Raw genomic sequence first — 144179 nt, forward strand, 5'->3', positions numbered from 1 at the left:
GAGGGTAAATGCAATACATGATTATATTGAGTATGTTACAACGTGGGATGCTTATGAACAAGACGTGAACACTGTTTTGAATATTAGTAGTGGCATGAAGGAGACTAAATCTCCTTCATGTGATATTGTGGTAGATGGCGTGGGTGTGCAGGTCTTAGTGAACTCATGTTCTTGTTACACCATCTTAACTCATGAGTTGGTTAGAATGATATGGCCTAACAAAAATGTGTTTCCACCAGACAGGGGTGGCTTCTCCGCTATGGCGGAGCAGCGTCGCCCCACTGCTTTCAAGCAGTGCAGAAGCAAAAACATAAAAAGATAATAACTTTCAGTTGTTATCATTTAATGTTTGGCTGCTTTGCGGGCAGGCAGGTGTGCGGGGATACTCTGCTCTGTGAGCAGGGCAGTGGAGGAGTGGTTTGCCCACTCCTAAAAGTGCGCAATGACTGTTTGGTCGGACCTCTCAGGCCGCCCAAAACAGTCATGCGCAGTTTCTCACTTCTCCATGCAGGCTGAATCACAGCCTGCATGGAAAACATTCCCACCCCTCCAGCCCCTGGCTGAGCACCATGTCACGGAGCTAGGACCAATCACAACACTGAAATTACAGTGTTGTCATTGGCTTAGTGAAGGGAGCCTGGCTGCCTGCTTCCTGTTCCTGAAATCAGAAGCAGGAGAGCAGGAGCAGTGACGTGGGACAAGGCGGCGGCAAGGTAAGTGTTTTTTCCCCTCCCTCCCACAATCATGACCCCCTGTGCGACCCCCCACGTAAGCTACCCCCTTCCCCCCCACCCGCGAGTCATGCCGGCCGCTGCTGCCACCAGATATTACTCATGGTGGGTATAAAGGACACAAGATTCAGTGGGTAGGGATTAGTTGGGCCAACGTAAATCTTCAGGAACAGAGTATGTTTGGGAAAATATATGTGGTGAAGGCTGGTCAATCATTTTTGAGTTGGGCACATCAAGAGAAACTTGGTATCAAATTGGCCCCAAAGGTTGATCCTCCAGTTTATTCCATTCAGGTACCTAACAGGATCACCAGTTGTGTGAATGTTGGCAATGAGTCTGATTTTATCAAGAGTTTAAAGCGTAAGTTTCCAGAACTGTTCACCAATAAACTAGGAGAATACCAGGGTTTTAAACATTGATTTAAACTGCATGAAAATGTTGTTCCTTCACGCCACAGGGCGAGAAACATACCACTGCCATATAGGAACAAATTGAAAGATGTTACAGGATATGTGTGAGAAGAACATTATTGAGCCAGTGGAATCGTCGCCTTGGGTTTCTCTGGTGGTGATTTTGGTAAAAAAACAATGAGGAATTGCACCTCCACGCAGTCTTAACAAGGCTATTTGGGTGGATAGTCACCCACTCTCTAATTTGCATGAGGTGGAATCTACCTTGGCAGGGGCACAAGAGTGTTCTTGTGTCTTGATTTGGCTGGTGCATACCATCAAGTGGTGTTACATGAGGAGTCTAAGAACTTAACAGCCTTTATTACCCCAGGGGGATTGTATAGATTTCGAAGCATGGCCTATTTTGCTCACCACGCCACCCCAGTTCAGACATGGCCATATGCAAATCAGTCTTGACTCTGTGCCTCATGGGAACAGTCCAGCCGAGAGTCAAGCTATCCTGGCTGAAGAGGGGTGAAACCCCGAAACCGGTCCTACGATACTTGATTCCGGTCCAGGGAAGACATGGCTTGGCAGTTCGGGCTGGACTGTTCCCATGAGGTACAGGGTCAAGACTGATTTTCATATGGCCATGTCTGAACAGGAGTGGCGTGGTGAGAAAAATAACGATGGATTAAACCCAGATCTGTGACTGGGGGTGAATGTTTTGCCAATGTGCAACATTCCGTCCATCATCTTGTGTGTTTTGCTGTTCGCCCTATGTGGGAAGGGTATGCCCAGACGTGGGTCCCGTGCTCACTACGCCACTGGAGTCAAGCTATCCTGGCTGAAGAGGGGTGAAACCCTGAAACCGGTCCTAGGATGCTTGATTCCGGTCCAGGGAAGACATGGCTTGGCAGTTTGGGCTGGACTGTTCCCATGAGGTACAGGGTCAAGACTGATTTGCATATGGCCATGTCTGAACTGGGGTGGAGTGGTGAGCAAAATAACGATGGATTAAACCCAGATCTGTGACTGGGGGTGAATGTTTTGCCAATGTGCAACATTCCGTCCATCATCTTGTGTGTTTTGCTGTTCGCCCTATGTGGGAAGGGTATGCCCAGACGTGGGTCCCGTGCTCACTATGCCACTGGCGTCAAGCTATCCTGGCTGAATAGGGGTGAAACCCCGAAACCGGTCCTAGGATGCCTGATTCCGGTACAGGGAAGACATGGCTTGGCAGTTCGGGCTGGACTGTTCCCATGAGGCACAGGGGCAAGACTGATTTGCATATGGCCATGTCTGAACTGGGGTGGCGTGGTGAGCAAAATAACGATGGATTAAACCCAGATCTGTGACTGGGGGTGAATGTTTTGCCAATGTGCAACATTCCGTCCATCATCTTGTGTGTTTTGCAGTTAAATACCTTTTGCCAGGCTGATGAATCATGGAGGTTGCAGAGTCATGGAGGCTTGTTGGGTCACAGAGGCTGCTGAGCCATGGAGGTTGCTGAGTCAGGGAGGCTGCTGAGTCATGGAGGCTGGTTGAGTCACGAAGGCTTGTTCAATCACGGAGGTTGCTGAGTCATGGAGGCTAATGAGTCATGGGGGTTGCTGAGTCACGGAGGCTTGTTGAGTCACGGAGGCTGCTGAGTCATGGAGGTTGCGGAGTCGAGCTCTGGCGTGGCCTGGAAACAAAGATAAGGAAAACACCACCACATACCGGAGCAGAGAATTAAAGAAATATAAGTCAGCTTTTCTTCCTCAGGGAACACGGGGAGTAAAAGTGGGGACGAGCCGAGGGCGAGATGCATGTGTTGAGAACCTGCTAGGAGCCCCCACCCGACAGGCAGTCTTCCTAGGTAGGATGTAAGTGAGTGAAATGCACCTAGCGCCCTGGGGCTCACTCTGAATAGTTTCCCCACTACTGCTGGATTGCGGATGGCGGTGGGCAGTCCGATGGATCCTGACAGTACCCCCCTTCCAAGGCCCGGTGACATGGCCGGGTTTGTGGGGGTTACGCTGATGGTATATACGCAACAGTCGGGGAGCATGGACATGAGATAGTGGCTCTCAGGTGTGTTCCTGTGGGCCATACCGTTTCCAAGCTACAAGGTAGTATAAAGTGCCCCTGGTTCAGCGAGAATCTAAAATAGAACTTACTTCATGTTCTAAGTGGCCCTCCACATTTACTGGAGGTGGTGGAGCGAGGTGACGAGTTTTTAGATCAGTGGTTTTTAAAGGGACACATGAAAGGTAGGGCGAATTTTTAAGTGAGCCGGTAAAGCCAGGCGTACTGCTGATTTCTGATATAGTTTTAGAATGGGGAATGGACAGATGTATCGTGGTTGAAATTTACGAGGCCCTTTTAAGCGTAAGTGTTTGGTGGATAACCAGACATGCTGGCCCACTTGGTAAAGAGGAGCAAAACGTCGCTTTCTGTCCGCGTACTGTTTGTACAATAGTTTTGCACCTGTCACGTTCTTTTTTAATTCTTCAAGAACCTGATGTTGTAAGGTGTCTTATTGAGCTAAAGGTTTAGGAGAGAGAGCATGCTGTGTTAGTAACGGGGAAGATCTGGGATGATACCCATGCAGAGCGTAGAAGGGTGAGAATCCGCTAGATGTATTTACTACATTGTTATGGGCAAATTCTGCTAACCAAAGGTGATCAACCCATTGCTCTTGTTCGGTAACATCATTTCGTAATAATTGTTCGATCTCCTGGTTGTTTCTTTCCGTTTGCCCATCAGACTCCAGGTGATAGGTGGAAGAGAGTTCCACCGAAATGTTAAGTAATTTGAAAAATGCTCTCCAGAAGCACGAAACAAATTGTGGTTCACGGTCGGAAATGATATGTGATGGTAAACCATGGAGCCATACTATGTGTTGTAAAAACAGATTAGCTAGATGGGGGGCATCAGGTATCCCTTTAATTGGGAAGCAATGACACATTTTAGTTGACAGGTCGACTACCACCACAATCTATGTAAATCCTTGGTTTTGAGGTAGATCAACTATTAAATCTAAAGATACTGAATGCCAAGGTGATGGTAGTGTTGGAAGAGGATTGAGCAACCCCGCGGGTTTTCAACGTTCTGATTTAGTTCATGCGCAAGTGTCGTATGTTTTCACGTACTGATGGGAATCAAAACGCATGTTCGGCCACCAACAATCCCTTTGCAGTAATTTGAGTTTTTTCGTGATTCCATGATGACCAGAAAGTGGCGAGTCATGACACCACTCCAAGGCTTCATGTTGAAGAGCTGGTGTGGGTAGAAACAAGTGTTTTTGATGGTATAATATACCCTCTAACATGTCTCTGTCGGGGTGTTCCTTTATCCATTTTTCTTGACCGAACTAAGCAGAGGCTTGTTGTATTTGTTCCAACCTTGAAACATCTGTGATGTTGATGTTGTTCACAAAATTTGTTTTATCCAATAAAAAAGGAGGTTCATTCGGTTGTTCCGCCTCTAGAGTGGGTCGGGAAAGAGCGTCAGCCTCTCCGTTATTTCGCCCGGGTCGAAATGTGATCACGAAGGAGAAAGCTACGAAAAACAATGACCAGCATAATTGCCGGGCATGAGAGCTTTGACTAATTTTAAAAACTGTAAGTTCCTGTGGTCTGTGTACACAGTGACTGGATGTTTTGTGCCCATAACATAATGTCTCTAATCCTGAAAAGCGGCCTTGACAGCCAATAGTTCTTTATCGAAGATGGTATAATTCTTTTCAGCCTCGGCAAGTTTTCAGGAGAAAAAAGCCACAGGGTGGAGCTGCCCTGTGTCTGGGTGTCTTTGAGGTAATATTGCACCTAGGGCAATATTCGAGGCATCGGCTTCTAGATAGAAGGATTGGTTTGAGTCAGGGTGCAAAAGAATAGGTGCAGACGTAAAGGGCTCTTTGAGATGTTGAAAAGCCTGCTCCGCTTCAGGGCTCCACCAGAACTTTTGACACTTTACGAAGGAGAGTGGTGATGGGGGCAACCACTTTTGAGAAGTCTGTGATGAAGCATTGATAGAAAATGGCGAAGCCAAGAAAGCGTTGGATATCTTTCACGCAACTGGGTGCTGGCCATTGGAGGACGGCTTGTACCTTGGCGGAATCCATAGCCAAACCTTCAGGTGAAATAACAAATCCCCAAAACTGCACTGTAGTGACATGAAAGGCACATTTTTCATCTTGGCGAATAGTTAGTTTTCGCGTAATGCCTGTAATACTTTTCGCACATGTTCAATATATTCAGAAAGGGTGTGCGAAAAGATCAAAATGTCATCAATGTACACTAGTACAAAAATATCCAAAAACTCTTGCAGAACACTGTTCACCAAGTGCTGGAAGGCGGCTGGGGCGTTGCATAGACCAAATGGCATCACCTGATACTCAAAAAGCCCGAACTGGGTGCGAATGGCCAACTTCCACTCATCACCTTTTCTCATCCATACCAGATGATATGCACCACATAAATCCAGTTTGGTGAAGATGATGGCAGATTGTACTTGATCTATCATGGAGGGTGATGAGTGGTAAGGGGTACTGGTTCTTAATGGTCACTTGGTTTAAGGCTCAATAGTCGATGCAAGCACGGAGGTCCCCTTCCTTCTTAGGGACGAAGGAAAGGGGAGAGGAGGCCGGTCATTTAGAATGGGGGATAAATCCATTAGCCAAATATTTGTCCAGGTATATTTTTTAAAAGTAATTCTACTTTTCCGTTAAGGCGTAAATACGGCTGCAAGGAACCCGCGCCCCTGGTTCTAGATCAATTTAACAGTCAAATTCCCGATGAGGGGGAAGAGTTTCTGCTTTTTGTTCATCAAAAATATCGGCAAAGTCTTGATACTCATTTGGCAGACCAGTAAGGGTTGCGGCGATTACTTGCTTTTGAGATGATAAAGAGGTGGTGGTTCGGGGTGCAGAAACATGACCTTTACAAAACTTAGAGCAGTACACGGGACAAAAAGGTGACGGTTCGCTTACACCAGTCTATGGTGGGGTTATGTTTTACCAGCCATGGAATGCCTAATATACCACCGTACTGGGGGCATCTATTAAATCCAGTTGGCACTGTTCTTTATGCCCTGTGAGTGTTTCCATGACCAGGGAGATAGTACTATGAGAAAGGGGCCCAGAGGATAACGGGGAACCGTCAACAGCACAGACTTGTTCAATTATGTTTTTTCTTGTCACAGGAATTCGGTGAGTGCGAGCAAATCCCCAATCACAGAAGTTTCCTGTGGCCCCTGAATCGATCATGACTAGCACCCTCTGGAAGCGAAAATTGGGACCAGATAGGGATACATTCAACTGACATGGGTGGTGGCAATCTGGTTGGTGTTGGCCACAGTACCGTTTCGGAAGTTTGATGTTCTCCAATCTTTCTTAGGTTTCTTGGTGCAGTCTTTCACAAAGTGACCACTTAGGCCACAGACAAAGGTTGTCACGCCATCTTTTCTCCTTTTCGGTCTTGGAACGGTGAGGTTGAACCGCCCCGATCTGCATAGGCTCTCCGCTATCCATTATCGCATTGCGGGATAGTCAGGAGTCAGTACGGGGCAAAGGTGGGGGTTCTCTGTTCTCGGCACATTTCTTCTCCCCTCGTCGTTCCGCCAACTGATGGTCTAATTGAAGAACCAGGTTTATGAGCGCACCGCAGTCTCGAGGGCAGTCGACCACCTAAGCCAGCATATCTTTGAGTTCATCACGCAATCCTCTGTAGAATAATGATGCTCTTTTGCGTTCCGGCCAGTGGGCCTCTACCACCTGTCTGTTAAATTGTGCGAGGTAAGCAAGGAGATCTCTATTCTCTTGGCGTAGATCCAGTAGTTCGTTGTCTACTGTCTGTGTGGAGGTTCGTCGGTCAAAAATGTGCCTGAGATCCTGCTCAAAGAGCTCAAAGGAATATAACACAGGATCATCATTGGCCACAAGGGTTGTGGACCAGGCTGCCGCATCCCCAGATAGATATGAGAGAATGAAGGCAACTCTAGACTCAGATGTTGGAAACACAGCTGGTCTACATAAAAAATTTAATTTACATTGTGTAAGAAAAAAATGTAATTTCTGAGGATCCCATTGATAGCGCTCAGGGGGTGCCAAAGGAACCGCTATTTGTTGACATGCCTGTAAGTGAGAGGTAGAAGTTCCACCCGTATGAAGGCAAGATCCAGAGTCAACTCCCCCATTCTGTACTCGATCTAACCTTTGGGACATCCCTATTACATGTGACGGCAAGGTTTGGTTCTCCACTCGCGCCAACTCTACTGGTCGTTGGAGATCCCTCAAGGTGTTGTTAAGAGCAGAAACGTCAAAAGAACCGGACGCTGCCTGGGCGGGACAAGAAAAATCTTTTTATTTTTATTTTAGGGGCGTCGCATCCTATCAGGAACCAATCTGGAAAGATGAACGTTGGAACGCGTTCTTCTCTCTGCTGGACATCCAGAGGCAGCTGGACCCCAACAATCCCCAGAAATCATCCAACAAACACTGAACCAGAGACACCAGTGTTCATCCGATAATCTCAAGGGAAGGGGGTTTGGGAACAAACAATAAACTAAAATAAATAGTTAAAACAAAAAGCTGAAATAAAGAAAGAAACAACAGGTGCGCGTTCGTGCCGGTGGAGAAACAAACTCTGGGTCACAGAACAATCTGGGACATCTGTCCTAAAGCTAGGAATGAGTATGGAGACCAGCTCCTGCAGCAATAGTAAAAGACATCAATAAGAACACAAATAATCAATGACATATATCATGCATATACTTCTGCATTGGGTCACGATAAAAGAGGTCTTTTAGAATGATTAGAATAAATCAGAACTGCCCGCACACCACATGGCGCCAAAGATAAATGCACACTCACACAATATTGAGCCAAAGATAAATACACACACACACAACATTGTGTCAACGAAGATTACACATAAGCACACCATACGTTCTTATTTCAATGAGATAAGATATAATCTGTATCCTTCAGCTGAAGTATGTCCATGGCTTGAAAGCGTTACCAAGACCTTCTTTCAGCAAAAAAAAAACAGAGACATAACAGGATAACAATAAACACTGCAATAATAATATACACTTCTATCAGCAAGACCTATGCATGAATTACATAAATGATATGAGGAGGAAATGACCAAAATCCAGGCAAGTAGCGTAAAGTAAGCTGAGTGGGAACAAGAGGGAACTGTGATATAGAAAATGAAGTCAGAAAGTCTGTGACTGCAAAGAGTTTCGTGCGCAGCTACCCAAGATCTCCCCGATAACCAGGAGGTTCTTCAACAGGAAACTCAATGTGAAGCAATGAAGTTGAGGCAGGGTGAGAGTTAAATACCTTTTGCCAGGCTGATGAGTAATGGAGGTTGCTGAGTCATGGAGGCTTGTTGAGTCACGGAGGCTGCTGAGTCATGGAGGTTGCTGAGTCACGGAGGCTGCTGAGACATGGAGGCTTGTTGAGTAACGGAGACTGCTGAGTCGTGGAGGCTGCTGAGTCATGGAGGCTGCTGAGTCATGGAGGCTGCTGAGTCATGGGTTTGCTGAGTCACAGAGGCTTGCTGAGTCACGGAGGCTGCTGAGTCATGGAGGTTGCTGACTCGAGCTCTGGCATGGCCTGGAAACAAAGACAAGGAAAACCCCACTACATACCGGAGCAGAGAATTAAAGAAATATAAGTCCGCTTTTCTTCCTCAGGGAACACGGGGAGTAAAAGCGGGGACGAGCCATGGGCGAGAGGCATGTGTTGAGAACCTGCTAGCAGCCCCCACCCAACAGGCAGTCTTCCTAGATACGATGTAAGTGAGTGAAATGCACCTAGCGCCCTGAGGTCCACCCTGAATAGTTCCCCAACTACTGCTGGACTGCAGAAGGTGTTGGGCAGTCTGATAGATCCTGACACAGGCCCGGATTTGAGTTTTAAATGTAATCCATATATAAGGCTTTGTTTTTCCTATGTCTTATGGCTGCAATTGTGGGGCAACGGTATGGGCCACTACGGGGTCTGACAGTGCAGGGCCCATTGACTCTATCTCAACTAACATCCAGGGGGGCATCCCCCAGCTGCCCCAGGACTCCCCCCATGGGTTTGGGTGGGGTGGCTGCCCTCTGTCACTTAATGGCGGCCTCAGTTCAGGACACCAGGGAGTGGCCACAGAAGATACCGCCCGAGCTGTCACAGAACACCCACAGTCATGCAGTCGCAGGGGGCAGTCTCAGTCTTGGGCCTCTTGTGGCCCAACCTTCCCCGCGAGCAAAGCCACAGTCAATGTCACTCAGCGGTGCCTGCTCCGCAGTGCATCTGCATGTGGTGTAGTTTTGCAGCTCACTGTAGGAAAGTGCCCACTTTTGCACGGTTACCTCCACTTTTTGCCTGACATCTGATGCAACTTGACTTGATGTGCCCTGGGTCCAGGCCAATCAGGTTCCCAGGGCCTGTGTTCTTTCCCAAAACTATACCTTTGTATCCACAATTGGCACATCTCTGGCCACAAGTAAGCTCCTTGTAAAAGGTACCATGGGTACCAAGGGCACTGGGACCAGGGAAGGCATCTAAGGGCTGCAGCACTTCTTGTACTATCCTTAGAGGCCCTGCACCTTAAACACTCACACAGTGCCACTGCAAGCTGCGTGTTCTGGTGCAGAGAAAAATGGAGAGTAGACCTGGCACACGGCAAGGCCTGGGGCCTAGGTAAAACACCCCTCTAGCAGGGTGCACTAGACCACAGGTGAGGATACAGTGGCATTAGTCCTGCACCCCTACAGTGTCTATTTCCATTCTTAGACATTGTAAGTGCAGTAAAGCCATAAAGAGTATATGATCTAGGAATTGGTCATTACGAACTCCACAGCTCCACAATGGCTTTACTGAAACGTGGGAAGTTTGGTAGCAAACTTCTCAGCACATTAAACCAACACTGATGCCAGTGTAGGATTTAATGTAAAATGCACTCAGAGGGCATCTTAGAGATGCCCCCTGAAAAATGACAAGCCTTGTGTGGTTCCTGAATGGCTGCCCATCATTTGACACCACCTGACAGGTTTCTGGACCCTGGGTAGAGGCCTCTGCTCTCTCGGTCCAGAAACAATGCCCATCCTGGGCAGAGGTGTCATGCCTCCCCCCCAGGATAGGCTGGGTTCACGAAGGGGAAGCTTCAAAGGCCTGCCTCCTTTATAAGCTGTCCCTGCCTTTTGCTGCCCCCAGCAACTGGCTCACACTGGTTCTGACTCCCACTTTGGGTGAGAGAATCGGCAGGAAAACAGAGTTAGGAGGAGAGGGGTGCCCACCTTTGCAACCCAACCCCTAAGGTGGGGGAGGCGAGGTGAAGCACACATCTCAGTCCCCGCCATCTTGAACATGAGGTGACCCAGCCAATTAGGGAGAGGCACATGCCCACCCTCCCACTGGAGGGTGGTATAATAGGGGTGTACCCACTCAAGGGAAGGGACTAATCGGTCCCGACCTGTACACCCCTTTAACACTCCTAAATTTTGTATTTTGGGGTAACCCTGAATCTTGCCTCCTCACCCCTACCCCCAATGCCGCCGACCAAAAGACCCTTCTCACCTGGACCCTCTCATGACAGAAGACACCGACCATGAAGAGCATCCATTCTGGATCTCCCTCGGACCCCTGCCCGCCACACATTTTCCACAGGGCCGACACGCTCTCCCAAGGATGACTGTGTCTTCTTTCATGCCGTATCACCCGTGGAAACACTGAATCGACATTTTTCAAACTTACACTTGTGACACCACAGCTGTGTGCCACAAGTAATCATTATTGATTAGAGGTCCTGCTGATGGACTCTAGAGAAAAAAATTGTATGTAGGATTATAAAGTTAAATCAATATGGTGTAGATTTTAAAATGAAACTTCAATATTCAGTTGTGAAAACAAAGCAAATTAAAGGTTTGGATAATTCAGAAACTTCAGAACTTTGAGTATGTATTGAAGAAGGGTTAATATTAGTATTATTTGAAGCAAGTATGTGCCAACACATCCAGCTCAGGTGGGAGAGTGCCAATTTTTAAACCCCAAAATAGCTTTTTGGGAGGGTTTCTCCCACATAGAATTGCTTCCACTTCAATGCAAGTCAGTGGGGAAAATAAATCCCCCAGATGTATTTTTTTTAAAGTTTCTGTTTCCGGCTTGCACGTGTTGCAGGCATGGGGAGATGCCCAGTCTTATGCCAGGCATAGACTGCACTTTTTTTCCAAAAAGTTATTGAATGCCCGTGAACCGGTCACCTTGTGATCCCAGCCTCAGTGTTGGCTGCACCCAGTGCTTAATTTAAGCCGGTGGTTTCCGGTGCTTGTCACTGGCACTTAATTGTCAGCACCGGCACTGGTGACAGTCCATCACTTGGTGGCGCTGTCTGTTTAAGTTTGAAAGGAGCACAACTGTGTTGAAGTCAATTTGCACAGAAAATGAGTAATACCAGCCCCTCCCACCATTATTATAGCATTGTGTGACCTGAAATAGTCAGAATTGTCTCCCTTGTAGGAGTGTGATGGTCAGGTGTTATGTTGGTACTGTCATTGGCAGCGCTGGAAGGGGCAATGGGGAACGCAAGCTGCAGTGGCCTTCCGAGTAGGACCCTGGCACTTAATTTGTTTTACAAATTAAGCACTGCTTGCACTCTGTTCAAACTGCTGATAGCCACTTTGTGCCCCGCGATCCTATTATATATGCGTACAGCCGTGTTTTTCTGGGTCCATGAAGAGGGCTGCCACCAGGTTTGTTTTTTTACCAGAGTGACAAGTATTTTAGCGTCCCGACCAGTACACAAATTTGGAAAATCACCTAAAACGGGTATGTTTTCATAATATCAGTATATAACTTAAACAATAAATATAGGAAATCCTTTTAAAATGTGTTCCAGTGCTGCCTGAACGAGTCCTGGCTGAAAATTAGAGTAAACAAAAACAGAAAAGCAATTTAAAAAAATAAAAATAAACGATTGTGCAAAGTTCAATGAAAGTATCATGCCTGGACTTGCACGTGATATTAAAACGGGAACAAACGGCCGGTAATTTTCACTGAGAAACGTGGCAGGTCCTTGATTTTAGCGACATAAGCACAACAGAGCCGTAAAGCTGCCAAAAACACAGCCGCGCTGAAACCCTAACCTTTCAAAACACAAAAGCAGATTGGACATGACAGGGCAAAAAACTAGTCGAAAGGAAACCGAAAGGCGACAGGGAGGGGTAAGTTACGAGGAAAAGACTCCCCCCGTGCCCCTGGCGGGCCCTGGTTGCCTCCCTGGTTGTGGCCTGCTATGTGACTGACTCAGCCTGCTGCCTGGCAAGGATCAGAGAAGAGAAAGGGGTGGAGCCGAGCATGGGGCGGACTTTAACTTCATAAACCGAAGACCAGGGTGGAGGCAGAGGAGGGCTGTGCCTGTGACCAGCAGGCTCCCGGGAGGCCAGGAAGTGTCGGGGCCAGGGAGGGAGGGAAGGGGCCGGGCACACTGGGGCCGGCCACACGCAGCAGCCGTCGGACAACAGGACTCCCAAGAACTTTATCTTCGGGACCTCTCCTCGCGGGAAGGACTCGCGGCCCTCGCGTGAAATATACCAGGAAGAAAGTTGGGGGACTTCTGGCACCTACGGACAACCGAAAAAGGGGGCGACACGAGTGCGCGGCCTTGGCTGCTAAACTTTGGGGCTGCACGCGGTGGCAGCTCCGCGAAGAAAAGCTCGAGACGGAGGAGGACAAGAGAGGGACGGTTAGTTTTAAAGGGGGGGGGGGGGACTTTTCTTACAAAAAGTGACGCAGACAATGTGCTGAGAAGATTGGGCCTGTAAATATTAAATATGTGGGTACTGTTGGGGGGTGGGTGGTAACTAACGTTGATGATTTTAAAGTTTTACTGGAATCGTGGGAGAATTATTTGATCTTTCACTCCTATCTGTGGGATTGGGGGAGGGGATTCAATTGTGATGCAGAATTTTACCTGTGTTCCTAATTTGTTCTGTACTCCCCTCACCCGCTCCTGCGAGTGAGGAGCACAGAATGTGGACTGGTTCCTAGTCTGAAATGCATTGCGCACTTAGTCAATGCACCTGTTACGTGGCCGTGCATGCGTCGTGGTTTGAAGCCTTCCTAGTTGCGCAGCACAGTGGGTTAAGGCACCTACTGCAGATATTAAGCGCAACTTGTGGGTAGCATGATGACTTAGTGGGTAGCTGTACCCGAGACTGGGGTTTGCTTTTAACCTAAAAATAGTGGAATTGAGGCACGCTGGGAGGACTGGTCGGCTTAATGTCTATACCAGCTGCTCTTAACCTTTTGCGGACCCTCCACCGAGTCAATACTGGAGACCAGGGACCCCCACTGAGTAACTGCTGATCCCGGCCTAAGCTTCTTTTTTTTTTAAAGGATTTCGGCCTCAAAACAATATTTAAAAAAATACAGAAACAAACATTCATGAAACAAATACACATGTTTAAATATCTTAAATCAATTCACAAATAAAAAAAACTGAATGGGAAGGTTGAAGCTTTTCTAAGTCCAGCGGAGGCCACTCTTCATCCAAACTGCATTCAGCTAGAGACACCTGCTCCCCGAATCGGTCTGAGGAGAAGAGACTAACTTAATTTTCAGCCTTCCTACCAAGTTCCTTCACATTTACAGAACATTTAACTTTTTGTTTCTTTATATATTTTTTCATCTGTTAATGTTATTTTATTCTCTAAGCAGTTCAGGTTGTCGGGTAGGAGTAGCTCCCCAATATAGAGACCTCAGATTGTCGGGTAGGAGTAGCTCCCCAGTACAGAGACCTCAGATTGTCGGGTAGGAGTAGCTCCCCAATACAGAGACCTCAGATTGTTGGGTAGAAGTAGCTCCCCAAACAGAGACCTCAGATTGTCGGGTAGGGGTAGCTCCCTAATACAGAGACCTCAGGTTGTCTCCCATCGGGTAGGGGTAGCTCCTCAGTACAGAGATCTTGGGTTATCTTGCATCAGGTAGCAGTAGCTCCCCAATACAGAGATCTCGGGGTTCTCGCATTGGGTATGAGTTGCCCCACAATACAGAGATCTCAGGTTGTCTCATGTCAGGTGCAGTGCAGAGATCCCATGTTGTCTTACATCTGGTGTGAGTAGGTCACCAGATAAAAAGATCTCAGGTTGTCTCTTGGGTGGTGTTAAAAGCTCACCTAATACAGAGACCTCAGGTTGTCTCGCGTCAGGTAGGAGTAGCTCTTCAGTACAGAGACCTCGGGTTGTCTCGCGCCAGGTAGGAGTAGCTCTTCAGTACAGAGACCTCGGGTTGTCTCGCGCCAGGTGGGAGTAGCTCTTCAGTACAGAGACCTCAGTTTGTCTTGCGTCAGGTAGGAGTAGCTCCCCATGCAGAGACCTCAGGTTGTCTCGCGTCAGGTAGGAGTAGCTCTTCAGTCCAGAGACCTCAGGTTGTCTCGCATCAGGTAGGAGTAGCTCTTTAGTACAGAGACCTCAGGTTGTCTTGCGCCAGGTGGGAGTAGCTCTTCAGTAGAGAGACCTCAGTTTGTCTTGCGTCAGGTAGGAGTAGCTCTTCAGTAGAGAGGCCTCAGGTTGTCTCGCGTCAGGTAGGAGTAGCTCTTCAGTACAGAGACCTCAGTTTGTCTTGCGTCAGGTAGGAGTAGCTCCCCATACAGAGACCTCAGGTTGTCTCGGGTAGGAGTGGCTCGTCCAGTGCAGAGATCCCAGCTTGTTTCACATCTGCTGTTAGGTCACCCGATAAAAAGATCTCAAGTGTTCTCAAGGGTGCTGTTAAAGGCTCACCTAATCCAGAGATCTGAAGTTGCCTCAAGGGTGCTGTTAAAGGCTCACCTAATCCAGAGATCTCAAGTGTTCTCAAGGGTGCTGTTAAAGGCTCACCTAATCCAGAGATCTGAAGTTGTCTCATGGGTGCTGTTAAAGGCTCACCTAATCCAGAGATCTGAAGTTGTCTCAAGGGTGCTGTTAAAGGCTCACCTAATCCAGAGATCTGAAGTTGTCTCATGGGTGCTGTTAAAGGCTCACCTAATCCTGAGATCTGAAGTTGTCTCATGGGTGCTGTTAAAGGCTCACCTAATCCAGAGAGCTGAGGTTTTCTCATGGGTGGTGCTAAAGGCTCACCTAATCCAGAGATCTGAAGTTGTCTCAAAGGTGCTGTTAAAGGCTCACCTAATCCAGAGAGCTGAAGTTTTCTCATGGGTGGTGCTAAAGGCTCACCTAATCCAGAGATCTGAAGTTGTCTCAAAGGTGCTGTTAAAGGCTCACCTAATCCAGAGAGCTGAAGTTTTCTCATGGGTGCTGTTAAAGGCTCACCTAATCCTGAGATCTGAAGTTGTCTCATGGGTGCTGTTAAAGGCTCACCTAATCCAGAGATCTGAAGTTGTCTCATGGGTGCTGTTAAAGGCTCACCTAATCCAGAGAGCTGAAGTTGTCTCATGGGTGCTGTTAAAGGCTCACCTAATCCAGAGATCTGAAGTTGTCTCATGGGTGCTGTTAAAGGCTCACCTAATCCAGAGAGCTGAAGTTTTCTCATGGGTGGTGCTAAAGGCTCGCCTAATCCAGAGATCTGAAGTTGTCTCATGGGTGCTGTTAAAGGCTCACCTAATCCAGAGATCTGAAGTTGTCTCAAGGGTGCTGTTAAAGGCTCGCCTAATCCAGAGATCCCAGGTTGGCTCGTGTCATCTGTGATTCCTCACTCATTAGTTATCCGGTCCGAGTTGCTGACCCAGGGCAGACATTTCCAGTTGTGCCAGGTCAGGCGTGAGTAATTCACCTACGTTCTTGCACTGCTTGCGTTTCCATTCTAGTCCCTGTAGTTACTAGAGATGAATCCACTCTTCTAGTGTCAGGATGCAAAGAAGGAGGACAGGGGGAGCTGCTCTCACCTGGTGGAGACCCTTGAGGTCTCTAAGGGGGCTGGCGCGGGTACCACTGTCTCTCAATCATACGTGACATCATCCCGTGGTGACATTGTGGGACGGGGGCCGGAGCAAGAAATTCTTTCTGGTTCAAAAGTTTTTCTTTTGGACTTGACCAAAACACATCCGGGTGTGACGAAGCTGAAAACAAATGCAAACTGCGAACCACACCTGCTCGGAGCATACCGTGGGATTGCGAGCCCTGCACGTTTCAGACTACACTGCAGACACCTTGCAAATCGGTACTACAGGCCAGAGTGAAAGGAGTGGTTACAGGACCCCTGTAGATTTGAACCCGCCTGCTCGGTGATTCTGCATCCGTCCTTGGATTACAGTAGTACTGCTTTTCGGCCTCAAAATTAACCTTAACGCGGATCAACTTTGGAAATGTTTGTTTCCGCACTAGTGTCCACTTGGTCATTTGCTGTGGACTACCTCCTCCCGATCTGAGTTAGCATTTTTTCCTCCAGAAACACTTGTGGTCATTTCGCTTCTGGTAATGCTGCTCGTGAAATTACCACGTTACATGTAACGCCGATGTGGCCAGCAGCTCCAGTCTTCGCTCATATAGCGGCATTGAACGGCGACTCGGAATGAGCGAGTTGTAATGAAGAGGCATGTCTCAAAGATGCTCGGCAATCACAGGCCTTTTGCCCTTTTTAGGAGAGCTTGGCGGAACGAGAGCAGGCCTCTGCCTGGGCCCTGCCCCTCCATGCTGCGGGCCCGGATATCCGGTCTGCTGTTATCGCTCGCGGAGTGAGAGGGTGTTATGTTCCGACGCTGCTGGTGTTGTACATCCGGTGGGTGCAGTGACTAATGGAGCTGCTTAGAGCCCGCCTTGGTGCCAGCAGGTGTTGGCACGGCTTACCCGCCAGCTCAGCTGCTCTGCCCTGAGGGGAGTCCAGCCATGCCAACCGGGGGGTCACGGCACAGCCAATCCGCGCAGCCCTCTCCTGTGTGCAGCACAAGAATACCGTGGGCACAATATTGTCTGATGAAATGTCTTGAATATCGCATAAGTGTCGCCCCACTGAAGATCATGGAAGAGATATTTTTGTTTTGGCAACAGTCTTTGGGCCATGATGATGTTTACGTCCCCAGTTATGCTGACCTATCGCCACTTAGGCCCGCCGATAGGCTGACCTATCGCCACTTAGGCCCGCCGATAGGCTGACCTATCGCCATTTAGGCCCGCCGATAGGCTGACCTATCCCCACTTACGCCCACCGATAGGCTGACCTATAGCCGCCACCCTCTGCATCTTAGTCGTGACCGCTGCTAAGTCACTGTGACCTGGGCTCTGCCAGTGCACCTCAGTCCCAGCCTGCAGCGCCGCCCCCAGTGCCATGTGTCACGTGTGCATGGTTTTGCCACTTTCCTGTCTGTGGTGCCCGTGAATGGCCCCTTCCTTCTCCTAGTTCGTCCCGAAACGCTTTTCATGCGAATCGGGGTACGCAGGGGTTCCAGGAATTGGTAGTAGCAAGTCCTGCTCGGTGTCGTAGAGCAGAACCCTGCCAGGTTTTGGCAGTGCCAGATGTATGTTAGGAATTCTGCCATACGTGTTGTGTAGTATGATGGTGCGTCCTAGCCACAGTGGTCATACTCGGCTGCGCAGTCGGTGTCTGCGCTGCGAGGCCTGGACGTGCAGGGTTTAGTTGGACGTTGACCGGTTTCTTTCTATAGTTTATTTCCTTAGATACATGCTACCCCCCCCCCCCTTTCCCGGAAACCCCTCCCGCTACATTTTAAGCCCTGTCTGTTTGAAAAAATGACTTGAATCATTCAAGAGTTACTCCTTTATTTTAAACGGTCTCCCCCCTTACCTTCCACCCTCTGCATGCCTGCTCTGTCACAAGCCTGCCCCCTCAATCTCGTTTATTGTATTTTTGTAAATTGCCAACATCTCATGTCATTGCACACAACCTACCCTCTTTTGAACCATTCTCACGCAGTTTAGCAAACATGACCTCCTCTCGTCCATCTGTTAAGTCCACCATCCGCTTCTAAGAACCCACACGGCCCCGGAGATTAATGAGGACACGACAGACCTCGTGGTCTGCTGTACTTTGTCTGACATTCTGTCTGTCCAAGCTCTCAAGATCCGCGGATTTACCATGGCGTACCCTATGCCTAAATTTAAGACACTTCTATTGTCCTTGTATGTTTTTTGATGTTGCAGTTATATATAGCGTGAACTCCACCATAAGGTACTGGAGCGCTTTACATGCAGTAGGTCACATGCGTTTGTTGGCCTAGATTAAGTGATGTGTCCACAATCACGGGATGGTGAGTCGACGCCGAGACTCGAATCTGGTTCTCCAATTTAAAAGTCGGGAGCTCTGTCCGTTAGCCACACCCTCTCCTAATAGCACTTCAAGCGTTTATTTTCGGGGGGGGGGGGGGGGTTTGTGCTGGATGATAGGTCACGCAGGCCACACCCTCTCTCCTAATAGCACTTCAAGCGTTTATTTTCTGGGGGGGGGGGGGTTGGTGCTGGATGATAGGTCACGCAGGATCCACCCTGTGATAAACGGCTGAGACCAGCAGAGGAACAGCTGATCTCAGACTGGGTGGAGGGGTAATCGTGTGTTTACAGTGCGCGACCTTTGACCCCCTGCATGTGGGCCTGAACTATGGAGTCACGAGCAGGGGATTTGCCGCGCTGGAGCACAGGGTGAAGCCATCTGTCTACACGGGGTGGTGTCAGATGACCTGGATAGACAGGGTGGGTCTGGGGCAGAGCGGCTTTCTAGGACCCGGGATAGCGCTGTTATCTGGGGAGGCGCTAGTTCTCGGAGCACTGCTGGCACCTGGGGCACTGCTGGTAGTACCCAGGTCCGTGTCAGTTCCCGACATTCTTTGCTGTGCTCCGTGGGGGGAGGCCGAAAGGTTACCACGGATCACCCCGCCGAGGCCTACGGAGCTCGGGCGGTAGCCCCCGCAGAGTTGGCTCCCTCGCACCCGTCAAGGCCGCAGAGGCACCTGCTGGGGGCCGCCCTGCCTCCTCGATAGAATCAAACCAGGAATGCGTCAGAGGAGAGCGGGCAGCCACGTCCCATCCTTCATAAAACCACACCCCTCGGAGACAACACGCGGTGCTCCAGTCACACCCCACAGGTGCACTGATTCAAAGGGATTCTGTGGGCCCTGCGGGACCCCGTAGGCACTCGCCTCTGACGTAGCAGCACAAAGCAGGACACCTCTCTGGCTATACACACACCAACCCCTAATCGCTTCAAGAAGGTGCAAAATATTAACTGAACGCGCGGTAGAGCCGGACTGGGCAACCACAAGCAACCATGGCACAGATGCTGGAGCCAGCCCTCTCCCTTCCTCTCCTCCTTTTATCCCCCTTTCCATCCATTCTCTCGCTCTCCTTCACACTCAGTCCTCCACCCTCACTGCCCATCCCCGCCTCCAAGCCCCCTGGGCCTGTTATTGTTGTTAACCTTGAGGTACAGGCAGTGACATAACTAATCAATTTTTTGTAGCTCAAACGGATCAAAAGTTACAAAAAAAATGTGAAATAGTGTATTATGCTGCAGCCTTTTTATTTTCTGCATAATTTAGACAACAATGTGGCATACTTTTGTCCTCCACTGTTGCATAATTCCAGTGGCCCTAACGCAGGCAGCACATGTTAAAAGTGCTTGTGCACGAAGCGGAGAGACTGAAGTTTGCGAACTTAGTTTGGTGTGCGTGCAAATCCTGCTTTGCAGATCCCTGGTGCGCTGCTGCAGCTACTACGGCTGAAACCAGGCAATGGAGGTACCAATGAGCGAGGCGCTCGTGGCACCCAATGACCAGCTCCGCCACGGTTTCCCTCACTACCGCCCTTTAACAGTGCCCCTCAAGTCTCCATAACCACGCTCCTTCTCAGATGCAATCAATTTGATTTACAGCGCCGCTCATATTGTAAGGCGTAAGAGCACTTTTACATCACACACATTGCACAGAGGCAATCAATTATACGTGTGAAAATCACTGTATAGGAAATGTTATATAAGACAAAGGACTACAAGGTGTAGGAGTCACATGACAACCATACTAGTAGGCAATATAGTTTAATACTCAGAATTTAAAACGTAATACCATGGTTGGGGGTTCTCTTTAATTATCAGAATTGATTTCCATCTGAAGGAACACTTTTTTCAACATTAGGATAATCAAAGACTGGGGAAAAAAACACAACGCTCTAATTTATACCTTGCAGTTTGCATGCACCTCTTAGATGACAGACAGTTAATAGCTCACTGTTCTATGTTAGGATTTTAACTAATAAACTGCAAGTAACAAAAGGATCTCTCTGACAAAAGCAGTAACCCACTGACCTGTTTACATTATGTGCACTGTGTGATCTGCATGATATGTGTTATTTGCAGCAGACACATTACCCTCTGCGCTACCTTTCTATGAGTCAAAACTTCCACTAGACAAAACTTTGATTTCTCTCCAGGAAGAACTTTAATCACTAGAGTTATCAAGATATTTTTATTGCTGCTGAAAATAGCTGGAGGCCAAGAAGGAGGCATTAAGATCTTTTAAAACTAAAATATGTTTGCAAACGTGACACCCCCACCCAAAGTCAGCGCCCGGTGACATTGCACCGGCAGCACTGCCCTAGAGCAGGTCCTTCTTAAGGTCCTGTGACCTCGGTGGCAGAGTCAGTGTTGCTCTAGGGTGTGCTGCTTCTTAGGCCGGCCCCCAAGACTGGAGGTGAACTTCAGTATGGATTGTGGGGGACAGGCCTTGACGCTTAACCCACACATGCCACCGCTAGGGTTCACCTGCTGGTGTTAAGACACCAGGGCTTCAAAGGTCTTGCAGGCCTTCTAAGGTCTAGCATGGGAATGTGCTCCCTCAGGAGAGTGGACTGGTCATGAAGGCTGAACCTGGTTCCCCAGTTCAAAATTCGACAGCTCAGACCATAGTGCCACATCCTCTCCTCCACTAAACGCCATACTGCCCCACTGAGAGTTTTTTTTGCATCACGTGCAGAAGGTTCCAGATTAAATTACCAGCGCTATTATAAAAAAATACTAGAGCGATGGGTGTGACCCAACCCCTCAATAACCTCGCTGGCGTCTTGTCGCTCGTGCCAAATTCAAACCTCTGGTTCGGGTTCCTAGAACAGTCGGTGGGTTTGCTTCATGTTATTAGTAGGAGAGAATTCCATTGTCATTTCCCCTGCAGATAAGAGATCCCAAGACAAGTGGTAACTAATTGTTCCTAGCATCAGTAGTGCCTGGATGGTTGGAAGGAAGATCCTGTTTCTAAATTTTGCAACAGTCGTCCAGAAGCTATTCAAAGCAAGCATTAGCAAAGCCAATAGATCTTGGTATAATGTTCTAACGCAGGCAGCATTAGCACATTAGAGCAAGACACACTTGAGGGGACCAGCAGGAGTGGACAGAGGGCACTATGGTTGCAAAGTAGTCCTTCCTGTAACTCCATGCGAGCACTCAAATGAAGATGGAAGGACACACTCAAAAAGGCAATAGCATTAGATGAGATGAATACTCCACTGGGCTTGTGATTGACAAAGTCTAAAGCCAATGGCTTAAAGGGGCTGGTTGAAGGAAGCCAATGGCTGAAAGGGACAGACTCAATGCCCACTCTGTATATTGTAAGCAAAAACTGCTCTATCAAAATCCAAACCTAAAAATCTGCAATGCTGTTTAGGTCTCGCCTGGCGTAGGCTGCGCAGACATGCGCAGTCTCGCTGGCGAGATTTAATGAGTTAGGGTAGATTTTGCTAGTGGGGTTTAAGCCCCGCACCTCTTTTCCATTGGCTGGCGTCACCGTTTATGTTAAACGGTGGCCAGCCATAGGAAAAGAGCGTCTAGTGACGTACACTTTTCTCTTTTAGAGCCGTCCCAGACTGGCTCGGTTGCTTTACAAGTGGGGTAAAAGGTTTCTTATCTTTATGGGGCCATGTGTTTCAAACACATGGCCCCATAAAGACAAAAGATCACCGACGGGAGCTTCATAAAGCTCTTACGTCACCGCAAGCCGCGCTGGGATTGGCCCAGCATCGCAGGTTGCCTAGCAGGCAGCGGAGGGGGGGGGGGGGGCTCGTCTCTTGTTTTCCCCTTTCAATGGCAGTCGCTTCACTTTTGCAACTGCTTGTCGTTGCTTTCCACCCCTGTTCCCTTAAGGTCTCTATCTGCCTTGAGATGCATGTTGCAAGGAAATGCCACTGCCCTCCATTCTCATAGCTCTTACTGGAGTCTGCTCCAGGCACGTCTCTTTCCTCCAGCTACCATCTTGGAAACTAGCAAACTCGGCTCGAGGATACCCACCCCCCCCCCCCCTTTGTTTTCTATTATACTGCGGTCCCCTTGCATCAATTTCACCATTCACTGTACGCTCAGTTCCACTTTTAGACTCCTCAAACAGACACTCCTATATTATGAAAATCGCCTCAAGATGGCGGAAGAAAAGCACGCCCGCCAGGACATGTGGAATGGCATCCATTCTACTTGCCTCCCATCTCGGCCTGCGGAATCCTTTACTCCTTTACAGACTGCATACACAGAAATAAAAAGCTTGTGACTTAGACATAACCAGAAATGTAATATCATTTAGCAGCCCTAGCCCCCTTCCCTGATCAAACCATAAAATTCACATTACTGAAAGGGTATACTCCTGCTTAACGTCCAGAAAGTTTCATGTTTGCATGGACTGATGTTTAGAGCCGCACAGAGCCGGGCTCTGTCTGTTAATCAAGCACCGGAAATGGATGTCACGCGCCTGCTTTATCTTTCCTTTGGCATTTAAAGATCCGTAAACTGAAATTCCAACAGTCGGAGAATCCTAAACGATTGTCAGCAGAGCCGCTTTCCCAGGGAAATGAACGTTGTCCCCATAAAGTATGCAGACATGGAGCATCTTTGTATCCCGATTAAATTCGTATTTCATTTAATAAGATAAAGAAAGATGGAACGAGTGGTTGTGTAGGAGAAAGATTGTTTATCTAAGAAAAGAGTTCGCCATTGAATGTGAAGACCTCTTTGCAGCCATATGGACTGGAACTGGTAAACCAAGGTTTGAGCCTCGGGTAAAATAGGTAAATAGGTCTCGCCTTTAATTAATTAAAAAGCTATTTGCTTTGCTAATGGTATTGTATAGCAAAGCAAATGGCTTTAACTTAATAAAAGGCGAGACCTATTGCATTTTTAGTGCTTGTTGATTCAGAGGTCTGGTTTAAACTTTAAACCTGTTTGTTCAGGCTGCACCTACCCCATTTGACGTTCTTCTTTACTGTTCAGCACTAGAATTCCTTTCTAAGGAGCGTACATCGCTGGATAACTGCAATTGGTCTAAATAGTTTGAGGTAAGATTATGGTATATATAGAAGAGGAACAACAGATATGCATAAGGAAGGCCATGGCGAGGGCGGCGCGCCACTTGAAAAAAGTGAAACGAGAAGCTTAGCTACTGTAACATAAAGAAATGGCATCTATAACATGTGGTGATGGGATATCATTGTAGAATAGGGGTGTCCAGCGCAGGCGGTTCGGCTCCATGCCAGATTTTCAGGATATCCACAGAAAATAAATTTACATTGGAAAGAATCTAAATGTAAGGTATTCACTTAGCAGACCTCCTGGACACCCTTTTGACATCTCGGATATTGGACAACAGAGAAGTGAAAGGCCAGCCTTTCAACTTCTGTTTTTGACATGGGAACTAGGGGCCGGAGTGGAGCTGATCATTATGGTAAACTCTGACCATGGGCCTCAAAAGAGGAAAACGCCTTTACAGCAAAGTTTTTACCGCACATTTGTTTTTGCCACATATGTTTTTAGAACACATATGTTTTTACAACATAGACCTTTACCACGCATTTAAGGTAAGTTAAGGGGTGTGAGGCCCCCCCCCCCAAACACATTGTTTATATGTATAAACAATGCATGGTAAAGGCATGCGTTGTGAAAGGATATCCACTCTAAAGAAATGCGAGGTAAAAAAATGTGTGGTAAAGGCATGCAGAGCATTTCCCTATGTTGTACCGTCCTACAACCCTCAAAAGTGGACGAGTACACCCTCCGAGCTTTGCAACTTTGTTTGGTTTTAAGAAGCTGCTGCCATAGGAGCGTGCCTCACTGTGTGCTTGTTCAGCTCACCTGCCATCATGCTCAAAGGTGCTGATGACGAATCCCCGATACTGGCCTGGGCTTGTCTGAGCACAGCCAGGACACCTGGGCATCAAACCTCCCCCTTTTCATAGGGAAGGGGTGATGTCATAGTGCAGTAACCTGGAACAGTTGTTTTGATCACAGGAGGTTCTCAGCAAAGTAGATAACTCTGCGTTTATCGCAGCGATCAGTCGCAGTGTATGCGGCGTTGAGCAGTTCACTCACGGCCAATCAGATTGTAGAAGACCGTCTCGCTAATTTTACAAACTAGTGACCGCCGTGACTTGTGAAGAAGACAGGTGACAGTAGTTGGTGTCCGTTGAGAAGTTTCTCCTGAGGGCTGGTTCGCCTTTTGTTCTGGCCCAGAATGAACATTCAATTTGGCAGATCTTTGAATGTAGATTTAGATAAATGTCTGGTTGGCCCCTGGTCGTGTCCCAAAGCGAACATTCATCTTGACTGGGTCCCCTGATGAGTGAATAGAGATTATTAGAGACAGATTTACCCTGATCATGTATTGTAAATGGCTCTCATTCTGTCCATACCGGCCCCCATCTGGTCTCTAAATAGAGAGATGTATTGTCAAGCCTGCCTCTGACCGGTACTCATGGGTCCATGTGGAGATTTCCAAAGACCAGGTTGCCCTAAATCTTGTCTCAGTTAAATAATCTGTGACCATCAAATTGCCCTCGGTCGATTCGTATTGGCTGAATTTCACCCGTTTGTGTTAGAAAATGGAGCTGCTCGCCTGCTTGGCTCTCTTGATTTTCGTCAGAATCTCTGGAGCAAATATAATCCTTTTGCATGCATCCCCGGGTGTAAACGCCATCTAGCCTCTTTCATTAGATGGGTGCGTACTCTCCACGGGGGTGTCCTGATGTAATGAGCTGCATTGGAAGATGAGTGATGAAACTTGTGACTACTGGGGTGACTATCATTGAAAGTAACGCCCTGGGCTGGAAACACTGCACCTGCATATCGAAGGCTCCATCACCCCTTCATTTATCAGAGCCTCGGTGGCCTCTTCCACTGCTTTGGCTCACGCAGTACCTGATGTGAGCTCAGTAGCATTGGGGGGTGGGGGGGAGGAGTTCAGGTTCAGCCGGTACTTTTTGGGGGGAGGGGGTCCTTCACATGAGGTGAGCAATTTCTGCTCTGCAAGACATTTAGTAAGGGCTTTTAAATTCCAAACACAAGCTTGTGCGCGTGCTTTTTTTAATCGCTTGCTTTTGGGCTTTGCATGCTGTCTTTCTAAGAAAGACAGCACGCAATTGGCCCAAGGGGAGTGCACGTCCCGCCTTCTCTGTTCTGTGGCCTAGGGTGCTCGAGAGCGAGCATTAGCGCCACCTGTTTACAATTATTGCGCCCGTTAATTGGAAACAGATTGCGGTCTTCTGCAGCGGCGGGCACAAGCGTGCACACCACTTCCGGGCTTGTTTTTGCATAGGGCTTGTCACACTTTTTCAGTGCCACTGTGCCCTCCTTACTTGGAACAGCACGCTGTGGCAATAGCTAATGGATTCTAGTTTGCAGACTGAGGGCATCTGTTGTGAATTAGTTTTGCTGATGAGGTTTTTCGAGTTGTGTTAGCCCTTTACACGCACCCTCGCTCACAATACAGAAAAGTGGCCTAGATGTAGTACGTGTTTTGATTTTCAAAAGCAAAGACTTTATGGACAGAAAACCTAAGCCCCAGAGTACTTATGGCACTGGTTTGCGTCTTGCTCTTGTTCACACGTAAATCAGTACTGTGATATGTAATAAATGCTGTGTGTTTATGCTGTTGTTTATACTTTTATTTTCAATCGTTATTTGCATTGGAAATGCTGCATAGAAAATGATTTAAAAAGTGAAACTTAGCCCCTTTGGTTAATGCTTTTTCCTGGATACAAATATTAATGTGCACATGTCCTCGCTTGCAGAATAAGTCCATGTTTATGGAGGCTAATGGTTTATGCAGGGACTGGTGCCAGGACGCTTACACAGACCGCCAAGCTAGCTCCCTTTTTCCAGTCTTCTTAAGCAAGGCTCTGACTATTCTGTTTTCTCTGGTACCGCGGCCCCCGGCTTGAGACGTGAAGGTCGTCTTGGCAGTCGGATTCTTCACGTGCACTGCTGCCTAGAGTAGCTCATGGTGGGAGGGGGGTTCATGTGCACTACTGCCCAGAGCAGCTGAAGATGGGAGGGGGATTCACGTGCACTGCTGCCCAGATCAGCTTAAGGTGGGAGGGGGGTTCACGTGCACTGCTGCCCAGAGCAGTTTACGGTGGGTTCACGTGCACTGCGGCCCAGAGCAGCTTAAGGTGGGAGGGGGGTTCACGTGCACTGCTGCCCAGAGCAGCATAAGGTGGGCTCACGTGCACTGCGGTCCAGAGCAGCTATCGGGCGTTTTTGTTTTTCATTTGCACTGCTGCTGCTAAGACCAGCCCACGTGTGGATGTTTTTCACGTGCACTGCCGCCAAGAGCAGCTCATAGTGGGGAGGTGGGTCACGTGCACTGCGGCCCAGAGCACCTCATGGGTGTTTTTAGGTCTCGCCTAGCGATGCAGCGCAGCTGCTCACTTGGCGAGATCTATTGTCGTAGATTTTTGTTGCGAAGGTGGACAGGAGATGTGCACGCGCCCGGACAGGCGATGCACGGACAGGCGATGTGCACGCGCACGTCCCCCTTGTTTTTCTTCTTCATTCGCCTTTGTGCGTGTGTATGTGTGTGCAGGATGCCCGATTTTTAAGTTAACCGCCTCTCCTTTCTCTCTCTTTCACTGTTTATCTAATCTTTCTCCTCCTTGTTCCTTTTCCGTTTTTTGCCTCTGGATCAGAGTCCGATTATTGCGCAAAAAGGCTCTGTCCTCCAAAACGAGTGCTGGTTACAATTTCTACTTTTAGGGTGCATACACGTGATGTTTTTTCATTTCCACAAGAAATCACACACTACCCGGGGTGTGTATTTTAGACCTTCATGGGTGACAAGTTGTGTTGGATATGTTTTTTCCCTTTGGTGTATTTTCCAAAAAAAAGCTCATTATTTTGTTGCATTATTTATTTTTGCACAGGTTAGTCTATCTTGGGGAATATTTTAACGGTTTAATTCCTGAAATCCTCAAATCCATCTTTCCTACTTAAAATAACGCTGCTTAATTTCTTAGCGATATTACTGTTGGGCAAACTTTTGTATACAGCACGGGTTGTAATCATTAGAGCGCAGTTGTACCGGTTCCTGAGGATTCCAAAAATGTGTTGCAAAAACGGGCACTGGGCGCTGTCTAATTTCATCGACAGCATCCCAAGTAGGGGCAGTGATTTAGTAGCTGAAGCATTTGATCTGAATGTTTGGTATTCAGTATGTAAAATGTGTGATCTTGTGCAACCTTGCGCTGGAGAGGACAAGTTGTAAATAGTTAGCTTTCACTGCTGCCCAGATCAGCTCACTGCTGCCCAGATGAGCTCACAGGCGGGTCTTTTTCACGTGCACTGCTGCCCAGAGCAGCTCACAGGCGGGTCTTATTCACGTGCACTGCTTCCCAGAGCACCTCACAGGCGGGTATTTTTCACGTGCACTGCGCCCCAGAGCACCTCACAGGCGGGTATTTTTCACGTGCACTGCGCCCCAGAGCAGGTCATGGTGGGGAGGGAGGGGGTCCCATGCACTCCTGGCCTGTGCACCTCACAGGCGGGTCTTATTCACGTGCACTGTGGCCCAGAGCAGCTCACAGGCGGGTCTTTTTCACGTGCACTGCTGCCCAGAGCACCTCACAGGCGGGTCTTATTCACGTGCACTGCTGCCCAGAGCAGCTCACATGCGGGTCTTTTTCACGTGCTCTGCTGCCCAGAGCAGCTCACAGGCGGGTCTTTTTCACGTGCACTGCTGCCCAGAGCAGCTCACAGGCGGGTCTTATTCACGTGCACTGTGGCCCAGAGCAGCTCACAGGCGGGTCTTTTTCACGTGCACTGTGGCCCAGAGCAGCTCACAGGCGGGTCTTTTTCACGTGCACTGTGGCCCAGAGCAGCTCACAGGCGGGTCTTTTTCACGTGCACTGCGCCCCAGAGCAGCTGACGCGCGGGTGACGTCAGCTCCCTCCTCAGCTGACTTCCAAACACCTGCAGCTTTCAGAGAACCGCGCCAAGCCCTGACCTCTGGACTGCTCGCCTTCTTCCCACACAGCACTGCCTTTGTACCCCACCTCCCCACCCTCTGGTGATTCATTCTGCGACCTCTGGCAAGTGCTTCACCTCCCGAAGTGCGTGACTGGTAAAGCAATCCAGGCAAATAGTGGCAACGTAGGGCGCAAGCAGTCGCACTACAGAAAATGAAGAAAAGATCTGATATTTTGATCTATGGAGGGGCGAAGGATGAGATCTGCGCACCCCTGTGTAGCCCAGCAAATTAAAAGCCAACATAACCGCACATCCTCGGCTCCTCTGCGAGGCTTGGGCTCGGATACGCGCGTCAGGCGGGGGGGCCCGTGACGCTTTGAGAGACTCCAAAGTACCCTCCTGGAGGGGGGGAGCCCTCCGACGGGAGCGCTCCGGTGTAAACACTGCTCTCCACTCAGACGCGCTTTATGTGTGATCCCGAACCGTGATGAGATAGTGTCCGGCGCACAGCACAGCACTCTGGGCAGACCACAGTGAACATTCACTCAAAGCCCAACACCTACTTACTCGGGGCCCAAAGTAGCCCATGTCTACAAAGCATGGCAAAGATGTTAAAATCACAAATCATGCTGGTGTGTAACACCGGTCATTATACTGTGTGAATGGAATGTCCAAGAAAAGCAGAAATTGCATTTTCACCATCCCACACTCTTATCGAAAGAGCATTACCTACATCTTGTACTAAATACATTACCTACATCGTCGCCATTTCCTCAACCCTGGAGATGTAACCTAACCCCAAACTTCACTGTAACCCATCCCTTCCCCTAAGCTATAACCCCACCTTTAGTAGCCTAGCTCACCCCTCACCCTAGATCCTTTGACTCTACCCTTACTCTAGCCCGCTTTACTGTAACTTTTAGGCCTAACTTTACACCTGTCCACCCGTTACCCTCACCCTAACCTTTAACCTTACAATTAATCTTGCCCGTCTCTTAGCCTAATCATAAAACTGTACTCTTACTCTAGCCCGCGTTACTATACACTTTAACCCTACCTTTACACCAGTCCATCCCTTACCCTCACCGTAACTCTCTCCCTACACTAGTCCACCCTTGACCCTAACCATTAATCCTACCGTTACTCTATCCCACCCCTACTCCTTATGTGGACCCTTCTGCCTATCTCTTACTTTAACACCCGGCACAGTCCCATGCGACAGAGACCTCCTCTCGTGATCATTGCACGCACACCAGCAGCAAATGGCCGGACTGTGTTCTTTGCACTGGCCCCGGCTGGTCTGTATGGCCAGAGTTTGTTTACAATGACAACACTGAGGTAAATGACTGAGACAAGACCCAACATTGGTGTCCTGACAAGAACTGAAACCCTCCTCTTAAAGCCCCCACAGAGGCCTACAGAGCACAGGCCCAAGTCTCCCCGTTTTCCTCTTGGCCAATACTTTGCAGTCAAACAGATGAGAGAGCACAGTGTAGGCGAGCAGATTACAATGGAGGTCAGGAAGAAGCAGGCAGGCAGAAAAAGGGCACCACAAATGCAACCGAGGGGAGATTACAGGCGGGGAAAATGTAAAACACCTGCACTCTTGTGGAGTGCTTACACAAACAAACAAAGAGAATAGAAAAAGATAATAGTACAATGTAAAGACCCCTCTACCAACTGCAAAAACGCGAACAAAAAATATATATAACACTGCAATATGAATACCTACCAGTAACTGCTTGCAAAATGCGCGCATGAAAAATTAAAAATACTGTGATATGAACTGGTTTAACTAGCATTGGCATAGCCAATAGGTCTCACCTTTGGGACCTTATAAGTATTTAGTTATGCAGCACAATATCCTTGGTGCAACATCAACTGTTGCATGGCTAAACACTTATACTGTCCCAAAGGCGAGACATATTGGCTATGCCAATGCTTGTTTAGCTCAGAGAGCGCTCTAGCTATGCAACTGTGTGAGCCTCTGACTGCCATCCTCATTTCACTCGGGGGACCAGTCTCTTGCCATCCTCATTTCACTCGGGGGACCAGTCTCTTGCCATCCTCATTTCACTCGGGGGACCAGTCTCTTGCCATCCTCATTTCACTCGGGGGACCAGTCTCTTGCCATCCTCATTTCACTCGGGGGACCAGTCTCTTGCCATCCTCATTTCACTCGGGGGACCAGTCTCTTGCCATCCTCATTTCACTCGGGGGACCAGTCTCTTGCCATCCTCATTTCACTCAGGGGACCAGTCTCTTGCCATCCTCATTTCACTCAGGGGACCAGTCTCTTGCCATCTTCAGTTCACTCGGGGGACCAGTCTCTTGCCATCTTCAGGTCACTTGGGACAGGGGACCAGTCTCTTGCCATCTTCAGGTCACTCGGGGCAGGGGACCAGTCTCTTGCCATCTTCAGGTCACTCTGGGCAGGGGACCAGTCTCTTGCCATCTTCAGGTCACTCTGGGCAGGGGACCAGTCTCTTGCCATCTTCAGGTCACTCGGGACAGGGGACCAGTCTCTTGCCATCTTCAGGTCACTCGGGGCAGGGGCCCAGTCTCTTGCCATCTTCAGGTCACTCGGGGCCTGGGACCAGTCTCTTGCCATCTTCAGGTCACTCGTGGGACCAGTCTCTTGCCAGACAAGTCCTTTGGACTGGGCGTTTAGGTTTTTCCAGTGAAGGAGGCCAGGCCCTTGGATTTTTCTCACTGAAGTGCACAACACTGGCTCTGCTGTGCCCTCCCAATAATGCCCCATGGTCAGTGTCCCAGAGAAAGTGCCCCAGAGCAACGCTGTGGACTACAACGCTTTAAGTGGCATGAATTGGGTGTGTGTGTGGGGTGGGTTCTGTAAAAGAGGCGTGCCCTAATAAATTAAAACGAGATAAGCAGAGCACTCCTACTTTTCTAATTCAACCACAGGTATATTCTGAATGATATAGGTGCTGCAGCGTAATGCCTGCTGTCAGTCGGGCATGAAGAAACAAGATCAAATAATTCAATCAACTAATGATTGACGCTGCGCACTGTGCTACATGTAACAAAGTTACTAACAATTAATCTTATTCACAAAATGTTCAAGAAACACCAAACAATGATACTCGTTTGAACATATATTTTCAGCATATATGTAAACATCAGCTTCAAATTATAACATCATGTATGTATCAACACATTTACAAGAAACGGTAGGCAACTACCATATACAGTGCAATATTTAAATATACCACATAATATTTCACAAAATCACAACAAGATGCTTGTGATGAGCCCAATGCATTTCGGGACTTTGCTGTCCCTTCGTCAGGGGCGTTCTGTGGAGAAAATATATATATTTTATATGATCAATCCAACAAATCGTTTTTGTATTTACACAAGAAGGATACATGGTGGCAGATAGTATAGTTAACATGGTACATGGGACTAAACCGTAAAACCTCATGCCATAAATGAACTCTCCATTTAATTAAAGGTCACAATTATATGAAAGAGAAATACCGTCACCCAACAGTGTGGAAATCAAATTGATAATAAACAGTGGCTCTGAAGAGAAACATCAAATGAAATGAGAATGCATTCCAAAATAAAAAAAGAGAGGAAAACCGTACATGAGAAGAATCTGCTGAAAATATGGTGATGAGGTCTCACCTCAAATATTATGTGTGTACTTCCATGGTTGGAACAAAACGATGAAGACAGGCTAACTGTTGCTAGAAACCAAGAAACACAACTCGATAAGGGCAGGTACTTGTGTTGACTATGACGCATGTGAACAATGTTAAAAAAACGCAACTTACCCACTAAGCAAGAAGACGATATCAACGTGAGAATAACTGAAAAAATATGGGCATACGATGTGATTAGAATAGCTAACAAATATGTCCTGCCGCCAGTTAACACATAATGAATCAAAAAAGTCATACTCACTAATGTAAGTGCTGAGACACCTGGATACTTTTGGCAACGTGTAGTCCAAGCATAAAATCGAGCTCTATGCTCAATTAATCACCCGAAGAAGATGTATGGCATCAAGTGAAAATAATGCGTCTCCGCAAACAAGCGCTACAAAATAATGATATGTGGTTACGACCGCATCTTGACAATGATACAAGAGACTATAGCAAGGACGCCACTAAATTCGATAAACACTACTTACATAAGAAACGCGGCAGAAAAAACAAGTCCAGTTCTCACAGATGGCGTCCTGTCATCACAACAAGATTTTTTGCTAGCGAAAAGCGCGCCGAATTTAAACCAACCGTGATTGCAACGTCGATAGGAGACTCATGATAATGGAGAGAGGACTTACGTATGGCGCCATGATTCAAAAAGTGAAGTGTTCAATCTCTAACACGAACAGGGCTAAGTGTAAAGCTCAAAAAATCCTGATCAAAAACGATCTCTATGACCGCTTGTTCATAAAGGAACAGACAATATACTCAATTGCAAAAAAGTAACTAAGTACGCCCACACGTACTGAATTGATACAATGTATCAGTGACTCACCGGGACCGCAAACAGATCTCCAGGATTATGACGAATGTGGATGATTGCTAACCTCTAAGGTTCTATCAATAAAGTTATGTCCGGATGGAACATAAATACAAGGTGAAGACAGTGAGAGATGAAATAATCAGACAAACAAATAAACATAGAACTGTGGAGTCAAGATAGATATAAAAAAACTTTTTGTGGTAAAAATAAAATGACTTAGTGTGATTAAAAAAATATATAGTAAAGGGTGTTTAAGATAGTCCATAAGTCTCAAAGAAGTGTAGAACAGAGAAATGGTATACAATTATGTACAAACGGGTTGTGGTAACATGTCAACAGAAAATAAAGCGTGATCACTGTGGTACATGAGGTTCTGCGCTTGACCATGAACAATTCTATGTTTATAAAAGACATGATTATAAGAAACATGAAAGATCTAAACGGTCATTGAGCCCACTCGGGGCCAAGGTCTGTAGTTTCTGAATCCAAAAGAGCTCTCTGCGTAGAAGTAAATTGGTAATATCTACACCTGGTTTGACATCAATGGACTCTATAATTTGGAAACGAAGTTGAGAAATTGAATGTTTTGCTTCTAGCCAATGCATGGCTAGGCTTGAGGTGCTGTGCTTGTTCCTAATTCTGGATTTGTGCTCAGTGATCCGTGTTTTTATTTTCCTTTCAGTCTTGCCTACATAGGCCTTGCCACAAGGGCATTTTATACAGTAAATGACATGGAGCACCAGCCTATGCAAATATCTACATGGCCCAATACGAACTGGAGCACATCATTTCCAACTCAGAATGGTGGTCAAAAATACGTCTCTATTGTCGCTTCATAGATGACATTTTCTTAATTTGGGGTGACTCGATACGGTCTTTCATTTCCATGATAGAGACACTTAACAGGCAACATACTCATATTCAGTTGACCTACACCATTCATCAGGATTCTGTCCATTATCTGGATGTACAAATCACCAAAACATCCACAAATCAATTCCATACTACAGTTTTCCACAAACCTACTGATCGGAACAGTCTATTGACCTTCACAAGTTTTCATCCACGTCACTTAATCAATAATTTGCCATTGTCACAATTTACCAGAATTCGCCGGATTTGTTCTGACTCTGATAATAGTACCCTTCAACTTCAAACCACTGTCGATAAATTTTCTTCAAGAGGTTATCCCAAAGAGGTACTACAAACATGCCTTACACGAGCGATGTCCATTCCAAGAACAGACTTACTGCAACAGAAACCAAAGACCTCCTCGACTAGATTGGTATTCGTCAGTAACTTCTCCACATCTTCATCTAAAATCAAGAAAATTATCTTGACACGGTGGGAATTATTACAACAAGAGCAGGATTTCCAACAACTTTTTCTGGAAAAACCTTTGTTTGCATACAAAAGAGGCAAAAATTTACGGAATCTATTGAAATTTTCCAAAACTCCTGACAAATTCATTGTCTATCATGGCACTCGTAAATGTTATTCATGCATCCACTGTACCAATGTCATCACTGGGAATACCTTGACTCATCCCACGTCTGGCTCAAACATTATTTTGCAACACAACAGTGACTGTAATACTACCCATGTCATTTACTGTATAAAATGCCCTTGTGGCAAGGCCTATGTAGGCAAGACTGAAAGGAAAATAAAAACACGGATCACTGAGCACAAATCCAGAATTAGGAACAAGCACAGCACCTCAAGCCTAGCCATGCATTGGCTAGAAGCAAAACATTCAATTTCTCAACTTCGTTTCCAAATTATAGAGTCCATTGATGTCAAACCAGGTGTAGATATTACCAATTTACTTCTACGCAGAGAGCTCTTTTGGATTCAGAAACTACAGACCTTGGCCCCGAGTGGGCTCAATGACCGTTTAGATCTTTCATGTTTCTTATAATCATGTCTTTTATAAACATAGAATTGTTCATGGTCAAGCGCAGAACCTCATGTACCACAGTGATCACGCTTTATTTTCTGTTGACATGTTACCACAATCCGTTTGTACATAATTGTATACCATTTCTCTGTTCTACACTTCTTTGAGACTTATGGACTATCTTAAACACCCTTTACTATATTTTTTTAATCACACTAAGTCATTTTATTTTTACCACAAAATTTTTTTTATATCTATCTTGACTCCACAGTTCTATGTTTATTTGTTTGTCTGATTATTTCATCTCTCACTGTCTTCACCTTGTATTTATGTTCCATCCGGACATAACTTTATTGATAGAACCTTAGAGGTTAGCAATCATCCACATTCGTCATAATCCTGGAGATCTGTTTGCGGTCCCGGTGAGTCACTGATACATTGTATCACATTCAGTACGTGTGGGCGTACTTAGTTACTTTTTTGCAATTGAGTATATTGTCTGTTCCTTTATGAACAAGCGGTCATAGAGATCGTTTTTGATCAGGATTTTTTGAGCTTTACACTTAGCCCTGTTCGTGTTAGAGATTGAACACTTCACTTTTTGAATCATGGCGCCATACGTAAGTCCTCTCTCCATTATCATGAGTCTCCTATCGACGTTGCAATCACGGTTGGTTTAAATTCGGCGCGCTTTTCGCTAGCAAAAAATCTTGTTGTGATGACAGGACGCCATCTGTGAGAACTGGACTTGTTTTTTCCGCCGCGTTTCTTATGTAAGTAGGGTTTATCGAATTTAGTGGCGTCCTTGCTATAGTCTCTTGTATCATTGTCAAGATGCGGTCGTAACCACATATTATCATTATTTTGTAGCGCTTGTTTGCGGAGACGCATTATTTTCACTTGATGCCATACATCTTCTTCGGGTGATTAATTGAGCATAGAGCTCTATTTTATGCTTGGACTACACGTTGCCAAAAGTATCCAGGTGTCTTAGCACTTACATTAGTGAGTATGACTTTTTTGATTCATTATGTGTTAACTGGCGGCAGGACATATTTGTTAGCTATTCTAATCACATCGTATGCCCATATTTTTTCAGTTATTCTCACGTTGATATCGTCTTCTTGCTTAGTGGGTAAGTTGCGTTTTTTTAACATTGTTCACATGCGTCATAGTCAACACAAGTACCTGCCCTTATCGAGTTGTGTTTCTTGGTTTCTAGCAACAGTTAGCCTGTCTTCATCGTTTTGTTCCAACCATGGAAGTACACACATAATATTTGAGGTGAGACCTCATCACCATATTTTCAGCAGATTCTTCTCATGTACGGTTTTCCTCTCTTTTTTTATTTTGGAATGCATTCTCATTTCATTTGATGTTTCTCTTCAGAGCCACTGTTTATTATCAATTTGATTTCCACACTGTTGGGTGACGGTATTTCTCTTTCATATAATTGTGACCTTTAATTAAATGGAGAGTTCATTTATGGCATGAGGGTTTTACGGTTTAGTCCCATGTACCATGTTAACTATACTATCTGCCACCATGTATCCTTCTTGTGTAAATACAAAAACGATTTGTTGGATTGATCATATAAAATATATATATTTTCTCCACAGAACGCCCCTGACGAAGGGACAGCAAAGTCCCGAAATGCATTGGGCTCATCACAAGCATCTTGTTGTGATTTTGTGAAATATTATGTGGTATATTTAAATATTGCACTGTATATGGTAGTTGCCTACCGTTTCTTGTAAATGTGTTGATACATACATGATGTTATAATTTGAAGCTGATGTTTACATATATGCTGAAAATATATGTTCAAACGAGTATCATTGTTTGGTGTTTCTTGAACATTTTGTGAATAAGATTAATTGTTAGTAACTTTGTTACATGTAGCACAGTGCGCAGCGTCAATCATTAGTTGATTGAATTATTTGATCTAATAAATTAAAGCCATGGCTTAACACACGTGAACTGCATGCATGTGCTTTACACCGCGTGCTGCCTGATCAGCATTTTATTTCCTCTCTGTGAGTTTTCTGCTTTTGCAACTAGACCGCTCACACAAGAAACCTATGACTGAGACAAGCCAGGCCTGTCGGCCTTCTGGATTCCCGGATGGCGGTTTAATAGAAATGAGTTACACCAATGGTTTTGTAAATTATTGGATTTGGTATCACAAAGGCACCTATGTGACCCTTTCTAAATACACAATGGAGAGAGGCCTAGGATTGGATGAGCAAGGAATCTGAGCACTGTTATGGTGCCCTGATTCACACTGTTTGAGCTCCAGAGGTCACCCTCCCACAACCAGAACTCATGCGTACACCTAAAGGCGACACGGCTCACATGTACCATACACGCATTAGGAAACCGAAGAACTCCGACTTTGAGCTGAGAGCTATTGGCTTTACCAATTTTAAAGTCCATTACAATACGAAATTCCACTAAAGCGGAGAGAATTTGTAAATGGTAAATTCAAAGTAAGTCTTTACTTACGTAAAATGTGCAGTGCACATGCAGTAACATATTGCTAAAACCATTCGGAAAGTGAATGGGTGCCAAAGGCGAGACCTGTTGGCTTTGACAGTCCTTTTCCTCTAAATGTGCAATGTGTTTAAGGCAGCATTGGTTCTGACCTAGATCAGCCAACCTAGCTACTGGGGACCCCCTCCCAGGCAGGATCGAGGTACTTGACAGCGAAAGCACCCAGGGCATGGTGCCCGAGATGGCCTTGTAGCTGATAAACCGCTAAATGACCAAGCTTACCTCAAACCCGGCCCTATGTCAAAAACCTGAAGACACATGTAAGTGATGGAGGGATTTGGAAAGAAAGTCTGTATTGTGTGAATGCCTGGACCCCATCCAGTTTCCCTTCCATATGGCTGTGAGTTATTGTACCAAAGTCACTGCTTTGAATATAACGATTGGAGATGCTCGTTGTGGCCTCTCTGTGAGGAGGTTGGATCATTTAGTGAGAAAAGTATTTAACAAAAGAGTCTTTGTGACTGGCTAGAAATTGCAGTTTGTGTAGAAAAGGGAATTTGTTTAAATCATTTGACATGAATTTACATTTAGTTTGAATATTTTTTTAATTTCCTTCACCTTAATATTAACTTTTTCTCTAATCGCTCTTTTTTGTTTATTTTATGTTTTTATGACACCAGCTATCTCTCAGACTAGTTAACAGCCATGCTTCTGTTTTTAAAGCGATCATGCTGTTGAACCTCATGGGAGTTGTTGTTACATATATTTTTATTTGGCATACATAGCCATAAAAAGTAGCACATTACAAACAATTAAAATGTAGATTGTACGAATATTGTAACCATAAGCACAATATAAAACCCAATAAAAACCTAATAAATTATATAATAAACACTCACCCCACCTATGAAAAGCTCTTGATTCATTACCAAGGCAGGGAAAAGCTCACTTATACATGAGCTATACATTTATACATCTGTACATATTGCCAAAAGTCAAAGATAATCCACAGATCATAGTTAAGGATGAAGTTCTATGACGTGCTAATTTCAAACTATATTACCATTTCCTTCAACGACTCCTGTATTGCAGTTAAAAATCTTCCTTTTGCGCACGTAAACTTTAAACAACTCATATTTATCAGTAAAGTAAGTGCTTGATCCCTACTAAACGTTTTATAAGCAAAAAAAATGGGGTTTACATTTTTTCCGTTCTTCTACAAACCACAAACATTCCATCAAGATATGTGGACTACTGCATTTTACGTGTAGGCCACCGGAACACAGACCTTGATCATTCGTCATTAAAGATTTTATCTTCCAATTAATATTACGTAGGTTCAGGCCAACTCTACATTTCAATACTACCTTTATAAATTTTGAGTCAGGCATGGCCTCTATATAGGGGAAGATGTTATCATTAGCCCACCCATTTATCAGGAACTGGGTGGATGATTTACTCTCCAAGTAACATAAATCTTCTTCTCGGGCCTTTATATCTATAATGGTCCGTAATACCGACTTGGTGATCTGCTGCCCTGATTTCCATTGGTCTGATTCTAGGGAAAGTTTAACACATAACTTGCCTAATTTATTTCTAGCTTGGAGTGCCCAGTTCAGGTCACTGGTCTCTATTTCTTTTTTACATAAATATGCTAATTTTAAATGTCCTTCCCCATTCATTCTCTGCCACAAGTTAAACGTTGCTTGCATTCCCCGGAAATTCCAGGCTGCAAGGTGACATTCCACTCGCACAGCCTGTAACATAGTTGACGAAGGGAGGGCAAGAAGCTGTTTCACGCATTTCCCCTCCTCTAAATTCCAATCCGATTTGCCCCCCCATGAATAAACCCTCAACGCCATACTGGAATTGTGGGCGGACCAATGCATTAAAAGCTGATAGTATTGGCCGCAGCGAGGGACCTCCATACTTCTGCTTAAATTGTTTAAGGCCCCATACTGAGGAAAGAGCCTTCGTTTTTAATGACTGTATGTGATCCTTCCAATTTAACTTACTGTCGAACCACATACCCAAATATTTATATCTATCCACTTCTTTAACTCTTACCTCACCCAGTTTCCAGTAAAAAAGACCTCTTTCTCTTACCCAGTACCATTATTTTTGTCTTTTCTAAATTAACCGTGAGGCTTTTATTTTTACAGTATTCGTGAAAGGTATCCAAGTTTTTTTTGCAGGCCCAACTCTGTCATGTCTGTTTCCACTAAATCATCCGCGTATAGCAGACATGATATATGGGTTTCCCCCATCTTGGGGCTTAAACCTCCGGCTTTACTCGGTGTAGTTGGCAGGTCGGCTAGGAACAGAGAAAATAACAATGGGCCAAAACACATCCCTGCCGCAGGCCATTCATTATCTGAATTTTCTTAGATAGATTCCCAAGGGTATCCAAGATTACCCTAGCCCAATTCTTTGAGTGCATTTCCTGGATTAGAGAAAGTACTATCTTGTTGATTCCGAGCTTTGCCAGCGTACTCCATAATATACTACGATCTACTGAATCAAAGGCTGCTCGGAAATCCACAAAGCAGCAAAACAAGCTGCCACACACATCCATTGCCTTTTTTGCCAGTGCCCATAGACTAAGGCAGTGATCAATGGTTATGTGGCCCTCTTTGAACCCCCCTTTTTCTATTAGTATCAGGTTGTGCTGTTCAGCCCAGGACTTCATTACCCCTAACAATATCTTATAGAATACCTTCTCCCCCCACGTCCAGCAAGCATATATGGCAATAGTTCCGGGGCAATGTAGCATCCTCCTTTTAAGGTCTCGCCTAGCGACGCAGCGTATGCGGTGCTCGCTTGCGAGATCTATTGTCGATTTAGCTTCCGAAGCGGGGGTGGAAGCTCGACCCATGCTTCTGATTGACGCGGCTCCCAAATGCATGCGTTTCATTGGGAGGGAGGCATGTTTTGTTCCCTCCCTGTCTCCTGCTCGCCGTGCCTGCCCAAACAGGAGATGAGCACGCGCCCGGCGTCTCTTTCGCTCGCTGCGTTTCAGGCACATGTGCGAAATGCGTGCTTTCACTTTTATTTTCCTTTTCCTCGCGCACGACGTCTCTGGGGATCTCGGCTGGACAAACTTAATATTCATAGTGGCCACGCACCTTTGTTTTTTTTAGGTCTCGCCTGGCGTAAGACTGCGCAGACCTGCGCAGTCTCGCTGGCGAGATTGAATGTTTTGGTTAGATTTCTCTAGTAGGCTTTAAGCCCCGCCCCTCCTTTCCATTGGCTGGCGTCACCGTTTATGCTAAATAATGGCCAGTCCTTGGAAAGGAGCGTCTTGTGACGTACACTTTTCTCTTTTAGAGCCGTCCCAGTTGGACTGGCTGCCCCGACTTACTGCTGGCGTAAAAGGTTTTTTATCTTTATGGGGCCAAACACATGGCCCCATAAAGATAAGAAACCAGTCATGCGAAGCAGTCCAACTGGGACGCTCTAAGAGAGAGTTGTTGTTGGCGTTGCAGCGCGCGCCTGCAGTGTCGGCTACCCGGGCTCACTCCTCTCGGTCAGGCGCTGCAGCAGTTGAACGCAGGGCAGCAGAAGAGGCTCTCCCGCTGGGTTCTGACGGCATCTCGGCCTTTGCTTTCCCTGGCCTTCGCTTTCCACGGCTTACCTCCGGTCTTGTCGCCGCAGCTGACCTGGCGGACACGGAGTCTGCGCTGGAGCCCACACCTTTGCTTTTTTTTTAATAGCATGACCACAAACACTCTTGAAAAGATGGTATTTTATACCATTTGCGAGAACACCGTTTTGTCCCTTAAACCCGGAGTGGTAACAGGCTCTTTTTCGGGTGATATTCACTCACCAGGAAGACCCACGCAATAAGCGTGAGTGCTGAAATAATTTTACACAGACACAGTATCCTGCCAGGATAGGCGCTAGAACATGACATATTCTCTGAAGCTGGGTACCGCGAGCCTGCTTCGAATTCAGCACTCAATGCCTCTTTGTTATCGCCCCCCTGCGGAAGCGGAGTGGTGTAGTTTGAAACGGGGGACCCGATCCCAACTGGGTCGTTTTATGTGCAGGTAACTCGCACAGCTTCGCAGCATGCACCTTAACCGAGTGACTTACCGCCCTACAGTACTGGGGCCTGTGGCATGTTAAGATAAACTTCGCAGCTAACGTGAACCTCTTGAGCTATCTGACTAGAATTTAAACCTGTTGAGTTTGGGCACTCGGCTGTCTGCAGTAGGCGCCTTAAGCACCCTAATAGGCTCGTAAAATCAATCCAAGATGTATTAAACGTAGTGCCCTGAAGACCTGGAAAATTCAATAGTATGCCAAAATCAGGGCTAATCAGTGAATATTTCTGTCAGCCGTTTAACCTCATGGACTTCCGGCCTTGAGCCACACCGTGCAGCCAAATGCACGGAAAACAATAGGGAATTTAAAGGGGGGGAAGGGCTGGAGGGGCGTGGGGATTGGGGCGGAGTGCAAGCGTAGCTTTTATTGACTCTCGCACAACTCATTATTATGTTCTCGAAGAAGACCCAGCTCCCCTTCCAAGTGCCAAGAAACGTGTTGCCATGTTCCACAGTTGTGTTTTTCTTTGTTGTTGCAGCGAGCGCCAGGGTAGATACTGGAGAGGCGAACAGGCGCTGACTCACAAGAGCGTGGCAGGTCCTCGTGAAACACAAGACAGTCACAGCTCTAGGGATCTCCCACCTGGCTGTGAACGGCCCAGACAGCCGTGGGGGTTTCATTATATGGCTTTGCACTTGTCGCCTACATTTGTAACCTCACGTTGCTAAAGTGTACTGGAGGCGCGTGCTTTGAATTGCCATTACGTGGACGCGCAACGCAGCCGGTGCCTAGACCATCAGAGTTGCACCATCTCAGTTTGTTCCAAAGTCGTTGCTCTTGTGAGATTCTGTCCCTCGGTGTGACCACCTGAGGATAGCATTTCTATGCGGAGCTCAGACCCCGAGCAGAGCCTACTTCTGCTCTGTGCATTCGGTGCAGCTTCGGCGCTGGCTCTCGGGTTACAGGGGCCCCGACCCCAGTCAAGGGCCCCTTTCATCTCTGGTAGAGGCCAGACGTGACGGGATAGCCGTTACTGCCTTCAGTGTGCTGAGGCGGGAGGTGTCTGCCTGCCCATGAGGTGGACGGTTTCTCAAATGGAGAGAACGCTTACAAGATGCAATATTTGTATTGCATTTGAGACGCAGCCCACATTGCGCGGATTAGAGATCGGACTGTTCTGAGCTTGCAGTCTATTGGATGCCCAATCGGATGAGCACCGTAGTATCCGTGTGTGCAAGTTCACAAGTGCCGTGTAACTCCGTGGTCCAAATATAAAGCACAAGCCGTTTGAATGGGTTTGGCGACAAAACTTTGTACATGATAATAAAGCGGTACCTTGGATCACAAACGGCTGAATGGTTACACAGATCAGTGGTGGGGGTGACTTGTGGTGAACGAGGCAGGACAGAAATCCTGCAAGTGTGTTACTTATTGATGGGGCCAATATAATTATGCGGCAGGGGCTGACTGCATTTTGTGGCAGGACTGACTAATTTATGTGGCAAGAAAATGCTAATTATTCAGCGCACTTTCAAAGCCGCCGGGACAATGGCGGGCGCTTGTTTGCAATGCCATGTCTCGCATTTACAAGAGTTTGAGCTATTCGCATTGTAAATGCCAATAACTTAAAACTCTCGCAAATGCGGCACCTATGGCATTGCAATTTTCTTTTGGTCAAAGCCCCCATGCTGCACTTTCACGTGCATTAAGGCCGCGCCCCTTTCTTTAAAAGAGCCGTGTCTAAGGAAAGGTGCGCGGCCGCTACTGAAGTGAAACCGCAGCATGGGGGCTTTTAAAAAAAAAAAAAGCATTTGTTTAATGAACAGATGCTTTTTTTGTTGTAAAAGCCCCCATTTCACTTTAATATCGGCCACGCACCTTTTGTGAGACACCGCTTCTTTACAGAAAGGGGCGCGGCCTTCATGCACGTGAAAGTGCGGCATGAGGCTTTAACAACAACAAGAATATCTGCAATGCCATAGGTCTCGCATTTGTGAGAGTTTAAGCTGTTGGCATTTACAATGCCAATAGCTCAAACTCGCGTAAATGCGAGACCTATTGCATTGCAAAGGCTTGTTATAAATTGGCCTAACAATAGCCCCCTTCCAAGTTTCTGGGAAAATACCAGAAACTAGAATATTTTGGAAGGTCGCTTTTAGGAAGCTTGCCCACCAATCAGTATTATTTTTTAATATAATTGCAGGCAGGTTATCTGGCCCTGCGGCTTTAGTTAGCTTTAAAGATCGAATAGTTTTTTTTATGATTTGAAAAGAGAAGTGCGGCTTTAATTGTTCTGACTCCTCGGGTCTTAGTTCTAGCGTGTTCTTCAGATCTTTACCCTTATACAAATTACTTAGATGATTTACCCAATCATCTTTCCCCACCAAACACCGCATTTCCCCTTGTACATTTCCCTCTTTTACCAATTGCCAGAATAACCTTACATTATTTGTATTAATCACTTCTAACATTGTTTGCCAATTTTTGTACTTATATTCTAATTTCCTTTCTCTTATTTTGTTTTTATATTACAGTTTAGCCACTCGGAGGCTCGCCATTATCTGCTTTTTTCCTTAACTGTCTTTCCCATTTTCGTACCCTGTGTTTCAAATTCCTGCGCTTGTTGTTAAACCAACCATTTATTCTCTCTTTTGGGCGGGCCCTGCTTTTACTTTTGTCTTTAAACAATTTACCACCTGCTTAACTGTCTGAGTTGTTTTGGGAAACTCCCACCTTTTGATTCTTTTATAAAAAAGTATGTTGTATTAATTTTCAACGATTCTGAAAGAACATGTACAATATTACTCCAAATTGTTCCTTCCCAAGTCCTAATCTTTACTCTAACTTTAGCCTTAATCCTAATCCTCACTTTCTAACCCCAAACCATCGGGTAACCCTAACGCTAGCCCTGCCTTAAACCATTACCCTGAACTTGACTCCCATCCTAAGCCGAAATCTAAACATTACTCCTTCCCTAACCTGAATCCAAAGTTTATCTCGCGCCGCGGGCCTAACCTCATCCATCGCCCTAGTTACCCTTTTACCCCTACCCTAACACTTGGTCATTACTATATGCAATCCAATCCAAATGACCCAAGGTTGCTGCTGATTCCCGCCTGGCATTGCCTCTTACGATTATTAGACACAGAGGCCAACCCTCCTAGTGTCGGTGGGGCGTTTCAATGTTATTTTACCTTACCGCACAGATTTAACCCCTTAAATCCTTGCTTGGTTGAATACATTTTTCAAACTTAATACAGATTCAGACATGCCATGGCTTAATAAACTATATATGCAGATCAGAGCATAATACACTCTCTGTGACCAATATTGAGGGAGGGGATGGACCCCTCCGCCACGCATCAAGGGTAATAGATAGCAGATTACACTCGTCGCGTATGTGTGCATATGTGTGTTTATATATAGTATTCTGCCTCAGAAGTAAAATAAGGTGTCCCAATGAAACCTGTTTTTTAGAACAAGTGTAATAATAATCCTTCATTTCCTCTTTTGTTATTACAGTGCAGAGGTCACATTCCACACGACTGCCACCGTGCAGGGTTGGCTCATGTAAATAAGCAATGCGTGTCTCCCCGAGTCCTTTGTAGATCGTTCTACAGAGGGAAGTGAGAGTTCTGTTGTGATTCTGGATCACTGCGCACATGTATGTGCTCCGTGTGCGGTTCAATACCTTTTTCCCAAGGAAATGTCCGCACGAAAACACATCATGGCCTACGCCGTGCATGCAGACCCACAAAATGTAATAACCTGTTCATTACCATGGTTGAGAGAGGGAGGGGCTCCCTGACCCCCTTGAGGCTGTTCTTGAGCATCCCGGCTCTCCCCACACTCCCTGGTTATAAATATCCTATTGCACGAGTTCTGTCTGCACAGACCGGGTGTCCTGTGCAAAAACAGATGCATCGAACCCTCTCTCGCCCCTGTTGTGCTTCCTTAATATCCCGAAGTCTGCCTGGTGACTTTGGCATGATTTGGGGAAAGCCTGTTTCAAAAGTTCTTGAATGGAAGAGTGGACCTGTCTGAATATTCTGCGCAGACAGTGCTTCGAGGCTAGTCTTTCTGAGTACATTGCTGTATTAAATTAGTGTTTCTTCTGTGGTGTGATTACATTCGTCTCTGGACAAATTCTTGCCTTGAAAGGACACGTGCAGCTGCTTCTCATGGCCATCCGGGTTGAGCTACAAGCCGCGCTGCCAAGAACACCCCCACATTACAACAGCAGCCCCCATTGTTCCAGCTCCTGGATTCATTAGGCCAGGGTTATCTCCTTGGATGTGTCCTCCATGGATCACCTCCTTGAGTCCGGTGTCTGAAGGATGGTGCACAGGTGGCCACCGCCTCTCCTCCATGGGTCACCTGCTTGAGTCCGGTGTCTGAAGGATGGTGCACAGGTGGCCACCGCCTCTCCTCCATGGATCGCCTGCTTGAGTCCGGTGTCTGAAGGATGGTGCACAGGTGGCCACCGCCTCTCCTCCATGGATCGCCTGCTTGAGTCCGGTGTCTGAAGGATGGTGCACAGGTGGCCACCGCCTCTCCTCCATGGGTCACCTGCTTGAGTCCGGTGTCTGAAAGATGGTGCACAGGTGGCCACCGCCTCTCCTCCATGGGTCACCTGCTTGAGTCCGGTGTCTGAAGGATGGTGCACAGGTGGCCACCGCCTCTCCTCCATGGATCGCCTGCTTGAGTCCGGTGTCTGAAGGATGGTGCACAGGTGGCCACCGCCTCTCCTCCATGGATCGCCTGCTTGAGTCCGGTGTCTGAAGGATGGTGCACAGGTGGCCACCGCCTCTCCTCCATGGATCGCCTGCTTGAGTCCGGTGTCTGAAGGATGGTGCACAGGTGGCCACCGCCTCTCCTCCATGGATCGCCTGCTTGAGTCCGGTGTCTGAAGGATGGTGCACAGGTGGCCACCGCCTCTCCTCCATGGATCACCTGCTTGAGTCCGGTGTCTGAAGGATGGTGCACAGGTGGCCACCGCCTCTCCTCCATTGATCGCCTGCTTGAGTCCGGTGTCTGAAGGATGGTGCACAGGTGGCCACCGCCTCTCCTCCATTGATCGCCTGCTTGAGTCCGGTGTCTGAAGGATGGTGCACAGGTGGCCACCGCCTCTCCTCCATGGATCACCTGCTTGAGTCCGGTGTCTGAAGGATGGTGCACAGGTGGCCACCGCCTCTCCTCCATTGATCGCCTGCTTGAGTCCGGTGTCTGAAGGATGGTGCACAGGTGGCCACCGCCTCTCCTCCATTGATCGCCTGCTTGAGTCCGGTGTCTGAAGGATGGTGCACAGGTGGCCACCGCCTCTCCTCCATGGATCACCTGCTTGAGTCCGGTGTCTGAAGGATGGTGCACAGGTGGCCACCGCCTCTCCTCCATTGATCGCCTGCTTGAGTCCGGTGTCTGAAGGATGGTGCACAGGTGGCCACCGCCTCTCCTCCATGGATCACCTGCTTGAGTCCGGTGTCTGAAGGATGGTGCACAGGTGGCCACCGCCTCTCCTCCATTGATCGCATGCTTGAGTCCGGTGTCTGAAGGATGGTGCACAGGTGCCACCGCCTCTCCTCCATTGATCGCCTGCTTGAGTCCGGTGTCTGAAGGATGGTGCACAGGTGGCCACCGCCTCTCCTCCATGGATCGCCTGCTTGAGTCCGGTGTCTGAAGGATGGTGCACAGGTGGCCACCGCCTCTCCTCCATGGATCACCTGCTTGAGTCCGGTGTCTGAAGGATGGTGCACAGGTGGCCACCGCCTCTCCTCCATTGATCGCCTGCTTGAGTCCGGTGTCTGAAGGATGGTGCACAGGTGGCCACCGCCTCTCCTCCATTGATCGCCTGCTTGAGTCCGGTGTCTGAAGGATGGTGCACAGGTGGCCACCGCCTCTCCTCCATGGATCACCTGCTTGAGTCCGGTGTCTGAAGGATGGTGCACAGGTGGCCACCGCCTCTCCTCCATTGATCGCCTGCTTGAGTCCGGTGTCTGAAGGATGGTGCACAGGTGGCCACCGCCTCTCCTCCATGGATCACCTGCTTGAGTCCGGTGTCTGAAGGATGGTGCACAGGTGGCCACCGCCTCTCCTCCATTGATCGCATGCTTGAGTCCGGTGTCTGAAGGATGGTGCACAGGTGCCACCGCCTCTCCTCCATTGATCGCCTGCTTGAGTCCGGTGTCTGAAGGATGGTGCACAGGTGGCCACCGCCTCTCCTCCATGGATCACCTGCTTGAGTCCGGTGTCTGAAGGATGGTGCACAGGTGGCCACCGCCTCTCCTCCATTGATCGCATGCTTGAGTCCGGTGTCTGAAGGATGGTGCACAGGTGGCCACCGCCTCTCCTCCATGGATCACCTGCTTGACTCCGGTGTCTGAAGGATGGTGCACAGGTGGCCACCGCCTCTCCTCCATTGATCGCCTGCTTGAGTCCGGTGTCTGAAGGATGGTGCACAGGTGGCCACCGCCTCTCCTCCATGGATCGCCTGCTTGAGTCCGGTGTCTGAAGGATGGTGCACAGGTGGCCACCGCCTCTCTTCCATGGATCGCCTGCTTGAGTCCGGTGTCTGAAGGATGGTGCACAGGTGGCCACCGCCTCTCCTCCAAGGATCACCTGCTTGACTCCGGTGTCTGAAGGATGGTGCACAGGTGGCCACCGCCTCTCCTCCAAGGATCACCTGCTTGAGTCAGATGTCTGAAGGATGGTGCACAGGTGGCCACTGTCCTCCATGGATCACCTGCTTGAGTCCGGTGTCTGAAGGATGGTGCACAGGTGGCCACTATCCTCCATGGATCACCTGCTTGAGTCCGGTGTCTGAAGGATGGTGCACAGGTGGCCACCGCCTCTCCTCCATTGATCGCCTGCTTGAGTCAGATGTCTGAAGGATGGTGCACAGGTGGCCACTGTCCTCCATGGATCACCTGCTTGAGTCCGGTGTCTGAAGGATGGTGCACAGGTGGCCACTATCCTCCATGGATCACCTGCTTGAGTCCGGTGTCTGAAGGATGGTGCACAGGTGGCCACTATCCTCCATGGATCACCTGCTTGAGTCCGGTGTCTGAAGGATGGTGCACAGGTGGCCACCGCCTCTCCTCCATTTATCGCCTGCTTGAGTCCGGTGTCTGAAGGATGGTGCACAGGTGGCCACCGCCTCTCTTCCATGGATCGCCTGCTTGAGTCCGGTGTCTGAAGGATGGTGCACAGGTGGCCACCGCCTCTCCTCCATGGGTCACCTGCTTGAGTCCGGTGTCTGAAGGATGGTGCACAGGTGGCCACCGCCTCTCCTCCATTGATCGCATGCTTGAGTCCGGTGTCTGAAGGATGGTGCACAGGTGCCACCGCCTCTCCTCCATTGATCGCCTGCTTGAGTCCGGTGTCTGAAGGATGGTGCACAGGTGGCCACCGCCTCTCCTCCATGGATCACCTGCTTGAGTCCGGTGTCTGAAGGATGGTGCACAGGTGGCCACCGCCTCTCCTCCATTGATCGCATGCTTGAGTCCGGTGTCTGAAGGATGGTGCACAGGTGCCACCGCCTCTCCTCCATTGATCGCCTGCTTGAGTCCGGTGTCTGAAGGATGGTGCACAGGTGGCCACCGCCTCTCCTCCATGGATCACCTGCTTGAGTCCGGTGTCTGAAGGATGGTGCACAGGTGGCCACCGCCTCTCCTCCATTGATCGCATGCTTGAGTCCGGTGTCTGAAGGATGGTGCACAGGTGGCCACCGCCTCTCCTCCATGGATCACCTGCTTGACTCCGGTGTCTGAAGGATGGTGCACAGGTGGCCACCGCCTCTCCTCCATTGATCGCCTGCTTGAGTCCGGTGTCTGAAGGATGGTGCACAGGTGGCCACCGCCTCTCCTCCATGGATCGCCTGCTTGAGTCCGGTGTCTGAAGGATGGTGCACAGGTGGCCACCGCCTCTCTTCCATGGATCGCCTGCTTGAGTCCGGTGTCTGAAGGATGGTGCACAGGTGGCCACCGCCTCTCCTCCAAGGATCACCTGCTTGACTTCCGGTGTCTGAAGGATGGTGCACAGGTGGTCACCGCCTCTCCTCCAAGGATCACCTGCTTGAGTCAGATGTCTGAAGGATGGTGCACAGGTGGCCACTGTCCTCCATGGATCACCTGCTTGAGTCCGGTGTCTGAAGGATGGTGCACAGGTGGCCACTATCCTCCATGGATCACCTGCTTGAGTCCGGTGTCTGAAGGATGGTGCACAGGTGGCCTCCGCCTCTCCTCCATGGATCGCCTGCTTGAGTCCGGTGTCTGAAGGATGGTGCACAGGTGGCCACCGCCTCTCCTCCATTGATCGCATGCTTGAGTCCGGTGTCTGAAGGATGGTGCACAGGTGGCCACCGCCTCTCCTCCATGGATCACCTGCTTGACTCCGGTGTCTGAAGGATGGTGCACAGGTGGCCACCGCCTCTCCTCCATTGATCGCCTGCTTGAGTCCGGTGTCTGAAGGATGGTGCACAGGTGGCCACCGCCTCTCCTCCATGGATCGCCTGCTTGAGTCCGGTGTCTGAAGGATGGTGCACAGGTGGCCACCGCCTCTCTTCCATGGATCGCCTGCTTGAGTCCGGTGTCTGAAGGATGGTGCACAGGTGGCCACCGCCTCTCCTCCAAGGATCACCTGCTTGACTCCGGTGTCTGAAGGATGGTGCACAGGTGGCCACCGCCTCTCCTCCAAGGATCACCTGCTTGAGTCAGATGTCTGAAGGATGGTGCACAGGTGGCCACTGTCCTCCATGGATCACCTGCTTGAGTCCGGTGTCTGAAGGATGGTGCACAGGTGGCCACTATCCTCCATGGATCGCCTGCTTGAGTCCGGTGTCTGAAGGATGGTGCACAGGTGGCCACCGCCTCTCCTCCATGGATCGCCTGCTTGAGTCCGGTGTCTGAAGGATGGTGCACAGGTGGCCACCGCCTCTCCTCCATGGATCGCCTGCTTGAGTCCGGTGTCTGAAGGATGGTGCACAGGTGGCCACTGTCCTCCATGGACCACCTGCTAGAGTCAGATGTCTGCCAATGAGAGACTTGTTACGCGCTAAAGCCCTGGAGAGTCGGAGAAACCGAGATGAACTCACCGAGCTCAGCGGTGGGAAGGCGGCGGTGTGCGTCTTCGGAATGTGCAATGCTGTGACAGACACGCAGCGTCCATGCCTTCAGAGCCCCCGTGAATCCTCGTGCCCATCTCTGCTCTTCGCCAGCTGCCTCAAACCGCCAGCTTCTAGACTGGGCTACCGTCTGGAGAGGATCACATAGGAGCGAACCATTGAAAATCTAACGCGCGGCCTCGTGGCGCTACACTGACCCCAGATGAACCAGCAGTGATCAGTCTCTCATCTGGAAACTTTAGTGTAACTCATTAGTTGGCCACAGACCGCGCTGTGTCACCGCGGGTGACAGTGGTCGCCATGCCGGCCGTGTCACAGCTTGCGACCCCGTTCTTCTGTTTCTGGATGACCCTCGGCTGTGGATGTAAACTGTTTTGGCCGAGGAGGTGAACAGAGCTCTTTAGCGGATGTATGTATGAATAAATTACCGCCCAAAAGCAGGTTTTGTGACATTAAAAAAACAAAAACGGAGCAGGATTTTCAAGGAATTCGGGCCCTAGACAAGGAGAAGAAAAGATAAGCTGTGCAAACAGGCAGGCATGTCTTGTAAGACGCATGCCCCTTTAAAGTGCCCAAGAGCAAACATGCTGGGGGTATTGTGAAGACACAAAGCACACAGCCCGGCTGCCATTAGTCACCGCAGGGGCCAGGCCTCGGAGCTCAGGGCCCCCCCTGACAATGGCTTCTGCAACCGACGTCAGCCCCCAGCCCCCCTGTTTGTTCACCAGAGCAGGCCGAGCCGCAGGGAGGCTCATTTAACGCCCCCCCCCCCCCAGGGTGGGACACAAAGGGCCTAGATTTGAGGGGAGGGGGTGTTTTCAGGGCGTGGGGGTGGGGCGGCACTCACCTGGTTCTGCTGCACTCTGCCAATGTACTGGGGTCACACTCTCAAAGATGGTTGAGGGCGGTGGCCCTGCCTGGGTGGCATACTACAGTTACCCTCTAGCGCTTGTTAACACAGTATGTTTTTTCCAGGCACTATAAATAGCGGATATTGCTTCTCTCCTTTTTAATGACACTCGGGTTGCAAAAGCTTATTAAATGGAAACACGGGCGAGAAACACGGCCCTTTATAGGCTATAAAGGGCCGTGTTTCTCGAGCCCAGGTTTCCATATAATAAGCTTTTGCAACCCGAGTGTCATTAAAAAGGAGAGAAACAATATCTGTTATTTATAGTGCCTGGAAAAAATACTGAGGTTACAAGCGCTATAGTAACACAATTTATGTTTAGTATAGTTAGTATAACATATTTTTTTTTATTACAACCTTTATTGTCATTATTAGTTATAATCCTGGCTCACGTCTATTGCCTGACTGGACAGAAGCACCAGAACACACGGTTTGTGAGGGGAAAGCTCAGGAGTGGAGGGGCACGTGCGGTCTCGGTAAACAAAGTCCTAATGTTTCAATACAAACCGCTCCAGTCCAGTCCATACGACGAGAGATGGGGGCCTGGGGAGGAGAGAGAGCCAGGTAAAGAGGCCAAAAAGTGAATGTGCATGAGATTGAACACTATTCATTGAAAATGACCCCTCCACAGAGGGGCAGTCAATTAAATGGGCAGGTGGGTTGAACTCTGCTGCCCTCACGTCCAAGGGTAATCCTAGAAGGAAAAGGCTAAAGAAAGACAAGCATTGGCATAGCCAATAGGTCTCGCCTTTGGGACCTTATAAGTGTTTAGCCATGCAACACTTGATGTTGTTGCACCAAGGATATTGTGCTGGATAACTAAACACTTCTAAGGTCCCAACGGCGAGACCTTTTGGCTATGCCAATGCTTGTTAAACCAGTTCATATCGCAGTATTTTAATTTTTCATGAGCGCATTTTGCAAGCAGTTACTGGTAGGTATTAGCAGTGTTGTATATATTTTGTGTTCGCGTTTTTGCAGTTGGTAGAGGGGTCTTTACATTGAACTATTATCTTTTTCTGTTCTCTTTGTTTTTTCAAGCAGTGGGGGGGGGGTGGTCTGGGTTTCTCCTCTTAGATGATCGAGCCTGAGAACCCGGCGACTGATCGGCCTGTCTGACGGAAACGGAAAAGCCTGGTCACTCAGTGTCATGCGATGTCTGAAAACACAGGAAATTACAAAACAAACGACCCCTGTGTTCTGGGAGGAACCATGGGCCACCGGGACGGGTCAACCAGCTGAACGCTGACGCGCCGAAACGACTCCCAGCCAGGGTTACTCACCCCGCCACCCGTCCAAGAGTAGGTACATGGATGTCATTGACATTGGAGAACCGGAGCACCTTCTGTACAATTTCAAGCCCTGCATTACAACTAGGGCGCACTGGGGCAGTGTCTACCACAGCACACATGTAACTGGGTGCACTAGGCACAGACTGGCACTTTGGGCCCACTTACAGTTCATGCGCTTTCCCCAATAGCCGCAAACTTGCACTGGCGAAAGCACTTTTAGTGAAAAGCGGACCAGCTGTTGGAGTCGCCAGCCTGGCTTTCGATGTGCAGGCAGCAAACTGTCCTACATTTCACAGGGTTGAGTCGCTCCGCAGTTGGATGGAGCGAGTGTCCCCACCTGCCTCGCGCGGAAACGTGGGTGCCTAGGACCCCGTCCCCTCTTCATAAGGGTGCATTGAATGTGCCCAGCTCTAAGTGTCACCCAGATAGTGCGCCTCCCGACAGCTTCTTTACCTCTGTGCCTTCATCTGTCATGCAGTGTGCAAAGCGCTTCCTCATTTGCATGGAGTCTAGCCCTATGCAAATGAGGACATGCCCTAGTAATCGCACAGGTGCAGAAAGTGCATCAGCCTGATCCATACTATAGAAGGGGCTGCATAGGCATTTGCATCCCATTATATGATAAAATGGTCTGTGTGGGGTGAGGCATGGGGGTAAGAAGTGGGCGAAAATGCCCCAGGGGCGCTCACAGTAATACGTCCCCACAGCATGAAGCGCTATATAACAAAATTATCATAATCTAGGTTGTCCATAACACAGAGACAGACCGAAAACAAACGTTCCACCAACCCAGGACTGGACTTCTAATCCATAAACAGCCTTGAATTTCTCATTGGTTCCTCAGGTACAGCCTGAGTCGCTGTGGCCCAACTTCCGGCTTGTGGCCCACCTTCCGGCTTGTGGCCCAACTTCGTGCACCAGTTTCTTGTACTGGTGACCTCTAAATTCCGTTTCTCAGGGTGAAACGGAGATTGCTAGCTGTGTTCCTAGTAAGTTTGTTGTCAGTCCGTCTTCTATTCTAACCCTCAGCTTTTTTTCTTGTTGTAGTTTTATTTATACATAAACTTGGTCCAAGGGGATTAGCCCACTTCACCTGAGAACCAGGTTCCATTACACAACATCAGATTCATGTTGTTTTCAGGCAAGGGGAGATTAAGTGGTTTGCCCAGAATCACAGGATGTTGAGCTGACGCCGGGAGTCAAGCCTGGTTCCCCAGTTCTTAAGTCAGTAGCTTTCCAGTTTCACATCTCCATGCACTTCCTTTTCGCCCCTGAAAGGGTCTTGTTCTCCAGCAGTCTTCCAGCATGTGCTGCTGCCCATCTCGTAGTTGGCACAGGCTGGCCTGGAATAGGGGTTCAGCCCATGAGGATGTTACCTGTGAGGAGCACTGGGTCAGGGCCTGGGTTTGGGACGGAAAGAAAGCAGGCTGAACAGTGCCCGAGCGTGCTACAATCGTTGTGCTGAGAAGTGGTCCAGCTGGGTGAAAAGTTGGGCCAGCAACCGTAAGAGGGTGTCACAAATGTATTAATGGAAGTGAAGGACCCCTGGCACATCAAGTGTGTGCAACTTTTGTTATGTTACTCCCGAACCTCTTCTTATGATCTCTGTTTCTAGAACCACGCCTTCTATGTATTTATGCCCCAGGAAGTATTTCCAGGTGTGCACTGTAACCCCCCCTCTGCTCCAGACTGGCCAACTCTTATTCCTGGGGCTGCTCTCCTTGTGAACCTCCTGTGGAGACCTTGCCCGGTTTGGAAGTTTTGCTCTTGGTGACCTCCAGTAAGGATCTGCCTGTGCCATGGATGAGACCTGCAGAACTGGTTTCCATATTGTAGGTGGGGCATCAAGAACTGGACACCAGGGGACAAACCAACTGGAAAGAGGAATCACTCTAGACTACTCAAGAAAATAAGGTGGTGCCGGGTGGACTTGAGTTTGGGCCTGGAGCTGTGTGTTTGGGGCGTGCCTGGGTATGAGCAGTGGTCATTGGTAGATGCCGCCTTCCCCTCCCTGGAGGCACACAGGCCCCTGATGAGGGCAGGAGTGGTCACAGAGGAGAGTTACTGGGGATATACCCTGAACTATAATAGTTCTGTGGATCTATGCAGGGCAGGCTGCAAGGACGTGAGCAGACACCCATGTTTCAGCAGTAGATGGGTTGAGATTTAAACTGCTTCTTTTACAGGGAATCAATTCCACAGATCTCTTGAGCTGCCATTGGCTAAGGTACACCCCCGCACCCCTCAGTTTTTCACCTTTGTTCCAAGGTTTGATTTTGAAAAGGGATAAGCTACTTTTAAATATAATTACAGTCCTTGTTGTGTAGTTCGTCAAACTAGGGACTGTAAACTGCAGAAGGGTATCAGGGTACCAGTTACACAACTGCTCCCAGTGCTGGGCTCACACTTCATTCCCTCAGTGGCAGGACATCCCTGGAGATCTTGATCATGTGGAGGCTTTTGTGTGAGAGTTGTGTGTCTAGATGTCTTCAAATTGTTCAGGAACCCGGCCCTGGTTTGTCAGCAGCGCTGCTTCGCGCCCACTAATTGTGTGTTCTGGCTACCACGATGACCCATGAGTTTACGGAACAACCCCTAGAACTTTAAGGAGCTATTACAAAATGAACTGTTCTCGCAGGACCTGTGCCCGAAATGTGCTCTGAATTCTAACACACACCAAGAAAGAATACTTAGGTTATAGAGTTAAGGATAAAAACATCAAAAATCTGTTTTGTTTTGTGGCTTTTCGACCTTGTTTTCTTTGGACTGGGTGTTCTGCTCGTCCCGCCTCTGTATGTTTTTGTCCTTGGATCTCATTCAATGCTACAAGCGATTTGGTGATTGCAAAATGGTTGATGGTGTTTGTGTGCTGTTTGTTTTTGTTCCTGCATCTTTACTTGTCCAACCAGTCAAATGTCCTTAAAAAGCCTGGCGTTCTGCCAGCCTCCCTGGATATTTTGTACTGGTCAGGATACCTTGTCGGGTGATCCCTTATAACAAAGGTTTAGGGCAGTAACCGGCTGCTTGCCAAAGAAAGTCCTGAGTGCTGGGTGATAAAATTCCAGGGCTAAAGTCTGGAAAGCATTCCTGTTTTAATGGATGTCAAAATACTCCATGCCTTAAAGATTTAGGAGTAAATTATTTCCTTGGTTTTAAACAAAACATTTCTACAGTTGGGTGAGGTGTCGGGTGCAGTGATCAACGTTATGCATTTTGGGTATATATACAGTTTAATTTCTGTGTTTGGTGCTTGACCATCTGTTTGCACGCTATGTATGCACCAAATGCGCAAATGCACTAGGCTGTATCCACCATGACAGGGTGATGTTCATGGGAAACCATTGTCCGTCCACTACTTTGAGACTGCTGCGGTGAAAGGTGATCCTTTAAGCCCACTGCAATCTTTCAAAGTCTTTACTTTCTGACTCCCATTTTTGGCAATTCTTTTATGCTTTATCTGGTCTTAAAATCTCCCAATGAGGCCTTAAAAGAAGAATGTTCAATGGTTCTAAGATTTTCACCTAAACATGTTTCCTTTTTCTCTGAAAATGTTCCCTAACATAACGCAGGGAAGCACTTTTCCTGGAGACAGATGGGGGAAAAGGCAGTTTGACACATGTCAGACTTTTCTCCTCCCTAGATTTCTTTCAGAGGCAGCAGTTTGTCTCCACACATCACTAGCTCTTCGTAGGCCACTTCACACCTTATTGCAATCTGTATGAATTCTATTTGAGTGTCTGCACTGAGATTTGGTTTTGATTGATCATAAATAGTGATTTTTTTTTTCTTCTTTTCTTTTTTTTTTTTAAGGTTTTCTAGTGACCTTAAACGTGGAAAAGGGAGAGGGTGGAACAGGATCACCCAACCTGTCAATGGCTGTCAGCCATGAGCGAACTAAGCTGCCAGTTCTGCTCAAAGCAGTGAACAGCAAGTTGGGGCCTGATCCCACTGTTCGGGGCTGCAGCAAAGTGTTTCACCGGCATCACAAGAGCGCGCTGATCCGGGCCTGCCAGCGGGTCCTGCTGAGGGAAAGGCGACTCCGTCGGCGCCGGCAAAGAACGCTGCCATTTTACATGAGGTGCTTGCCAACCCCAGGCTGCATAACTCCAGAACAGGAAGCTACCCAAAAAGACACACCATGCATGCTGAAGCTCACTGACCTCCCTGTGGCTCCGACTGGCCAGGATGCCTTTGCTGATAGGGTGGAGCAGGACCTTCAGGAGGCGGAGTCACTGGTGGGCATGGCAGGGGACGACACAGCCGAGCTGGAGGAGGAGCTGACCCTTGACCACATTCTGGAAGTGGTTAACCAGTTACATTACCACACCCACAAGGAGGAAGGGATCGAGGTGTGTTCCTCCTTCCTCTTGGGTTGCTGCCTCTACGGACAACAGTGCCCACAGCACCACACCATTCTACCCTACCACTGGCAGCTCTGGCACACGCCCACACAGAGCTGGGAGAGTGTGAGTGGAGATGCCCAGGAGATCTTAGAGAGACTTTACAGCGACCCTGCTAAGGTACACATCCGAGCGACTTACCAGTAAGTGTATAACCTGTTCAGCTTCAGCTGTTGCGATGGTTTGACACGGGAGAACTGATTGCACCTGCAGTAAAGTACTTGTTGGGGTGTGGTAGCGGGAATACTATTCTGTGATTTCACTGCTCTACGCTGTCATTGTTGGTGTGCTTCAAAGCTGGCACTGTTAGTAGTTATACTGCCTGAGTCTGGTGGTGTAAGGTGTTGTGTGTTTTCAATGGTTGTCCTGCCCATTGTGCGCTTAGTGGATAATGCAAAGTCGGGTAGTGTTGGCTGTGGGTATACAGCCCAGTCCTCACTTTGGTTATAATGGCCAGGACTGGTAGGGTTAATACTGGGTTGACTGCTCAGTGCTGAAGGTACTTGCAGGTGGGATACGGGTCTGGGTAGGCTGTGATTGCAGTGGGCATGCTGTGGAGAGATGGTAGTGTTGGCGCTGAACCCACCATATGAGTAGTGTTAGAAGCAGGTATATTGTTTCAGGGCTGACCTGAGTTAGCAGTGTCTAGGTTCAATTGGCTTATCTAAAAGCTCACAATGGGTAGACTAGTCCATCTGTTACAGAAACCGACTAGGCACATTGGGACAGAAACTTGGCATCACCCGAGAATCGCTTAGCAAGATCCCATCCTGACCACTACTGCAGATGTCTGGTCATGGTTAGACTCTGGATGTCCTGCCTGTATCTTCTCTGGCATACTGGGGTGTTGCATGCAACTCCTCTTTCTCTGGCTGGTTTGAAGCATGGCAGGGCACAGCTTCTAAGTGCAGGCATGAGGACAAGACGTGCTGCAGGGATTCAACGTGGAGAGGGTGTGATGCTTCACTCTGACTAACTTGGTTTAATGTGACTCCACAACCATTGTATTCCCAGCCATGAATCGCGTGCACAATATGAACATTGCAGGTAGATTGAACCACCCTGTACCCTACCTGGCACACCCTAGGAAAGTCACAAGACTTGTTTTGGCAAGAGTGCCACCTACTACCCGCGTCCTTGGGATAAGAACTTCCTAGAAAAAAAACAAGTCTTGTGACTTTCCTCAACGCCAGACAGCTGAATTGGTCAGTCAGTCGTAGGGAAGATTTAAAGTTTCATTTTTAGCCCATGCGATACAAATACAAACACAAACTGTAGCTCACATCCACAATTTCTGCCAGATCCGCATTTGGCTTCAGTGAGCTTAAAAAAAAAAAGGCGGACTGTAATTTTCCAACAGACGTCTGTGAAATTAGCAATTTGTGGGCGGCTTGTGAAGTTCATGTGTGGGTAGTTCTGATTAGTTCTTACACTTGCCCATATTCTGGTTGGTTGAAAAGGTGACCCCCCCCCCCCCCTTATCTGTTGGCCGGAAGTCAAAGTCCTAGACCGCATGTTATGGTCATTGGGGCAGCCCTAACAAAAGTGGTCTTAGGAGTTTAGGCAGGAACACTGCCTTAGTTTTATTTTGCTGCATGCAAAGGGAATATGACCATTTTTACTGGAGCAAATGAAACTGTGCTGGTGAAAGCACACACCCAGAGATGAAAAAAACAGGATTAAGAGACTCACTTGAACAAAAACTTGGGCAGTACTAGGAACTAACGCCCCCTCTGTGCATTTTGTTTGTGTCTTGGCTCCTGTGATGTTTGCTTCTCGGTCAGGGTTTTTCCAGGCGTCTGTATGAATCTCACTCGTTAAGGAACCAGGTTGTGTTCTGTGGTGCCTTGCTGTGAATCTAGGTCCGTGTGTAACATCAGGACATGTTCGTTTGTTCTTCCTGTTTCCCGAGTTATTTTCAGAACAGACAGATTAGTAATTTAACTATGAACAAGAGCTTCTTTATTCAGTGACCTTCACTTGACTGTTCAGCATTACAGATGTTTTCAGTGTCCGCTGTAAGATCCAGTGCATGGGTTTCGATTTGATCACGCGATCACAGGCTGCTTTGGCTGTTTTTAATGTTTATATAATAAATGGAAAATAAAGAAGAATTTTTGAAAGGAAAACGCATCAAGTACATGGACTGATTTAACACAGATCATATTTGCTGAAGTGGTGCACCTTTTGCTGTTTGTTTACATTTGCTCCAGAAACTGGGGAAGCATTGTGCTGGCGGGTGCTATTCAAGAGTGCATACGTGGGATGAACTTAAATTATCACCAATCAATATGATGGGTTAACCAAAAATCCGGTGCTGTCCTAGAGGGATACCGCTAGCTCTTCTTTTTAATGTTTGTGTTCTGTGGTGCCTTGCTGTGAATCTAGGTCCGTGTGTAACATCAGGACATGTTTGTTTCTTCTTCCTGTTTCCCGAGTTATTTTCAGAACAGACAGATTAGTAATTTAACTATGAATAAGAGCTTCTTTATTCAGTGACCTTCACTTGACTGTTCAGCATTCCAGATGTTTTCAGTGTCCGCTGTAAGATCCAGTGCATGGGTTTCGATTTGATCACGCGATCACAACAAGAAGTCGCACCGGAATAAGAGAGCCCTCTTGCCCTGTAGGACACCTATGTGCTTCCATCGCAATGTTTGGCTTCGTTCCTGCCCTTGTGGTACTGTTAATCGTAGATACGTGTCCTGTATTTTCTCTGGCTGTCTCTGTCATCAGTCTGTTAGCTGTGTCTTTAACATGCTTGAAAGAAAGTGCCCCTTTTTTACATGGTCGCCCCCACTTTTTGCCTGATACCTGATGTGATTTCGATTGGTGGTGCGCTGGGTTCCTGCTAACCAGGTCCCCAGTGCCAGAGCTCTTTCCCAGAACTGTACCATTGTCCCAAAATTGGCACCACTTCATCCCCCGTGTATGTCCCTAGTAAATGGTACACCTGGTACCTAGGGCAGGAGCACCGAAGAGGGTCCACCAGGGCCGCAGCACGATTGTACCACCCTAGGAACCCCTCACCAAAATCATGCAAACTAACATTGCAGGCTGTATGTCTTGGTGCAGACAAACCCGAAGAGTCGACATGGCACACCTGTGTGCCATGCCTGCAGACACTGGATGAGATTTAGGTAAGCTACCCCACAGCAGGCCTTACAGCCCCATGGCAGGGTGAACTATATCTCATGTCTGGGCATATCTGACTGAGCAGGTATGACCCTGCAATGTTTATCAATTCTTAGACATTGTGAGTGAACAGGGAAGCCATAACGAGTACATGGGCTGGACACAACTTATTACAAGGTCCCCAGCTCCATGATGGCTTCACTGTACCCCAATTTGTTTGGTACCAAACATCTTGTCTTAATAAACCTGCACTGATGTCAGTGTTGGATTTATTAATAAATGCACACAGAGGGCACCTTGGTGGTGCCCCCTGAAAACTTACCGACTACTAGTGTGGTTGCCGACTGGTCTCAGCCAGCCTGCCATCACTAGACATGTTTCTGGCCTCCTGGGGTGAGAGCCTTCGCTCTCCGAGGCCGGGACCAAAGCCTGCTCTGGGCGGAGGTGTTCACATCTCGTCCAAGCAGTAATAATGCTGGTGTATAACACGACTAAAACACATTAGGAAAGCCGATAGCTCTTGCTTAGGCAAGACCTATTGGATTTGCCAGTGCTGGTTGTACGCTATTTTTCTTGGGTATTCAGATTAAGCACATGCTTGTGCTTTCTGCCCGAAATAAGGATACTGCGTAAAGCCTTAGCTTTGCCAGAATTCACGTACAGTGGTGGCCTTTTCTGTTTCCCAGTCCTGCTGCTGCAAAGTGTTGTATTTGCCCCTTGCAGCATTTTGTTTTGTATTGGCTCGTTACATGCGCCAAACATCAGAGCATGTCTATCGCCGCCTGTGATTGGTGATCTGAGTGTGACTCCTGAACTTGCAGGAATGTCTGAGCATGGCAGCCAATCGAAAGCCCTGTCTGGGCTCGTGCTTCTGTGCTGTATGGCTGCAGCGTCCTCCTGATACCTTGCACGTGGGATCCGAGGCTGGGCATTTGGCATTTGTTTTATATTTCCACATTCCATCAAATGCGGTGAGGTTACTTTTTGTCAACCATCGAAAATGGCCACCATTACTTTCTTGAGCTGTACGTAGGTTTACGCACTGCTCAGGCCTGTGATGGTGGGACTGCATCTGAAGAATTGGTTCCTCATTTTTTGAATTATTAATTTCTGCTTATGCAATCAAACATTGTAACATAATGCAAAGGAAAACAAACTCTCCTGGAACCTTCATATAAAATAGCCCCATTGTATTAGAAATAGAATATTTAAAAATATAATGTAGATATGTTGTTCCTCATTTACTCCCTTAACTTATTTACATGTGTGTGTTCGGTTTACAGCTGCCATCTAACCTTGATCTGCGGCTGTTCTCTGTGCATGCCCTGTGCCCTTTAGCAGCTCTTGTCGGTACCGCCCCTGGTTCTCGCTTCTCAAATGGCAGGGGCTATTGTCTTCTACACTGACTGTGCAGAGATCTTCCTCTCCAGGAAATGCACTTGCTGACGTCTGTGACTGCACCCTCTCTGCCCTACATGCCTCAGATTTCACTGTAAACCCGGCGGCTCCCAGCTGCAGCAAGTCCACACTTGCTCACACATGCCGGTGCGTGTCCTGATCCGAGGGAGGGAGGGAGGAAATATATATAAATATATATAAAATGTATTTTAAAAGCTTCAGGCTATAATTCCCTCCCCATTTTTATGTAATTAATCACTGTCTCTGGAGACTGCATCATCATCCCCTTAGTTTGTGGGATCCCTTTGGGTTCTATGCACCAGCCGGGGGTGTTCCTGGTATTTCCTACATGTTCCCTATAGTATCAGCTACGGGTCTGCTTGCGTTGTCGAGTGCGCGGATGCCCCACACTGGCCCCTTTTGTACCTCCTTTCACGTGGTCCCCCAATACCCGCTTTTCATCCTGCCCCTAGCATCCTAGAAACCACATTCTTTTGGAGTCGGCGCGATCAGGTCAGGTGGCCTGTTCCGTTTCACTTCCACATTACATTTTCTCCTGAAGGAACCTCTTGTAAGGCGGTGTTCTTTTGAGAGTTCTATACATGCTTGGCAACACTTAAAAAAAAATCGCGATAAAGTAATTTTCCAACTTACTTGCATGGAGTTGATTATATTTTACTTTGGGGGGAAAGAGCGGAAATAACAATTTTTAGGTTAGAAAATTGTGATGATAATGGCTGGCTAGTTTAGTTTTCGGGCCAGTGGCCAGCCATGGGAACAAGGGGCTCTTATGTGAGGTTGACGTCCTTTGCATTGCCAGTATGGTACCTTTGTTCTTTGACCTATGTTGGTGAAACTGAAAATGTACTTGCACTAATCTGTCCAGTTGTCCCCAAAAAAGTCTGTATTTCCCATTGTGTGGCACCTATGCACAGATCAAGAGGGGTTATTTTCTGTGATATTTCGCATGCCACTACGCTCTTGCCTCACCAACCCTGATGGGTACCGTGGACTGCATCTTGCTCTTGCCTCACCAACCGTGGTTGGTACCAGGGGCTAACATTGTACTCCTGCCCATCGAGCATGGTAGGAGCACCCAAGTACTGCCACTGCGCTCTTGCCTTGCCAACCCTGATGGGTACTGTGGACTGGACTGCAAGCACGCTCTTGCCTCACCAACCGTGGTTGGTACCAAGAGATAACATTGTGCTCTTGTCCATCCAGCATGGTTGGTACCATGTACCGCCACTGCACTCTTGCCTTACCAACCGCGGTAGGTCCACGGGCCCCAGTCATACTCTTGCCTCACTAATTGTGGGAGACAGATTATCCAGTTAGTATGAACGTCTTCTTTTAGCCTTATCACTGCCACACCGCGTTACACCCACACCAGTGTGTTACCAGCCCACTCTCCTGCGTTACCAAACGAGCCAACATAACAGAGCAGAAAAACATTGTAAGACCAACCAATGTAACATGAACCATATCCCGGCCTCTCCCTGGATCGCTAGTTCCACATAAGGCAATGCAGTTTGACGTGGCTGAATGACTGGTATTGTTCTGAGCAGTGACTCTGTCGTTGGGCCTCCCGCCAGCTGGAGGATTCACAGAGGGAAGTGTAAGCTGAGCGGTGTCCCTGAGAGTGAAGCCGACATCAGCTGCCGGCCCGGGCTCTTTGTGTCTGCGCAGGCCGTGCCGACCTAGAGCGACGCCCGTGCCCTCGCCAGGACGGCGAAACCAGTGCCTGGAGTTCCATTTATAACACTGTTGACTAATGTTCAAATACACGAATTAAGATCTGTAACGACCATAATGCAACTGCAAAAAAGGCTACCAGAGCTCTGCCTGTTTTTAGCTTAATGCAGAAAACGTCAGTAGAACCTTCAAAACTGTGTATGGAATTCAGGATTCCATGGGCAGTGTTTTTTTTTGTTTTTTTACTTGTCTTCCACATTTGGAGACTGATGTCCAACCTTCAATTTTCTTTCCATTTAGTGTCTCCTATGAGCTCTCCCTCAGCTCTCTTTGCCTAGATTGCTACTTCTATAAATCCCACTGGCTGCACTGCCTTTTTTTCCATCACGATTTAAAACCTTAAATCTGGAGGATTCCGCGATTTGCATATGGCCAGGTCTAAACTGGGGTGGCATGATGAGCAAAAGAATGATGGATTTAACCCCGATCTCTTGACTGGGGGTGAATGTTTTGATTTGTTCTGTATTCCGTACATCAATTGTGTGTCTTTTGCATCCTTGCCCTAAGTGCGCGGGGTATGCCCTGACGTGGGTCCTGGGCTCACTGTGCCACTGGATTCAAGCTATCCTGGCTGATGAGGGGTGAAACCCCGAAACTGGTCCTAGGATGCTTGTTTCAGGTCCAGGGAGGGCCTGGTTTGGCAGTTCGGGCTGGACTGTTCCCATGAGGCACAGGGTCAAGACTGATTAGCATATGGACAGGTCTAAACTGGAGTGGCATGGTGAGCAAAAGAATGATGGCTTTAACCGAGATCTCTTGACTGGGGGTGAATGTTTTGAATTGTTCTGCATTCCGTCTACCGATTGTGTGTCTTTTGATCAGTAGTGCACAGCAGCCTAAAAACTAGTCCGCTTCAGTGCCTGGGCTGGCCTAAATATATACACAAGAAAAAGGCTTTGCCTGTGCTTGTGGCAGTGGAAGTCATTTGTTCTAAAATATTAGACAAGTAGACTTCTAAAAGAAAAAAAAAGTGGACAAGTCCTAAAATCTTAGTCATGGAGTTAGCTTATAAGTGGCTCATTGACAAAAGTTAACTGAAGCTGTGTATATAGAAGTGCTTAGGGGGGATTATGACTGGCACAGAAACATTTAACTCGAAAAAGCAGAAGTCTTATTGTATATCACTACAAAGATATTTACTATAGGAGGGGAGGGGAGGGACGTGTCCTGCGAGTTCCTCTTTGGTTAATAAGCACAGCGGTGAGCAGGGCAGAAGGCCTCTGCTTCCATCCCTACTGCCAATTTACCTTTATTTAGCTTCTCGGTTATTCCCTTTTCTCTTTTGGTCTCTTCTGCTTCGGACCTTCTGTATTTCATATTTTAGTAGGCATAGCAGCATGCCAGACTATTATGAGGTTTGGGAGCAAATGGAAATAGAAAATCTAAATATATGTACCAAAGAAAATGATGCCAATACCTCACTTAAAATAAGGTTTCCAAATCTGTTCTTTCCATCATCTAAAGGGGACTTCTAGGATGGCTCTCTGTAACATGATGGCTTCCTGGAGCTTCCCCAGGCCGCAGCAGCGCTCTAAAATGAGTTGTTTTTAGAGTCCATGTTCTATCCCTGGTAATAGTTTTACATTTAGCCTAGTGTGACTGAGGATCAACTTGAACTCGAAACGTGAGACTCACGCACAAAGGGTGAGGCTTGATGTCTCTGCTCTCTCTCTTGCTCCAGCTCCGTCCCCTCCTCCATCAGACTCCCTTCTGACCCTCGCTCCCCGTCCTTCTTCTGACCTCCTGTTTCTCACCCCTCGCCAGGACTTCCTCCCTCCCTTGTTTGTGTTGAAGGCTAGGCACTAACTGGCCGCCGGAAGGAGGATAAACACAGCAGGGTCACTGGGGCTTTTTTGTAATTCTGTAACCGAAACGTACGCAGGCAAATATTATTCTGAGAAACAATGTGGAAACTCTTGTTACTAGTTCCAGCACGACCTCCGAGGTCAGATGTTTCCTTTGCACTGGTGTTGTGTGTGCCTTCGCCCGGTGACTCCATCCACTCCTGACCGGAAGTGCTTCCCGCGGCTTTTAATGTACCGGAAGTGCTCCCAGAGGCCTTCCTTGCCCGGAAGTGGGCCTCCGGGTGCGTTCACTGTCGGGCAATGCTGTCTGTCCGCTATAATTTCAAGCTAAAGCTCGGCTTTACCATTGGACACGCAGATTTTGGGATGTATTCTGGTGAACACGTGTCTCTACGTTTTTTTACGCTGCCTGTGCAGACTAGCATCTATTCTTTACACTGATTATTTGGTTGGAAAACCGATGACGCTGTCATCGTTTGCAGTGAAAAATCCCTTTAGTAGCTCTTACTGTACCTGCTTTTGTTTAATAAAATCTCCTTGTGAACGCCGGTGTGCGGTCTCACTAGTATATAGCGCACTATTCTCTTTCAGAGGACGAGGAAGGTGAAAGTTCAGATGACGCGGGGGTGGTTGCGAATCCAAGCACTTTAATTGTTGTCCTGCAGGATGATGCGGCTATAAATATAACCAGATCCCCGACTGGGGTTGGCTATATCCTCGGTGAGTGCCAAGAATCGTTCTCTTCACCCTGATTGACCCAAAAAAGAGGGAAGCCGTGTCTCCATTCCCCCCTCATTGGTGGTTTGCACCGCTCGCCGGTTTCTTTCTCTGGAGACCTGAAGGCTTCGGGCTGGCAGGGACACGTTACCAAGAGTGGGCTGGCAAGCAAGTGCTCCAGCGGTTCTCTCTAGGTACAAAATGTTCATGTTGGACAGGATGGAAGCAGAGCTGCAGGCCCCCTCCCTGCCCCACAGGCCTGGAGGCGTGTCTGCTCTCAGCTGACTTTCTGTGACTTTGCATAACTGCCATGAAGGCAGATGTTGTCATTTTGGTTTGGGTTCAGGGCATGACTCATACCATTCTCGCGCACTCACCGTGAATGGGGAAATCGTCAAATTCGTCATATTTTACTGAACTGCACAAGGCTGTGAACAAAGCGTGTGGCGTGTTGAGGCTGGCTTGCTAGCGTGACCAGATCTGGGAAACCAGAGCCTGGGACATTCTACAAACAGAGAAGTAGGACTAGAGTTCTGTAATGACAAGGAAACGGAGCCCATTCAGCCCTGGGACATATTCGCCCCCTCTCTGTTCAGTCCACCCTCTGTCAAAGCTGAAACGTGAATAATGTACTGAAATTTAGCGGTGCATATGACCGTATTAGCCCAACAAATCCTGGATGCTTGCTCACCTTGTAGAATGCGGAAAACCCAACAGATGGGACTGTCGTGCTTCAAATTTTGGACCCTAAAGTACCTGAAGCCATGCAGTCTGCCCCGTGGCCAGAAACCAGGGCTTCTACTTAACATTTTTTTTTTTTTTTAGGTCGAGCCTGGGTAGCACATGCGCTGTTCTGCGACGCATGCTGTAATATGGACTGCGGCTTGAAGCATCTCCCATCTTTTCCATTCATTCCTGTCCCTGCCCTTCATAAATGCCTGCTTGTGTTTAGTCATCATGCTTAATTGGTCCTGCCTTTTGGTGTTTCAGACTTCCCAGGAGACTGCCCCTGCTACATGTGATCTCACACTTTTTTTTTTTTTTTTTTTTAATTTACATTCCTTCATGCACTACTCTTTTGGGGGATCTGCCTCAGGTTTGTGTATCAGCATGGTGCCCGCTTACAGGCCCTTCCAGGGCGCGAGCAAAGGGGTGGGCTGTTGGTCCACCGGTGGGAGGGGTCTTCCATCCCCCAAAATATGGCAAACACCGTTGGGTAGGGCCACGGTGTAATTTGGCTCATCAGGTGGCGGCGAGAGGTTGCCTGCCTAGGCATCGCCCATAATATAACCCACCATGTTGGCATATTTGTAATGCTAATAAACCTGCAGCAGTTTTCGCCACAAAGAAGTTGTCTCTACTGTATGGGGGGGATGGCCAGTGTTGCAGATATTGGCACTATGCTGCCACGCTTTATCACGTCGGTAACCGTGTTTCATGCAGAGCATGTAGTCCTTCTCTCTTCCCACATCACCCTTTCTTTATATCTTAAGTCCCTGCCCTTCTCCTCAATTACCCCCCCCCCCCCTTTCATTACGTAATCCCACCCGCCTTTTCCGTGCCCTCCCGGCCCACGCAGTGCAGACATCCACTACTTTTATTAGTTACCGCTTGTTTTAAGTTGTGCAACCCGGAACATGCTCCTGTGCAACTTTCAGCAACTTTATTCTTATTTGTACCCGCGCATTCAAACGGAACAGTTAAGCACTTCGTTCAGACCCATTCCGAGTGTCCCCTACCCAGAGCGATGGGGACATTCCTAGCAGTGGCTCGATGCGCCGCTGCTTCTGCCTGCTAAAGCCAAGGTTCAACTCTCCTGGAGTGGACGCGGCAGCCGTATTCCACAACGCCGGACCGGAGAGCGCGAGTGAGGCAAGTGGGTAGGAGGCTACAGAAAAGCACGGGGAAAGGCTGTTGTGAATGCATGCTTGTTTGCTTTCACATTCCCTGTTACTGTAGATCAGGCATTCGAAAGAACACAAACCATGTTCCATCTGCAGGCCACTCTCTCAATGTGCACTCGTTGCACATGTATGGAAGCAACTTCTCATTTAAAAAAAAAAAATATGATTGTTTTTCTGTGCTCCCACCTTTTAAAAATACTGATAAGAAATGTAACTCTCCTTGCCTGTCTCCTACCTCTTCTTTCCCCCTTGTCTCTAGGCCTTTTCTCTTCCTGTCTCTTTCTCTTTTTCTCCAGCTATCGTCAGGTGGGGTTAGCTAAACAAACGGACCATAACGTCTCAATATACCGATGTACAAGCTACACTTGATACAACCTATGCTAACCCTGTAACAGAACTGCCAATATGTTCTTGTATAAAATTTAATAAAACATGTTGAAATCTAAAAAAAATACATCATCACCTGTTTCATGTACAGCTGCTTCATAAGCAGGTAAATTTCCTTCTTGGACAACATTTATCTTTAGTCCTCGAATTTACTGGCCCCTGATTTTAATAGTTGTAGACAAATGCTTTAAAAGGCCTTTTTAGGTCTGTGATGATTTCAGACTAACACGCGCTCAATAACACTTTATATGGAGACACTGAGAGAGCGCGTGTTGTAGCATGGCGAGCAAAGGATATGACAGGAATGGTACAACAAAATGACCCTTTTGCAGAAAGTCCCCCAGCAGGGAAAAAGAAAAGCACATATAGTAAATTCGTGTAATTGAAGCACGGTGGTGAGCCGTGTCGTTGTGACCGGGCGCTGCATCCCCTGTACAATGTGTGACGCACATAAAAAGTACATTCTGAGAAGTGCATCCTGGTGTAAGTCCAGCAGCTCTGATGAGAACTGGCCCACAGGAGTGATGGTTATGGCCTAGAGTAATATCTCCTTTTACCATCGGCGCCTAGAGGCAGATCTGTTTGTATAGCGCCATCAGACTGAATAAAGATGAATGAACAACTGTGCTCATCTACAAACATTTTATGATTTACGATCTTAAAACAATTAAATCCTTAAATCATGTTTCTAACTTATAAGTAATTTATGCATTAACATGTAGACTTCTTGTATTATTAGGAACAGTATTTCAATGTAAAGATGGTAGCTCTGTTGTCTGATTGTCAGCTATCACACTGAAGGGCTCTATATCGGATTCAGCTAGAACAAACACGGCAACATGCACATATACAGCGAGCCCAATATATGGCTCCCGCTGAGCAGATTTTACAAATTCGTGTAGTGTAAATCCAGTCACATGTTTGTTTCCTACTGGTACCATCAACTGTCTTCTTATTGATGGGTTATTTTTTGTTTTAAAGGATTAAAATGACCCATTATTTCAGTTGTTATATTTGAAACTTTGCACACAACGGATGTAGTATACCATAAAAAACACCCGGATCACATACACTGCAGAAAGTGATACAGCCATGGAATGCCGCAAGTGCTCCACGTTTCCAGTTTTGAGTTTAAGGCATAGCAATATCCCCTTATATGTATGCATATCTGTAAATATGTAAATAGACATGTATGTTCTCATGTATACATTGCACAAGCGTATATTGGCTATTTTTCCAAACAACTCCCCCAAAAAAAAATCAGGTAAAAGACATTGTCATTTACAACGCCAATAACTTTGCCTGCTCTAAAAGTAGGTCCATTTTTAGGTCTGGAGCAGCCAGGGTTTTTGACATTGGTCAGAGAGGGATTTTTGATCAGGCCACTTCTGTCATTGGCTTGTTTGTGTTTGCTCCTGTAGTCATTCTGTGAAGAAAGTGTCATTCCAATTTTCTCAGCCCAGTTGAGCATTCCTCACATCCACCATAGCTTGCAGCCAATCATCAACCATCCATTCATCCTTCTGTTCAATTTCACAGCCTTGAATCAATCCATGTACCCGACCTGTGTCTGCATGTGGGGTGGGGGAAGAATGGGTGCACGTGCTCACCCTTTGGTACACGTGCTCACCCTTTGGTACACGTGCTCACCCTTTGGTACACGTGCTCACCCTTTGGTACACGTGCTCACCCTTTGGTACACGTGCTCACCCTTTGGTACACGTGCTCACCCTTTGGTACACGTGCTCACCCTTTGGTACACGTGCTCACCCTTTGGTACACGTGCTCACCCTTTGGTACACGTGCTCACCCTTTGGTACACGTGCTCACCCTTTGGTACACGTGCTCACCCTTTGGTACACGTGCTCACCCTTTGGTACACGTGCTCACCCTTCGGTACACGTGCTCACCCATGTGTGCTTATGGGGCGCTTCTATGCTATTTTAGCTGGTGGCTTTTGGTGCTCGGCACTTAATTTTCCGAAGACCGGTGCTTGTGACAGTCAGCCACAGAATGGCTCTGTCAGGATAATTTAAAAGTGGCCACAACAACAGTTAATTATTATTCAATATGCATTAAAAATTACTATTACATGTCCCCCTAGCCATTCTTATAGCTTTGGGATCCTGAAATAGTCTGAATTGTCACACTTGTAGGAGTGTAATGCCTAATAGCCGTGTTGTTACTGTCAATGGCAGCATAGCAGGGGCAATGTGTGGTGCAAGTTCCAAAGGTCTCCTGACGAGAGCTCCGATATTGTTGTTGTTGTTTTACAAATTAAGCTTTCCCTCTGTGTCTTTTCTTGTAGTGCATCCTAATAACATGGAGCCAATGCAATAAAGAGCATGTACATCTAAAGCATGCCAGACCTATTTGCCTTGCCAATGCTTATTTTATAGGCTTTAAATTAGATGGCATGCTGTAGAACAGTGGTTCTAAACCTGCAGTCCCAGGACCCCTGGGGGTCGGCAAAGCCCACTAGGGGTCTGAAACAGTTTTACAAAATTAATAATGAAGTATAAACAAATAAAGAAGCAACATTGAAAAATTGAAAACTTTTTCTATAATTTATTACGAATCAAACAATACATTTCAGTATTTGAGCATTTGTTTGGTATATACGTGTTTAGGTATTTGTGTATTGATTTGTTGTTAAAATCATTGAAACTGCTTAGGACAGGCATCCCCTGCTTCCAACAATGACTCAGTGGGGGTCCCTGGATCCCAGTAATGATTCATTGGCAGTCCAGAGAAGTCAAAAAGAATCACAGCTGTAGAACCCTCCGAAGACGAGTGCTTTCAAACATCACTCACATGACTTTTGCAATGTCACCTGTCCAGCACAAGTTAAAAAGGTGTGACTGAGGGCAAGGTGAATTGGATGCAGTTTGTATTCTAACACTCCTCAGTTAAACACTAGGGGGCCTATTAGGATGTCGGGCAGACTTGCGTCTGCATGGCACCGTCTCGGAAACGGGACCGGCCAACCTCTGATCGGCGATCCCGACCACCTCATTATGATGTGACTGCACCCCAACATTTCCCTATGGGAGCATGTGTTACGGCCGTAAACCGGCTGTAGTACATGCTCCTATAGGGAAATGTGAGGTAGTGTTAATTCCTGCACCCCGTGAGGTGCCTCCCAGGGGCTGCAGGGATTAACAGAGGGGCACCATAGGTGCCCCCTTGGCCACCAACCGGAGGCTGCACAGGAAAGGGGGCCTCGCTAGGGCCCCCCACACACGCTGTCCAACCTGAGGTCGGAGGCCTTACGACCGACATCGTAATAGGCCCCTAACTCTTCCTGGGTTGGACAATCCTTCCCCCCCCAGCCAGACTTCTTCTCGTCTGAAAACTATGCCGTGCTACTCCAAAATGTCTCAACATTTTTGTTGCTCAGAAGGTCTTCTAGAAGCTATATGATAAATGGATACTGATTTGATATTGAAAATGTTTATATTCTTCTGGCTTGCTGCCCAGTTCAAGAGTAACATTTAGCTCTAAGACGATCGTAATGCTAATCTTGGAGAATTTTGATTACTTCTTGTAAAGGGGAATTGATGTATTTTGTGTAGTGTCCAGGGTAGAGTTAAACTGTTATAGTCCTGAGTTGAATCTCGGGGAAAAGTTCCAGGACTCAGGATAAGGATCTCGCTGTCCCAGTAGGCAGAGGCAAAGGGAGTAGAGTTATAAATGTTTCAGAGTCAGTGGAATTGGGCGCCCCTGTTCCTGAGTAGGGGGATAAGTTAACTAAAAGGAGTTGGGTAGCAGGAACATTGAATGGTGCAAGTAAAATTACCAAGTATCCAGTGCTGCAGAGGTAACCCCCCTGAGTAGGGCAGACCTAGGACAAGCTGATTCGACGTTGAGCTCTCAATGCATCTTAAGCCCTTGATCTTATGTTTTCTGGAAACACGGGCCTGCTCAGATTTTGTGTAGGAGAGTTATTTTGTTTTTTCCTGTAGAGCGAAACCGTCTGCCAAAGGTCACGCTAGAGATGGTGATGCCGCCTTGCTCAAAAGCAGTATCAATTGGAGGCAAAAAATATTTGTTCAAACCTATGTCTTTGTTTCAAGTTGGCTATCTTCAAAGAGATAGTAGGGCTGTATCTTTCATGTTAGTTAATTTGTGTATTCCCCCGGCAAGTCGCAGGAATACCCAGTCCGTTTCATGTTTGCATTTGTAAGTTACATCAGTCAAACAGAGGATGGTCCTCTGGTATTTATCGTTGAAGACTTCAATGTCAAGGTAACAAAGGACCTAAACCAGCTAAAAGGACCAATCAGGAAATAAACCCAGTCAGGAAGTAATGTATTTCCTTTACAATTCCAGGACAGGGTGAAATTTATCACCTCGAGTGTAAGAGAGCTAGATTAAAAGTGATGTAACCAAGAAAGGGAGTGGACCGAAAGTGGATAAGTCTGAGGGAGGCAGCTACTTTAAATAACTCAAAGTGCTGGACTATAATCGCTCAATATTGTGACTCTAGAGTTACTGCTCAAGTGATTCTGATATCGGACGACGATTGGACCCAATATTTTTCTAAGTTATACAGATATATCTCATGCAGCAGTGACCCGCCTGTCGTAAGAGATGATACAGATTACTTCGCTTTATGTGGTCCACCTTCTGGTAAGGAGATCGTGGGATTCATTAAAGGTGCAAGAACTTCTGGTGCCATCGGACCCAATGAACTAACAATCATCAAGCCGTAGGTCTTCCTATGGGCCACATTCTTACGTTTGCTATTTTATCATTGTTACTTTTCGCTCGACAGCCTGCCTTCCTAGAAGGGAAGCATTGTCGTCACCCTGTTAAAAAAAATGTTTTTCTTTTAAATGGCTTGCAATCTTCCCCTGGCAGTTATAGGCAAATTGCCTTTCTGGATGCGACAAGCAAATTATTTGCCAAAAGCATTCTACTCCATCCCTGGCTTTCGATAGAACTATGGTATCCCTGATTAGCATCGCAGCTTTACAAACAGTCAAAGAAAAGTACCCCCTGCTGAGGGCATGCCGGTGTACTCTGCATTCATTGATTTCTCCACAGCGTTCAATAGGGTAGTCCGAGGGAGAAAATTGCTTCTGCTAGGAATCCCCGATCATCTTTTGAGGCTCAATATAGCTCTTCACTCCTCCACGAGGACTCGGGTTTTGATGGGTGGGAATCTAGGCTTATCGAAGAGAGTGGTGACGCATGACCGTCTGAAGCAGGGGTGCCTGTTGGTGCAGCTGCGTTTTTTCGCTCTATATTTACGATCTGCCCATAAGAGTAGGAAAGGCAAGGGGTGCCCCCCCCAATAAAAATCTTTCCTATTGTTGTATGCTCTTTTAAATGCCGATGATGTAGTCCTCCCGATGGGACTCCTAAGGCGGTTCAGCGTCTTGGAAGGCTCTTCAGTAGACTGATGGTGACTTTAATTCACCTGTCCAACCAGCAGCCTTGCACAGTCTGTACCACCTACTTTGTGGCGACATGAGTGAGTCTGCCATGACCGGATGGAGTTAGTGGCTGACGGGAGGATTTCTGCAGCTCACCGTGACAATTATCTCTGACCTCACAGTTTATACCGTCCCGGCTGGATCAGTATGTTTTCACTCAGCTCTGCGACATTATCTACTTGACGCTGTACTGTTTAACACAGTTTGGTGAGCCTTTTCTATCCTTAGCAGTTACTTATCCTCCTCATTTTGTGGGTGGTATATTTTCATTTATATTACCTAAATTAATTATTAAGGCCCAGATTTATATAGAAGTAATGCAACAAAGGGCATTGGCGGGGGAGGATTTATACAAACCTTCCTAGTGAGGTGGCCTTTGTGTCGGAAGGTGGCTGTGAGTGTCACGTGGTACGAGAGCGGGCTGCACTGTGATGGTTCATGCTGGGGCTTCTCAGCACAGTCTGATCAGAGGGAGGATGAGGTGGTTCTGCTTAAGTCCACCCATGGGAGATCTAGCCTCTTTTTATGGTTTTATGGGGGGGTGGAAGGGGGGAGCGTTATGGAAGATGAAGCTCCTCTGTAGGCAGTGTGGCCTCCCCCATCCTGTTTGGTACATTCCAGTCCAACGGTGCTTTGGTGCAGTTTTAAGATATTGTTTCTTGATGCTCAAATGGGTGTAATTTGCGATATTCATATGTTTCCCTCGTCTTCATTGCTTAATTTTGCTCGCAAGAGTCACTCATAGTCATTGAAATGTCTCTCGTAATTACAGTGAAATTGTGAAACTGTCACACATAGAGATCTGAAACCTTGGCAGCCATGCCTGCTTCCTCTGCGTGTGATCACAGGAATATGGAAGGGGATATTGAAGGAAGCAAGACTTAGTGAATTTTCTTTTAAACATATTCAAGCTTTAAATCGGGTGGTTTTTATGTGCCCAAATTTGAAATTTGCTCGTTGTCACTTTTTGAAACCGATTTTCTTTAAGTATAAAATATATTCGACAGTTGAGGCTCGTCATTGTCTATTCGCCCCCAACTGAAATGGTTTGTGCAAATTGCTTTGACTTTTAAAAATATTTTTGTAACAGTTTTAAGTTTTTGCATGTATGCGCATTTTTGCTCTTCAGTACTTGGTTACTGAGTACTATTGCTTTGTAATTCTAATCAGACCGTTATACATTTCATTTGCACTTTACTTGTTGTGATTGTTTTTGATTCTCTTTTGTGTGCAATTAGCACTTTTGCACTTTATTATTGAGTTGCAGAGAATTGTAAATGAATCATGCATTTATACGTCCCATTTGCACTTTACATGTGAGTTTTTAGATTTCTGTAATGTTATAATAATGAATGCGTAAATGCTTTAAAGTATTTACTTGTATATTTCTTATGTAGTCCTCAGTCGAGTATATTAGCACCTTTCAACTTTATTATTGAGTTGCAATGAATTGTGAATTCTAATTATGCAGCTATATGTCCCATTTTCATTTCTTATGTTGTGGTTTTTTAGATTGTTTATTGTTGTCGCCACAGTGACTGTGCCTGTGCAAATATTTATAATGGGTGTGTTTTTTTTATTTCTTATCTGGACCTTAGTTGAGTTCCAAAACATAAATAAATATTGATTGGTTGAGGTTATTCTCCATGGGCGAGGAATGCACATTTAAAACTTGTGACTCTGAGACACCGTCCATGTTTGAGAAGGAAACATTTCATATCTGTAGCAATGGTGTCCTCCAATTCACAAGCTTCGACCATTTCTCAGCGGATGTATGACGTTACAACGCACACTTTTACAACGCATGCACTTACAACGCATTTTTTACAACGCATAATCCATTACAACGCATGACATTACAACGCATGACACTACAACGCATTTTTAAAAAATACCTTTACAACGCATTTCCATTACAACGCATACTACCTTTACAACGCATACCATTACAACGCATAATATTAAATTACATTTAAGGTAAGTATTAGATAGTATAGGGGTAAAAGTTACTTTTCTAACTCCAGGGGGTGCAACAGTAGGGTAAGTGTTGGATAGTATAGGGGTAAAAATTACTATTCTAACTCCAGGGGGTGCAACAGTGGGGTAATTGTTGGATAGTATAGGGGTAAAAATTACTATTCTAACTCCAGGGGGTGCAACAGTAGGGTAAGTGTTGGATAGTATAGGGGTAAAAATTACTATTCTAACTCCAGGGGGTGCAACAGTAGGGTAAGTGTTGGATAGTATAGGGGTAAAAATTACTATTCTAACTCCAGGGGGTGCAACAGTAGGGTAAGTGTTGGATAGTATAGGGGTAAAAATTACTATTCTAACTCCAGGGGGTGCAACAGTAGGGTAAGTTTTGGATAGTATAGGGGTAAAAATTACTATTCTAACTCCAGGGGGTGCAACAGTAGGGTAAGTGTTGGATAGAATAGGGGTAAAAATTACTATTCTAACTCCAGGGGGTGCAACAGTAGGGTAAGTGTTGGATAGTATAGGGGTAAAAATTACTATTCTAACTCCAGGGGGTGCAACAGTAGGGTAAGTGTTGGATAGTATAGGGGTAAAAATTACTATTCTAACTCCAGGGGGTGCAACAGTAGGGTAAGTGTTGGATAGTATAGGGGTAAAAATTACTATTCTAACTCCAGGGGGTGCATCAGTATGGTAAGTGTTGGATAGTATAGGGGTAAAAATTACTATTCTAACTCCAGGGGGTGCATCAGTAGGGTAAGTGTTGGATAGTATAGGGGTAAAAATTACTATTCTAACTCCAGGGGGTGCAACAGTAGGGTAAGTGTTGGATAGTGTAGTGTAATATTATGCGTTGTAATGGTATGCGTTGTAATGGTAGTATGCATTGTAATGGAATGCGTTGTAAAGGTAGTTTTTAAAAATGCGTTGTAGTGTCATGCGTTGTAATGTTATGCGTTGTAATGGATTATGCGTTGTAAAAAATGCGTTGTAAAGGTAGTGCGTTGTAAAAGTTGCGTTGTAAAGGTTGTTCCCCTTTCTCAGCTGAACAGAGATTACTCCAACACGTAACTGAAAAGCTTTGTCTAAAGTTAGGCCGAGCAGTGGTCCCAGTATCAGTGTCTTGGTCCCAGTATCAGTGTCTTGGTCCCAGTATCAGTGTCTTGGTCCCAGTATCAGTGTCTTGGTCCCAGTATTGATGTCTTGGTCCCAGTATCAGTGTATTGGTCCCAGTATCAGTGTCTTGGTCCCAGTATCAGTGTCTTGGTCCCAGTATCGATGTCTTGGTCCCAGTATCGATGTCTTGGTCCCAGTATCAGTGTCTTGGTCCCAGTATCAGTGTCTTGGTCCCAGTATCAGTGTCTTGGTCCCAGTATCAGTGTCTTGGTCCCAGTATCAGTGTCTTGGTCCCAGTATCCGTGTCTTGGTCCCAGTATTGATGTCTTGGTCCCAGTATTGATGTCTTGGTCCCAGTATTGATGTCTTGGTCCCAGTATCAGTGTATTGGTCCCAGTATCGGTGTCTCGGTCCCAGTATCGGTGTCTCGGTCCCAGTATCGGTGTCTCGGTCCCAGTATCGGTGTCTCGGTCCCAGTATCGGTGTCTCGGTCCCAGTATCGGTGTCTCGGTCCCAGTATCGGTGTCTCGGTCCCAGTATCGGTGTCTCGGTCCCAGTATCGGTGTCTCGGTCCCAGTATCGGTGTCTCGGTCCCAGTATCGATGTCTCGGTCCCAGTATCGATGTCTCGGTCCCAGTATCGATGTCTCGGTCCCAGTATCGATGTCTTGGTCCCAGTATCGATGTCTTGGTCCCAGTATCGATGTCTTGGTCCCAGTATCGATGTCTTGGTCCCAGTATCGCTGTCTTGGTCCCAGTATCGATGTCTTGGTCCCAGTATCGATGTCTTGGTCCCAGTATCGATGTCTTGCCAGAAGTCAACTTTGCTACTCTATTGACCATCTTTGAATTCTACAATGCTCTTTAGTTGCATTACAAGTGTGGGAATACATGTGCTCAGACTGGGAAGGTTTCCCCTACCTCTTGCATTCAGAAAGTCTCTTCTGTTTCTCTGTCTGGTCCCCACACTCCTGGTGGTCTCTTCTGACATTTGCTTATTTCACAGGGGCGTGAGATTCGTCATTGACCTGCACTCTATGCTGGTCTGGTACAGCAGTGACTTCAACCGTGTGCGGCGCCTGAGCACCTCTGCAGATCCCAGTGTCTCCTTCCACACGGTCTACAAGTACTACTTCAAGGAAGCCTTGGAGTGGCTGGAATGCTCCCCGGTGAGTGACGCTTTAATGACCGTATTCTTTAACACTTTATTTTCTGTGAAGTAGCCCTTGAACGCAGAGAAACCTAGCAGTTACTATTCAAGTGGTGCCGCTTATGTTGCGTTTTATCGCCAGCTAGTTGCACAACACAGCGTTTGTGTCCAAAAGCTGCTACGCCATGTTGGGCTAACAGTAGGCACCCCCATCGGAGAGCGACCAGGTCTTGAGGGTGATATGTGTTATTTTGCATAAGAAAAACCTTGTGCAAACAAAATATTGATGCAAAACGTCTTTCTCTAAAAATGGCGGTCTTGTAATAATGGGGAAGGGAGTAGGCAGTTCTGCCAGAAGAGACGGTGCCCTCTGCACAGCCCGCAATGTGGAGAATAAACATAAGGAACAGTTTATCCTAGAGATTATTTTACGAATACCAAAGGGGAACAAAAGAAACGAAGATCCACAGAGTAGCGAAGGCGATTCTATAAGAAAGAGTGAATAATGAAAATTGAGTGTATGACATTGACTGAAAATAAATATATTATTGTATTTAATGAGAAGCTTTATTTTGCTTTTGGGGGTGCCAGGTGATCCAGGGCAGAGCCTCTCAACACCCTTCACATCCCTTCCCAGGGGTTGAATATGCCACTTCTGTACCGGTCTCCTTTTAATGTTCAAATAGACTAGATCCGGGCGGCCACTGCCAGCAAGGGTTGGGTACTGCCATGGATCAGGTCCTAGCTGGAGAATCCTTCTCGCTGCAGACAATAATTTGGCAGCAGGAGAACTAGAAATGCTTCCCCAGGAGGGCAGCACAAATCTAATCCCTGGGAGACAGCCTCTCAGAGTCTCTCTCCTATACCCATTTTGCGCCACTGGGACAAGCCATGTTCGATGCACCCAACAACCTCCATCCGCCATCACAGCAAGGAGCGATTCCTTAAGGGTCCGGCTCTAGGGTAGGTTTGTGGGTTCTGTGGTCAGGGGGCTCCTTTCTGGCAGGTTCACATTTCTGGGTTTCTTCTCTGCACCTTCAACTCCTTACATATGTGGCACATAGACCTGCTAACCTGTGGAAGGGATGCGAGTGGTCGCTCAGCTCCCACGGACCCTAAAACATTAGACCCTTAAAGGATGAATTGGTTTTCTATGAAGAAGTTCACTTTATGCAGCAAAATCAAATGGTTTCTCCATCATCACGGCCACCAAGGGAGGGGTGGGGGGGCTACTGTGGTCAGCAGGGCATATCCTTTCCTTACTAACTGAGACGTGTACAGCCCGGCACTTTCTTCAGGTGTAAGTGCACGAAAGACAAGTAATCCCCTAACTTCTGGGCTATTGCCCCCTTACAATTCGGTCTTCCCAGAAACGCTTCTTTCCACTGAAGTGCCCTGGTAAAAACCTCAACGTGTCTTCATAATCCCAAATCAGTAGAAGGATTATGGGTAATAGAAATCTAACTTTACTGTTGTTATTTTGTGATCAGATAGTTTGTACACTGTTGACTTTGTTTTAATGGCGCTTTCCTGAGCTACCAGAATTCGTATTTTGTAATCCATGTTACGCCTAGGCACACTTTTAAAAGCACGTTATCCATTTTAGGGTCAGGTGTGTAAAGTATTTCCTTCCCTTCTGCACGCCCGGCCTGCTCTCTGTACAGCCGCAGCAGCAGCAGCTCTGGGCACAGTTTTAGCAGACTTAAGTCATAGCAGTTCGGAGTTGAAATGTTTTCCTACTTCAGCAGAGCACTTGTATCAGAAACCCCGTTAGCAGCACTTCAGCCGCCGCAGAGATCAGAAACAAACGACGCCCAGAGTGCAGGGCGTGTCACAAGATGTACTTTCTCTCTAATATCCAGCAGCGAAGTGAATCACTGTCTGCTTCTTCCCTCAGGTTTTTGTGCAGAACATCGAGGAGGCCCTGCGGAACGGAGTGCGGGAGGCCCACTGCCGGACCCTTCAGTACCAGTACATCCTGGACCTGTTAGCCGGCTACCAGCAGAACCTGGTCACGGGCACCAAGAGGCAGATCTGCGCCCGCCCCGTCTTCTGCTCGCCTGTCATGCTGCTCCCACAGCTTCGGTAAACAGAAGGCCTCTTTGCTTTCCCTCGTTGTACACACCGCCCTCTTTGTGCGCCTGGTCAACAGAGAGCTTGCTTTGTCTGGCAAGAGCTAACGTCCTCAAGCAACACACACACGCACACTTACAGATGCATAGACTCCAGGGGGTTTTCCGACAGCCCCATTCAGCCATTGGCTGCTGTGGCCATAGGCAGTGGCTGGCGGGGCTGTCAATCAACGTTGGTATCAGCCCACGACATTTACCGCATGTGAATAGCCTAAAAGAGTAGTGTCGCCCCTCACTCTTGCACACACACATTCACAGGGGCAGAAATTGCTTTATTTTCCCTCGAGGATCCCTGCACCCCATCTTCCCATCCATCTCTCCCCCCTCTTGTCTGTTGTTCTCCAGTCTTCTCCCACACATGCCTTCCCCACCCCTGGGTTTTAAAACTTTATTTATTTTGTTGCTGGCTAAGCACCTGCAAGGGGCCACCTGGGCGTTTGCTTCCTCTTTGCACTCCTGAACAAACGTGTTTACCTTACAATTCCGAAATGGCCATGTTGGAACAGTGAAGTGTTTATAAAAAAAAAAAAGTTAAATGGCTGCTGGTGCGTCGCGATGCATGTGCGCTAGCCCAGATAGGCCATCGTTGGATGTATTTTCTTAAAGTGCCATTCCAGGATCTCCGCCACTGGCTCGCATGCAAGTCTGTATCCAACGACAGATGTACACGCTGGGGCCACGGTGCACCTGCAGGCATTGTGTGGGGTTTTCCGCATTAGTTTTTTCCCCCTTTTTTCCCCCTTTTTTAAAATTAGTTTTTTAATTTAAACTTCACCATTCCAGCATGGCTAACGGCCATTTCTTTCCCTACTGTAAATATAAGAAATAAAGTGCATCTAAGTGCTAATAGAAACAACCTTTGGCAAACCCATTAATCTGAAACTCTATTGGCTTGCCAGTGTGGCTTTATTTATTTTTGCTGCATCTTCTCCTTCAGTGACTCTCCTTGCTTGTCATCTCTGGTTAACACCTTCTGAGGGATGAATGTCTCCAAGTTGGGTTTCTTTCTTGCTTGCATGTCATGCCCAAGATGGCGCTTTCCTTGTGTCATTTAGGTGTTTGCATCTCTAGCTTCTTTATTTAAACAAATGAACCCCTTTGTCTATCTAAGTGACTATCTCCAATTTGGCTTCCTTCTTGTATACTTTTTTTTTTATTGCAGAAATGCCTGTCATCAGAGTGGGTTTGCACGTTGGTATGCGGGTAGCCCATTTCATATTTCACTCTTTCACTCCCTCCTTTAGCACCTTGTCTGGCACAGACTACCTAGAGAGCTCTGCGCTACTTACGCCGCAGGCCTCGAGTATCTCCTGTGTGTACCAGCCTTACCCCGAGACCTGGCTTGAGGTTGACCTCATGAAGGACTTCACCCAGGTTCCTATGTCCTTTGAAGACCGAGGCTACCGGCTCATCTACAGCTTCTTCCACAAGACCATGCCAGAGTCCAAGTACATGATCGTCAGCATTCAACGAGTACAGAACTGTTTCCTGTGGGACAAGTACAAACGGTGAGTGAAAGGGCGAGCACACTGGGGACCCTCGCATAGGGTTCATTCGCCTTGATCCAGTTGTAATTGCTTCCATCCTTATTGCTTTTGCTTTAATTCTTGGAGGTATTCCCACTCTTGGAAATTAAAATGGGCCTCTCAGCTTGGAGGTGAATGGAAGCCGGGAGTTGATGAACAGTTTGTCTATTGGAAAAGGCGGGAAATTAAAATGGGCCTCTCAGCTTGGAGGTGAATGGAAGCCGGGAGTTGATGAACAGTTTGTCTATTGGAAAAGGCGGTGCCTTAAGGCTGGGAAATGGGTCCCTGTGGAAGGGGATGATGCAGTGTTTGGTACCAGTGGGAGGGGAGATGATGCGCGGTCTCTGATATTAGATGACACTAGAGGGGAAGTGATGCAGCGTTTCTGGTATTGGGTACTGCAGGAAGGAGACATGATGCATTCCCTCTGATATTGGGTTCCGCTGGGAAAAGAACGATGCAGCATTTCTGGTATTGTAGGGTCTCTTAGCTGGAGGACAGAGGTGGAATAGGCATGCATGGTGCTCTTTTCAGCTGGGAATGTAGTGCCTCTCCAGAGTGCTGATTTGGAATATAAAATAATGCGGCCCGTTGTGCAGTGCACTGTTTTAAGGTCAAAAAGGAGAAGCTGCGTTTGCAATGTGTGTGCCTGTAGAGTGCGTACCATGGGAGTGAGAAGGAAAGATAAGGCTGTAGACAGTGTGTGTTGGTGCAGTACAAAGGGCCAGACACAGGATAAGTGGTCAATGGCGTCCAGATAACTGTTAGCGTGCAACACGAGAGCGAGCAAGGTGCTGACAGGCGACATCAGGATTCACTTGTCATAAGTTGCTATGAAAAGGATGATTTCAGACTTCTGTAGAGTATCAGAAGTGGTTTGTCAAGGGACAAGATGGAGATGCCTCTAGTCGGTAATCTAACCTTATTCACCCGCACCGTATGTACACAGATGACTTTCTGATATCTTTCTAAAGTTTTAAAAGTCACCTTCTCTTGCTGCTTACGTCCTGTACGAAATGGGGTTGTTGGTTGACTGGAGTGTGACCCCTGGTCAAGCAGCTACCACAGTCCTTGGCAGGGTAAGACACAAGCAAACCCCAGATAAGCCTCTGCTCGACCCTCCGGTAGCTTGGCACAGAGCAGTGAGGCTTAACTTGGAAGGGTTGCAGAAATACTTTACACATTACCTCCAACAGTAGTAAAGTGAAAAACACCACACAAAAAGAATCACACACTAAGTCATTAAAATAGAGCAAGATCTAATAAATAAAACAAGACCAAAACGACAAAAATCAAATCCAAACTGGAGTTATGAAACTAAAAAAGATTTTAGGTTAAAATAGTGCCAAACAGCACCGACCAGGGCTATCGGGTCCTGCTGGACTGGGTCAAAGTCACACTTTCACGTCAACCACGGTGGAGTGCAGGTCGGCTACAGTCAGTGGGTTAGGATCTCTGAAGTTTACCATCTGAAAGTCCATGCCAAGAGTCCCATTCACATTGGTTGAGCCGCGAGGAGCAGGGAGAGTGTCGAGGAAAGCTGTGTACGTACCACCAAGGCCAGGCATCGCAGGCGGGCTTTGCTGGAGATTCGCGTTGTCAGTCCCCCGCAGTGGTCAATGCTGGAGCGTGAAGTCGAGCTGACGGAGCTTCGCACTGAATTGTGGTGCGAGCTGCGAGGTCTCGATGCAAACTGATCTGGTCGCAAAGAGCTGGAAAAACATGATTTTTAGCTCACTCAGTCACACCAAGCATCCAGAACCTGAGGGGCACCACTTGGGGGTCAGGAACTCACTGCAGCTGTGTCCAGGGGCTGGTGCAGGATGTTTGGGAGCCTTTTATGTCTGCAAGGCTCAGTTCAGGAGGCCAGCAGACTAGCCCTTGAAGTCACTCTGGGGTCTTGGGTTCAAGATGAGGTTGCAGGTCCAGTTCCTCCTCCCAGGCAGCAGGTCAGCACAGCAGGACAGCAGTTCCTTCAGTGTAGGAGTCCAACAGAGTGGAAGTCCTTGTAGCAGCACAGCAGTCCTTTTTCGTGGCAGAGTATCCATAAGTGTACTGAAGAGATGGTGTCAGAGGTCCTTCTTTTATACACAGTTGTGTTAAAATTGGCATTTTTAAAATTGTAATTTAAAATCTAACTTCACCATAAGTTAGGATTTGTCATTACAGTTCCAAAGACCTTAAACATGACCTTAGAATCTGCTCCCATTTGGAAATTGCAGCTCATTAAATGTAATAAGATAACTCCAATGTTATCCTATGGGAGAAGTAGGCCTTGGAGTAGTGAGAAACGAATTGAAGAGTTTTTCACTACCAGGGCATGTAAAACTTAAAAGGACATGTCCAGCTTTTTGAATACACTGCACTCTCTGGGCTGTCCAGGGCCTCGCCTGGGGGTTACATGCGTGTATTAAAAAGTAAGGTTTGGGCCTGGCAAAAGGTTTATTTTGCCAGGCCAAAATGGGAGTTTATAACTGCACCCACAGAATGCAGTGGCAGGCCTGAGACATGTTTAAAGGGCTACTTCTGTGGGTGGCACAATCAGTGCTGCAGGTCCACCAGTAGCATTTAACTTATAGGCCTATGGCACATGTAGTGCAACTTTACTATGGATTTACAAGTAAATTAACTATGCCAATTGGGTAGAAGCCAGTTCTACAGTGTTTTAAGAAATGACCACAAGCACTTTAGCACTGGTTAGCAGTGGTAAAATGACTTCTAATGCCAGCAAAAACGAATTGAGAAATAATAGGAGGAAGGAGGCAAACATTTTGAGGGTGACCTTGCAGAGTCTGCCAGGTTTAACACATCTCAAACTGTGGGAGGAGAATTCCAAAGGGTAGAGTTTAGAGGCTTCTCTAGAATTACTTTACCCTGGCTGGATTGGTAGTGGCCTCGGAAGCTGAAGGAACGCATCTGGTTGGCTGATATTTGTGGAAAACGTTACCTTGTTAGGCAGAAATAAGTGCTTGAAAAGCCTGGGGCACATTGAAGCTTCCACTTTCTGGAGACACTACAAAGTCTTTACGTCTGAGGTAGTGCGGTTGGAAAAAAAGAGTGAGCACATGATTTCTACATAATTCTGGGCCTTCTGTATTCCTTGGATGGTTTCAGTCAAGAGACCAGCATAAATTGGATTGCAACTTTTAATAATGAAGTCAAAATTGCGAGTACCATAACAGTCCAACGAGATGAGATCAGCAGAGGTTATTTGATGTGTTCTTTTAGTGGGTGTTTGTATACCATATCATCTACCAGTTATGTAGCTTTGTGGCATTTTCTTCAGACTGTGATCTCTGGTTGTGATTCATCCAGCAGAGGATCTCCAATGTGGAAGTCTCCTCCTGAAACACTTTTGATGTGGGTGTTCAAAGGGTGTGGTTTGTCTGCACGGCAAGGTTCCATGAGGAGAGATGAGTCTTGCAACCTTCCAATCTTATCCGGGTGACTGGAGTGAGTAGTGAGGTTGTCTCCACTTCGCCGTTTGCAGTGGAAATTACAGCCTTGTGATTCTCCGCCTAATCTGTGTCAGCTGCCATTCACCTGATGCTAATTCAGTTCCATTACCCTCCTGCGGGTAGTTTGTGTTGAACTCTTTTAGTGACGGTGTGGCTGTAGCAAATGACTGCACCGCAGTGTTCTGCCAAATCGAATCTAGTTGGTAGAAATTCGAATGATGGGTTGGTATCTAGTGATATTGACTGGAGTCCATAATTCCTGTTTGAGCACTAGGTATTTCCAGGCTGTTCTAGGAGATCCTGTCATGTAGTTCCTAGAAATCCCCAGGACCTGCATGTTTTGGATGACCTAAACTGAGGGTTTGGTGTCCAAACTGATTCCAGACACCCCCCACAGGATACATCAGCCATTTGACCAGCTATCTCTACAGTGGCACTACCCCCTCCCCCCCTTGTATCTTACAGTGGTGGAGGTAGTTATGGTAACCACTGAACATGACAACCCTGATTACTCAGGGATCGTGTAAAAGAGTACAGTACTTTTTGCTCAGTCACTCATGCTTACTTATTCTCAGAAAATACACAGGATGGCGGTTAGGACGCTTCAATAAGTATTTTATTGGTCCAGCGTCAGTCTTGTGTAAAACATATTTGCTGCGAGAGTCAGGAGACAGAAGCATACAAAAGAAATCGCAAGTACTAAAATTGTAAACATTAGATACATTTGTACCATAGTGCTAAGAAGATGTACAGTTCAGATAAGACAGTAGCACTTGCAAACTCCTATAATTCGCGCCCTGCATATTTTGCCTAAATGTACCTAGCCTAGATATGTAGATGTAGCATGTATATGTGTATAGTTATATGCACGTGTGTGTGTGTGTGTATATATATATATATGTCCACAAAAGAAGGAAGGTGCACTCTATCACGAGTCATACAAAAGCCAACACTTGTAGTAGAAAATAATTTCTTCTTTTATTTGTAGTCTTGGTTATAAAAAAATATAAAAGGATCAAAATACATCACCGACTCAGAATTTGTACATTAAACACAAACAACAGAAAGAAAGCATTTTTCTTGTGATGGAACTATACATAGGCGCTTTTACTTCTAGATGTCACACTTTGTTTGCGCAGACAGATCTTAAAAATTGACCTTGATTATGACTGTAGGCTTTCTTTCTGTTTGTGTTTGATGTACACATTCTTAGTCTGTGATGTTTTTTGATCCTTTTATAATTTTTTATAATTGTTATTTATGTGCATGTCTTACATTTTGTGATTTATATGTGTATTTATGTGGGTGTTTCTATAATTATTGCAGCCCTGACGAAGTTCCCAAGGCACAAGGGAACGAAACGCGTTGGCTGTGTGCATGTCCTTTTAACCAAGACTACAAATAAAAGAAGAAATTATTTTCTACCACAAGTGTTGGCTTTTGTATGACTCGTGATAGAGTGCACCTTCCTTCTTTTGTGGACTTTTTGTAAAACAAGTATCTTTAAACAGCGGATACTGGAAGTTGTGGCACTCGTATGCTTATATGGACGACATATGGAATTTTAAGTGCGTGACCTAAGTCAGCTGTTTGTCTTTTTGTTGTTGTATATATATATGTGTGTGTGTGTGTGTGTGTATGGCTAAGAATCCCCTAGTGAAGAACCAACCCCCTCACCTGATGGTAGAGAATGAAGGACCCCGTCTCTGCTCCGAGGATGACACCCCGCAAGGGATGTCGGACCACTGCGTGTCGAAGATTCAGCATGCAAGACCCTGTGTCAGTGTGGAAGAAATTCTCCTCTAATTTGCAGGGGGGAATAAGGGTCTTATATACTAGAGTGGCCACTCCAGGGTTTCTTCTAGAACCGATATGTTTTGAAAACAATCATAAATGTTTTTCTAAACAATGCGATCATGCACAGCGAGGTGACCCTTATACAGAATAATTACGCAGTGGCTGAGGACATGTTTATGTACGTCTGGTACAGGGATTATGATAAAAAAATAAGAGCCTGGTGTCAAAGAGAAAAAGGTCACCTATTTAGAACTGTTATTGTCGTGTGGATGGGACAATGTATGTAAAAAGGGGGCATACATGACAGGACTAGCCTAAAGGACATGACAATCCTATATGTACTACTGTACACTGGTCTGATCCTATCTTGTGTTCCCGGTTTACATGTTTCCCCAGCCTTGTTTCATTTACTAGAATGCCCCTTCAGGGGGGCGGGCAAGGAAGGGGGCTGGGGGGGGAGTTACAGTGAAACCACATGCCCTGCATATATAGTGTTTTGTTCTTTTGGGTTCGTAAGTGGCCTTGCTTCAGGAGTTGGTGGAAGAAAGAAGTTGAGCCTTGAGAGTTCTTCATAGGCTAGTTGGCTAATGCAAGTTGGGGTTAGTGGTTGACCACATTTCAAGACCACAATTTTTGAGGAGGAGGGTTCCCAGATTTCAGTCTATATGTGTGCCCTGTATGTCTTCACCGGCGTGGGAAGTTTACTTATTGTGCAATTTATCTACTTGTTAGGGTGGAGCAGAGAAGAGGAACTGAATTTTTTATCCATGGATTGAGGCTGGGATACTTCCTGTTTAGGGAGAGTGAGGTGGTTGTGTGTGTCTGTAAGGTTTATATGTATGTATATGAGCGAAAGATCAGGTGTGTACGTTTCTGGGAGATGACAAATATTTTGAGAATAAGCTGTAGTGCTGGGGGCGTTGTGTTGTGTAGAGGGCATGCTGCTTCACTGGTGTGGTCTAGAGAGATATAGTCGTCCTTAATCTGTAGGTTAGCAGGATGCATTTTCTGCCTGTGTGGATTGTAGTGAGAGGACCCTAGAGTGTTGAGCGGATTGATGGTCTTGTATATTGATGTATGGGCATTTGTGGTGGTGGCCGGGTGCATGAGTAAAAACACTTAGCCAAAGGAGAGTTCTGGTGTGGGTGGTTGTTGCTTGGAACAGTGTAGTGCAGTGGCTCCTGGGAAGGGCCGGTGTGCTTATGATACTGCTAATTATCTGGTGTTTAATTGATTGCAGTGCATTGTGGGGTATAGTGTGTTGTAATGAGAATGGTGAGATGGGGAGGGGTTGGTCAAGAGTGGTTTTGAGTGGACAGTTGTTGTTTGATGTTTGTTAGGAAGGACTGTGTGTAGATTTTGTTACACATGCCTAATTGTTGAAAATGGGACTTGCTCAGTTAACCCGAGTTTGGCTCATTTCACAGGACTTCACTTGAGTGGCAAAAATCTTTAGTTTCTTGCTCCGATATGCTCTTGGATGGGACATCAAGGAGTTGGAATGCTTGCAGATTGTGTGTACATAGTTATACATACGCAAAAAAAAATCTAGCTGGAGTTGTGAGGCTTTGCACACCTCTAGTCTTGATCGCTACAGTCTAGTATTGTTGTGCTAAAGTTGTTTGTCTTATGCCCACCTCGAAGAAGATGGAAGCTGTGTTGTTGGCAATTGTGTGTCTTTGAGGAGCAGTCTCAAAAATAGAAACCTAGATGCCCTTTTTTGTTTAGTGATGCATCCATGGTTGACTCTACACCAGGAGAGATGTAGCTGAGTATCTGTTGCTGCCAACCTTATGGAATCCAGGATGAGAGCCAGAGGGGACATGCAGACAGAATGTCACTGGTGTGTTTCTAAGTGGAAAGGGACCTTATTTGCACATGGTAAGGTCAACATTAGTTCTAAGTTACCTAAGATGTCTAGAATCAGTGATAGGGATTTTCAGGAGGGTCCAGAAGACTGTATGTTTCAGTGGACCACGAAGCACCAATGATCGAGGTTATGCTTGGAGCGATGCCTGGTGGCGCGAGATTAGCAGCCTTTGAGTTTTGGGTAGACGGCTTGGTTGATATTTACGATGGTGAACTGGTACCGTGCCAGAGTTGGTGGCCCATAAATTCCGATTTCATTCTTGAAATAATCTGTTGTACATTGTTCTGTTCAATGCAATATCTGCCCAAAAGATGCTACTCTACTCATTTTCTTTTGCTCCACAGGAAGAAAGAGCACATGTCTCGAAAGTTGTCCGAACAGGAACGGCTTGTCAACGAGCGCCATCTATTCCACGGTACCTCACACTCTTCAATCGATGCTATCTGCAAACACAACTTTGATCCCCGCCTCTCTGGCAAGCACGCCACCATCTATGGACAGGGCAGCTACTTTGCCAGGAAAGCGAAGTACTCTCACCGATATGCGCCCTGCTCGCCCACTGGGCATCACTATGTCTTTCTCTCCAAAGTGCTGGTTGGGAAGTCCACACCTGGCATCTGCACTTTCAGGCGACCCCCTGCCCTTGTGCCAGAAGATTCCGCCAGCGACCTCTATGACTCGTGCGTTGACAGCCTGAGGGACCCACAGATCTATGTGATTTTTGACAATGATCAGTGTTACCCATACTTCATCATAAAGTACGAAGAAATTAAAGACGTTGTCCACTTGGACTGAGGTTGGACCTGGACCATTGCTCGGCACTGGGTTTACCGTGCCTAAAATTGGGATGGGACACCAGGAGCGGAAACAGAAGAAGACCACTCCCTTGACACCCATTCCCCTTAGGTTTGTGTTCCAAAAGAAAGTTACATCTTCGCCCACAAGCCCCATCAAGTGCTGTGAAGTTGCAAAACATTGTAGTAAAATAAATAACAAAGATTTGTAGCTGAAAGGGGAAAAACTCACTTTGTTTAGTGCCTTAGCCACTGGTTTTAATTTATGTTTATTAGTATTCAAGTTGAAGCTAAAACTTCTAGCCACGCTTTTTGCCAAAGCAGTAGATGCTTGTTCACTACGTGTTTTTGATGAGAGTTGGAACTACTCTGACTGTGGTATGGTCTTTCTCTAATAGAATACATGGTGAGGCTAAATGCCCTACTTAATAAACCTTTTCACTAGCATCAGTCCTAAGGGCATCTTAGACTAGGAAAACTATGAGAATGTCTTGAGCCAGGATAAAAGAGTTCATAAATGATGGCATGTGTCCGGGCTCGATACTCTTATTAGCCAGGATGCAGATTCAGAAATTCAGGACAAGAGAAATGTTATCTGCGTTTGTCTCTCTTGCCTCTTTAGGCCTGATTACGAGTTAGTTGGTGTATTCTGACCTGTGTGTAAACCCCTATTTATGCACGGGTAGGAATTACGAGCTGATAGTTATTTAACTTATCCGATATTTATCGAATGCGTTAAATGCATCCGGTAATTATCGGATGTGGTCAGTACCTCGACCTTCATTAAATTTCAGCAAGTCAAACCTGACGAAATTAAACAAGGGAAAAGCATACGGGATAAACCCCAAAATCCGCATGTTATACCCCACTAACTCGTAATAAGTGTGATTTGTAACAACTGATCAATAACGTACCCCGTGGTATAGTTATCAGGTGCGATAAATGGCACCTAAACTGGGCCCATACTGCTTTTGGAAGACTTACAGAACTAGCAACTAGTCATGGGCTTAATGACAGGTGGAGCTGCCTCTATGGGTGGTGCAGCCTATCTCATGAGTCCTTACTGGAACCATCAGACCCTCCGCAATATGGTGGTCTTGCTACAAAGAGGCAAGATGGACCTCTCCCTGCTATGAAGTCGGTTTGCCTGTTTGCAAAGCAGCTGGGGTGTGTTTCCTGAAGTTATCATTCTGAACACTTTTTAACATCTGATTTTATCGCTCTCCTGCACCCTTAACACAGGCTTTGAGCCCTAACGCAGGCTTTGAGCCCTTTCTTTCAGCCTTGCCCAATGTGTTCAACCGGATGTGCCACTGCCTAGGATCTTCAGGGCCATTGAGACATAAAATAAATCCTCACTTCACCTAATTTTGCAAGGAATTGTTTTTTTTTTCACTCGATGAATAATTTGGTTGTAGGCTGAAAGACCTTCACTCCTTCTTACCTTTGCACACTTAGAAAACCACTATTCACGAAATGTAACCCTATGAACCACCTCACACTTTACGGACTTCAATGTTTGTACTCATCACACCTTTGTGTGCAAGCACTTGACCAACAATCCAGTGTTCTTGTTGATTGTCCCCTTCCTCTCCTCACTAGCACAGCCTATAAATGACCAGTTCCCTTTACTGCTCAACTTTACACAGAGTCAATTAGTTAAAGGCAATGTCCGGTGCACCTGCAACCCCCATGTGTGAATTGAGAGCATGCCTACAATTCACCTGCTGCGATTGGTTGAAAGAGTGGACTCTACAGACCCTGGAGAAAGACCTGCTGCTGACCAATGAATCACCCCTTTTCCCAAATTCACCCATGGTGTCCTGGTTAGTAAAAAGCTTGGAGGTTTTTGATCAGACCAGTTTTTATCCACCTCTCTTGTCTTTCCAAACTCATTAATAGTTTTTCTTCTCAGTTTTTCAGGGAAGAAAAATAAAGTTGTGATTTTTTGTTACCAACTTGTTTGTGTCTCAAGCAAACGTGTGTGCCGAATAAAGAGACACTTTTTATAACCATGTGTCCTTGGCAGAGTTTTTATTTGTAGCACAAAAAAGCACTCTGTTCTGCTTGCAGTGAGCCAGGTTTTGGAGGCTGTGTCCTCCTGGCATTTGGGGACACGTGCTGCTTGTTTCTGAAGCAGGCCATCCATTAAATGCAGAACTTTAAATTCTAAGTGAGAATCAATTATTATGTGTGATGGAATCGAGGAAGTGATGTCACAAACTTTGGCATCAATGACAGCACAGGAAGCAACGTCAGTAAAAATGATTTATAAAATTTAAATACATCTAAAATGAATACACTTACACCAACATGCTACAAAGTTTAGCTCACGGCTTACAAAAGTATTTGGTATGGAGAACAGTTGGTTCTGTAGGGAATTTCTTTATAAATCACTTAATTTCCTGCTTAGTTAGGAATCGCCACCTAAAGTGTGAATATCACCCATATTAATAACGACATTTTTTATATAAGTCCTTGACACCAAAAAATGTTAAAGAATAATGAGTTATATTAAAGTTCATATACCATACAGGCTCACAATAATACACAGGAACATTGTTAAAGATGTACAAAGCATAATGGGTACAAGATACACAATTGGTGCAGTGAATCACAATTACAAACATTAAAGTACACAAGACATTACATAATTACACAGAAAATACAAAAATGATTCAAAAGTGGTGTCCAGGGATGGTTCAGACAGATCCAAGCGTATATCCTTATTGTTTGGATGTGGGATATGCTCAGTTGTGATATGGAACACCTGTAATAATCGATGTTTTGCCACAATTATGATGAATAACTTAACACTGGACAACCGTGCTGGTGCCCGGGTCCCTAAACTTAGGGCACTCACCCTGGGGAAGCTATACTTCTGATTCATACCTGAACCAAATTAGAGGCCATTTACACTAGGCCATACTCTGTTTTCTTGTCCTAATGAAGACCCTTGGTGATGTTCGATCTGTGCACCCAACATAATTGGGTCTAAACGTCGACTGTTATTATAGGTGTTCCATATCACGATTGAGCATATCCTCAAACCACAAGGAGGCGGTTTGTGGCAGGACAGCTGGCTTTTGCGCGGGCCCTGACCAGGAGGACCGGTAAGAATGCTGGGAAAATGTTTTGTAAATTGGATGCAAGGTCAAGATCCAAAGGTGTAGGTAATGAGGATGGAGGTGAAGGAAACGAGGTGGGGTAACTAAAATAACTCTTGGGGGTAGTTCTCGAAGTAGCGCTACGCGTAGCTACGCAAAGTGCACTTCGCACTACGCGAGCTACGCGTAGCACTTCGCGAACTGCGTAGTACCCTGTTTGCACTGTGCAAGATGTTGTTTTCAATGATTGCACCGTACGGACAAGCATCTGGCACTGTGCAATCATTGAAAACGACATCTTGCACAGTGCGAGCTGTAGTTTTCTGCCGCTCAATTAGATTTTTACTCGAGCGGCAGCTTTCTCAACGCAGACAGGTAGTTTCTCATCGCGAGCGGTCGCGAGCATACGCGACCATTAGCAATGAGTAACCTGACCTCCCCGCGTTGAGAATCTCGCCGGGAGGTTTATTTTCCACGCTCGGGATCGGCAACTTGATGTTGCTGATCGCAAGCGAGGAAAAAGTCTCGCCGGGATGTCATTTTGCTTGCTCGCGGTCGCCAACTTGACGTTGAGGACCGCGAGCAAGGAAAAAATGACTGCTGCACTATGCTATGCTACGCGTGTTTGCACTGTGCTACGTGCAATTCGCGAAGTAGCGCAAACTTCGCAAACTACGCGAGCGTAGCGTAGTGCTTTGCCCAGGCTTAAACTAAAATATAAATGTGTCATATCAAGGAGTGGGTGAGAAGAGCAAGCAGTAAAAAATAATGATGGCTGAAAGGAGAGTGAAAGGCCAGTAATTGGAAAGTCAATTGATGCAGTGAAAAACTTAAGAAAAAAAAACCAATTCTATGGGTATTACATAACTGTTGGGGCACATCTTACATCAGTCACAAAGCAAAAGATAAGGAACGCAGAGTATGCAGAGGTTTTTAAATTGCTACACTGCCAAGGAAGGCTCGAAGGAGGAGGAATTATAACTTTCAAAGAGCCTAAAGTTCTAATTTACGCAACTGTGTATCGTGCCAGATTGCTGTGAGCGCTATGTAGGGATATCCGTGCCATTCGGGAAGCTCAAATAACATTTGGTGGTTTGTTATGACCAAGATCTCCTGACAAGTTTGGAAGAAGATGTTGAGGGAAGATAGAGGGACCTGGATATGGACCTGTGGCTGTAATGGTTGGCACCAACTAGACCAGCACCCGCGGCTAAGGCTATTGGTTTCCTGGTTCTTTATCGGCCCTTTTAAGGGTGGTCACCCAGGAGGGTGTAGACATGGGGGCAAACATGAACTTGTTGGGATATAATAAATGATTCTGCAATAGAAGGTATTGCAGATTTAAACAAAATTGTTCAAAATGTGAAGGTAAGCCCCCACGTACGCGTTGTGGGATCCAAGAAGGAGGAGCTTAGGGAAGGAATGGTGGAGGATGGCCGCAGCAGAGCGGTGGGGAAAAAGGCAATCCGGGTCAGTCGGGAAAAGTCTTCAACATCAGTTAGGATGTGAGTGTTTACAGTCCTGATAGCAATTCAATGAGAACAGAAGCAATACAGAATTACTTTTGGAAGGTTATCAATCTGGTGTTTGGTTTGGTTACAAGGCTCACGGGTGAGAAAGTGGGCAGAGAACTGGAGTTCGGCAAGAAAACGCCCAGATGTAACAAGGCAAAATTGACAACGGAGCTAGAGGAAGATAAAGGTTAGCAGGATATTTTAAAGTTATAGCTGTTTGAAAATGTATTATTTCATGTGCAGGCATGATCCCAAAGAAAGAGAAAGGTGGGTTTAGACTGATAGGACGGTTATCCTGACCCGAGGGACAATCTGCTAATGATTTTATACTTCATAGGCTGATATCTGAGCGCACCCTTCAGTGGATGTAGCCATAGAATTAATACAGAAGGAGGGATTAGAAGTGTCCATGGCAAATTGGGATATCAAGGCAGCATTTGGACTTTTAATGGTGCATCCAGTTGTCTTTTTAGGTCTCGCTGCATGGGAGTGCCATTAGCCGTCGCTGTGCTCATTTTCAAGCACACACTCGTGCTTGTGGCGGCATCCACCTTGCGGGAGCGAGCAGCGGCGCGCCACAAGCACGAGTGCAGTGCTTGAAAATGAGCAGACTGCGCACGCACCACTCCCGGGCTCACCCCCTGCTCCCCCCTCCTTCACGCGCGCACCACTCCGCTTTGCTCATTTTCAAGCACACACTCGTGCTTGTGGCGGCATCCACCTTGCGGGAGCGAGCAGCGGCGCGCCACAAGCACGAGTGCAGTGCTTGAAAATGAGCAGACTGCGCACACACGCACCACTCCGCTCTGCTCATTTTCAAGCACACACTCGTGCTTGTGGTGGCATTCACATTGCGGGAGTGAGCAGCGGCACGCCACAAGCACGAGTGCAGTGCTTGACAATTGGCAGACTGCGCGCGCATGCACCACTCCCGGGCTCACCTCCTGCTCCCCCCCTCTCACGCGTGCACCACTCACGGGTGTATTTCAGAGGATTGCCTCCTATACAGGACATCTGGGTCCCGCTCTGGGTAACATGTTGATCGTGACGAAACTTCATCCTCCACTAAAGGACTCATGCGTGGACCAGATAATAGCACAAGGGCCCATTACTTTCTTACGGGAAGCTCCCAATTACAGGCATGGCAATGTCTGCCAGAAACTCCCAAGTGCAGCCAGGGCAGCGTCCGCCAGCCCAAAGGCAGACTACAACACGTTCCCTCCAGTGGGACGAGCCAGGCACTTCTTGACGACCCGGCTCACCTTAGGACTCGACTTCAACGCTGTATTACTGCCTCGTGCATGGGAAGGCTTGAATGACCAAGCAGGCTAGGCCAAGTTTAATGACCAGTATGCGCCTGGCCTAGTGATTGCATCATTACAGGCGGCTAAAGCAGAGAGAGTGTTGTCCTCTCAGCAGACTAAAGTCACCAGCTACGTAAAATATTGCCAATGTCATTTAAAAACAATCTCCAAAAACCGAAAGACTCCAAAGACGTCCACCTAAGATGCACCGGGATGAATGCCCTTCATGTTGTACACAAAGCTGTCTCTGCTTTTGAAGGGCTCTTTATGCAAATCAAATCGAATTGCCAGGAAATGCCCCTTGTTAAACAATTGTTTACTCGGATCAGTATAATCCTGCCTGACTTCAGCAAAATAACGCCCTAATTATGCAGATTTTACTCCAGCTCTCCCAGAATCCCACGTGTTTGCGAACAGGAGGGCAGACTGCCCTGTGAACACTGCGTAGCGAACCCCAAGCAAACAAGCAGGCATGTCCGCAGCACATGCTCACTGAAGCCTGCAAACAAACCTCCCATTATTTCGAGGCTAGCAGTTTGGAATTTCCCACCTTGTTCACTGTGTATAATTAAGCCAACAAACCGTGAAGCCAAGAAAGAATAGCCAATAGGTCTCGCCTTTGGGACCTTATAAGTGTTTAACCATGCAACAGTTATTGTTGTTGCACCAAGGATATTGTGCTGCATAACTAAATACTTATAAAGTCTCAAAAGCTAGACCTATGGCCTATGCCAATGCTTGTTGCTCTTTGGCATGCAGTTTAATGGCTGTTTGTTTGTGGATAAGGCCTTGCCAATGAATTACTCTGTTTCATTTGCACTGTTTAAAAAGGTCAGTTCTTTTTTACAATGGTTGTTGACATTTACATCAGAAATTCAGTCTCTCACACACTATTTTGTTAGGGAGAATGACCCTGGTTCTTGCCACCACTTCCTGAAACACTTTCAAGAGTTGACGAGGGAGTACTGCTGGCACCAGAGAAGTTGGTGGGGCCGGGTACAGTTTTGACATTCATTTGGTAAAGATGGCGGCGTTATCGTACAGCTGCTTGCCGCATCACAGCATCCAGCTGGTGGAAAGGGTGAGAGTGGATCTGGTACAATTGGTGGCAAGAGTGGCTTTGAGGGTGTGGAGAGTGTTCTTGGGAGACTTTATTGGTACTCCTTTGTGGGGATTAGGCGACTAGGCAGAATGGTCCTTCCAGATTTTTTCAGATGTGGCAGGTGCAATAGAATTTGGTCAGTTTTGACCAGGAAGATGGGGCTCTGAACATGGGGCTGGGGTATGGAAATAGGAGGGTTGCAGTATTGCCTTTTTGGAATTTCCCAACGGATAGTGGCTTTGGTGTTCTGGGGTAGGCACTTAAAGAAAAAGAAAGTTCTGTTTAATGTGGACAGTATGCCAGTTGTGAACGGGCAATCTGCTGGAGATGCTCCAGTTGCTGGCATTCTTCGTGCTTGGATCCTTGCATCGTAATCTATTTAGAGCCGCGCGTGTCACAGGTAAGACATTGTGGCTGCATTCTTGTTTGCAGTGGAGGAGATTCCCACGGCGTGTTCCAGTGGCCGGCTGGGTCAAGACACGGATGCCGGAGGGACTGTGGAGAGTAGGTGGATGAGGATGACTGAGGGGATTGATGGCTCTTTGGCGGTCTCGACAAGAAGGCGTATTGGTAGGTGTTGTAATCTCGTTGTTAATATATATAGTTGGTATGTTCCATCACCCCTTTCCCAACCAGTAAGTGGTATGATCCGAGGAAGCTCACCTCAGAATGTTCAGGTGAGCTCCCGGCTTAGTGAGAGCGGATGGTCAAGAATAAAGAGACTTTACTTCATCTGGTGGCGTACTTATTTACAACAGTAGGCATGGGCGGAGTGTCTGGATTCAGGAGGGAAGAGAAGAGCCATTGTAGGCACAGAAGGTGGGAGAAGAAGAGATGATGTAGTTCACTTCATTATGACTGACCGAGAAAGGTTTGTTGTTCTTTACCATAGCAAGTAAACAGTGGGGATCCCATTTTATTCTCCGTTACTTTCAGGCTATGAGCCAACAGCGTACATATTTAACTGATTGCCGTTACATACACATTCAATTGTTTCCATCCCATACCCTCCGCACACTATGTGACCAAGACTTTCAATTGTATGAGTGTCAATCAAAAATACCAAAGTTCCCCAATGTGTAACTCCTATATCTCATCTTGCAACTCCGATGTTTGCGGGGGATTTAAAGTGTCGGGTTCCATGAACGTGTGTCTGCCGAAGTCCTCAAATTCTCAGCAACTTTCTTCCAACTTCTAGATGCCATGTGTGTCCTCTGTGCCAAAGCCCACTGCACAGTATCCCTGACCCATTTTTGTCACAGAGGGGCCATGTGTACCAAGCCAGCCCATAGTTATTAGTCTTTTTGCTAACTATGAGAAAATGGGTTGTCTTATATGGTGTGGATGTGTGACCTCACAGTGTAATACTCTTACCAACCCCTTAAACGGCACCAAAATTGAAGAGAAATATACGAGATACTCAAGAAATCCGACACCAGTTTATAAAAATACTGTTTTTTTTTAGATACTTAAATGAAAAAAATCCACTAGAGGGTTCCGGAAATATAGATTTTACAAGGTACAGTAAATATGCACTTTTTACTCCACCGTAAACAAGCATTGGCAAATTCAACACATTTGGACACTTGAAAACGTTTTGAGCACAAACGTCTCTCTAGTTCAAAGAGTATTAAACCACAGTGAAAAAAGGAAAGATAAAACAAAAATGAAAGACACAAATGGCAAATTACTAAAATAATTTTAAATAAAATAAGACTAGCAATGCCAATGCAATAGTTGTTGCACCAAGCTAAGTAAACGACCCAAAATTTGAGAGTATAAAAACACTAGTGCTAGAGGAAAGGAAGACAACCTTATCAAAAATGGTCTAAAAGAGAATAATGTCAGTGACATTTTTTGTAGAGAGTGAAGTGCAGCATGCGCATCTCAATAGCTAAAGTTTATATGAGGGTGAAGCATCTAGAACCACAAATACTTATTAATAGCACAACGAGAAGGGACGAATCATGCTGCCAAGCCGTGATTATAACAGAGTTTCAGTAGATAATGCTTCCAAAATTGTGCCGCAAGTGTGATAGACAACTTTAAAAAAAAGGGGTGCAACATTTTTGCTTATCAACATGAGAATCCTTTTTCTCGAACACATTTTGCACAGTGATAAACAAAGAGGAACAGAGGGTAGATTCTCCTGGGTCTATAAAAAAGTATAGAAACCTCTATATACAGTTCATGATATGCATTAAATGTATGGCACACAAGTGATGAAATGTGCCTTCTGTGGTCATACCTCCATTGGGCAGTTTTTAAATGTATTTCTTTGATTCATGTAGATAATAGGATAAAAATTAACTCCACTCACTAAAAAACAAAACGGATGAAACTAAAACATATCTTTATTGAAATATAACCAAGCAAGGATCAAATAATGAGCCTTGACCACAACATTAAGCACATGTGAGGGACTTATGCAGACAAGCGCCAATGGGATCGAGTAAGGTGATGACAAAAGTAATATTGTAGCCATCCGTAATTCATGAAAAAAGACGGTGCACGATGTGCTCTCTAAATTCTGTCATTCCCTTGATAAGAACTGTAAATTATTAAACTAGCTGGGGAAGTGGCCTCATAGCGGACGCTCATACTCCTTCCTCATTCTCCTGTGATCAGATGTTATCAGTTAAGTCGAAATACTGCTTTCCCAAGCTGTTCGTAGTGACAATATAACTAATATTGTCTAAAAACTCCTCTATAAATATTTCTAGGTCATTACATTTGCAGGACAAGCCATGTGGTCCTAACTTAAATAATAAATGCTTTGGTGCTATTGACACAGGCAAACTCCATAGAAGAGGTGGACGTTTACGTGAAAGAGTTTCTGGATTTTAAAACTACAAGTGTTTACGGTTGGTTTCAATAAGGAAGAAGAATTACATTACATACTATGATGGTGAACTGTCTTTCCTTTCTGTTATGTTTGTAACTAAGGAACAAGATTTACATGATATGAGTAAGTTGCCCTTCTACAAATAATGACAGATCAACATCCGACCATGAGACATTCAGATTCCTAATTCAGTATAAAGCATTACCGTCAACATACGCATGCATATTTTGTTAGCCTGTGACTAATAATGTACTCCACCAACATCATTTACGGAATATGCCCCTCGGCGCCGAAAGGGGGGCCTTACATTGAAGGCCATTCACCATAGTTTGATTGAATGTCTTGTCTTTTTATTTTTGGTAGCACTAACTGTGACAGTTTTCCTTTTAGATTACCCTTTTAAAACTAATACAGGGACTATATTTATGAGGGATCGCATCACATAAATGTGCTATCTCAATAACCTATGAGAATAGAATGACATCATATATTTTTCCGACATTAAGAAACAAAAGGCTTCCGTTTGGTCACCAAGCGTACACTATCAACATAATAATTGGGAGTCTTTTGAACGGTGCGTTTTAGAATTGTGTCGTGATTTCAATGAGTAGACACAGCTTTGCGTTCCCATTTCATTTAGCTTTGGTAACTGCACACGCAAAACAGGGTAATGGAAACCGGAAGAGGATTTCTTTTAATAGTTAGAATGCAGCCTAGCTGCTTTATGAATATGTGCTGGGTGCATGTGACCCTCGTGCAGTAGCGGCTGCTACTGGACTTGGGTGGTGAGGCAGAGGAGTGGGGGGCCGAAAAAAACTTTTAAAAAACCACTCAGCTGTGACGGCTGGCCGGTCGTCGCCTCTCCTCCGTCCTCTTCTTCCTGCTCTGGTCCTGCAGCAGGATGCAGGAAGCACCCGGCTCCCGATAGCCTATCACAACGCTGCAATATGGCATTGTGATTTGTCTCAGAGCCGTGGATCGGAGCTCAGCCAGGGAATGGGGGCCTGGGCATGTTCTCATGTGGGCTGTAATGCAGCCTGCATGGAGAATATGGGATGCAGGAAGCACCCGGCTCCCGATAGCCTATCACAACGCTGCAATATGGCATTGCGATTTGTCTCAGAGCCGTGGATCGGAGCTCAGCCAGGGAATGGGGGCCTGGGCATGTTCTCATGTGGGCTGTAATGCAGCCTGCATGGAGAATATGGGATGCAGGAAGCACCCGGCTCCCGATAGCCTATCACAACGCTGCAATATGGCATTGCGATTTGTCTCAGAGCCGTGGATCGGAGCTCAGCCAGGGAATGGGGGCCTGGGCATGTTCTCATGTGAGCTGTAATACAGCCTGCATGGAGAATATGGGAAGTGTGCACGCCTGTGTCGGGCGGACCAAGAGGGCTGACCAAACAGTCATGTGGACTTTGGAGGGGGCAAACCACTCTTCCCTTGCTGCTCTGTCTCTCACGCGGTTATAAAAATGGGCGTGTCACGCTAATGTGGGGTTTACAGAACATCTCCCCCCTTTTCAGCTATATGTGCTACTTGCCCATTGTACCGGTAAGAAGCTATTTGGTATGTGTATCGTTTGTAGTTTGGCATAAACCAATAGAGTGTTTGTGTGGGCGCAGAAGAATATCGTACGGGCGCTGGTTGTTAATTTTAGTCTAAACAAGTTTGCTGGGAAATGAGGTGAAACATGCGGGTGTGGTCCACATTTAAACTGATGGTTTTTGCAGTTGTGTGGCTGCTTGAGATGCATCAGACGTGTTTTTGTAACAATTCGTTTAGAGACTATAAGCTATTATGTCTTCCATACGTAATAGCTTGAGAAAGCAGTATTTTGGCTTGACTGATAACATTTGATCACATGAGAATGAGTAAGGAGCATGAATTCTTTGCTACGAGGCCGCTTTCTCACCTGATTTACTAATTTACAGTCCTTATCACGGGAATGACAGGGAGCGCATTGTGCACCGTCTTTTTTTAATGAATTATGGGTGGCTACGACATTACTTTTGTCGTCCCCTTACGCGATCCCATTCGCGCTTGCCTGCACGAGTCCTTCACCTGTGCTTAATTTTGTGGTCAGTGCTTATTATTTCATCCTTGCTTAGTTGCAGTTCAATCAAGATATGCTTTAGTTTTGTGTTTTTTAGTGAGCGAAGTTTATCCTGTTATCTACATGAATCAAAGACATACATTTAAAAACTGCCCAATGTAAGTATGACCACAGAAGGTACATTTCCTCACTTCTGTGATACATTTAATGCGTATTGCATTTAATGAACTTTTTATAGACCCAGGAGAATCTACCCTCTGTTCCTCTTTGTTTATCATTGTGCAAAATTTGTTTGGGGAAAAGGATTTTCATACTGGTGTGCAAAAATTTTGAGCCCCTTTATTTAAAGTTGTCAATCACTCTTGCTGCACGTTTTGGAAGCATTATCCACATGAGCTCTGTTATAATCAGGACTTGGCAGCATGATTAGTCCTTTCTCCTTGTGCATTTAAAAAATATTCTTAGTTCTAGATGTTTTACCCTCATACAAACTTTAGCTATTGAAATACTAATGTGACCCTTCACTTTATACAAAAACTGTCACTCTGACATTATTCTCTTTTAGACACTTTTTCTTTAAGATGTCTTCCTTTCCACTAGCCACTGGTGTTTTTATACTCCTAAACATTGAGTCGTTTACTTAGCTTGATGCAACAATTATTGCATTAGTGGTGCTACTCCTTTATTTTATGTACATTTATCGTAGTAATTTGCCATTTATCTTTTGTTTCCTTTTTCTATTATCTTCCCTTTTTTCACTATGATTTAATATTTTTAAATTTTCACTATGCAATTTGTTTCCTGAAATGCTGTACCTGATTAACAGCATTAACAATAAATATATATTTTTGTGGCCCCGATGAAGCGACCTGTTGTGAACCACATGTTGGCCTATGAAGAAATCCTGAAATTAATAAACTTTCCATTTGATTCAATTATTCCTGACTATGAAGCTTCATATTGGACTACTAGATTTACCTCACATATAGTCTGTGTTTAATATATAGCTTATACAGGACTGGAGGGTGTTGTCCTGTAATTCCTTTTGAGGTCCGTGTCAAACCCATAGAGAGCTTCCCCTTCTGTTCTTTGTGGCAAATAGTTTGTCCAGTTTTACTGCATTTGGTAATTTACTTTGGGTGACCAACTCCAACTGGGAGCCAGTCGAGGACCAGTTAGGCCCTCAAACAGCTACCTCGACAGGCGAAGCAGTCTTCAGTCAAATCCACTTTTATCCCTTGTTGTAGGTTCCCATGGAAGTAGTTCTGATGCAAGGGATACGGGATGCTGAAGATGCTCAAGGATGCTGTGGATGCAGGGTGCTAGACAGGGTCTTCCTTAGGCTGCTCCTCGGTCTATGGACTGTACGGGAGCGATGGCCCTCGAAGTCCTTGATCCTGGCAGAAGTCCAGTCACCACTAGATTACCAGTCACCAATTTTTTGCGGTCGCAGCCAAGTCCTTTCCAGGGAGATAAATTGTCTTCTGGATGGCCAAGCTGCACTCTGGGTCCAGAGAACTTGGGTACAACTTGCATTGTTGGTTCTGGTCTCTCGTACTGCAAAGCAGTGGTTGGTGCTGGTCTAAAGATTCTGGGCTACCAATTCGCCCCAGCAGGCTTATTTAGCTTTTGAGGCCCTGTGCTGTGAACAGGAGGTCAATCAACTGAGCCTTGTAGTCCCTTGCATCGGCTGGGCTCTGCAGACTACTCCTCCATGAGCCGGACCACAACAGGCTCAGCTCCTTTCCTTTGCTAGCCACCAGGTTCAGCAGGTGCAGTCCATGCTGTTGCAGCCTCCCTGTGCCGAATCCACGGTGCAGCAGGGCAGTCCTCCTTCCAGTCAACATCCGAGTTCTGGGTGCCCTAATTATACTCCAAAAATGCCATCAGAGTAGGAAGCAGGTGGTAGCCAGTGGGATACCAGGTTCCCTGTCTCCTGATGAGCACTTCCTGCAAACTATAGCTTATGGCTATCTCAAGATGCACAACTCTGCCCAGATTCCAACATGGCAGAACTCCTCTCTTGGCATCCAGAGCTTCCTACCCCAACCCAGAGGTGTGACTATCAAGGGTGCTACATGCCCCTGAAAAACGAGTTGGGCAACTGGTTTCCCCTTCCCTGTCCCTAGTGCCAGCCTGTCTACCTAGTGAATGGTCTCCCAGGTGTTAACCATTGGCTCTTCAAAGGCGACTTCTTCTTTAAAGCTCGTCTTTTGGGCCAACACCTGTGTGGCTTCCTGCAGGAGGGAGGTAGCACCTCTGCAGTGTAGGCTTATATTGTCTCCTTTTCTGGGAGTTGTTAGCACATCTCCCTAGGACGACAGAAAGCTGTCTCAGGGTCAGGCTCCTTGTCTGGGTACAGACAATATAAAGACAATAAAGTGGCAACTTTGTAAAAGTTGCACATCGCTGCGTGTTATATTAATTGTGACTTGAAAATCAAGTTGGGGTTAATGTATCAAGTTGTTTAATACCTTGGGGTATCAACTTTGTTCATACCATTCAAGAGTTAGTACAACTAGGGTCAGCTTGTAATCCTGTACTCACTCATAGAGCGACCAAGTCTCTCCACCGTAAATTACAGTTTCACTTTTTTTACTGCCAGAACATGTAAAATGCATGTTCTGCCTGGGAATTATGCTTCACCCTGCCACAGAGGTGACATACACGTTACAGAGTGAGGTATGGTTTTGTCATTGCTTTAAATGGCAAAGTCGGGCGAGCCATATAAAAATACTCTTCCAGTCTGTGGTGGCGGACTGAGTGGCGTGTTATACTTTTGTCACACCCAGTGTGACACAATCAGTGCTACAATCCCTAGGGTGACCTTCTAACAAATGTGCCCTGGGTACCATATACTAGGGGCTTACATGTAACTTAGCCTGTGCCAATCAGGTATAAGCCAATGCAACATACACTTTTTAGGGTCTGGGCACTGGCATAGAGGTCTAGTTAGCAGGCATCAGTCAAAAAAAACTTGGGGTGACTGTATGAAAAGAGGCACTTCCTTACACTAACACCAAACCGAGAAGTGCAAACCTGTACTGCATCCTGTGTGTCTGTGGCTTTGGGAGGAGCCCTAGCAAACATTGTTTGGGCGAGGCTTCCTGATGAGTTCCTGTCGCTTTCTGTAGCCGCCTTACTTGGTCCCAAAACATGACACCTTGTGAGGTGCATAAAGGCAGCCTTCAGCGCTCTGCACTTGGGTCAAGCAGCAGATCTACCAGTGTAAATGCTCAACATCAACATCCTCTAGAACATACAGTGTAAGAAATGAAAGCAAATGAGCTTGACTGTGCCATTTCATGAAGCCCCCTTTACCTGGGAGCAGGTTACTCCCCACTCCTTATCAGTGAGGCGCTCGGGGAAGTCATCCTCCCATGCTTGCCTACTTTTCAGTAACAATTTGGCCCTATCGGCCTTATGGGTGTTTTATATCATGGTTACCAGGTGGCACCATGAGCACAGCTGCAGGATGGCCCCAAGTATGCAGGAAGAGGGAGGTGCACTCAGAAAATCACTCTCATCTCCCTAGCCGTCATGGCAACCTGACCTATTACAGGAATTGACCTGGCTCCACCGCAGAAGCTTTCTTACCTTCCCAAAAGAACATGAAGACCTCCCTGGGGTATAAGTCTTCAAGTGTGTGACATCACCCTCCCCCCGAGCGTGCCACATGCATATCTCTGCCTATCTGCTGCAATGGTTGTAAGGCCCAAATATCCAATTGATTGGCAAACGGGGCTCTGTTCAGGACTCGTTTAGCTACCCTTTCCCAGACCCTCCTAGTTTTTCATATATGACTCACAGGCACTGCTGGTATATCCCCCCTCATCAAGAATTCCAGCAGCGCAATCTCCCTCATGTGTACCCCAAGCAGCCGCTTCTCCCAGTTATCCTCATCAGTGGACCACCTAGCCACATGCTGCTGGTGCACTGCATATTAGTACAACTCTGTCAGGGAGGCCCAGTACCCCCCATCCCCCAACTTCATGGTCCAATTTCTGTGGACCCATACCCACCGTACGTTTACTTCCTGCCCGCACCAAAGACACCATCAGGCTATCCAGCTCCCTAAATGTGGAATGTAACATTGGACACCAGATGTTTTATTAGTCATCGAAGAAGGAAAAACATTTTTGCAATGGCGACTTTGCTTATAATGGAGAACGGAGGAGTATTCCAAAACTCTTATTAATGGCCTTAGGCCCCCTAGGATCTTGCCATGTTACATGCAGTTTGTTTCTCAGTGGTGTAAGCCACACCCAGCTACCTGCACTTGTCTTCCTCCCAGTGCAGTCCCAGATCGGGCAGGTGTTCAACTGGGGTCCTCACTAGGGCAAGCATGGGGAACAGAATAGTTTTAAGCCTGTTGGTTCTCAGGCCACTAATGTTCCCAAAGATTTCGAGTTGGGCCATAAGCAGCGGGATCGAGATCCTAGGCTGTCTCAAGTAGATGAAGGCATCATCTGCGCACGAGGAGACCATATAGGTGGTGTCACCCGTGCTAATTCCCCAGTTCCTCGCTCAGTTGCATCAGTAACAGCAGTACCGCTAGAGTGAAAAGTAATGGCCAGAGGGGACACACCTGCCTGGTGGCACGCTCAATCCCCCAGCTCCCCGAGACCAGGTTCCTACTCCTGACTCTTGCCATGGGATTTGTGTATAGCAGATGAACCCAGCTGAGGACGATTTGCTAATGCCAACATGTCTGAGGCCCTCCATCCAGGCCCAGATGAAAGCATCAGTCCTTTTCGAGGTTCACCGCCATCCATGAGAGTTCCCAAGGCGAGTAGGCCACAGTGAGGAGTAAGTGTGTAAGCCTGTGGATATTCATTGTTGTGCTACTGCCTGACATAAAGTCGCATTTATCCTGGTCTACCAGCTTCTGCAATCTAGTGGCCAAGACCTTACACAGAACCTTAGTGTCCGAGTTTATCATAGTCAAGGGCCTGTAGGACGTAGGATACCCAGGGTCTACACCTGGTTTCAGCATCATTCAGATGATGTCCTCTTGCTTAGTAACTAGAAGTGTACACAGCCATTTGACCTCGTTGAAGGTCTCTAGCAATTCATCAGCCAACTGGAGAGCTGGGGTCTGGTAAAAAATTTACACTGAGAAGCAATCGCTTCTTAGCACCTTTTCTTTGAGGCATTCATTGTATAGCCTCCTTTAGTTCTTATAGTGTTCAGATTCCAGTTATTCTGCCATAGTCTCTGTAAGCTGTGGAAGCTTCATTACGTCCAGATAGCCCATTGTTAGATCAGCAGAATGGAGACCCGTGTTTTTACGTTATCCTTGCACACAGCATGCGATTGAATGTGGCTTATGTCATCTCGATTGTTCATTGGGCGCCTAAGGGTAAGGTTTGGGAAGCATCCAACTCTCTTCAGGATGTAGTGGCCCCCCCTGCTCCTAGCCTCCACTGTTTTTGACTGCAGCTGGGAAGACGTGGCCTCCCTTTGTTGTAACCGAGCCAACTTGTCCTCTTGCTTTGTCAATTCCCTTTTCAGCTGCTTCCTGATCCCAAAAATCTTCCCCGTGCAGTCTCCTCTCATGACCGCCACCTCAGTTGCCCTATTAAACGTGGAACGCCAATTGTTCTACATGTGTCTAGTTTAGCAGGCGAGGCATTAAGGCAGGTAGGGTCTGAAAGAATACCATGGTTCAATCTCCTTGATGAGGCCGCCCTGGCACCGCCATCAAGATCACGTTCTATTATAAGAGGAGAGCGATCCCACAGAAATCTGACCCATATACTTTGCTCTGGGAATTTAAGGCGAAGCCTCCATTGTGACCAGAAATCTATGAAGTCTACTACATGTAGTGCGAATGAATGAAGTAGAATTGCCTGGCTGTCGGAGGCAGAGCTCTCCAATCGCCCATGCAGTCCCTGTTGTCCATGATGTCCACCACAGCTGCCTTCATACCAGGTTTTGAGTGCTGCCTGAGGGGCATCTGTTCAGACTACCATCGAGCACACTCTTGAAAGCATCTGTCCATAGTATGGGAACATCTAAGAGTCAACAGTCCCTGTATTCTAGGGAAAAACATGTTCTCATCAATATTAGTGGCATATGCGTTCATGATACATATTTCCTTCCCTTCCTACCATAGAGGAGGATACATCTGCCATCAACATCCACAAATATAGAGCACGGGTGAGCACTCTCCGACCATTGAACAACAAGTCTTTAGTGTCTTCAATAAAGGAAGGTAGGTTACGTACTATCGGTTGTAAAACGATGTCTATATACTCTGATATTCTCTCTGTTGGCGACCCTCTCCCTGATATTATGGGTCTACCAGGCGGGGTTGTGTGGCTCTTATGAATCTTTGGCAAGATGTCGGATTACACATATATTTGAACTCCATGTCTGTTAATAGACATGCATGGAGCCAATACCTGAGTGTTTTCTCAATGAGTATAGTGAGATATTTCATGGGGTTACTAGATACCATAGTGTAGGAACCTGAATCCCTCAACTTCATTGGTATAGTACCCTGTGTCCATTAGGACAATATTGCCCCCTTTATCAGCTTCTTTTGTTGCTACATCAGAATATGTGGTTAGTTTGAATACAGCTCCTCGTTCTGCTTTACTGAGATTATCTTTAAGACTTTTGTGTTTCTGTAGAAACGTGTCTTCTAATTCGTAGAAGTCTTGAGTTACTGCTTTGTAAAAGCAATCAATCATGTTTTCCGATGGTAATATGGGTACAAATTTTGATTTCGTTCTGAGCCCACTGTCTAGATTTAGGTTTGTATCCATATTTAGATCTCTTATGATTTCGCCCATACTAGGAGCGGGTCCCAAGCTTTCATCCAATGGCAATAATAATTGGAGATCTTGCATATCTTTGATTGTCTTGTCACTCTTCCTTGCTGTATAGATCGGCATTGGACACGGTTTGTAATTTGCATCAAAGTGTTTTTTTAATTTCAATTTTCGCACATATTTGAAAAGATCAATATGTAATTGCGTAAAATTCGGTTTTGACATGGGACAACGTAATCCTTTTCTTAATACATTTACTGCATCACAGGATAGCTCATGTTTAGACAGGTTTACACTAGAAGCGTCCTCAGTTACAGTGGTCATGGACATGCATGGGTTTACTACATTGCAAAACTCCGTCCCCCCTTCAGCATTCAGTTCTTTTGTGGGCGTGACGCTGATCTGAGAACCCTTCTTCCTTGGTTGGTGTCTGTTTTTTCTGCCACCTCTTCTTGTGCACTTCCACCTGTGTCTTTTTTGTGGAATCCTACTCTGTTCCCCTTCCTGTATCTCTTGAGATGTCTAAAAAAGAAGAGCCAGATACAATGTTGATAGTATTTCCTAGATTGGCGTGTGTTTCCCCACTGGCTTCACTGATTTCACTAGCTATACTGGACAAGTCCGATTCACTTGCCGACGTAGAGGCTTCTTGTCTAGAGTCACTTGGTTTGTCCCCTCTCTCCCCCCCGCCCCCCCCCCTCTTGGTTTGTACTCATCAAATCTTTTGGCAAACGTGAAAACTCTGCCGTTCTTATAATTGTTTTCATCTCGTTTTAGTTTGCGTATTTTCTTGTCTCTAGTATAATTTTGATGTGCACTTAGCACCTTCTTTAGAATTTTATAGTTTTTTTCCGTAGCTTCTTTGAGATTCAGGGCTTTGATCTCTTCTTCGATGTTTTCAATTTCTTCTAACAGTTTCGCTCTTTTCCTTTCTGCATGTTTCATTAGTAGGTCCATCATTCCATAGGATGATGAGGATAGCAGGTGTTCCATTCTAATAGCAGGTCCAGGTCTAAATCCTCAAAAGATCTGTGTCGTTTGATGAAGCCATTAAGGCCCCGTGCACTCCACATGATTGGTTTGCACTGTGTACCCATTTGCTAACAAATGTAGTCCAATGATAGCCTTATCTTGATGGCCGCATGTTGGAGGGGAGTGTCATAGTGTGGGGAGTCATTAGTGATTTATTGCGAGCCACGTGGGCCCAAGAACACTGAACAATTATAACCTTAACTTGGGTAAACAATTTGTAACATCATAATAGTGCCTGCTCAACACATCTTCTTCTAGAAAGTATATTGCATTAAACTTGAATGTGTAGGAGATCAGATTCCCCGTACGAACGCCTGTGACCCAACACAGATTCAGAGAAGCCATTGCAACTCCTTCACCACAGTTTCCATAACCAACGAACCAACTAAAGTCTACCTCAAGGAGATGGTATGTTCAGAAACAACTGTAATGATACATGTAACCCATGCTCCTCACAGGTCAATGTTTTAATTACCTGCATCCCGTCCAGCCCATCCACCCAAGCGTCCCACACACATCGCCCAACAACCCCCACCACTGTTGAGTATCTGGAGTGTTCAGGCTCCGATTACGGCTCTCGGCAGATGGGAACATGGAGGCGGCCAAAGAGACCGGACTCTTGATGCTGATCATGTCATCCTTCTCTACTACCAGCCGACCAAAACCACACGGACTCCTCCCTGAAAGAGTGTGGCGTTCCTTCATGCCTCACTCGCAGTTTAGCTGGGAAGAGCAGCATGTATTTCACATTCATAACTCTGACATTTTGCTTCACTGGCTCAATGAACGGCTGAATCCACAGTCTGTAATTATTCTAATGACTGCTCCCTTATCTCTCCGATCTGTCCGTGCTCTGGTGTGCTGCAGGATGAGATACATATCCGTATACTTATACTTCAATATGTTGGCTATGATGGCTCAAGGTTGAGCACTGGGTGGGTAATGAGGCGGGCATCCTGTGTGCTCTCTCCACTATAGCGCACCGAGAAGAGAGTCCCACAGACTAGGCAGTTCACAGTCCAATTTTCCTGGAACTTCTCGTGATCTTGACCATCAGCATTTTTTGGGAATCCTACGATCAGCAGCTTGCTTCCACGTGACCTCCCCTCTGCGTTCTCCACGCTATTGTCAGTCGACTAGCTAATCCGTACAGGGATAGGACTCCGTTCTTCAGGTCCTTTAATTCAGCCTTTAAGTCCTCCACTCTCTCTTCTGTTCTCAGGGGTCCATCTATAGAGTACATCGATTGCAGCCAGGATTTGTGCCCCAGGGGTTCATCCGGGACATCGGTGAGTCCTGGAATGGCCTGCATGCCCGCTAGCACCTCGCCACTTGCCCTGATGTGTACGGGTCCATTTTGGTTTGCTGGCTCATTATGGGCCCTTGTCGCTCACCATGTTGGTATTTTGCCAATGATGTACCTCGCAGGCCAGCCCAGACAGCAATTGAGTTCTTTGGGGCCCGGACATCCAGATCCCCTGGGGCTCGGGCCAGCCCGTCCAACCGTAATGATCAGCCCTGCCAAGCACCACGCATCAGGGATGAGACTGTCGGATTTGTAATGCAGGTGTCCGCATCACTACACTAAAATGCATTAGTCACGCATAATTAGAGCTCCTCCCACATAGTGCAATGGGTGGCGAGGCACTACAATTTAATGAGCAACACAAGCCCGCGGGGTCTGCTCGCCGAGCGATTTTAAGCCGCCGGGCCTGGTCTCACGTGTTGCTTTAGTCACAGTCACGATTCAATTAAAAGAAGTTGAAAGGTTATTTGGCCGCGTTTGGGGATAAAGTCCCTTTAAAAAAAAATGTGAGCTGAGATCGGCGCGGCCTCCGGGGCCCACTTGGATCTGGTGACCTTGGCATCGGTAAAAAAACAAACGCAAATATCAAGCCGGCTGAGCCGGGCACCCAGGCAGCTTCTGTTTATTTTCCACTTCCGCACTTTTATCAGGTAATTGGCCCGACCAAGCCGCGGATTTTTTATTTTTTTTATTTTATGTCTGTGCTGCCCGCACCTGCTGAGACTAGGTGGCGCTGTAGAGGAATGACCACCCCGAGCAGGTGGCAGCGGAGAGGGCACGGCGTGGGATGTTTACGTAGTCCGTGCCACCCGGGTAGAACAGTGTGCCATGACACAGGAACTGGAACCGGAACAGGGAACGGGCTGAGCTCCCTTAAAGAGCCGTGTGATCGGCCAACGCCCCTTAAAGAGCTGTGTGATCGGTCAACACCCCTTAAAGAGCCGTGTGATCGGTCAACGCCCCTTAAAGAGCCGTGTGATCGGTCAACGCCCCTTAAAGAGCCGTGTGATCGGTCAACGCCCCTTAAAGAGCCGTGTGATCGGTCAACGCCCCTTAAAGAGCCGTGTGATCGGTCAACGCCCCTTAAAGAGCCGTGTGGTCGGTCAACGCCCCTTAAAGAGCCGTGTGATCGGTCAACGCCCCTTAAAGAGCCGTGTGATCGGTCAACGCCCCTTAAAGAGCCGTGTGATCGGCCAACGCCCCTTAAAGAGCCGTGTGATCGGTCAACGCCCCTTAAAGAGCCGTGTGATCGGTCAACGCCCCTTAAAGAGCCGTGTGGTCGGTCAACGCCCTGCCTGCCAGAGCCGCATGAAGGAGTGACACCCGAGCCAGCAGTTTAAGTAGGACATGATTTACTAGAATTTACTTTTTTCTGTAATTACTTTTTCTGCCATGAAAATGTGCAATAAAAAAAAGTACGTTTTTACCTCCGTTGTAAGACACTAGTCACAAAGCGCTCTAGTCTCACAAGGTAAAAGGTTTCACTTACCACTGAGATACACATTTTTTCGGGGTTTAATTAGAAAAAAAAGTAACATAAAATGCTTCCCCGAGATTTTAAGAGGTCAGGATTCGTGGCATAGCTTTGGTTTGTATGAAAAAAACACATGGCAAATTATCCTAGCTTTAGAGGGCTGGCAACTTTAGACCCGAGGCCTCAGTCTCTGCACTTTAATCGAAGTTTCCTCAGGTCGCCGACAAGACAGTTTAAGTTTTGTTTACATTGGAATCTTGTAATTTTTTTATAAAAGAAATTCCGTGCTGGGAGCAGCAGAAAGCACCGCTGAGAAATTCAGTGGGACAGGCTTTATTTACGGACGTGTGTTGAGTAAGGTTGTATTTTGTAAGATTGTGAGTGGTTGTAACATTGTGTGGGAGACACGGCTGCTCCCTTTCTATGACTTTATCACGGCGAGGAGCATGTCCGAGCTACACAATGGAGTCGACCATTCTTTCTAAATAGGTTACATTAAATGCTCATCAGTGGGATGAAGTGTCACTCAGTGTCACTCATCACCTATTGAAATGTCACACATGCGCGTACGAAAATTATGAAGTTGTCACACATGGGCAACCTGAAAACTTGGCTGTTGTGAAAGATTCTCCAGAGAGTGCCAATCCCCGGGCGTGGGCACCAATGACGCACACACCAAGGACCCCAAGCAGACGCCCCACCAGCGCCATGGGGCCCAGAGGACCTTAGCCCTTGGCAACAACCCCCTCCCACCCCTCCCCCCCCCACCCCCCCCACTACCAGGCGCCAGACCCAGGCAGTTCAGGCCGCCACCTCCATTACCATCCAGAAAGTGAAAATGCTCCTCTGCCATGGAGAAGGGCACACAGGGCTCCCCAATTTGATGGCCATTCTCATCCTCTACTGATGCGGGGACCTCCATTTCTGACCCAGACCTCCAGACCGAAGCAACGCGCAGCCTCCATCTTGCTACACTGGAAAGAATGCTCCAATCACAGTCCCCAGGGTACCCCAGCAGGCGCTTCACCATCTATTCGGGACCAGGCTTCTATAGGATCAATGTTGGGCTTCAGGAACGAGTGGGTTCTCCGTGCTGTCGCCCATGTTGCCGGTCAAAGTTTAAGGAGAGCCGCATCGGCAGCCGTGTTACCTCGGGTTTGCCGCTCTTGCGTGAAGTAGGTAAGGAGGTTGTATTATCTCTCCATGGCAACGGAGCGGTTCTTTTTTGGGACCTTGAAGAGGTCTGGATTATTGGTAGTAGATCAGGGAGGCTGAGGTGGTACCAGAGAGGCAGGGAGGGGCAGTTTGGATGAGAAAGTCAAAAATGTATCAGAAAGGGAGAAGTAAAATGGTGCTGAAGTAGCAGGAAATCTTCCAGGTGTACTGGTGGGACGCTGTGGGTTAGTGTGGAGAGAATCTGTTTTTAGACTGGAGGATGGCTCTAATCTTACTCGTTTTGAACTTTTGAGGTGCTACAGAACGTGTAGAGATAATTCAATCTGCTGGCTCAGGAGTCTGGGACACATTCTTTTCGGATTGCAATGGCCACAGAAGCAGGAGGGTGCTCAGAAGAGGAGACCAGGAGATTGGGAAGGTGGACATTGGATTATTTTAAAACGTATGTGCACCCAGAGGAACGATTGTGAATTCATAATGTTGTTAGTTGTTGTTTAGCAGGTTGTGTTCCAGGCCCACGTGGCAGTATGGCTGCGTGGTCACTGTTTTGTAAAACGGTAGGTGATGCAGGCTGAGCAAAGACGCTAAGGAAAGGAGTAGGGAGTCGATAATACACAAATACAAGTAAAATTGTGGGGTTAGAGGGATTGATAGGTAGAAGTTAGGATGCTAGGGTCCTCCTTGGGTAAAGGCAGCAGGTCAGCCTCCCAGGAACAGTTTTCAATCCCCATCCTTAAACCCATCTAGAGTGGCACTTTGGTTGTATCTGGGGGAGGCTGGTATCAGTTTTTGATGGCACGGGCGCTGCAAGTGAAGAGTGGTTGCTGAAGAGCGGGTGCAAGGTGGGGCAGGTTTACAGTCTGCTTTAGGACTTCATGTAGGTTGGTTATGTTGTTAATCTGGTGGATCAGCTCGGGTTGGTGTAGTTCAGAATTCACTGGTGAAAAAACAGGAGGCCTTGGAGTGTCAACAAGTTGAGTTAGTGAGTTGAGTTATCTAGGGTATGAGCGGAAGGAGATGCATTTGTCATTGGTTGCATTGAAGGTTAGGCCGTTAGGGTTGGGGGAGAAGGTAACATGGTCAGGTTAACTGTGTATTGCGAGGCTTAATGTTAGTCTGCATGGCAATGACCCAAGGGTTTCCAAGCGGCAATAGGATTGTGCACTTTTCTCCTAAAAGCGGGCTTTTTTTGGTAAGAGTCGTTTCTGGTGTGTGCCGTCTCACCTAAATCTTGATTGTAGCAGGAGACTGCTCTGGTGGAAACATAGTGGATGTTCAGGCAAAAAACATCAGTGTGCTAATCAATTGGGTTTGAATCGGTCGTGTACTCCAGGGCCGTGTTGGAAATCGTAAGAGTAAATTTGTCAAGGTTTCGAAAGTAAAAGTGCTCTAATTCGTTATTATTCAATTTACTGGTTATTGTGTCGGCATTCTGCCATACAATAATAAAAGGAATGTATAATTATAAATAATCATAAATCAAAAAAATGACATATGTCAATCACTTATTAGTCATATCAGTCTACAGAAACAATAACAGGTGATAGAAGCAGGATGCCCGTAAGACCCACAGCTGCAGTGTAAAGTGCCCCTAAAGTGCGCGTGCACGTACGGTAAATATGGGAACAAAGAGCGTAGGCACCATAATATCCACATCCTCCTTCTGCTTAGCGATAGCATATAGGCATAGCTCAGGTTACATAAAGACCCCATAGAACAACATTCTCCCACCAATCATAATGGATTATAGGACATGAGCAGTAGGATCTACAGGTACAGCAGCTACAAATCAGGATCCTCCCAGGTACCAATGTACAACTTTTATCAAAGGAGATTGAGTCATAGTATCCATAACTGTATACATCCCTAACGGAGTCCGATTTATTGGAAGTTCCAGGCCCCTCATACATGCCCAAACTGCCCATCAATGTGCAGCGACAGAATTAAAACTACATTCATCATCTGTTCTAAAACAAAATGGTAAAACTTTTCCAACAGAATCCATCTCATCATTTCTAACATGCGCACAAGCCGCCTTTTATGAGCTAAGACCTGTGTAGAGCAAAACAGCAGAAAGTGCAACAGATTGACCTTCCCCCCAAACCTGCAGTCACCATATTCTTCGCTTGTGGAAAGTCCTGAGCCCTTAACTAGACCCAGCGTCAATTCAATATAAAGTGTGTGTTTTTGTTCAGGGTAAATCGAATCCATATATAACATGTGGGCGGGACCACAATTGTTACTAAAATAGTGCCCCAGGGGACTCCCAGGTCTGGTGGCTCAGTGGACTTATGCATCCCCTGCAGGGGCCTGTGTTCAAATCCCGGTGGGTCCACTCAGCCTTTCATCCACCTGAGCTCGATAAAATGAGTACCAATGAGTTGGGTAACAATAAACATCTGTTATTCAGCGCCTTGAGGCCCATGGGTGATAAGTGCGCTTTTCAAATACAAGTGTTATGTTATGTAGGGGACGTTTCGCCTCCTGTCTAGACTCAATAGCGCTGCTTGGTGATTGCTGCCGTACGCGAGTTACGGTTCTTGCGTCGCTCCGGAGTGACTGCAGCTGCAGTTCAACCAGTGCGCTCTTTAGGTGGGGCAGCCAAGTATTTCTATTGGGGACACAGGCGCGGTTCGCAGCTTCCATAGTCCGCTGCGTTAGGGTTCAGGACGGTTCTAGTCCAGTAAGGCACTGGCCTTAGAGCTGCTGGTTCTGTTACTGCAGTGTCTCTAAGCTCTGTGTAAAGGGCCAGCAGGGGAACGCCAGGGCCCAGCCATAACCAGGATCTGAGAAAATGATTCTCCGCCACGTGTAGTGTGTTGAATTTCCATACTTCCAAAGCTCGGCCCTAAAGCGCTGCTGCTACCGCCTTCTGTCTATACATTTGCAACATTGTACTTTTGGCACCTGCCTTTTACCTAAATCTTAAAACTGCCCCAGAGGCCTGACTTAGAATGGAAGCCGCCTTGCGTATGTGACAATTCCAGTTCGGACCCCCAGTAAACCGGACCCCCGGATAATGGAATTACGTAACAGACTATGGGCTCTCCATGCATCCTCATCTTCCGCTTCAGACCGGGAGACGGTCTCAGCACAAGGCTCTTTGTCCTGCTGCAGTTAATAGTCAAAGACTTCTTTTTACGGTAGTCTACAAACCTTAGTAGTAGACTATGGGGTTTATTTACAAGCCCTTTGTGCAGGACACAAGTCCTAAAAAAGAGAAGTGGGGGGACGCTGACGTCACGACAGTAAGTGATGTCACGAAAGGTGGCTTGCACCATCAGACTCATTGCCTCCCCTCGCTCACCCCTTAGATGTGATTGCATCAGAGAAGCCAGCGCGTGAGCAGCGTTCTGAATGAGCCCCGATCTCGCCCCAGAGAGGCCAAGGAGTGAATGTGTGGCTCCATTTGCTCCAGTTATCGAGCTCCTGGTAAAATAAGTGGGGGGACGCTGTCCACCCGCGTGGTACCCCGACTCGAGCCCTGCCACAGTGCCACTTTTGCGTCATTTTTAACATGGGGAAAGTGACGTACGGGTGGCGCAAAGGGTTTGTAAATAAGCCCCTATGGATTTAATTTTCAGTCTGTGCCAATAACACTGCGTTGTCCGGAAATAGCAGTACCCGGGACTTTTTTCCCTGCTATAATGGGGACATCAATGTGGTCTTTGAGGAGCTATTCAACTGCATCATTTAGTTATAAACCAAAGAGCAGATACACAGCCCCGGCGAGCTCCCTTTCTAGGGGGAGGTTTCAGTGCACTCTCCCAACGGCCCATACCCAAAGCTAGCTGTGCTACCCTTGTGGGGGGGCCTCTGTTGCAGGTACTGATAGAGTGTCAGCCCCCGGCTCTCTTAAAGACCTCCATAGTCTCTCTCAGTCCACAAGACCGAAGGCTGCCTTGGGGTCGATGAAGGTAGATAGAGATTTGCGTTTGATTGTGTATTTATGGGAGATCAAATACTGGTCGATAGTCCCAACCCGCGCCCCAAACCCTTTACCCCGCCCCTTTCCCCTCCCCCCTCACCGAGCCTCTGTTGGTACATTCCGACTGTCTGCCCAGGCTTGCAATCTACTTAAATGGACCTTCCGTCCAAAAGAGAAATGGGGCGGTAGTTGGAGGGATTACCATTACCACGATCACATTTCTTAAATATGGGCAGGAGAACAGCTGAGCGCTCTGATGCTGGCGCCCCATTACTTGCTATCGTAAGGTTGAATACTTTGATGAAAATTCTGCAGCTATGAATCGGGGGAGGGCTCTAGTTCAGAGATTGACAGACAGTTCTGTTTTAGAATGCACATAAATGTAGGCAACGCAGTCGGGGCAGTAAAGGTGCATGCAGGAAAAATCACCTCGTTGCATTTATAAGAACACAGACACGCTCAAGTGGAATGCAAAAAGTGGCGGGTGGTGTCTCTAAAAGGGGAGTAACCTATATAATTAAAGGCAGGGCTTAAACATGCTAACTACATTTTTGTGATCCCTATAGACTCGCCCCCTGATCAGTATTTGGTGCAAGAGTCAGTAAAATTGTCAAATATAAACAGGAACTATTTCACTGACACACTGAATACCTTAACCTTTTTATTTACATTAATTGTTCAAAAATGGATCAGTGTTATTCGAGAGTAAAGCTAAGGACAGGAATATAGGACCCGATAGGGACCCACTTAAGATTCATATTTAATTACTAACGGGTCTGAGACCCGGAGCGACCCAGCCCACTTAAAGCCCTGGAGTACAGATTGCATCTGTGCTGCTGAAGGGAGACAATACTTGCGGGAGAGGGTGACACTGAGCGTTGCTTCCATTGGGCAGGTAACAAGTACCCGCACTTCTCCAGTTTGAAAGGGAGATTACCAGCACTTTAAATGGAAGAATGCCAGACCTCAGTAGAGGTGGGCGAGCTACTGAAAACTTGAGCCTGAAGCCTGACTCTGGCTCGGCTCGAGAGCCTATTGGAACCTAGGAGCCGAGCTTTCACGTGGCTTCTGCCTGCCACCCCGCTTCTTCCCAGGATGTGGCGTTACAGCCAGAGCTGCTGACTTTGAAACTGGGGAACAAGGTTCGAGACTCAGTGTTGGCTCAAAATCCTGTGATTCTGGGCAACTCATTTAATTTCCCCCTACCTATAAAAAAAATGAATGCGATCTTATGTTGTGTAACTGGTGCTCATGTAAAGCACTTTACTACCTTTGGCTCAAGTTTGCGCAACATGAAAAAGGCAGAAAATGCACAAAGAGGTTAAATAAGGCGATAACATAAAAAAGGAAATGATTTGTACAAAGTGGAAAAAAACCTGGATGAATGGAAGCTTCCCTACTTAAATTATATGATCTTACACAAAGATTTTATTTCGCCAAAACTCACTTTTCTTCGTTATTGCGTATGAAAGCACTTTCAAATACGAGAGTTCAGAATACCAGTTGTACAAAAACGTATTGTGTTTGATTTATTAGACTATAATGTTGCTCTGTAATAATATGGGCAACACACAGAGTTTGCATGCCAACTGTCTTGCATCTTAGTTTACTAATGGTTTGTGTTTAAAGCTATCATCTTTAATAGGCACTTCTCAGTGCAGCGCTATAATGTGTCATACTAATGTCAAAGATTCCACATGTTAAAAAAATAAACTTTTTTGAATTTTGAAGAGACTTTATTATATTTTACATGGTTTGTCGTATGATTTACATAGCAAACATTTTCAGGGCTCGGCTCTTGCGCCCAATGCATGACAGGCAGGCATACCAGGAAGCTCTGGGGCCACACCTTGCCCGCTCCCCTCACATCTAAAGGTGCTGCATCACGGTGATGCGCCGCGACTGAAGGGGAAGGGCGGGGTTGTGGCAGGGTCAGCGGAAGAACGAAATCTGAACAGTCGGGAGTGTGGAAAAAATAGTGTATTGTAGGGAAGGAGCCAGAGGGGGCATAATGTTGTTCATTAATTTCTTTTAACTCGTTAGGTTTCGCCTGCACAGCACTTATGCTGTGCTTGTGAAATCTCTTTTATTTAATAGTAATATATCTTAAAAGGGGCTCTTATCAGTTCCCATTGGCGAATTACTGTGTTCATTCGCTTTTGTTAACTTCTCCTGTCCGCACGCATTTACGATACGTCTACTAAAGCTGCTCACATTGCAAGTGCCATTCACTGTCAAGATAAGATCTCTTCCAACGGAAAAGGCAGACCGCTTCTAACAGTATGCTGGAATGCTTGCTTATGTTAGTTGTGTAAAGTACTTGCCTCAGTACCTCTCTTTGCACTTTGTAGGCATTATTGGATTGATTTTTTATACTTAGTCTATTTGGTAATTATGACCAAATTCTAAATGTTGTAATAAACATTGCAGGTTAAAAATAAAGTTAATATACAAGAGCTATGCTATATTTTACTACTAAAAAGGCAGCCACAAGTGCAGTTACCTTGCAGACAACAGGGTCATGATTTGAGTGGGGCAGCAGGTGCAGTAGCACTGGGCCCAAAAGTTGTCAGAAGTCTTCTAAACTCAGAATATTGCTATAATTGACTACTAAACAGGCAGTCACAATTGCAGTTACAAAGGATTTTATTTGAATGGTGCATCAGGTGCAGTGGCACTGGGGCCAAAAGTTCTAGGGACCCCACTAAACCCAGATTATTACTAAAATTGAAAACTAAACAGGCAGTCACAAGTGCAGTTACCTTGCAGATAACAGGGTCATGATTTGAATAATGCAGCAGGTGCAGTGGCACCGGGCCCGAAAGTTGTCAAAACACCTAATATTGCTATATTTTATTGCTATACAGGCAATCACAATTGCAGTTACCTCGCAGTTGAAAGGGGCTTGATTTAAATGGTGCTGCGGCACCAGGGTCAGAAGTTGTCAGAACACCACTAAACACCAAATATTGCTATATTTTACTGCTAAACAGGCAGCCACAAGTGCAGTTATGTTGCAGTCAATAGGGTCATTGTAGGAGGCTGACTTAGTATAAGGTGCACAGTTATTTAAGTGATGCACCTTGCACTAATCCAGGCAAACTTTATGGTGGTTTAAGTGGTCTTTGATGCCCATAGAAAGCTGTGAAGAGCAGCCTTCAGGCTTATCCAGAAGGAGTGTTAAGCAGCTTCTTTTACCAGATCTAATCATGTAGTGTTGGTTAAATGAAAAAGAACCACACAGTGTATGTATAAAAATAGTTCTATTTATTACACAAAACTCATTAACACATTGATATATCTCCTACCCAGCGATATAAACACAAATACACAAGAATACTTCGATTGTAAGCACAAAATACAGTGGTGTCTAGGGGGAGACCGAACCATATATCAAGAAAGTGGAATGCGAACTGCGACCGAAGTCGGGACTTGGACCAGGAGACTCAAAGGAGCTGGGGACAAAAGGAACCACCGAAGGTAAGTACCCAGGAACCCCACGGAGGCTGTGTGCACAGTGGAAACACAGCTGCGTGTCCAATAGAACTCAACAGGGAAGTTGAGATTGCAGTTTTTAAGAAGGAGGACCCTTCCAAGCGGACCCTGAAGAAACCCCGTGGAAGACAAAAGGTTGGAGAGTCACCCCACCCATAGATACCCCAGGAACAAGGATACCTACACCAGGGAAGTCAGATGCATAGGTGCGAAGTGATGTCGGAAACCGCCGAAGACCACAATGGAGGAATTCAAAGAAGATGTTGGTGGAGAAGACTGAGAAGGAGTCCGCTTGAATCCAAGGGTGGATTCTTGAATTGAAGAACTTGTAAGCAGACGGGACAGAGTCTATGCCGTATGGAGGTGACCAGGAGGCCCGAAAGAGCAATGCCCACCGATGTCGGACGGTTCAGAAGTGTTGACAGTGACCGTGTCACTGCAGCTGTGAGGATCAGGTGTCACTGAGGAAGACCAGTAGCCGTGCACGAGCTGTCCCACGTCAGAAATGGAGGACCAGGGGGAAGGTGTCCTGCGGGAGCACCAACAAGCCTTGGCTGCTGCAACTGGCGTGGAGAACAAAGGAGCAACGTTTGGACCATCAAGGTCAAAGGGACTTGCCACAAGCAGGGGAACCAGAGCAGACCCTGAGAAAACAGGGGAGCTTACTGGGTGGAGAGGAAGACCCTCAAGAGGACCCACAGGCTGAAGACACAGGAGCCACAAGAGGACCTTCGAGCAGCTCATCAGGGATGCAGGCCCACGGTGCAGAGGATGCAGTGAGGATGCTGTACTTGGCAGGAAGAGATGCTGGAGGTTCTTGTAGTCTGAAGATCTCTGGAGTGCAGAGCCATCAAGCCTTGGCAATGGCATGGCCACGTAGTGCACAGGGGTTTGGTCCCAGCGGTTCCGAGGAGGGATACTGGCCTCAGAGTTGCAGAGAGGACAGGTCAGGCCTCGAGAGAGATGCAGAACCACCACCTGTGTTGCTGAACCTTACAAAGTCCGTGGGACGTCAGAACCAGCAGACCAGTCAGCTTCATTGCACTGCTTGCAGATGCAGGGGAGTGACTCCTTTACTCCAAGGGCAGTTACTTCGGGTGTCCTTAATGCCCACAAGTCTGTTGAAGATCATGGATGAGGCACAGATACAGACAACACAGAAGACATGCAGAACAGTGAGACCCGGAGCAGCGGGAGTGTTGCTTGATGCAGTCTCAGTTCCAGGTGAAGTCCAAGTGTCCAGACGGTCGAAGAGTGACGTATTTTCCATCTTGAGTCTTGTCCCACGACGAATATGAGGACCCAACCATAGGTGAGTCCTTAAGTACCCTAAGGGAAGGGTTGGAACAAGTTATGGGTCCCTCCCAGAGGAGGGGTTGGACAGAGGGGAGGACACTCCCATGTCCTTTGTTCAGTTTTGTGCCAGAGTGGGAACCTAGGGCTCCCCTGAACTGGTTCAAACTGGAGTTTGCAAGGATGGTGCCAAATGTGCTCTTCAAAGCAGTCTGGTGGCGCTGGCAAGCACCCCCACCCCAGCCCAATACACTAAGTCCTGTCTGGGAGGTGGTCATACCTCCCTGTGACAAGAAACCTGTTGTTTTACCTTCCCCTGCTCGAGCTTTGCTCAGCAGCAGGAGGGCAGAATCATGTCTGTGGTCTGCAGCAGCACTAGCTTGCTGTCAGACCCTAAAAGGCTGTTACCGGGAGTACAGGGGGGTACCCCAAGGGAGCCCCCCAGTACGTGGGAACATACTTTCAACACTGGAATTGGTGTTGGAGTATGATTCCAACATGTTTGATACCAAACATGACCTGGTTTGGTGCAGCCACTATACAGTTAGACATCTCGTAATGACTGGTGTCCAGTATTTGTATCAAAATGGCTGACCGTACTTACAAAGCCTGGAGAATCGACTCCAGGGTTTGTAGGGGTGTCCTGCTTATGCAGGGGCACCCTCACACTTATAATCAAGCACCCTGCCCTCAGGACTGAAGAGCCTGCCATAGGTTTTAAGTATAGTGACCCCAGCACCAACTCACGCAGGCTGCAACAGCAGGCCTGTACCGCAGTTTAAGTGGACTCCCATGGGTGGCACGATACGTGCTGCAGCCCATGGCAGTCCCCTGGTGTACCTATGCCCTGGGTACCTTAGTACCATATAATAGGGACTTACAAGGGTACACCAGTAACCCAGTGTGGATGTACAGAAGAACTTACCATGGTCAGTTTAGGGAGAAAGCACAGTGACTGGGGTCCTGATTAGCAGGATCCCAGTCAAACTAAAACTTGTTTAAATTTGTTTATTTGTTTTAATAAAAGACAGTACACATGCACATGTATCAGTGAAAAATAAAAAATACAATCAGGCCACATAAGCATTTTTAAATTGAGATGAATTTGATCAGCAGTACATATCTTAATCTTTGTTAATGGCTGGCTCCAATGTTTGCCGAGGAGTCAATTAACAAGCAGTGTATCAAAAGAAGATGATGCCTTGCCTACAGTGACATTGATTAATATGTTGGCACGCAGCGTGTGGGGTGCAGTCAAGAAGGGATCGGTAGGGGGGAGGAAATGACTCTGGGAAAGGGTAAAATGGGAGAAGGGTGTAAACAATATTAACTATTGCCCAACTTCGCTATCTATCACTTTCCAGCGTTTGTGGTCTGCCCACATAGTTGATCAGGTATAGGTTTCTCCTTTCTAATCTAGTAGTGTGTGTTCTTGATATGTGTGTGGAGTTATAAGGTTTTAGAACATAATGCCTCCCACCCATTGAGACGTGTATATGTTCCCGCTATGCCTCACCACTCGTCACAGTCTATAGCGCTGCAGTGTTTGCAACAAGCACCTGAGGGCCTACATTTTCCTGCCAGGCAGTATGGAAGTCCAGCAGAATTGTATCCCATGCAACTGCCATCGGGAGCTTATGAAGCCCCAGTGTGTCTTTGTGGTGTAGAGCGACACTCTCTGCTTGCGCCCAGGTCGTCAACGAATGAAACCAGGCTATCTTGGGCAGGGGCTCCGGACGTTTCCAATGCTTAGTAATGAATTGTTTAGCTGCAAGCAACCCCAGCTCTATAAATCTGGATGTTACTTTGTGCCTGTTGGACCTGTGGTAGAGGCCCAGAAGGCACACCTCACAGGTACTTTCTGTAATGCGACTAGTGCAGCCGGACAAAGATGTGACTACAGCCTCTCATGTAAGAGGTGAGCGCCACGCAGTGCCACAACATGTGCACCAGATCTGCATCTACCAAGTTACATCTCAGGCAGCGAGTGTCAGTGCGTCTGAAGTATTTATTTATTTTGGCTGGCGTCCAGTATGCCCTAAATATTATAAAATATTGTATGAGGCGAAATCTGGCATTTCTGGGGATGCGTGTTGGCCCCTCTGGTATGGCCGCCCTTTCCTGGTCTGTGCACGGCCTTTGAAGAGCAGCATCTCAGTATTGCCAGAGAGAAGACAACGGTTGTGCCTCAATGAGTCAGCGAACCATTTTGTGAGGTGCCTCCCTGTGCTCACCATGTGTATATATTGGATGGTAAGGTGTGTTTTGGGTTCTTGTGTTATGTCCCCCAATAGGGCTGGCAACGCCGAGATCAGTAAGTTATATAATAGGAATTGGCCCCGTGGTAGGCCATCGTCATCGACTAGGACATCAAAGGGTGTCAATTGCTCATCAAGGTATGTCTCTTAGGGTCTGTATTCCTGCCTCCCCCCATGTAGTAAGTTCTGATTCGGTAATGGCACGCTGCCCTCTTAGTGTGCCCTGTATAGGTAAGGAAGGCACGTATGGGATCATGCTTCTCGTGAGGTGTAAACTGCGATGGAAGCATCTGCACGCCACCTCCAACATCAGCTGGGTAGGGACTGCACCCCTCCTACCAGGGTGAAATAGGCTTAATATTGACGCGTGCATGCTTCCTGACAGCTGTGTGGCAGTATTAGTCCACTAGCCCACCTGTCTATCCTTTGGCGTTACGATGCCAAGTAGAACGTGTGCGTGCCAAATGAATTCTCGCATGGTCACTCAAATGGGCGAAAAACTGGGGGTCAGATATGGAGCGGCAGGTTAGTGAAGTAATATAAGAGCCGTGGAAAGACCACCATCTTAAGGAGCGTGATGCGACCCATGACTGTCAGGGGAGAGTGCGCCAGAAAGTCATTTGTGACTTAATGGCGCCGATCGCCCGCATGAGGTTCCCCTCTAGCAGATCCCCTGGGTGATGACAGACCCTGACACCTAGGTAACGAAACATGGATGGCTGCCATTGACCACTAGGGTTGGATCAGTGGCCGATGCAGCAAGTGGGTATAAGCATGACTTAGCCTACTTTACTCCCAGGCCGGACAGGGAGGCGAAGTCAGATAGCGTCTTCGCTATGTTGTCGCAGGCTCCCCTAATATCTCATAGGTATAGAAGTAGGTCATCGGCATATAGGGATACCACGTGTGTTCCATCACCCAATGGGATTCCTCATTCTTCCCCCCCCCCCGCCCGTAGAATGGTTTCTGCCAGTGGCTCCATAGCTAGAGAAAACGAAAGAGGGGACAATCGGCTTCCCTGCCTGGTGCCACGACTGATGGGACTCAAATAGGAGACGTAGGGGCCTGTCTTGACTTTAGCAGTGGGAAGAGTGTAAAGCAATTTGATAAGGCTAATGAGTTGAGGGTGGCAAATAAGAACTCCCATTCTAACATGTCGAACACTTTCTCCAGGTCTAACACAAAGCATCCGGAGTGTGGCCAGCGTTCTACGGAATACTTAGCTACACAGAAGAAGCGGCGTAAATTTAGGGATGTACTGAGTGCTGGTACGAAGCCATTTTGATCAGCATGCACTAAACGAGGTACTAGGGTAGCTAATCGCTCTGCTGGTATTTTGGACAGGATTTTGTAGTTGGTGTTTAAGAGCACTAGTGGGCAGTAAGAACCCAGCAGCTCGGGATTCCTATCTCGCTTGGGCAATGATACGAGCGAAGACTCGCATAGCGTTTCTGGGAAGATGGATGCCTCAAGTGAACTTTCATATAGTGCCAGTAATTTTGGGGCCAATACAGACTTGTATGCCTTGTAATATTCAGCTGGCAAGCCATCCGGCCCTAGCGTCATGCCCGTTGCCAGCGCTCTTAAGGCTACTTGAAACTCAAGGAGCGTAATTGGCTCCTCCAGTTCAGCTCGCTGTGACTCCATCTCCGTTGGCAAGGAGAGAGGGGAAAGAAAGGCCGCTATCCCCTTCGAATCCATGTTGATGACTGTTTCATATAGGGCTGTGTAATGTTTTGACAAATTCTTGGTGTAGTTCCTGCTGGGTGGTCAGTAGGCACCCCGACAGCGAGCTCAGCAAAAGGATTGGTCTTCGTGTTTGCTCCTGTCTGATTAGTGCGAGCGGAATGTGCAGCGTAGTTCAGGCACCGCAGCCATTCCAGTACTTCTTCATGCTCATGCCTTACTTTGTCTAATTTACGCTCTCTGTCCGGGTTAAGCAGTGTGTTAGACTCCAGATTAAGGAGTGAGTTTTTGAGGCGTGTAACTTGTCAGTCTAGTTGCTGTTGAATGCCTCACACCAACCCCAGACATTGTCCCCTCACAACAACTTTAAGTGCCTCCTATTCCACTCTTTTATCAGCGACTGAACCTTCATTTGTTTCAAAGAAGTTGCTAATAGTGGTACCTAACGATGCTCGGAAGGGCAGGTCCAAGAGTATCGCAAGCTGGAGGCGCCATAAGTGCTTCACCTGTTCAGTTCCTCCCCACCTTATCTGGAGACGGTGAGGATTATGATCTGAGTGCGTCCGCCCTAGATAATCTATTTTCTGGCAGCCCGGAACCAGTGTTGCCGATCCCACATAGCGGTCGATGCGGATGTGCAGTCCATGTGGTGGGGAATAAAAGGAGTACATTTGTGTCTGTGGGTTAGTGGCCCTCCAGATATCGATTAAGTGCAAATGTTGTAACCAGTCTCCAAGGGTCCGGGCATTAGATGTGGCGGCAGTTTGTGGAAGTGGCGGGAAGGGCCTGAGAGTGTTGTGTCAAGGACCGCGTTAAAGTCCCCTCCTATCAGCCAGGGGACCTCGCTCCAACGGGCCAGCATGCCAGATAATGTGTGCCACTAGGCTGTTTGGTCTGTGTTAGGAGCATAGTCAGTCCCGAGCAAAATATATATGCTTCGATTTCCGTCTCATCCACAGTAAAGGGTACCCCCGATCGCACTCAAATAAGTGCCCCCCTGGTTTATGAGGAGTAACCCGTGGCTAAGATCTGTCCCTGCCATCTGCGTTTGAGTCTGTGCGTTTCAGGTTGTGCAAGGTGCGTCTCTAGCAAGAATGCTATGTGAGCTGCGCGGCGCTTTAGATAGGAGTAGGTTTCATACCGCGCGCCTGCGTATGCATTCTCCGCACATTCCAGGTAAATATGTTAGTGGTAGACATATGTTATATAGATAGGAGTTTAGCGGTGAGTGAGCGATGCTGCGCTCTGGAGGCGAATTAATAGCGTTGTCCATAAACAGTAGGTGGGGGCTGCACCTGCTGGACCAAATGCTGTGTAACCATATGAAATAACATGTCTAAAAATAAGTGAAAACTTTGTGGTGTGGAACCAGGTAAGAGCAGAGGGACGACGTGTATCTGCCCAAACTACTAAACTTGCCTGATGGCATCTACCAACCAACCACGTCGGGTTTCTGGGGTGTGGCTTCTATTGAGGGGTGCGAGGCCGTTGTGTGTGATGCCCAAAATTAGCGCAGTAGTGAGGGCGCGGCGCCACTACACTCGCAACTGGATCTTTCGGAGAGCAGTAGAATTAGTTAGCTATGTGTTCCTCAAGGCTTCTGCTAAATATGTGTGCTGTCACATTTTGGACATACACCACAGCATTGTTCATGAATCAGATTAATTCATCTGCCATTTGTGGTGTCACATTTGGTAGGCGCCTAGATTCATCCCCAGATTGCCACATCGCCGAGGAGCTGTCTTCGCTGTAGGATTGTTCAGATGAGGTGTCCGGTTCTTGTCCACTACCTCGATCTTGCATCGTTGTAGCTGTTTGCAGGGCTTCCCGCCTCTCCTGTAGAATCTGTACCAGGTTGGGGACAGCTCGTAACTGCGGAGGTGGCCATCTGCTGCGCTTACGCTTCCCTCTGCAGTCCCTATCATTATCAGTACCGGGTTGCATATGCTCTTCTCGCCTATTCGGTGAAGTCCGGTGTCCGGTAGACTCCAACCAAGTACAGGTCTCCTCTGCTGTGCTGAAGAAGTGAGTGTTCCTGTCTGAGACTACCCGGAGGCTAGCCGGATGCCCAATTCTTGCAACTGTCTCTTCACTGCCAAGAAGGATCCCCTTTGTCTCTACACTCCCAGGACATAGTCCGGGAAGAAGAATACCTTGGCATTGTCAACCTTCACCTCCTCCAGTTTGTAAACTTAACACAGCATCGCGATCTTTAGAGTTGAGGATGTGAAAGAGGAAGGGCCGGGGCCGGCCTGACGGCACCTGATCTACCCTCTCAACCGCAAAGAAAGGAGAGAGCGTTCTGGATGGTAGCAGAGACCTAAGCCATTGTTAGGTCTCGCCTGGCATTAGCAGCGTGCATGCACTGCTCTCGCTATTGCAAGGGCCTTTTGGAATCGATACGATTCCAGAAGTATACTTGAAGCCCCGCCCCTCTATCCATTGGAACGCGTCATCGTTTATGTTAAACGATGGCGCGTGATTGGAAAGCGGGCTTCTCAGTTACCACCTTGTCCACTTGGAGGACGGCCCATGTGGACAGCCTGACGCCATCTTTGTTTTGCGTGATGTCAGGCAACACTCCTCTTACAGCTGTATAGTCAGAGGAGATAGAAACGGGGCTCCAGTTACGAGATGCATTCCTTTAAAATTGCAATCATGACATTTCGTTCTAGTGCTCCCATGGAGGCGGATATCCGGAACCTGCAGTCGGAAGTGTGTTTCGTGCGGAGTCTTTAAAATTGCAATCATAACATTTCGTTCTAGTGCTCCTGGTGTTCTTATCGTTTTAGTCACAGCTCTGTGCTATGGTTGGACCATGGAGGCGGATATCCGGTAATTGCAGTCGGGAGTGTGTTTCGTGTGGAGCCGGTGCAGAGTGAGATAGCATTTGCCGCACAATAGACTAATCAACTGTCTGCAGGAACCGCAGCAGCATGTCCTTCCCAGCACCAGTCAGCAAGCCTTCATGTCCAGACAACCCTCGGCTATTTTTCGACGTAGAGATCGGCGGTGAGGCAATGTTTAGCCATAGAGAGCGGGAGGTGGATAAGGGGAGCTTTTAGCGCCCGCCAGTTGTACGCGGTCTATCTCCCACTGGCCCCGCTGACCCTTTACAAGGAGTCCCACAATCCATCACATGCATTCATCCCATCTATACCTTACATGTGAGCTACATTCAGTTGTGTGCCAGTAGTAAGAAGGTATTGCTTCCATCAAACTATCCTGGCCGCAAAAGTGACAGGTCTGGTCGCAAACGCTGGCCGCAAAAGTGACAGGTCTAGTCTTAAATTTGACAGGTCTGGCAGGAAACTCCTGGTCTTAAATTTGACAGGTCTAGTCTTAAATTTGACAGGTCTGGCAGGAAACTCCCTGGCCTTAAATTTGACAGCTCTGGTCGCAAACGCTGGTCTTAAATTTGACAGTTCCAGGCTTAAATTTGACAGGTCTAGTCTTAAACTTCTGGCCTTAAATTTGACAGGCCTGACAGCAAAAATGGACATGGCTGGGGGTTTGCAGACAGCTGCAGGGGGAACAGCTGCGGGGCAGTCCTGAGTCTCCACAGCCCAGGGCCTGGGAGGAAGGCTATGGCATGTAGGTGTCAAAGTGGTAAAGAGTTCTCACAATCCTTTCTCTGGCAGTTCTCCCAAAATATGCTAATACAAGACCATTATAAAATATAAACCCCAGCCACCAAGGAGCTTTGAGATGCGAAAAAGACAGGTGTCCTGTAGACCCAAAGCTTCCCATGAGAACCTGAAACAGGGTGTCAGCTGCTAGGATGTAATTCACACAAACCCAAAGCCCCTGGTCCCAATTTTGACAGGCTAGTCCCAAATTGACAAGGCTGGTTGGAAATTTGACAGCTCTGGCAGGAAAAAACTCTGGCCTTAAAAAAAAAGACAGGTGGTGGGTTTAGGATTGGAGCTAGACCCTGTTCCCCGGGCTCCCTACTTCCCAGGAGGAGGTGTCACACAGGTGTGAAGAGTTTTGGGGATGGCCACCCAAGCCCCCAAAGTAATAAATGCTGTACTGGTTATACTGTACAAGGATAGAAAAAAAAGGTTCCCATCCAAAGACCTCCAGGACATTGTTCTAAACACTCCTCAAGTCATAAAGGGTGTGTGGGGGGCTTCTAATTAGCCTTAAGGAACACTGTCAAACACCCATTCAAAAACCCTTGAGGAGCGACTGGTGTGGATTGCTCTGCTGCACCTTGTGGATTTCTGCACCAACAACCCTTCAAAAACCTTTGGGAGTGACTGGCCTGGATTGCTTTGCTACACCTTGTGGATTTTTTGCCCCAGCACCTATTCAAAACCCTTGGGAGTGACTGGCCTGGATTGTCTTGGAGGTACAGAGCCAACCCTTGAAACTTAAGGCAAGAATGGAGCTGAGCAACTTCTCTCAGATTGAAGCCGCCTGTCAACATGTAAATGAGGTAAATAAAGGATGACGCAAATTATGTATTAGGGTGTATATGCAGGTTTTTTTTTTTTAAAAGGTGTACTTTAAAAAAAAAAAAATGCTAAATAGTACTATGTAGGTTGGCTTGTAAACTGTTAGTCTTTAAGTCTATGTGTTGTGTTTAATGGGGACACTGAAGTTTTTTACAAGACGTGAAATGCAATGTAAATGTGTTTAAAGTGAATAAAGGTTTTGTTGAGGCGTTTAGTTTAAAGCTGTGTGTTTGTAGGTATTGAATGTTAATAGGGATGGGTGTAGGGTAGAGTTTACAGGGTTTGTATTTAAGGGGCATAAGGTTGTAGGCCTTAGGAGGGTACCTGCAGAGGGGTAATGTGTATTTTACAGAGCCTAGAAACATTTAAACAAGCTGTTATACATTTAATGGCGATAAAATGTTAGAGGCTACTGCTGCTTTAAGTGTGGTTGGGCACAAACATGTAATGTACAGTTCACACAGGTCAAAATAAATAAAGCCTTTTTTTGTACTCACCAAGCCGCTGTTTTGAGGGGTAGAAGTAGGGTCTGTAGCCGTGCAGGAGACCCTGTAGGGGTTTGAGTTGGAGGGGTACATGGTTCCTGGGTGGCTCAGGGTCCTTGAGTGCCTCGTTTTAAAAAACACCCCAAAGAGACCTATCGTTGTTGGAGTTGCTGGCGATGGTCTGGGGAGGAGCTCCAGTGCCACTCCTTTTTAAAATGTAAAAAATGCCCCCGAGCCCGCTTCAGCGTGGCGCTGCTTGGGGGTCTTGTGCCTGGTTCCCTGGTGGGGGTCCGGGTGGCCCTGGCGTCCGTTTGCCGCTCTTTTGTTTAATCCAAAATGCCCCCGCGCCCGCTTCAGCGTGGCGCTGCTCGGGGGTGTTGTGCCGGGGTGCCGGGGTCCTTGGGCCTCACGGACCCGTGCTGGTGCGTTATTTAAAAAAAAATGTCCCCCGAGCCCGCCTGCTCTGGGGTGTCTTGCTGGGTATGGCTCCGTGGGATGTAGGGGGCTCTGTGGCCCGCTTGCCGCTCTTTTTAAAAAAAAAAAATGTCCCCCGAGCCCGCTTCAGCGAGGCGCTGCTCGGGGGGGGGTTGTGGGAGGCTCCGATGGTCCGTGGGGTCTGAGATGCCTTGTGGACGTATGCCGTTCTTTTTTTTATTTTAAAATCCCAAAGACCCCCGAGCCCGCTTCAGCGTGGCGCTGCTCAGTGGTCTTTTGCCTGGTTCCGGGGGTCGCGCTGCTCATGGGGGCTCCTTAGGGACAGCAGCGGCACGGCTGCTGCCTGCTTCGCCTAGGAGGAGGAGGAGGAGGATTAGCTAGCCTAGGCTGACAGAGCGCTTCACAAGAGGAGCAGTAATGACACATAAGGAGCAAAAATACAAGTGAGCATGTTACAAAATCAAGCGGCACCTTACATGAGTCAATAGTGACAATTGTGCAAGTATCAAGGGCAAGCAAAATACAAGCAGTAGCAAACGATACATTGTGTGTGTTTATTTATTTATGTAAGGCGCTTTTATATAGCGCAAACTTTACCCGAAGGTGTCAGAGCGCTTTACAATAGGAGCAGTAATGATACATAAGGAGCAAAAATACAAGTGAGCATGTTATAAAATCAACCGGCGCGTTACACGAGACATTAGTGACAACTGTGCAAGTATCAAGGGCAACCAAAATACAAGATGTAGCAAACGATACCTTACGTGTGTGTGTGTGTGTGCAAGTCAGCATGTTGCAAACGTTACGTTACACAAGACAATAGTGACAACTGTGCAAATATCAAGGGCAAACAAAATACAAGAGACAGCAAACGATACGTTACAAAAGCATACAAAGTACCCGTAGATGTAAAAAATTGCAATAAATGGCACACTCAAAACACTAAAACAAACGTTACAGGTGACAGTGGTGGCCGATGCATGCTAGGTTTAGACCCAATGCCTGCGTTATTAAAGCACAGGTTTCTTCGCTACACAGACAACCATTTTCTTTTTGAATATATGTTTTAGAGCACCACAGGTAGCGTTTTTATGGTTTTTATAATTGTGGGGTGTGGCATCCTCCTAACAGCCTTTTTTTTTTTTTTTTAAATGCGTACATTAATTGTTTGAAATTGTAATACAGTGTTTAAGAAAAGGCGTGTTTTAAAGCAGTTGCTTTTTATTTAATCCTGATGCAAGACCCTGCAAATGCAGCAGTTACATGTGTACCCCTGGCGATGGACACCGCTGTAATAACTAGCAACCCACTACAGTTGACAACACCGCAGCCAGGTATATATATTAGGAGTTGTGTAGTTCTACGTAGTTTTGTAAACCAATAACGCATAAGTTCTCTTTTTTCTAATGTGGTTCTCATGTATGTATGATTTTACAGCTTATGATCCCGACCTACAACAAGTTTTTGAAGAGCTATTGGTGTACATCGAGGCTCAAGGAGCTATGAACACTGTGCAAAACACTACAGTTCCTACAAGTAATTAATAAGACCGCTGTCATTTAAACTGTCTAAGGCGCTAGGGAGCTGTCGGGGTAGGTCAGATTTCTGACCCTGAGGGTGTATAGGAGGACTCAGCCGAAAGATGCCTAATGTTGGGTATTATGTTTCTTTACAGGGACCCCTACGTTATGCCAGGACGGCGGCAAGGGCCAAGAGGCGGCGCAGCGTTCAAAAGAAACCCCTTTGAAGAGGAAAGCTTCAACTTCTAAAGTGGGACCCCTGTCAAAGAAAGGAGCTGCAAAAAGACCGCTACCAGGTGTGTTTGTTACAAAAGGGTGTGAAAAGTACTAGCGGTGTTACAGACTCTCAAGCAGAAGGGTACAACGGCTTGTAGCAATGCCTATATAAAAAGGTGGCTGTGTAGAACTCAGGACGGTGTTGACTGCAGTTGTGCAGCAAGAGTAGTGCGAGATGCCTTACACCTGTGAGGCAAAGGAGGGGCGAGTGGTCACGTGACAAGGAGTGGCCAAGCTCTTAAACATCGAGTAAACGGACCCCCGTTAACAAGAAGGACACATCTGAGACGGGCACTGAAGAAAGACATTTTATGTCTGAAACGCGTCTGCCTAGCGTTTCAGGGACCTTCTGCTCACCAACGAAAATAAAGCTGCCCTTTTAACCTCCGGAGCTGGTCACACTCTTTCATTTGGGGTAAAGAGATTGGTGTTATATATATATATATATATATATATTCTGTTTATATTTTAGAAGCGTCTCAGAAACATGCGGCTGATGGGGGGGTCGGCGCAGCCCTTAAGGGACATAACAACAGTCGTCCAGAGCAACAGAAGCGGCGCAAAAGGCGTGAGTAGGAGTGTACGCCAGGAGAAACTCTCTACGTACTACACCCCAAACAACATGTTGAACATTCTGCACAGGGGCGGGGTCAACACTGGCGGAGTGCTTACAAGCACAGATAACACAGGGGCGGGTCTGTGTAAAACAGCTACAAAGGGTCTGAGCCCTCTCAGGGTATTAAAAGGGAAAGGTGTCTCAATCACAGACCTCATTAAGAAGGAACATAGGCACACCTCTTCAAAGGGGTTTCTTTTGAACGCTGCGCCACCTCTTGGCCCTTGCCGCCGTCCTGGCATAACGTAGGGGTCCCTGTAAAGAAACATAATACCCAACATTAGGCATCTTTCGGCGGAGTCCTCCTATACACCCTCAGGGTCAGAACTCTGACCTACCCCGACAGCTCCCTAGCGCCTTAGACAGTTTAAATAACAGCGGTCTTTTTAATTACTTGTAGGAACTGTAGTGTTTTGCACAGTGTTCATAGCTCCTTGAGCCTCGATGTACACCAATAGCTCTTCAAAAACTTGTTGTAGGTCGGGATCATAAGCTGTAAAATCATACATATATGAGAACCACATTAGAAAAAAGAGAACTTATGCGTTATTGGTTTACAAAACTACGTAGAACTACATAACTCCTAATATGTATACCTGGCTGCGGTGTTGTCAACTGTAGTGGGTTGCTAGTTATTACAGCGGTGTCCATCGCCAGGGGTACACATGTAACTGCTGCATTTGCAGGGTCTTGCATCTGGATTAAATAAAAAGCAACTGCTTTAAAACACGCCTTTTCTTAAACACTATATTACAATTTCAAACAATTAATGTACGTATTTAAAAAAAAATACAAAAAAAAAAGCTGTTAGGAGGATGCCACACCCCACAATTATAAAAATCATAAAAACGCTACCTGTGGTGCTCTAAAACATATATTCAAAAAGAAAATGGTTGTCTGTGTAGCGAAGAAACCTGTGCTTTAATAACGCAGGCATTGGGTCTAAACTTAGCATGCATCGGCCACCACTGTCACCTGTAACGTTTGTTTTAGTGTTTTGAGTGTGCCATTTATTGCAATTTTTTACATCTACGGGTACTTTGTATGCTTTTGTAACGTATCGTTTGCTGTCTCTTGTATTTTGTTTGCCCTTGATATTTGCACAGTTGTCACTATTGTCTCGTGTAACGTAATGTTTGCAACATGCTGACTTGCGCACACACACACACACACACACACACACACACACACACACGCGCGCGCGCACACACACGCACCTACCTAACGTATCGTTTACTACATCTTGTATTTTGGTTGCCCTTGATACTTGCACAGTTGTCACTAATGTCTCGTGTAACGCGCCGGTTGATTTTGTAACATGCTCACTTGTATTTTTGCTCATTATGTATCATTACTGCTCCTATTGTGAAGCGCTCTGACACCTTCGGGTAAAGTCTGCGCTATATAAAAGCGCCTTACATAAATAACATAAATAAATAAACACACACGCACACACACACGTAACGTATCGTTTGCTACCGCTTGTATTTTGCTTGCCCTTGATACTTGCACAATTGTCACTATTGACTCATGCAAGGTGCTGTAATATGCTCACTTGTATTTTTGCTCCTTATGTGTCATTACTGCTCCTCTTGTGAAGCACTCTGTCAGCCTAGGCGCGCGCGCGCGCACACACTCTCTCTCTCTCTCTCTCTCTCCCTCTCTCCCTCTCTCCCTCTCTCTCCCTCTCTCCCTCTCTCCCTCTCTCCCTCTCTCTCCCTCTCTCCCTCTCTCCCTCTCTCCCTCCCTCTATCCCTCTCTCCCTCTCTCTCTCTCTCTCTCTCTCTCTCTCTCCCTCTCTCTCTCTCCCTCTCCCTCTCTCCCTCTCTCCCTCTCTCCCTCCCTGCTGGGAGCTTCGCCTCGGGGTCTGCTGTGTAAGACCCCTCCCCTACAGTGATGTCACCATACAGTCACTGTAGGGGTGGGACCTTGCACAACAGACCCGGAGGCGAAGCAGGCAGCAGCCATGCCGCTGCTGTCCCTAAGGAGCCCCCATGAGCAGCGCGACCCCCGGAACCAGGCAAAAGACCCCTGAGCAGCGCCACGCTGAAGCGGGCTCCGGGGTCTTTGGGATTTTAAAATAAAAAAAAGAACGGCATACCTCCGCGAGGCATCTCAGCCCCCACGGACCATCGGAGCCTCCCACAACCCCCCCGAGCAGCGCCTCGCTGAAGCGGGCTCGGGGGACATTTTTTTTTTTTAAAAAGAGCGGCAAGCGGGCCACAGGGCCCCCTACATCCCACGGAGCCATACCCAGCAAGACAACCCAGAGCAACGCCAGTGGCAGGCGGGCTCGGGGGACATTTTTTTTAAATAACGCACCAGCACGGGTCCGTGAGGCCCAAGGACCCCGGCACCTCGGCACAACACCCCCGAGCAGCGCCACGCTGAACCGGGCGCGGGGGCATTTTGGATTAAACAAAAGAGCGGCAAACGGACGCCAGGGCCACCCGGACCCCCACCAGGGAACCAGGCACAAGACCCCCGAGCAGCGCCTCGCTGAAGCGGGCTCGGGGGCATTTTTTACATTTTAAAAAGGAGCGGCACTCGGCCGCAGAGCACCACGGACCCTGGAGCCCCTCCCCAGACCATCGCCAGCAACTCCAACAACGATAGGTCTCTTTGGGGTGTTTTTAAAAACGAGGCACTCAAGGACCCTGAGCCACCCAGGAACCATGTACCCCTCCAACTCAAACCCCTACAGGGTCTCCTGCACGGCTACAGACCCTACTTCTACCCCTCAAAACAGCGGCTTGGTGAGTACAAAAAAAAGGCTTTATTTATTTTGACCTGTGTGAACTGTACCTTACATGTTAGTGCCCAACCACACTTAAAGCAGCTGTAGCCTCTAACATTTTATCGCCATTAAATGTATAACAGCTTGTTTAAATGTTTCTAGGCTCTGTAAAATACACATTACCCCTCTGCAGGTACCCTCCTAAGGCCTACAACATTATGCCCCTTAAATACAAACCCTGTAAACTCTACCCTACACCCATACCTATTAACATTCAATACCTACAAACTCACAGCTTTAAACTAAACGCCTCAACAAAACCTTTATTCATTCAGAAAGTCTTTATTTATGATTATTCATCTTAAAAGACATGCTATAAAAAGCGGTTTAAAATACAACAATCAGGGTAAAACATCATATTTGCGATTTAATAAACACAGTTCATTAAAATATAAAATAGTCATAAAATCAGCTTATAAATAAAATGGTAGGGAACTATGATAAACTACGATCCTCCACTCTTTTCCCTGATAGCCCAGGACCAACTGAGGAATTTAGCTACTCCAACGATAATTAAATCTTTGTCACCAATTTTAACAGCCTTTTAGCAAACAGGGCAGAGGATGTACCCAATGAGCGACATAAAGGTTTAAGCCAGGTGTTTCTAGGTAATTGATAAGCTGGACAAACGTAGAGGAGGTGGCTTATATTTTCGGTATGTTCAGGGCAGAACGGACACCTGTCTCCCAAGCCTACTTTCCATTTTCTGGTAAAATCCCTTAGAGGGAGCGTTTCCACCCTGAACTGATGAAACAGCCTACGATCTCTTGGTTTGGTAATCAAGTCCCAATAGATTTCAAGAGAAGGTTCTTCTTTAAAGTCCAAGAAGGCTCTGGTCAAAGGAGAGTCCAGTAATGTAGTATGCCTTCTAGATTAGGCCAAGCACCAGAAGGCCAATCTTAAATCTGTTTTTGATGGAATAACAGTAGATTCCGGGGAAAACCAGAGGTCTCTCATGCCCATATCGATAAGGAGGTTTTTAATGGTTTTTAGCCATGAGATTTTATTATGATAATCCAACCCCCTTACTTCAAGAAGGGCCTTAGAAAAGTGGACTAATTCCTGGATAGACCACAACCTTCTCCAGAAATACAGCATTTTTAGCTGAACAACATCCTCAATGGGATTACAGCCAAGATCAAATAGTAGGGGAATTCGTGGGGTTGATTGTGGGAGGCCGACTAATGATCTAAAAAATGTATTCTGGGCCAGTATCAGGTCGGACAGGTTACAATTGCCCCAGATTTCTGCACCATAAAGAACGGCAGGAGCTATTTTCGTTGAGTACAGCTTGATTACTGGGGCTAAGGGTTTGCTGAGGGATAACCTATGTTCTCTTAGTAGAGCTCCCGCCAGCTGTGAGTGTTTCAAGGCCAAGATCTTCATCTGGGGTGCCCAGCTCATTTTTTCGCCAATGGTAATGCCTAGGTATGTAAAGACCTTGGCCTGCTCTAGTGGCTTCCCCCCCATAGAGACTTTTGCCGACACATCACCTGCCCCATGGAGGACCATAAATTTTGTTTTATCCACATTAATCTCTAACTCATGTTTGCTGCAGAAGGCCTCAAAACGAGATAGCGCCCATTGTAATCCCTGACGAGTTTTGGATAATATCAGGGTGTCATCAGCGAACATGAGTAGATGTACCCTTTGTCCATCCAACTTAGGTGCATCGGTGGGGTGCTCCTCAAAATAGTGTACTACCCCATTAATAAACAACGAAAACAATGTAGGGGCCAGGACACACCCCTGGCGGACTCCCTTCTCAACCTTAAATCTTTTAGTTACTTCACCTGGTTTCCCCCACCGGACCTGGGCATAATTAGAGCTGTGGAGCTTGACCACAAAGTCAACTAATTCCCTGGGCATCCCTAACCTTAATAAAACTTCCCATAATTTTGGTCTTGGGACAAGATCGAATGCGGATTTTAAGTCCACAAAGGCTGCAAAAATGAGACCCTTGCCCAACAGGACCTCCTTCCAGTAAATTAGAACAAATTTAAAAACCTGGTCCAATGTCCCCATGCGTGCCCGGAACCCAACTTGAAGAATAGATAGAATCTTGTTATCATCAATCCAACTATGTATTCTACCTAAAATGACGCGAGCGATGATTTTTTGTAGTGCGTCAATAAGGCTAATTGGCCTGTAGTTACCTGGTGCGGCGCGGTCTCCTTTTTTGAAGACCGGAATTATTTCAGCGCCGGACCAGGATTCGGGGAAGGAAGTTCCCCCAGCCAAGGAATTCATTAGGTTAGTGATATAAGGGACCCAGAGATCATTATCCTGTCTAAACAGGTCTGCTGGAATGCAGTCTGGACCGGGGGCTTTACCACTTGGTATGTTTTTCAGTACCGCCTCGATCTCCTTGGTACTAAATCTTAAGGGGACCTCTATAGTTATATGTGGGGTAGCAGGACTAAGAGTTCGTACTAAGCCCTGCTGATATTGTGCCTCATAGTGGGCAACCCAACGATCTGGTTCCACGTTGTTATTTGGGACTAGAGGCCTTTGTCCATCTCCCCGCCTTATTAAGTCCCAAAAGAGGGACATATTCCTGCCTTTACAGGCTTCCAGCAGATCGTTCCAGCGTCCCTCATCCCACTCTTTTTTTGCCTGTTTTAGGGTAGATTTATACTTTATCCGTGCCTGCTTAATCAATACATAGGCCCTAGATTTAATTGCAGACAAGAGGGCTTTATGGGTGGACCTACAACGGTCGTTATACCATGAAATGGGCTCGTGTTTCTTATTACTCCCCATGGGCTTAATGTTAATAAAATAGGTCTTAAGCCTATTTATAAGGTCCGAGTGGATCTGTGGCAATTTGTCATTAAGGGACTCTTGTGTGTTGCAGGTGTTTATTTCTCCCAATGCGCTTGTTATCAAAGCCCTAATTCCTAACACCTTGGACTCATCCAACGCCACCTTATCCCATTTGACCCGCCTAAAGTCATTGCCTATTATTAATGGGACGCCACATTTTGTTAGATTCTCTCTAGTCGGATGAGCATATCCCTGGATGTCCATAGTCAGGATCAGTGGATTGTGGTCACTTTCAGGCCGAGTTTGTACGGCCATATCGGACACGGTCTGCCAAATTTCTAGGTTAACTAGGATGTGGTCAATTCTGCTTTTCGTTCGACCATTATTAAAGGTCAGGGCTCCCTGGGCATCAGATTTTGTTCTGCCATTCACTGCCCTGAGACCCCGTTCCAGACACATCCCCTTAAGCTGTAGCGCAGCCTCTGTCCATTTCTTTATGGGTTGGGATGTTAGCAGGGGGACACCCCAAAGGGCATCCTCCTCCACGCTCAGCCTACCATCGTCACCATTCAGGGGTTCAAAGCTTGTATTGAAGTCCCCCAGGATGATCAAATTATTTTTGATGGAGTCTTCCGCAAAAAGGGATTCCAGTGCTGTAATGGTCTGGGAGCTCTTACCACCCGCTTGTCCCCTGGCATATACATTAACTAAAGTTAGTATTGACCCATTCTGGAATTTGAGTTTAATTGCCAGGATATCTAGATTGTCAATAGGAATTTCTTCGATAGAAGCCCCATGGGTTTGCCTGACCCAAAACGTCAGGCCCCCAACCGGTCTACCCCTGGGCCCCCTTCTCGCAGGTCGTGAAAAGTTCAAATATCCAACATTATATATCTTCTCCACGGCCCATGTTTCCTGGAAAGCCCATATGTCCACTTTGTTAACTAGGGATACCCAGTCAGCTATGCCAACCTTGGATTCCAGGCCGGCAATGTTCCAGGAGGCAATGGCCATGGAATCTCTTGGGACCAAGTAAGTCGAATTTCCAATAGCATTTAGATACACAGCAGAGTGTCTATCAGGGCTTGTTTGCGTTAGATGGTTTGCCCTAGATTGGTCGTCAGGCTTAGGGCATAAAGGTAGGTTGCTTATTCCAGCCTCTATGATGGTGTTATTGGCACCTTCCATGTGGACTCCTGAACCACCCATTCTTTGTCAATCTATATCTTCGAGGGAAGACAGTACCTCAAAGCGATTGATGGATTCAAAGCATTGCTCGGGGCCTGAGGTGGCCGCCCTAAAGAAACGGTCGCCTCTTTGTTGTCTTCCTAGTTCCTGTTTGTAAAAATACCCTAACGGCAAAACACAGATTGATGACCAATCATTTGGTGAATAACCAACAGAATCAAGGATATGATACACCAGTTCGGGTGACCTAAAGCTTAAAACCACACAATCCCCGGCAATGGATTTTTCGGAGTGACCAACCCAATCAATCCTTCTAACCATTTTAAAGTCCCTATATAGCCTATTACCAATGTTTGTCATTTTGTTCAAATAGTGCAGGGCTTTGTTCTTAAGGGACGACCAGTGCTCTTGTGTATTTTGTGGTAGTGGAGGCACATTTGCCAAGACAATTGTGTATGGGGTTGCTTGGGGGGGCAGGTGGAGAAAGGGGCACTTGGGTTGGTCACCTGTCTTGTTATTAATAGCCTGCCCTCGAGGCTTCATGAGAGTCGAAGTTTCGTGGGTCGATGGTACTACTGGGTTGGATATAGCTGGTGGAACGTTTGCCCTTACTACCCCCTCTTGTTCCCCCACATCCCCCACTCGATTTGGACAAGAAATGGCCCTATTCCGGTTGTCACAATTATCATTGGCCAGTGGCAAGGATGTAGGCGCCCCCGCAGCTGCCTGAGTGCAAGATTTAAACGTGGCCGCTGCAGCTGTGCAGGCGCAAACCCCCTCTATCTTATCTAGCCTTTGGACTACCATATCCAGGCGTTTGTATAGTGGCTCCAGAATGGTAGCTAGCTTATCTTCTAATATAGTGGCAAAATCCCTTATGGTCAATAAGGAATTTGCCACTAGGGGGTCGTCAGCTATCACTTCATGGGATGGAATGATTGAGTCGCCGTGGGCAGGGTTATTGGGCAGAACCGTGGTGACGGTTGTAGCAGAGGCTTTAGATTTAGATCTGGTAATTTTAGGAGTGTTGCAACCTTTCTGAGCCTTTTTGTGTTGATCCTTGACGACTTTCCCTACTGCTTTCGTTCCCCTTGTCTTGACCCTAGCAGAGCTGCTCTGATTACTCTGGGTGATGGTGGCGGAAAGTGAAACAGGCAAATTTGGAGCAGAGCTATTACCGGGAGACTGAGACTGTTCAGGGGGATCGGTTGTTAACCTTAACGGTCTGGGGGCGTAAAGTGGGGTGTCAGAAGTAGCCCCCCCTCCTAACAGTCTGGGATCCAAGGATAATCTTCTCTCAGTGGCCTGAATTTCATGCACCAACAATGATTCGGCACGTATTAGGAATGCATCCAGAGTGCCCACTACCTTGTCTCCAGATTTCCATTTTGACATACTGTGCGACAATAGGGATGTTTCCTTAACAAAACAGAGTGACTCGAGGGCAACTCACCAGGCCAATGTCTATAGCCAAGTCTTAACAAGGTGTGGCCCAGCCCAGCCTCAATCGGCCTCGGACGGCCGCAGACGGTCCCGCCCTTGTCCCGGGCTTCTCCCGGCGCTACCCCCGCGCTTCCCGCGACGCGGGGGCTCTGCTGGTTTTTATTGCGCGTCCTGGCACGTTTCTGGTCCCGGCTACTTCCGCTTTTGGCGCTATGCACCCTGGGGATTGGAGTCCCCTCACCGGCGTCCGCGTAGTTGTTTAGTGCAGGCGGCGGCGGTGGGCTGCTGGGCTGCTTGTGCGCTGACACGGGCGCTGCTCGTGAATCCTGGCAAGAGTATTCAATGGCCAACAACAAGGTAGGACCCCCGCTCCACCGGGGCTCTGCTGGTTTTTATTGCGCGTCCTGGCGCGTTTCTGGTCCCGGCTACTTCCGCATTTGGCGCTATGCACCCTGGGGATTGGAGTCCCCTCACCGGCGTCCGCGTAGTTGTTTAGTGCAGGCGGCGGCGGTGGGCTGCTGGGCTGCTTGTGCGCTGACACGGGCGCTGCTTGTGAATCCTGGCAAGAGTATTCAATGGCCAACAACAAGGTAGGACCCCCGCTCCACCGGGGCTCTGCTGGTTTTTATTGCGCGTCCTGGCGCGTTTCTGGTCCCGGCTACTTCCGCTTTTGGCGCTATGCACCCTGTGGATTGGAGTCCCCTCACCGGCGTCCGCGTAGTTGTTTAGTGCAGGCGGCGGCGGTGGGCTGCTGGGCTGCTTGTGCGCTGACACGGGCGCTGCTCGTGAATCCTGGCAAGAGTATTCAATGGCCAACAACAAGGTAGGACCCCCGCTCCACCGGGGCTCTGCTGGTTTTTATTGCGCGTCCTGGCGCGTTTCTGGTCCCGGTTACTTCCGCTTTTGGCGCTATGCACCCTGGGGATTGGAGTCCCCTCACCGGCGTCCGCGTAGTTGTTTAGTGCAGGCGGCGGCGGTGGGCTGCTGGGCTGCTTGTGCGCTGACACGGGCGCTGCTCGTGAATCCTGGCAAGAGTATTCAATGGCCAACAACAAGGTAGGACCCCCGCTCCACCGGGGCTCTGCTGGTTTTTATTGCGCGTCCTGGCGCGTTTCTGGTCCCGGCTACTTCCGCTTTTGGCGCTATGCACCCTGGGGATTGGAGTCCCCTCACCGGCGTCCGCGTAGTTGTTTAGTGCAGGCGGCGGCGGTGGGCTGCTGGGCTGCTTGTGCGCTGACACGGGCGCTGCTCGTGAATCCTGGCAAGAGTATTCAATGGCCAACAACAAGGTAGGACCCCCCAAACTTTTATTCACTTTAAACACATTTACATTGCATTTCACGTCTTGTAAAAAACTTCAGTGTCCCCATTAAACACAACACATAGTCTTAAAGATTAACAGTTTACAAGCCAACCTACATAGTACTATTTAGCTTTTTTTTTTTAAAAGTACACCTTTTTTTTTTAAACTTGCATATACACCCTAATACATAATTTGCGTCGTCCTTTATTTACCTCATTTACATGTTGACAGGCGGCTTCAATCTGGGAGAAGTTGCTCAGCTCCATTCTTGCCTTAAGTTTCAAGGGTTGGCTCTGTACCTCCAAGACAATCCAGGCCAGTCACTCCCAAGGGTTTTGAATAGGTGCTGGGGCAAAAAGGTGTAGCAAAGCAATCCAGGCCAGTCACTCCCAAAGGTTTTTGAAGGGTTGTTGGTGCAGAAATCCACAAGGTGCAGCAGAGCAATCCACGCCAGTCGCTCCTCGAGGGTTTTTGAATGGGTGTTTGACAGTGTTCCTTAAGGCTAATTAGAAGCCCCCCACACACCCTTTATGACTTGAGGAGTGTTTAGAACAATGTCCTGGAGGTCTTTGGATGGGAACCTTTTTTTTCTATCCTTGTACAGTATAACCAGTACAGCATTTATTACTTTGGGGGGTTGGGTAGCCATCCCCAAAACTCTTCACACCTGCGTGACACCTCCTCCTGGGAAGTAGGGAGCCCGGGAACAGGGTCTAGCTCCAATCCTAAACCCACCACCTGTCTTTTTTTTTTAAGGCCAGAGTTTTTTCCTGCCAGAGCTGTCAAATTTCCAACCAGCCTTGTCAATTTGGGACTAGCCTGTCAAAATTGGGACCAGGGGCTTTGGGTTTGTGTGAATTACATCCTAGCAGCTGACACCCTGCTTCAGGTTCTCATGGGAAGCTTTGGCTCTACAGGACACCTGTCTTTTTCACATCTCAAAGCTCCTTGGGGGCTGGGGTTTATATTTTATAATGGTCTTGTATTAGCATATTTTGGGAGAACTGCCAGAGGAAGGATTGTGAGGACCCTTTACCACTTTGACACCTACATGCCATAGCCTTCCTCCCAGGCCCTGGGCTGTGGAGACTCAGGACTGCCCCGCAGCTGTTCCCCCTGCAGCTGTCTGCAAACCCCCAGCCATGTTCATTTTTACTGTCAGGCCTGTCAAATTTAAGGCCAGAAGTTTAAGACTAGACCTGTCAAATTTAAGCCTAGAACTGTCAAATTTAAGACCAGCGTTTGCGACCAGACCTGTCAAATTTAAGGCCAG

At 47.0% G+C, this 144179-nt stretch overlaps 1 protein-coding gene across 1 annotated transcript; it reads left to right on the forward strand.

Moving 5' to 3' along the window:
• The first annotated feature begins 12479 nt into the window (after positions 1–12479).
• Positions 12480–91271, forward strand: LOC146782786 (protein mono-ADP-ribosyltransferase TIPARP-like). Its single transcript, XM_085639516.1, has 6 exons — positions 12480–12840; positions 56309–57041; positions 77539–77701; positions 79580–79767; positions 81059–81322; positions 88810–91271. The coding sequence occupies exons 2-6, from the start codon at positions 56371–56373 to the stop codon at positions 89258–89260; spliced, it is 1737 nt and encodes a 578-aa protein (XP_085495642.1). The 5' UTR covers positions 12480–12840; positions 56309–56370; the 3' UTR covers positions 89261–91271.
• The last annotated feature ends 52908 nt before the right edge of the window (positions 91272–144179 follow it).

This window comes from Triturus cristatus, chromosome 12, assembly GCF_964204655.1.
Source record: "Triturus cristatus chromosome 12, aTriCri1.1, whole genome shotgun sequence".
Lineage (NCBI taxonomy): Eukaryota > Metazoa > Chordata > Amphibia > Caudata > Salamandridae > Triturus > Triturus cristatus.

Coding starts and splice junctions, on each gene's coding strand:
- LOC146782786 (XM_085639516.1), top strand. CDS start 56,371: ATGGCTGTCAGCCATGAGCGAACTAAGCTGCCAGTTCTGCTCAAAGCA. Junction 79,768..81,058: donor ATGCTGCTCCCACAGCTTCG/GTAAACAGAAGG, acceptor TCCCTCCTTTAG/CACCTTGTCTGGCACAGACT. Junction 81,323..88,809: donor CTGTGGGACAAGTACAAACG/GTGAGTGAAAGG, acceptor TTTGCTCCACAG/GAAGAAAGAGCACATGTCTC.